The 144,179-nt window shown below is 31.6% G+C and overlaps 8 protein-coding genes, 2 long non-coding RNA genes and 1 other non-coding gene across 13 annotated transcripts; 4 read left to right on the top strand and 7 right to left on the bottom strand.

Moving 5' to 3' along the window:
- The first annotated feature begins 36,361 nt into the window (after positions 1-36,361).
- Positions 36,362-38,258, top strand: LOC129309464 (F-box protein SKIP1). Its single transcript, XM_054951054.1, has 2 exons — positions 36,362-36,774; positions 37,323-38,258. The coding sequence occupies exons 1-2, from the start codon at positions 36,422-36,424 to the stop codon at positions 37,894-37,896; spliced, it is 927 nt and encodes a 308-aa protein (XP_054807029.1). The 5' UTR covers positions 36,362-36,421; the 3' UTR covers positions 37,897-38,258.
- A 1,399-nt stretch (positions 38,259-39,657) lies between these two features.
- LOC129309941 (uncharacterized) lies at positions 39,658-40,659 on the bottom strand. The gene is made up of 2 exons (XM_054951725.1): positions 40,461-40,659; positions 39,658-40,132 (listed from the first exon to the last, which is right to left on the bottom strand). The coding sequence occupies exons 1-2, from the start codon at positions 40,585-40,587 to the stop codon at positions 39,876-39,878; spliced, it is 384 nt and encodes a 127-aa protein (XP_054807700.1). The 5' UTR covers positions 40,588-40,659; the 3' UTR covers positions 39,658-39,875.
- A 20,985-nt stretch (positions 40,660-61,644) lies between these two features.
- Positions 61,645-62,955, top strand: LOC129308852 (zinc finger BED domain-containing protein RICESLEEPER 2-like). The gene has a single exon (XM_054950232.1). The coding sequence runs from the start codon at positions 61,645-61,647 to the stop codon at positions 62,953-62,955; it is 1,311 nt and encodes a 436-aa protein (XP_054806207.1).
- Positions 62,956-81,130: 18,175 nt separating this feature from the next.
- On the bottom strand, positions 81,131-87,028 carry LOC129309097 (eukaryotic translation initiation factor-like). Its single transcript, XM_054950473.1, has 9 exons — positions 86,598-87,028; positions 85,547-85,618; positions 85,084-85,179; positions 84,593-84,793; positions 83,970-84,067; positions 83,443-83,530; positions 83,005-83,355; positions 82,654-82,899; positions 81,131-82,555 (listed from the first exon to the last, which is right to left on the bottom strand). The coding sequence occupies exons 1-9, from the start codon at positions 86,793-86,795 to the stop codon at positions 81,542-81,544; spliced, it is 2,364 nt and encodes a 787-aa protein (XP_054806448.1). The 5' UTR covers positions 86,796-87,028; the 3' UTR covers positions 81,131-81,541.
- On the bottom strand, positions 85,823-85,926 carry LOC129310234 (small nucleolar RNA snoR103). The gene has a single exon (XR_008593071.1). It is a non-coding gene; the product is annotated as a small nucleolar RNA snoR103 (small nucleolar RNA).
- Positions 87,029-95,342: 8,314 nt separating the features above from the next.
- LOC129307788 (uncharacterized) lies at positions 95,343-100,361 on the bottom strand. The gene is made up of 3 exons (XR_008592482.1): positions 100,287-100,361; positions 95,914-96,231; positions 95,343-95,577 (listed from the first exon to the last, which is right to left on the bottom strand). It is a non-coding gene; the product is annotated as an uncharacterized LOC129307788 (long non-coding RNA).
- A 3,279-nt stretch (positions 100,362-103,640) lies between these two features.
- On the top strand, positions 103,641-110,375 carry LOC129308723 (cellulose synthase A catalytic subunit 7 [UDP-forming]). Of its 2 annotated transcripts, none has more exons than XM_054950054.1 (13): positions 103,641-103,799; positions 103,885-104,080; positions 104,174-104,376; positions 104,488-104,587; positions 104,813-104,930; positions 105,145-105,411; positions 105,487-105,832; positions 107,315-107,578; positions 107,686-107,898; positions 108,198-108,411; positions 108,500-108,699; positions 108,866-109,222; positions 109,540-110,375. In XM_054950054.1, the coding sequence occupies exons 1-13, from the start codon at positions 103,725-103,727 to the stop codon at positions 110,119-110,121; spliced, it is 3,135 nt and encodes a 1,044-aa protein (XP_054806029.1). In that variant the 5' UTR covers positions 103,641-103,724; the 3' UTR covers positions 110,122-110,375. The 2 variants fall into 2 exon arrangements, with proteins under 2 accessions (XP_054806029.1, XP_054806030.1); XM_054950055.1 differs by having other exon boundaries at positions 103,642-103,799; positions 108,503-108,699.
- On the bottom strand, positions 107,633-109,541 carry LOC129308727 (uncharacterized). Its single transcript, XR_008592714.1, has 2 exons — positions 109,389-109,541; positions 107,633-109,280 (listed from the first exon to the last, which is right to left on the bottom strand). It is a non-coding gene; the product is annotated as an uncharacterized LOC129308727 (long non-coding RNA).
- Positions 110,376-112,434: 2,059 nt separating the features above from the next.
- LOC129308724 (cellulose synthase A catalytic subunit 7 [UDP-forming]-like) lies at positions 112,435-117,620 on the top strand. 2 transcript variants are annotated; one of them, XM_054950057.1, is made up of 12 exons: positions 112,435-112,563; positions 112,655-112,850; positions 112,993-113,126; positions 113,435-113,586; positions 113,708-113,974; positions 114,269-114,614; positions 114,697-114,954; positions 115,057-115,269; positions 115,374-115,590; positions 115,672-115,868; positions 115,968-116,321; positions 116,737-117,620. In XM_054950057.1, the coding sequence occupies exons 1-12, from the start codon at positions 112,486-112,488 to the stop codon at positions 117,316-117,318; spliced, it is 2,994 nt and encodes a 997-aa protein (XP_054806032.1). In that variant the 5' UTR covers positions 112,435-112,485; the 3' UTR covers positions 117,319-117,620. The 2 variants fall into 2 exon arrangements, with proteins under 2 accessions (XP_054806032.1, XP_054806031.1); XM_054950056.1 differs by lacking the exons at positions 112,435-112,563; positions 112,655-112,850; positions 112,993-113,126 and adding an exon at positions 113,244-113,286 and having other exon boundaries at positions 113,478-113,586; positions 115,374-115,868.
- LOC129308726 (pentatricopeptide repeat-containing protein At4g30700-like) lies at positions 116,405-120,606 on the bottom strand. The gene is given in 4 exon segments (XM_054950058.1): positions 116,405-117,350; positions 117,712-117,755; positions 118,005-119,835; positions 119,838-120,606. Coding segments are annotated over 2 exon segments (2,370 nt in total). The 5' UTR covers positions 120,535-120,606; the 3' UTR covers positions 116,405-117,350; positions 117,712-117,755; positions 118,005-118,162.
- A 14,070-nt stretch (positions 120,607-134,676) lies between these two features.
- On the bottom strand, positions 134,677-136,697 carry LOC129309663 (AUGMIN subunit 8-like). Its single transcript, XM_054951321.1, is given in 5 exon segments — positions 134,677-134,784; positions 134,871-134,931; positions 134,933-134,986; positions 135,355-135,469; positions 135,560-136,697. Coding segments are annotated over 5 exon segments (1,458 nt in total). The 5' UTR covers positions 136,695-136,697; the 3' UTR covers positions 134,677-134,691.
- Between the last annotated feature and the right edge of the window lie 7,482 nt (positions 136,698-144,179).

Raw genomic sequence — 144,179 nt, 5'->3', positions numbered from 1 at the left:
ACCATCACACAAATTGTCATTCATTTTGAGAGACATAACATCCACCTCATACAATCAAATACCCATTTCCTCTTTACATTACTACAAAAAAAGCTTTTTGCATCGCTTTCTTAGAGCATTTCACATCCCTATCATGAGAGATGTAGATCTGGGTGATATAAAAAATTAACTCATTCACATCACTTTTATGAGAAACATGATTTTTGAAGAAACCATATCACTTTTTGTATAAAAAAAAAGGAACTTGTTTTCTCTAAAAATCACATCCCTTTGTTACAAAAAGGGACGTGGTTCTGGAGAAACCACTTCCCTTTTTTACAAAAAGTGACATAATTTTTTCTAAAATAAATATTAAAATAATTTAAATTTAAATATCTGTCATTCTCATTTCATCATTCCAGCTAGCTATAGATTTTACAGACCTAAAACTAAAATAAAAAAAATAAAATCATACCAAAATTGATGAAGCAACCAAAAATAATGGAGAAGCCTCAAGCAGATGTCAGAAATATTTAAAAAGAAAAAGGATCTGTGGGTGAAAGTGATACTAACCAAATATTGCTCACTCAGGGAAAAGAGGAGGAGAAGTCGTGGATCTTAGTCATGGGTCTTGAAGCTATCCATCAAATGGGGGAAAGAGGAGGAGATGAGGAGAAGAGAGAGTTGCATGTCAAATGCTCATCGTTAAATGCTAGCCTTGGGTCTCTATTCATTATGTTGGCCATATATCTCGATGCTATGGGTCTAGATGCAGTGGGAAGGAGAAGAGAGAGTTGTTGTGTAGAAGGGAAAAGAGACGTGCTACCATTAAAGGAAAAGAGAAAGAGAAGTTAGGTTTCAAAATATAAAATGATGGAGCATGGGAGGAGCTCAATTTGATTTAAAAAAAATAACTAAAATCCATGTCACTTTTTTTAAAAAAAGTAACATGAAAAATGTCACAAAATTAATAATTTATTTTCTAAAATTTACGTCAGTTTTTTTAAAAAAGGGACGTTGATAGTCTTATATATTCAATACTTATTTATAAAATTGCCATTGCATCTATTTTTTATGTCACTTTTGCAAAAAGTGACATAAATTAAGAGACATAAAATGTATATTTTGTAGTAGTGTTAGCATCTCAGATCGAAGGAAGAAACAACTCACACCAACAAAAGGAGACAAAAAACTAACCACACACACCAATGTCAGACGCCCTTCTCAAGGCAGAAGCCATTGAGAGAGGCACCGGAGAACAAAGGTCACACAAAAGAACTTCCATTCATGGAGAGAGAAAATCTCCCATAAAGAAACCCTAGGAGAGGAAATCTCAATATTCTATTTCATTTATACAATTATTGTCATCCATGAAACTTAAGAAATCAAATATAGTTAGACACTACAAAAAAAAAAACAGCGGATTAATGATGGAATTTAGTGACAAATTAGTGATGGATTATACAATTATTGTCATCTTTGGAACTTAAGAAATCAAATTTAGCGACTGATAAGATTAATTCAGTGCTCATCATCTTTGATGAATTTGGACTATCCACATTTAATCTAAACAGTTCAGATCTCATCAAAGGTGATTAGCTATCATATGATAAGCATTGAATTATATTCCGTCCCATTACAGGGGCATGGGATAGAATGCAGAAGAGCAAACGATAAATGGAGGGTTTGGTTAATGTTTGTCGTTTGGAGGGTCTTGCACAATGATAAATTGAGCTTTGAAACGACCAAGCTTTCCACGAGGGAGCCTACTGTCCTAGAACGACCTCGATTCCTGATTGAATGACGAATCTTCTGAAAAAATCTCAAGACTCTCTTATCTTCTGTGCGTGGATATTGAAAGTAGGAAATGCTGAAACCCTCCTTAGTGTAAGAAGTAGAAGCTTGTTCTTCTTCTTGATGACGACGACGGTGATGAAGCACTTCCATGAATGACTGAAGATTGATTCAGTAAATGAATATTATTCGTTTCAGGGTTTATGTGGGCTGATATATGTGTGTGTCTGTATGGCTTTCTAAGATATATGAAGCAGTGTATAGCATAGATCGAAGCTTGTGTCGTTAATGGAAGAAGGGGTTTGATGCGGCAAAATGAAAATGAGATTTTGTTTGCTGTGTTTGTTTGTGGATAAACAATGATTGGGTTGGCGTAATCAGATGAGCTTATATATAGAGGGAAGATTCACTGTTGCTGGATGCCTTGGGTTGACTAAGTGGGCTGCCAACGTCTCAGGCATTTCATTTGCAAGGTTTGACCTGACCGAATCATCCGTACATCCGATTTTCAGACACACACACGTGTGTACATGTTGAAAGATGTTGTTATTGCTATTGTGACTTGTGGGGGAAAATAATTCACGCTCAAGTAAGAATACAATAAATTTAGTTACCTATAAATTGATAATTAAAAATATGCTATAATTAGTTAAATTTTGTCTATAATTTTAATGATATTTTTTAAAGATACTTATTTATAATTAATTAAATACTGACCACAATTTAAAAAAATGCTATTATATATATTCGATAGTGAAAAGTTATTGTTATTAATATTTTTCGAGAAATTAGAGTAACTAACTTTGTTTTATAATCTTTACAAAAATTCAAATGTCATCATAAATTCATAATAAACTTGCTTTGATCAAATGCTAGTGAATTGAAATTATATAATTCAAAAGATACTTATAGTTTAATTAGTTTTTAATAATTAATGATTTGAAGATGTATATATATGATCACTTTGCTGTTAGCATTTTCATGCTATTAAAAAAATTCAGAGGAAAATAAAAAAAATCCTATAAACTATTAAGTGACTATATAAATGTATTCTACAAGAAACAATAACACCCATACTAAGTGTCAGTTATAAAAAAAGGAAAAGAATCGAATAAATACATTGAAACTTGACCTAAACATTAACTAACCTAATCAAACAGAAAATAAAACCAAATCAAATCAAACCAAACTGATTTTCTAAAAATTCAATCAGGTCTCAATCATAAGCAAATTAATTGATTTGGTTCACTCTAATTTTTGCCTAAAATCAAACCAAATTGAGCATGTGAACACCCCTACTAGCATGGATTTGGATTAGGCATATTTGTTTAAGAATCAATGGCTCATCTGGTCGAATGTAAACAAGTGTGAAGGAAAGTTTAAACTACAATTATTGGCTTCCCTTTATTTTCAATACCATATAGTACTTTCTGGGATTGTATCTCTTGTGGTTAATAATGCTCATTAAAAAGTATTATTTTATCCTCAAGAAAATTTGTTTTTGTTAAAAATAATAGTCAATAGTAAAAAAATATTAGTGAATATATGTGTGTGTATTGACTATGAAAAATATCTCATAAAAAATTTTAAATTTAATTCAAATTAACTTAAAAACTCCAAAATTGAACCAAATTGATTACAGAAAATACCAAATAGATCCTAAGTTTTGGTGAAGTAATTGATTTATTTTATTTTTATTTTTTTTTTTAAATTGAACCTATAAATACCCTTACTCATTAAGCCATTAGGTTAGACAAAGTATATGCCACTTGTCAAAAAAAAAAATATGTTGCTCTGTCATGAACAGGGTGGATTTGCTCATCCACAGAACATAGCTCGAAGAATAAATCAAGTAAAAATGGTTCAACTAATATTTACTAGTTGTTTTGAATTTTATGTTTATGTCTTTATGGAGACTGTTAGCTTTGATTTCTTGGCTTCCAATTGTCGAATCTTTCAAGTTTTTTTTTTTAATAATTGAACCTAAAAATTACGATGTTGAGCCGCCATAAATTATGCTTTCAGTGGGTAAAAAGGAAAAAAAAAAAAAAAAAACACACACACACACACACACAGCGCGCGCGCGCGGAGAAACTAACCATGAGGTATTCTTTCAGAGTTGACTTGGGAAAATCTGACTCTCATTCTTGTCAGCGTTACTTTTGTTATTTGTCTGCCCCACAAAATTTATCCACATGTCAAATACTCCTTTTTATTTAAACTAACAATAACAATACACCCGTGCATCACGGGATATTCTTGATTTTTATATAAATTAATATTAAATAAAAATTTAAATATTATGCCATGTGTGTGTATATAATTAGTAAATAGTGAATTTAGTACAAACATATTATATAAGTGGGATATTAAAACTTATTAATTGTCAATAATAGACATTGATCCTAGTGAAATGGGCTATATTATCCTTTAAGCATAAAGTCTTGAGTTCGAATTTATATAAATGTATAAAATATCTTTTTGAGAGTTACTCCTAATTAGCCCAACAATGCTTAAGTCTGACATAATCAAATAATCATATAAAACAAAAATTTCTCAATTGTCAATTTATATTCTTTTTTTTTTTTTTAATATGATATCATTTTTCAAGTCATTATCATAATAAGTTTTATCAACATTATCTCCCCTGCCAATAATGGTTTTTATTTTAAAATTCTACATCGTTCAAGTTAAAAATAAACAAATTAATTTTATTAGATATAATTAATTTAAAAAGTAATTTTTTATTCAAAAAATATTTTATTAATATTTGGATAATTAATTATTTACAAAGAAAAATTAGATTTCCTTCATTTAAAAAAATTGAATTAAAAAATAAAAGTAAAGGAAAAAATGGTTGGTTGGTGAGTAGGCAACTTGCCAATCCACCTCTAGTGGTGTGGGGTGGAAAAATTTCAACCCATGACTTATCACAAGCCAACCTATAACTCATGAGTTGGTTCATTTTTCTAACTCTATCCTCTTTCATTGTTGAGATGTCCTATTCCATCCTGAATTTTATATAAATTAATATTAAATAAATATCAATATATTATATAATATTCTAATATATGTGTAATCATTAAATAGTAATTTTTGCACAAAAATATCATACAATTGGGATGACAATTTAGATTTTGAGGATAACATTCTTAACATAATTTTTGATGCAAAATCAAAATTAAATGCCAAGGTTAATTATAGTATATACTTGATATAAGTAGTTGAGTGGATGATAAGCGTGATCATAGGATGGATCGGAATAACCTTATCTTGTGTCTTGTTACAAAAAAAAAAAGAATTTTGAATTTTCATCACATTTTCTGTCACATCCCATCTCACAAGTCATCTCATCTTATTTGGGATTGGGACAGGATAGGATGAGATGAAGAAATCCATAAAAAAAAATATCATTTTCACTTTTGAAGATAGTGAAAATACTCAAGGTATGGTTAATTTGTTTTGTAATACATATGATTTCTGTTAACTCATTTCCTAGATCAACAAACTTTTTTATCAAATAAAATTGAAGTTTATACATTACTATTAACTAATAGAAGACTCCTTTTTTCCTATTTTTTATATAGCCCACTACTAAAAAAAATTCAATTTTTGTTTCTATTTTCCTTAAAAAGTTGTCTTCTCATCTTAATACTCTAGATGGTAGTAAAAAAATCACATCAACATTTTAAAGAGGTAGACATACATGTTTAAAAATCTTAATATATTCTATATCTCTATTTTTACACTCAATCGAAGTAAAATTATATATATATATATATAATAAAATAAAATAAATAAAATTAAAATCAATATATTTTTAAAATAACTAAAAATCACATATATGTTTTAAATTAATTATGAATATTTGATTAAATTGGGTGATAATGGAAGACCCATGATGCTTGTGGCAGTTACCAAGACTAAGTCATTATTGAAGTTGAATTTTAAATATTGAAACAATTTTTTTTGTAAAAATTAATCAATTATGACCTCAATCCCAAATTATAAGACACTTTTTGAGAAACTTTGATGTCCTAAAATATAAGACATTTTGACAAAAATAAAGTTTCGTTAATAATGTTTCTCTAATATTACCCTTCTCATTAATTATCTCTCTTTAATATTTTTTAACAAATGGAGTATTAAATAAAAAGTATTTTTAAAAGTTTATATTTTTTTTTAAAAAGCAGGATTATAAAGTGTATTTAAAGAATGTTATTGGTATGCGTAAGTTTATCTTAAAGTGTCTTATAATTTGAGATAGAGGGAGTACAATCATAAAAGTATCATAGGTTTTTCATTATCAAATATTTTTAAGTAATTATTAAAACTTGCAAAACATATATAATTTCATACACACACTTGAAGCTATTTAAAAAACACATCAAGATATATTAAAGTTAAAAAAAACAATATGCATTAAATAAATGATATTAGTGTTGTTTCTAGCTAAAGAAACATCCATTGTTTAAAAAAGGAGCACTGGAGCTATGCACAATTTTTTTAAAAAAGCACTAGCATAGATTAATGCTCTAAATAAAGTATACGCATTAAATGGATGAGAGCCCATATAGAGATTGATTTGAACTTAAATAAAATATTATAATCAAAATTGGTTAGATTAAAATCAACCCCACAAGCTATAAATGATGTCACTGCATAATGTGAGTAATTTACAATCATAATATGGTAAAGTGAATGCACAATAATATACATACTTGGAACCTCGAGCTCCATATCAATCCTCTTTTATTTGCAACTTTCCATCCTTATCCAATTCATTGATTTCATCCGAGTCATATATTTTTCTAGTGACATCTAAAAACAAAACATTGTGGGCTCAGACATAATATCTATAAAGGCTAAGCAATTGAAAACAAAATAGCTAAAAATACAAAAGAGGAGAACCTATTAAACATTTATCATTTGCCTTAAAATCACCCACATCAATGAACGTAGCAAAGTGTAAAGGAATCTATAGATATATGAAATAATCATAATCATGAGTGCTAACATTGGTAAAGAAATACTCATTATTGTGCCAAAGTTAATGTAAAATTTGCAATAATGCATTTTTGGATACTTTTTATTTAAGATACATTAATTTAGAAATTTCTATGATTGATTTGGTAGTTTTTAAGAATAAATTTCTGCATCCAAAATATAGTTGACATTAGTATAATAATATTGATTCTCTAATTCAATGCTGATCGATGTGGGCATTGCAATTTTTTTTGTGTTTTTTATTTTTTGAATTTATTTCCATCAAATATAACTACTGATTTTGTGTTTTTTTATAGCATAAGTAGTTAATTTGTTTTTACATTCTTTTTTTAGGAGCTTTTGTAAAAATAGCCTATCATTTCTAAATTTCAAAAATGCCCCTTTTAATATCTTCTTTTTTCAAATACCAGAAGATTCAAAACGTAAGAAATCTCTGGAACAAGAGACAGACAAATGTGAGAGGGAAGATGGAACTCGATGCGAGAGAGACGAATGTAAGACAGTAGAGTAGTGTGAGTGAGCCACAGTCACGATGGCGAAAGACAAACGTGAGGTGAGATACATCAACAAAATGGAGCACACTAGTGGGTAAATAGAGCTACAGATTCATAATTTTTTATTTTATTAATTTAAGTATTTGATTCTCTGTGATAAGTTAAGAGTTCAAAATTTTTTTGTAAACTATGTTTGATCTGTGATACTACTGTCAAATAGCATCAAAATTAATAAAAACTAAATTTTATAGTAAAGTGCAACCTAGGTCGTCTCCCCAAAAATCAATGAATTAACTATTTAAATTTAGGATTGTGAAAAACTAAATAATAGGGGGGATTTTTATGAAAAAATTAATTTAAAAACTAAATTAAAATTAAATAAATAAAAGGAATTCAATTGAAAAAATTATCAAGAGCAAGCAGCATAATTAATTATAACCCAATCACCTAAACTTAATTTTCCTCGTACACAAAATAAATTAATTTTATTTTACTTTATTATTCTAATCTTATTATATATTTTTTAAATTATTATTTAAGAATTAAACAAGAAATTAAGTTATAGATTAATTGAAATCTTCCTTAACCTATAACCTAACAATTGTTTTATGTTAGCCACACCAGAAACAAAGTATGAGTAATCACTCAAGCCAAGTCAAATTACTCTTATGTTAATGTATCAATCCATTATAGTAAGTACAACCTTAGATAAAATTTATAATTAAAAAATCATGTAATAAAACTACTCTAATCAGTAATAATAATTAAAGCATAAAATTTAAAGGTAGAGAGAAGAAGAATAAATTTGAATAAAGCTAGAACAAAATTTTTTTTAAATATCAAAGACTTTAATTAAAATTTAAGATTATAATTTATACTTAATCATACAAAAAATTTAGTTCTTCATATAACTGCAAATCAGACAGCACTGCACAAGAATTTGAGAAGCCAAGCCATCGCTCCTGGAATGAAGAAATGCTATCTGTTCTGCGCCAACTCCGTTTCTCTCCTTCCAATGTTCAATTCAAATAGTCGGGCGTCCTGGAGCCTCATTGGCACGGCTAAAGAGATAAATTTAATAATTTAATAAAATAATAAAACTATTATAAATAACTTAATTGAAAATTACACTAAAAAACTCAAAATAAACATAAATAAAATTTCTACAATTTAATTCTAGATTTAATCTTCAAGTATGCCTATATTCTTCTTATTCAAAATAGTCTCTATCATTATCTTTTAAATTGGATCTAGAAGATTTTCACAAATAAAATAAAATAAAATAGTAACTATGCAAAAATATTAAAGATATTATTTATACTTTAAAATTAAAGATTTAGATAGTTAAAATTTAAAAATTGAAGATTGGTTAATAAAATAAAATAATATCTAATTAAACTCAATTAGCCTCAAATAAATATTTAAAGTCTAAATTAAAAGGATACAAATATATAAAATTACCATTTATCAATCTGTTTTGGGCAAATGATTATGAGTTTTTCGTGTTACTAATCTGTAATACTATATCATTGATATATAACTGTATATCAATTATAAACAAGTTTATATCTGATTGTCTGGTTATGTTGATCTACGATAGTATATCAGTGATATACTATTACATATCACTGATATATATGCCATATCAGTGAAAACTTACTAATTTGTTTATCATAGATATACAACCGTATATCAATAATATAGTATCGCAAATTAGTAGTGGAGTTTCCTCTTCAATATTTAATGTCCTCTTCATAATATATGAGAAAAATAGAGAGGAAGAGAGAGAGGAAAAGTTCTACAATAAAGATAGTAATCCAGGCAAATCAAATTAAAGCATTGCACGAGAGATGAATATAATGATTCAAAAAAATCAGATCAAAAAATCTTATGAAGAAAATATTCAGATATGATAAATCAAAGAGGAAGCACGTATAATATGATTTTTGATGATAAAAATAAAAGACCCAATCAATTAAAGATGAGTTAAATTAAATATATTTTATTTTAATAATAAAACTATTCTAAGGATAGAAAAAGAAAAATATGTTTAATTAATTTTATGAGTGAGCCATATTTCAAAATCTTTAAAAACCCCATCCATAATTTATGGAAGTTTTATTTTTTGAGATCATTGAGCTAATTATCTCTGTTTTTATATGTTTTTTTTATAATGTAATTTTGTGTTTTTAATAACATGAGTCATTAAAAAGTAAGTATTTTTATATGCTCCCCTCCCCCAAAGTTATGTCCATGTTTTGTGTGAATTATTACTTTTTTTTTTTAAGCTACCAAATAAATCAATTTTTTCTTTTTGTAAATGGACAACTTAATACATGAATAGATATAATTGCATGTAGTACAATATCCATTTTAAATCTAAGTATTTTTGTATATATTATTTATACTTATTTTGTAAAAAAAAGCAATAATTACATATTTAAAAAACAATGTTTCTCATATATAAAAAACATATTAAAAATACATAAATTTTGCAAAAAAAAGCACAAATAAAATACTTATTATTAGAAAATAAGATTTGATGAGGATCAGCATGTGGATGTTTAAAATTGATATTAATAACATCCCATCATTAATTTTTTTTAATGAAAGGAGAATCAAATTTGATTTGATGAGGAGAGTTAAGACAATAGGTTACACCACCAAAAAAAAAAGCTTAATAAATGGTGCTACAGAGAATAATATCACGAAGAAATAAATTAAAATTTCCAAAATTAAAGATTAACAAGCAAATTGTCCACATGTCACGAAGCTAGTAAAACAAGGAATTGCAAGTTTATGTAGCCCTATCCGATCCAATGTTTTGACCTACACCAAATTAAGAGATAACATACACCTTGCCTTCCTTTAATTGAGATAAAATCTTTTAAAGGAAAGTTCTTTTTCACAACAGCATGAATATGTTCACCCTAAAATGGTCACATGTACACATTAAATAATTCTCAAAATATAATAGAAAACAAATGAAATAACCATAAGTAATAGAGAAATAGCAATAAAAAAGAAGTTGCACAAATAATTCTAATCTAAATTCTAATCCTCCAATAGTTTTTAAGTGAGCCATCAATTTACAATTTCATAATTTCATTTTTTTAAGTTCAACAAAATGTCAGAAACTATATTGAAGGTACATCTCAAAGTGGTGTACAACACTAATTCAGAAAAAGAACCTTACCAAACAATCATATTCATTATATCCACCTCGTCTAACCAATTAACTATAATTCAAATGTAAATAGCCACAAAGGTTAAGGCTAGGAGAACTATTACTTAGTAATAGTGAGTTTAACAATCCATTGAAATGAACTAAAACATGTAATTGGAGTTATAAGATGGAGCAAGATGTATCATGATAATAGTAAGTGACAACTAAAATTTGTATATCTTTTCAAAAGGTAGAAATGATAGAAATTGACAAAAAAAAGATAATTATTTGGATTTATCTATCTCAAATCCATCTTGTAACCTATCATCACCAACATGCAAATCACCTAAATTCTAATCCTTTAATCTTGTTTACATATATAAAAAAGATGCAACGTGATAATAGTAAGATGCAACTAAAATCTGGATATCTTTCTAGAAGTTGGAGATGATAGAGATCTGATAAGAAGATGATGATTTCAATTTATCTCTCTTGAATCCACCTTATAACCTATCATTATCCACATACAGGTCACTCAAATTCTAATTGTCTAATAGTTTTAAAGTGAGTTGATAGTGTGGACAACATCAAATCATAGAGTCATAACTTGCAGCGCGTAGCATGGTTAATTCTCTTTAAATAATGAATTAAATCAAAATATGAATAGAGAAATAGAAATAAAAAAAAGTTGCAAGATACAAATGCACATGAGCAAGTCGAATGAGACCACAACTTATTTAAGTCTTGACTAGCATGACTAGGATAGTGGGTAATCGATTTAAATAGAGGCTAATGTAGGTAACAACTAATTAAGATGGAAATGAATTCAAAAAATTCAAAAAAATGTTCTCCAATATTTTAGCAGTTAAATTAGAGAATCAATATTTATTACTTACATCAAGGTCAACTATGTTTTGAATATGGATATTTATTTTTAAAAAGTTACCAAATCAATCAAATTATTTCTAAGGTAATATGAAATTTGCAATAGTACATCTTTGCTTGCTACTTATTATTTAAGACACATTAATTTGAAAATTCCTATGATTGATTTGGTAGTTTTTTAAGAATAAGTATTTGTATTCAAAACATAGTTGACATCATTACAATAATATTAATTCTCTAATTTAATGACAATTTATTTAGGTCGTTCAAATACTTTTTTTGTGTTTTTTTATTTTTGAATTCATTTTCTTCAAATATAACAGTTGATTTTTTTTTTTTCATTATATGGGTAGTTAATTTGTTTTCATATGCTTTTTTTTTTGCATGTTTTTGGTATAATATGATTTTATGTTTTGAATACGTGTACTTATTCTAAAAAAACTGTCAAGTCAATCAAAGTATTTATGAGTTAATGAAAAATTTGCAACAATGCATCTTTGTATGCTGCTTATTTAAGATACATTAATTTATAAATTATTCTAAATGATTTGATAGTTTTTTTTAAAAAAATAAAAATTCACATTTAAAACATAATTGATATTGGTACAATAATATTGACTCTCTAATTTAATACTGTTTGATTTGGGAACTGCAACTATTTTTTTTTTGTATTTTGTATTTTTTTGAATTCATTTCCATCCAATTTAATGGCTGATTTTGTGTTTTTTCTATAACACAAGCAATTAATTTTTATTTTTTTTAATTTCTTTACAACGTAATTTTGTGTACTGCAACATAATTTCCTTTTAATTTCTAAATTTTACACAAAAATGAAATTCAATGGATTAATTTTTTGTAAAAAAAAGAAATTCAAAGGATTAATTGCATGATTTCAGTAAATGAATTCATTACACAATTTCAAATTTATGAAAAAATTATATTTGCTACCAGCTTATTTCTTTCAAAATGGTAACAATATATAATTATTTTTATAAATGAATTCATTGTACTATTTCAATTTTCATAAATACCCTGACTATTATTTATATAAATTAAATAATCAAATCATGAAATTAATTGATTGCATATACAAATATTTTATTTTATTGAGAAATTATTTAGCTTGGATATCCATGTGTCACTATGGGAGAGAAAGATAGAGCTGAGGTGGCTTGTTAATATTCTAATATGTGTGCTTCGGAGTCCTCATTTTATATATATATATATATATATATATAACGTTTCAAACCTTTTGCTTTGTTTAAAGTCTTGTTAATTTAAAAATCCAAAGTTTGACGTGATTGCGAGTTTATAATTAGTTAATTTAAACAAGTAGTTGAAACAAATGCTCGCCCATTTTCCCCGGCCCCCACTTTAATAACGGTTAATAATTATATCTTCTTTCATCATTGTTTTTTTTTTTTCACATATCATTTTAAATGAATTTTATTTTTCTTTATTTTATATTATTGCTTTACATATTTATTTTTCAATAAATTTTATAAATATTTTAATTTTAATTTTATATCTTACCTTAATTTGATTAGATAAAAGTATATCAAATGTATAAAGATAAGTATATTAAGTATACATAAGAGTAAGTACCTAAATTTTTCTCCATTGTAATTATGCTGGTTTCTTCTAACCCTTCACTTGAATGGGAAGGAAAATGTTGAAGAAAAAAATTAAGAGACATTTTTTTAAAAATAATAAAAAAAACTTTTTATTTTTGAAATTTTTTTTCCCTAATTTCCTCTCTCCTTATATTTTCTTCTCACTTTTCTTACTACGTAAACCAAGTCTAAAAGTAATCCCTCTGCCGATAAATAAAAAAATAAAAAATAATCCTTCTGTACATTCTTATTATCATTGGTTTAAATTTGCGACACTCAGAATTTTTTTTTTTTTTTTTGCCAAAAGCCACACAGATTTTGTTTTACCAACAAATGCTACACATAGATTTTTTTTAACATGCTTTTTTTTTTTGCATATTTTTGGTATAATGTGATTTTATATTTTGAATACGTATACTTAATCTAAAAAAACTGTCAAGTCAATCAAAGTATTTATGAGTTACTGAAAAATTTGCAACAATGCATCTTTTTATGCTACTTATTTAAAATATATTAATTTAAAAATTACTTTGATTGATTTGATAGTTTTTTTAAAAATAAAAATTCACATTTAAAACATAATTGATATTGGTATAACGATATTGACTTTCTAATTTAATGCTGATTGATTTGGGTATTGTAAATATTTTTTTATATTTTTTATTTTTTGAATTCATTTCCATCTAATATAATGGCTGATTTTGTGTTTTTTTATAACACAAGCAATTAATTTTTTTTATTTTTTTAATTTCTTTACAACGTAATTTTGTGTACTACAACATAATTTCCTTTTAATTTCTAAATTTCACACAAAAATGAAATTCAATGTATTAATTTTTGGTAAAAAAAGAAATTCAAAGGATTAATTGCATGATTTCAATAAATAAATTCATTATACGATTTCAAATTTATGAAAAAAATTATATATGCTACCGACTTATTTCTTTCAAAATGGTAACAATATATAATTATTTTTATAAATGAATTCATCGTACAATTTCAATGTTCATAAATACCATGACTATTATTTATATAAATTAAATAATCAAATCATGAAATTAATTGATTGCATATATAAATATTTTATTTTATTGAGAAATTATTTAGCCTGGATATCCATGTGTCACTACGAGAGAGAGAGATAGGTCTGAAGTGACTTGTTAATGTTTTAACATGTATGCTTGAGAGCCTTAATTATATATTTAACGTTTCAAACCTTTTGCTTTGTTGTTAATTTAAAAATCCAAAGTTTGATGTGATTGCGAGTTAATAATTTGAATGTGAGATTTTATAATAAATTAATTCAAATCTTTTAATTAGTTGAAACAAATGCTCGCCCATTTTCCCCCCACTTTGGTTAATAATTATATGTTCTTTCATCACTGTTTTTTTTTTTCACATATCATTTTATATGAATTTTATTTCTCTTTCTTTCTCTTTATTTTATATTATTGATTACATATTTCTTTTTCAATGAATTTTATAAATATTTTAATTTTAATTTTATATCTTTCCTTAATTTGATTGGATAAAAGTATATCAAATGAATAAAGATAAGTATATTAAGTATATATAAGAGTAAGAACCTCAATTTTTCTCCATTGTAATTATGCTGGTTTCTTCTAACCCTTCACTTGAATGGGAAGAAAAATGTTGAAGAAAAAAAATTAGAAGAATTTTTTTAAAAAATAATAAAAAAACTTTATTATTTTTGAAAAAATTTTCCCCTAATTTCCTCTCTCCTTATATTTTCTTCTCACTTTTCTTACTACGTAAACCAAGTCTAAAAGTAATCCCTCAGCTGATAAAAAAATAAAAAAAATAATCCTTCTGTACCTTCTTATTAACATTGGTTTAAAGTTGCGACACTCAGAATTTTTTTTTTGGCCAAAAGCTACACAGGTTTTGTTTTACCAACAAATGCTACACATAGATTAAGAATTCTAATTAATATATTAAAGTTCCGTCAAAATTTTCTACTGTCTTTGTAGTAAAAGAGAATCATGCCCAAACAAATATGAAGTTATATTTCCTTTATGTATAGAGCACCTGATATTCTGGACATGTCTCAAGTCAAATTAAGAAGATTTTAACCAGCTGGTTTTAGATTAATCCGGATCAAGTTGAGTTGAGATTTTTTTAAGTAAAAACTCTACTACTAATATTTCTGCGTTTCTTGAGCTTGGGCTCAAGCTTCTGATTAAATTTGAACAAACAAGCCATTACTTAAGAAATTGGGAAAGCTAGTCTCACCCTCCCACGGATTCATTTGCTAAGGTTTACGGGAAGCCATTTCCAATACCTCAAAAGTCAGGAATTTACTTTCAAAGTCTCATATTCAATTATAAGCGTCTGACACGTTTTTCTTTTTATTATTTGACATATAATCCATCTCCATTGTCTTCCACAATTACACGACGCGTAGTCAAAGAAACCTATTTAAACATTGGATTTGGATTCTGATCATGTGACACAATAATATGATCGTTTGATTTAATCAAATAGTTATAAGAGATTTCTTTTCATATATAATACTCTAAAAATATCAAATTTTAAATTTTTAAATGGGAAAAAATATATATATGATATGTGCTTTAATTTTGAAGATTGTTTTCAATTCTTAGAAAGAATGTATTTTGATAATTTTTAAATATTGATTAAATCTACTGAATGTAATTGAGACAATTATTGAGTAAGTTGATTTTAGCCATTCACTAAATTCGAATCCATAAACATTTCATTCAAGAAAATTAATTATTTGGTCTCTATATTTTATATTAGATTATATCTCAATTCTTAAACTTTCACTAAATATAGCTCAATCCTTATAGTTGGATTTAGTTTTAATTGATCTGTCCATGAATTTTAATTCAGTGCAACCTAATCTCTATAGTTTTAGCTATTTAGAATATCAATCCCTAAACTTTAATAATAACTTTATTTTTTTATAATTTTATTGTCTAAAATATATGAACCAACATTCTAAATAGATAAAACTATAAGAATTGAGTTGCAAATGTCAACATTTAGCAACCAAGTTTTAACAAAATTAAAATTATAAGAATTGACAGTTGTATTGAGTTAAAATTTAAAAATTGAATCTTCATTTTTTTTAATCGACTATGGATTGAATTTTAAGCAAGTTAAAATTACAAATAACAAATATTCAATTCCAACAGGCACGAATCCAGCTTGATGAATGAGAGGGAGCCAAATTTTTTATTAAATAAATTTGTGTGTATTTAAATGTTAAATATTTATTTTAATCATTTTTTAAATAAATTTATAATTTAAAATATATTATTAAATGATAATTATGTATATGTATAGTTACATACTCCTTCTATTAAAAAATATAAGGCATTTTAAACCTAACCTCACCCCAATAAAATAATTACTTATATTTAAACTAACCATATTTTTTCATATTTATTTATATTTAATTAGGTGTTTTATCCTAAAAAAATATAAAGTGATCTATTCAATATAGGTATTTTTGAAAAAAAAATAATAATTACACCTTTAAAAATTAAATATGTTTTAACATCTAACTCTTAAAAAAATGCCTTACATTTTTTAACGAAGAGATAAGTATTTCAAGAAAATTGAAAACTAATACAAGACACCATATATTTAATATATTAATTTTAAGAAAAAGTTATATAGAACATATAAAAATGTTTATATTATACATACGTTTTCATCTGTCTTTGCATATTTATATTTTTTAAAACAATTTAAGATAGTTAATAATAAAGTTTAATGTAAAAATAAACCAATGTATACTTGCATTGAAAATTACATGTTTGAAAATTTTAAATTATTATTTATTGATATTGTGTTCAAATTGAGTAACAAAAACATTAATTGTACAAACTTGTACAAATAGATAATTTTTATGATAATTAATTGAAAACAATTTAATTAAAAAGATTAATATGTGTGTTATAAATATACAGTATTTTTTTTTTATTAATAAAATTTAATACCAAAAATTAAGTAAATATAATATATTTTTTTCTATGTTTTTTTTGTCCGGAATATTTTGTTTCTATTTGAACATGTAAATATAAGTTTATTGTATAACGAGGCAACATTAATACAAAGCAATACTAACACAAATCAGCATATAATATATATGGGCTTTAAGGTTAAACCAAACAAACAGCTCAATATTTATTATATTTTGTATTATGGCTAGTTTAGTATATTTTTTAATGATATATCATTATATATTAATGTTAAACCCCTTGTAAATTTTTAAATGTTTAATAAAAAATTTATTGTTTATCAATGATAAATTTCTTGTATATATATGAATCAACCTTACTCTCAAATTTTAATTTGATCCATATTTTTTGAATATAAGATTTTTTTTCCGATCATTGGCCGAATTTATATTATATTGTGCTGGTGGCGTTGTATTGTTTTCTCTGGGGAATGACTACTAACCAATGGGCAATGAGGGCCAATTCATTGGAGTCGTAATGCACAATTACAGTTGACCGTTTCTAGCCTTTCGAAATTCTAATTTGCTGTTAAAAAAAAAAGTGCATTGTTGTTTAATTATCCTTTCATAATTATTCAAAATCAATCATGATTAGGTTGAACAGTCAAAACCCTCATCAATTGCCAAGTGCTTTTAAATTTTAATAAACTAAAATTAAAATATATCCACCCAGACTTTCCCTCCCCCTTAGACAAAAGGTAAAACAATCTTGTAGATTAATTAGACTACCTGTATACTAATTGACAAAATGTAAAAAGGGGGAAAAAATTCACAAGTAAAAAAAAATGCATAATCATCATATACTCTCAAATTCAAGGAATAAAAAACTCAACGATATTATTGAGTCGCATTACAAGAAAATAATCAAAGGAAAATTACATCAAAATTCCATATAAGAAAATTTATTATTAAGAAGTCCTATAAAATTTACAAAATACTTTTAAGTTTCAAAATTTGTGCAATTACAACTTGATTAAAGACATTAACAATTGAGCAATGACCATTTACAACTTATAAAGAAAAATGACAACTTGTAATAGTAATTTATAAATGACCATTGCTCAATTATCAATATCCTTAATCAAGTTGTAAGTGCATAAGATTTAGAATTTACGTGTATTTTTTGAAATTCATAAAACCTCTTGATAATAAATTTTCTTATGTGGGACCTAGATGCAATCTTTTCAATGATATCAATGTCAACATGAAAAATGGAAAGAATATAATTCTGCCTATAGGAATAAAAATAATACTATTGAGTCACGTTACAAGAATACAATCAATGTCAACATGAAAAAATTGAAAGAATAACTTTGCCTATAAAAAAAATATAGAAAGAATTCTTTTTTTTTTTTGCTATGAACATGAAATATTATTGAAAACCAAAGAGTTTTCAAAGACAAACTAAGTACAGAGAACAAAATACAAATAAGAGAAATAACTAAAAAAATTCTTAAACGCAATACAAAACAATACAAAAAGAAAAGAAAAGAAAAGAAACAACACCACCAACATCATCCCAAGCCTTAAAACAAAATTAGAAAGCAAGAAATATCGCCATTATCATGAAAACTTCATGATGAGTTTAGATGTTACATTGGAAAATAGGGTTAGGGTTTTATAGAACCATTCTAACAATCCCCTCCCTATGCAAACAATGACTGCTACTCAGATAGGTAGATTTACCACCATGCATTAAATTCCATGCAGAGAGAATCAAAACCAATAGCAACGACAACAAACCAGCTATTAGAATCACAAAGAATCACCCTCATCCTTGTCACAAATCACTAGCTATTGGACTTAGAAGATGAAGTCAAAACCCCAACAAACAAACCCTAATTATCAAGATCCATACTGAAAAAACCTCATGATTCTTAGCCTGCAAAAAGAAGTTGCAAAACTCATGATTAACCATCATGCAAATTGTCATTCATTTAGATAGACAATATCCACCTCATACAATCGAACACCCATTCCCTTCTCAGCAACTCATATCAAAGGAAGAAACAACTCACACCAATTAAAAACGATAGAAAACTAACAACACACCAATGTCGGACACCCTTCTCATGGCAGAAGCTGGTGAGAGAGGCACTAGAGAACAAGGGTCACACAAAAGAACTTCCATTGATGGAGAGAGAAAATCTCCCATGAAGAAACCCTAGGAGAGGAAATCTCAATATTCTATTTCATTTATACAATTATTGTCATCCTTGGAACTTAAGAAATCAAATATAGTTAGATACAATTATAAGGGACAAGATTTGGACTATCCATATTTAATCTAAACAATTCAAATCTCATCAGAGATGATTAGCATCATATGATAAGCACTGAATTATATTCCGTCCCATTATAGGGGCATGGGTTAGAATGTTGAAGCAAAGGACAAATGGAGGGTTTGGTTAATGTTTGTCGTTTGGAGGGTCTTGCACAATGACAAATCGAACTTTAAAACGACCAAGCTTGCGCACGAGGGAGCCTAATGTACTAGAACGACCTCGATCCCTGATTGAATAACGAATCTTTTGAAAAAGTCTCAAGACTCTCTTATTTTCCGTGCATGCTGGATATTGAAAGTAGGGAATGCTGAAACCCTCCTTAGTGTAAGAAGTCGAAGCTTGTTCTTCTTCTTGATGACGACGTTGATGAAGCACTTCCATGAATGATTGAAGATTGATTCAGTAAATGAATATTATTCGTTGTAGGGTTTATATAGGCTGATATATATATATATATATATATGTATGTATGTATGTATGGCTTTCTGAGATATATGAAGCAATGTATAGTATAGATCGAAGCTTGTGCCGTTAATGGAAGAAGGGATGTTTGGTTGATGAGGTAAAATGAAAATGAGAATTTGTTTGTTGTGTGGATGAATGATGATTGGGTTGGCGTAATCAGACGAGTCCATATATAGAGGGAAGATTCACTGTTCCTGCATGCCTTGGGTTGACCAAGTGGGTTACCAACATCTCAAGTATTTGATTTCCAAAGGTTCACCTGACCAAATCATACGTACAGCCGCTTTTCATACTCACGCGCGTGTACATGTTGAGAGATGTTATTATCGTTATTGTGACTTGAGGGGGAAAATAATTGAGATGTCCTCCAGCTAGATTTTTTTGTTTTTTGATAAGTCTCCAGCTAGATTTTGAAAACTGGACCGTTGAATCAGATAAGATATATTGTTTTTTTTTTGTACAATTGGATAAGATATACTTGTTCAAAAATCAATCATCAAACTATGGTGAAACCGTTTATAATTAACTTAATATATTTTAATTTTTGATGTTAAATTTTATCTCAGAAATGAAATTTTATAAAATATTTTAAGGCTCATAAACCCAATTAAACTGAAAAGTAAGTAAGTGAGAGATTTTTTTTCTTTAATCTAGCAAAATGCTCAACTTAAATGTTCAAATTACTCTAAAATTGTTTAATTATTTTAAAAGCCAGCGCTTGCGCACAAATACACACACACACACACGCATATACATACACACACACATATATATCATGAGGCATTTTTAAGAGGCTCATTAAAACCAAATTAAAACTATGAAGTTTAAATCAAAAATATAAATAAATAATTTGAAGTATAAAAACTAATGTAGTTTAATTTTTAAATTTTTTAATTGACAAACAAATGACCAAGTTTAGTCAGGTGTTGACCGATTTGACCAGTCTTTGATCCGTTCTCTCAAAGCTTGTTTTTGTGGTTGATTCGGATCGGATCATGAATTAGTTTCTAGTCCAACAGACTGAATCAGCTAATTTAATCTGGTTTTTTAAACCCTATTTTCCTAGATCATGATTGGTCACTTAAATGTATATCATTTTAAATTATAGACTTATAATAGCACAAAAATTATCAAATTATGCTTTAAATATAATTGTTTTTAGACGACACCCTCTCTGGTCCCTATTATAAGATAGTAAGATACTTTTAATTAACTCATCGGAAACTAAGAATATGTGATTATATAATTAATCTGTTTGAAAATATAATAATTAATGACTTTAAATAGATCTAATATTACAAAAATTTAATTAATGCCTAATAAAGTGATTCATAATAAAGACAATCTATCCCTCCTAAAAGATGTCTTAGCTGATAATAAAAGACCATAGAGAGTATGTATGCATATAAATATATATGCAGTCATGCACACACATTCATGTTTTCTTTCAAAAGCGCTTGCACCACGACATATCTTGTCCAATAACAAGTACTAATATTTTTTTTTGAATATATATATATATATTAGGATAAGATGATTTGAATTTGTAAAATGATGATGAAATTGATAAGAGGATATTATACATCAAATATGAATTGGGTGGTTTAAACGGAAAAAAATTATATAAGTAATTTGAAATTTAAATATATACCTAATAAGTTTGAAGGAAAATTTTATCATGATCAATGATAAAGTACAATCATGTCATCCAATCTACATAACCGAGCTCATCTAATAAGACAAGACTTATTATTGTTATCATTGTCATCATATTAAGATAAGATAATTTGAATTTTAATTTAGCTCGTATTTGTCATGTGAATAAATAGGGCTGCGTGGTGCATCACATGACGTGATATTTACGATATGCAAGTCTGAACCTTCTTAAGTTGGGGCTCCAATTTGTCCTACAGATCCCCACGTGCCTGACACATGCGCTTGCTTGGATTCATCTTCTGTGCTTATCAAGATGCAAGCACCACTGATAAGATTTATATCATTTAGATAACTTAATGTGAGCTGTCCAAATTTAAATTTTTTCATTTTCATTTTCATTTTATATTTATTAAAGTAAAAAAAATTCAATAAATTTGTTTATTTTTAGCTAAACATTCTAGATTTAGCTTGAAGTATCCAAATTTAATATTAAAACTTTTTATAATTTTATAAATTCACTATCTATATGCACCCTAAATAGTCCATATAAAAAATTGTGACTTTAATTTTTTTAAAAATATATATTCTTAAAAGTACATATTAGGATATTATCTTTATTTTTAATATTATATTTATTAAAATAACAATTTATAAAAATTATAAAAAATTTAATACTAAATTTAGATTGTTCACAATATATTTGAATAGTCAATTTATAAAAATTATAAAAATTTTGATATTAAATTCAACCATCTAAATTAAATCTGCACTGTCCTAATTAATAATAAATTATTTATTAAAAATTTATAAATTTTATCTTAATAAGTATAATATATATATATATATATAAATTAAAAAATTTAAATCATGACCTTTCAAATTACAATTTGGAGAGTTCAGATTTTATTATAGTAATGAGCATTGAAGACAGGCCCCTCTTTACTTGGCCTTTCTCATTTGCTCCAAAACATTTCCTCCTCCTTCTTATACCTAGCAATTCCAACCCAACAAAATCATGTAACAGCCTCAAATCAGCCTACTCGAACCATAAAATATCAACCAACATTAATCAAAGGAATAATGGACAACTGAGATAAATGAGATTATTTAATGGGCCTAATGTCTCATTAAAATCTGATTCGGTGAGTACTGTCTCAAATCTTTTCACTTAATGAGTACTATCTTACAAGCATTATAGATAATCAATTAAATCAAACAGTTGTTGGAAATGTTGACACAAGATATTGTTAGGAAGTGTGCAAATAATCAACAAAAATAAACAGGAGAAAACAATTAAAAATTATAAAGAAGTTAGAGAAAAATAATAAAAGACGACATAAGAAATTTAATGTGAGAAAACCTCCAATATGAGAGACAAAAAATACATAGGAAACAAATGAGTAATTTTACTATAAAAAATAAGAATTACAATAATTGTCTCTGCTATAGAAAATGAAGAGATATATATTATATATAGTTTCTCATCAGCTAAAAATATTATCTCTAATAACAATAAATATCTCCTTTAAATATCAAATAGAGATATGATATATTTATACCAAAATAATATATAAAAATAATTACAAAGGATTATAAAGATTTGAGTAATAATTTTAATAGATATAAATAAGAGAACTCCAAATCGAAACTCTATCTTTTGCTATGCCCTGTACCTTATTTCAACTATTCATATTGTTTGCAAAGAAATGATTATTAAAATGCATTATCATAAAATCTTTTTTTTTTAACTCACCACTGTATCACTTGTTTCTAGTCAATCATGAATTTTTAAGGGACATGCTAAAAGCCTCTCGTCTTGGTGAGAGAAAAACCTCTCCACGGTGAGAGAAAGCAAAACATGTTTGGCTCACGCTGGGCGATAATGGAATGATATTCCAAGTGTGTGTGTTTATGTAATTTGATTTTGCTATGGGAAATATCTATAGTTGAGAGGATGGAAGTGGATATGATGGGTACCCATAAGGTGGATTTAGATTAGGAAGATGTAGAGGCAAAACCTGGAGGGGATTGGCTTTTGATTGGGAAGTTGATTACTTCACAGCATGCTAATTGGAACACCTTTGTAGATATGGTATGCCGAACTTGGATACCTCAAGGGAAGTTGGAGGTAGGTTCTTCTAGTTATAATAAGTTCTATTTCTTTGGTTTTGAGTAGTAGAAGGACTATGAGAGAGTTAAGCGCGATAGTCCTTGGACTATTTCTAGCCATCTCTTGGACCTTCAGCCATGGCTACTGATGCTCACAATCGAGGAAGTTAATATGACCAAATGTCCCTTATGGGTTCAAGTGCATAACATTCCAAAGGTGAGGATGACAAAGAAGAACATTCTTTGACTTGGGGAATGAATTGGGGAGGTGTTATGTTTTGAAGACCCAAAACTTGACAACTTTGTTTTTTGGGGATTTGTTCGTATTTACATCAATGTTGACATTACTCACCCTTTAGATGCTGGGTTTTAGGTCACTTGGCTAGGACTTGAGTTGGTATAGGCATTCACAAGGTATGATAAACTTTAAGGTTCTTCTTTTCTTGTGGTGTTATAGGTCATGACCATAAAAGTTGCAGCAAAGCACCGTTAGTGGCTGAAAATGACCCTACCCAGCCAATATTTCATGCTAGGTTAGGAGTTAGGCAGATGATGGCAATCGTTGCTATCATACGCATTAATGGTGGTCTAGAAGGTTTTGTAGAGGTTGAAGTAGCACGTGAAGGCTCTTCTTCATGCCAACGCATGGGGGAAAATCTATTGTATGGTGTGGATGATATGGTGGGAGTTGGTAGTGGTTAGAGTAGCTATGATAAGAATAGACACATAGGTGGTAGACTAGAGAATGTTATGGACTTTTCTGCAAACATTACAGCAGGGGCCCAAGTAATTATAGAGGCCCATGTGAAAGAAGAGGAGGTTAATAATCCTATTAAGACAAGCCCAATCCAATAGCAATATGACAAGTCAAAAGTGAAAAGAGTTTTTTGTATGGGTCAGTCTAATAGGCCCTGTTTGGATAAGGGCAAAAAACCCTTTGTTGAAATTGAACAGCCGATTCTAAAAATGAAACCTAGAGACAAATGAGGATTGAAGGGAATGGACTTAATTTGCAGATTCTATTTGGAGATGTGATAAGTATGAAGGAAAATGTTAATCCTGAATCAGGTAATAAGGGTAATGCTTTAGTATGTAAGAGGGTTCTATTTTAAGGTTTAGATAAGGGGAAGGCTGGGGCAAAAAATGCTATTTATATGGTGGAGTTGAACTCAAAGGAGGAAAGTGAAGCTTTAAAAATTCTTGCCTTGCCGCCATCATAGAAGTATAAAGGTGTTTAATTGAGGAAATGGAAAAGATCTCTCTAAAGAGAAGCATGGGTGAGGACTAGGAAATTTTTTAATGCGAAATGAAGCAAAATTGTAAAAGAAGAGACTATCATTATTGATCATGCTAATATTGAAGTTAAAGAGAAGAATTTAAGGGGTGGTCAAAAGAAACATAAAAGCTATAAAGGAAGGGAGTGTTTGAACTATCCGAATGACATCCCTATTAAAGAAGCTAAGTTAGACTCCAGGTTTGAATTACTTGCATTTATATTGAAAATGATACTAGCTTTGTCTTTGTTGCTAAAAAGAGGTCCGGTGGTAAGTCGAAATCGACCATTAAGGTGCCATGAGTCTCCTGGGATAGAACTGTTAGGGGTTAGGGTCACCCTTAACAGGTAGGAACCTTCATTTCCTAGTGAATAAGCATATACCTTCTTTAGTTTTTCTCTCTAAAACTAGAGCTAATATAAAGAAAACATAAATAATTCAATGTCGCCTACAATTTTAAAATGCACAATATGTACCACCAGTTGGGTTGAGTTAAGGCTTAGCTATATGATGGAAGGGGAATATACATCTTGAAGTTTTGGTTGCTAACCACAAATGTTATTCATGTCAAATTACTTAGCGATTTAGACCAGTTACTAGCTTTATCGCTTTAGTTTATAGTCCACCCAAAGACCAAGATAGAAAGGGTTGGTGGAGGTTTTTATGTCGTCTCAACCTAAGTTACGAGCATCTGTGGATTTTCTTTAGTGACTTTAATAAGCTATTCTTTAATTTTAAGAAAGAGGGTGGTAGGGCCAAATCTTTGGCATCTATTGCTGATTTTCAATCATTTATGACTTCCTATAACATGATAGATTTAGGTTTTAAAGGGATGAATTTCACCTGGTACAACAAGCGCTTCCATGAAGAGAATGTGAAGGAGCGGCTTGACCATGTCGTTTGCAATGGAGCATAGAGATAGTTATGTTCGTTAGCTCAGGTCAATAACCTTGAACCCTTTAGATCTGATCACTCTCCGCTGTTGATTTCCCTTGTTTATGTTAGTGTTAAATGCCTTAGAGATTTTAAATTTGAGATAAATTGGTTGACCATAAGGATTATATTGATATTATTACTTCTAATTGGAATGCGCATCAGATAGGGGTTGATGGGGTGATTGAGAGTCTTATCCTTAACTTAAATAGAGTAAGGACAATTTTAATCAATTGGAGCTAAAAGGAGTTTCCCAATAACTAAAAAGAGTTATCTCTTTTGTTAGTTGATTTTAAGCTCTACTATGAGGGGGAGTGGGGAGATGATAAGGCTAATAATGCAAAAGAGATTACTGATAAAATTGAGGAAATTTAGAGTCAAGAGGAAAAGTATTGGTTTCAAAGGGTTAGGATTAACTGGCCTAAGTGGAGTAATGCCAACTCTAAATTTTTCCATGCTACCACTATTCAACATCATGCTCGTAGCAAAATTGTTAGGCTAAAAACTAATAATGAGCATTGGATGGAGGATTCAAGTGAAATAGGTGAGTGCTTCTCACACTTTTATAGAGAATTGTTCTCTATGTAATGCCCTTTTTAACATGACCATTCAACCTTCTATACAATCTAACAACCATCTAAAATCATTTTAAAAGGTTGGGATCCTAACTTGAACATTTGAAAATCATTTTTAAAATACTCAAGTTGTAAAACAATACACAATGAAAGCACTCAATTCATGTGCATAGAAATCCTCAAAGGAGATTAATTTCAAATAACACAATTTAGGCAAAATACAAGGTCATGAGCTGTGACATGTGGCATAGAGGTATTGGTGTTAGCTCTGTGCTGTGTGTCGAGGCATGCTCTCTATGGGTTGTAGTGCATGTATCAAGTTCTACTATCAGAACAACAGTTTTGACATAAACTTTGAACATGTGCCATTTTCACATCTAATTTCTAATTGAAGTGAATCAAGCGACCACACGAAACTTGTTTTAAAATTTAACCAATAACACTAGTTTTATCTAAATTTGATATCCTGTTTAAAAGTAGGACACCTAAGTGCATTTTGACTAATTTAAGTAAAAAATTTCCATTGAGTATCAGATTTTAAACTATAAGTCATTGGCCACTTCTAGGGCCTAAACTATATCCAATAGGACAATTTACACTTAATTGACCATTCAAATTTATAATATCACACATATACACCCATTTAACCGATCAACTGCCCATCACACACACACTTGAGCATATTTACAATTTCTCATTCAGATTCACATTGATGGCCAAATTTCACACTTATCATATGCACATTATATCCACATGCATATATACTCAATCCCTAACCTGGAACATCACATTTACTTCAACACACACACATATATATATCACACCGAGCTAAGATACCAAATTTGCACCTGATTGACCATTCAAATTCATAATATCATACATATACACACATTTAGCCGATCAACTTCCCATCACACACACTTAAGCATATTTACAATTTCTCATTCAAATTCATATTGATGGCCAAATTTCACATTTATCACATGTACATTATATCCACATGCATATATACTCAATCCCTAACCTGGAACATTACATTTACTTCAACACACACACACATATACATCACATTAGGCTAAGATACCAAATTTGCGCCTGATTGACCATTCAAATTTATAATATCACATAAATACACTCATTTGGCCGATCAACTGCCCATAACACACACACTTGGGCATATTTACAATTTCTCATTTAAATTTACATTGATGGCCAAATTTCACATTTATCACATATTCATTATATCCATATGTATATATACTTAATCCTTAACCTAGAACACCATATTTACTTCAACACACATACATATATACATCACATCGGGCCAAAATACTAAATTATACTCATATTCACAATCATAATGCTTATGCATATTTATATACTCCTATGGAAACTTATATATAAATGTACAACTTATATAATACAAATTCATTACATCAACTCCTTATAATAGGCAAAAAGAGAGAGATATCCTATAGTCTTAGCTCGTATCTTTCCCTTTAGCCCCATTAATGTCAGAACCTGTATAAAAATCACAAGGGAGATAACAATCTTAGTAACTAAATTAATTCATTAAATGCTTATTAACACAAATAACCACATATAAGTAAACAAAACTAAAATAATAGTTTAAGAACTATATATATATATATATACATGACATAATCTTTCCTTTTTTTGAATACTTTTCCACATTTACAATATTAGCATGATCAACTATTCACCAATCCTCCAAAGCTCCCCAACTTAAAACCATAGGCTCTCATGGATCAATCACATATTGATCTAAGCAAACCTTTAGTGGTAGAAATACCCAGCCAAAGGTATTTTATCCTATATTTAGACCTTAGTTTCCGTCTTCACATACACTTGTAATAGAGGTATCATTGATCCTTAACCACATCCTCACAGGCAATAGGGAGTTACTAGACTACCCGAATATTCCATGATAATAGTCCCAATATAATGTTATACCAAATGTCCTATAGTGCCAACCTGATATAATTTACTATATAGGTTTGTTCGCTCACATTTACACATCCACCTACCCACTCTTATACTCACAAGGTGAACTCTCACCCACTATGATTATGCTTTTAACACAGATAAACTTCCACTTTTTACACATTACACTATATATATAGTCATTTTGTTTGAAAGCCCTTAGTCATTCAACATGCATTTCCAAAATCATTTGAATGCTAAAATCATGCATATTACAAAACAATGCACAAAAATCTTGCAAAATAATGAAATCATTATTTATATATTTACTTCCACGTAGCTATAATAGTTAATAAATATAACAAACTATATAGTTACCTCAACCCTTCTATTCTTAAGAAAGGTTACTCGTATTACACTTGTTCTAAGTAAGCCCCTTTCATTTAAATTCACTTGTTACACAACAACTTACACCGCTTTAGCATCCAAGGTCAATTACCATATTGACAGGAAGTACTAATCTTAACAATTAGACATTGAATTACTTCCAACTACTCTTCCTAAGTCCACTTACACATTCTACACCTATCTATCACTTACGGTAAGCCTTAACACTCTTAAATCCTTGATTTCACTTGTTTTCTCCCTCTAAAGCTGACTAATTTGAGTTTACAACTTCAAAACTTTATTCTTTAAGCTTAAACCAATCACAAAACCTTAGTTTAACTCTGAAGAGCCTTTCTATTACTATAGGATAAGAAAAAAACCCCTTAAAACTTCTTATTTCAATTTCCAAATAGTTTAAACTAAGAGAAAATAGTGTAGAATATGAGGTTAAGATAGTACTAGATTTACTCAATAAGTAACAGGTCAAAAACATCATATTTGCTCTCATAAATAGTTGCCTTAGTAGAGCCTTTCCTCCTCCACTCTCTCATGACTCTTTTCTCTATTTTTCCCTCTATTTCTATAAGCCTTTCACATTCTTAACTATCAAAATTCTACACTATGCATCTCGGCACACTCTACACTAGTCATAGCATATGACACAGTGAAGAAACTCCTCACTATGCACGCACTCTACTTCACAACCACATTCTTTCACTCTAATCTACTCATGCAACATCTCAAAAAGTCAGAATAACATCCCATCATCCAAAACCCTAATCGCACATAAAATTACTCATTCACCCTTACTAATGCTTAATTTCAGGATTATGAATTTAGGATGTTACACTTTGGGCTTAGAGATAGAGATTTTTCTGCTATATTGAGCTATGTTGATCTTGTTGTCTCTAGTCAAGATAATGAGAGGTTGCTTCTTCCTCTCATGAATAAGGAAATTAGAGTGGCTATCTTTTATTTTGGGAGACTCAAGGAGCTTGACAATTTTTCAATAATATTTTATCAACATTCTTGGAGTATTATGGTTCCTTCTGTTTGTCATATGGTTAAAAAAAATTTCTCTAATCATTTGAGCTTGAAAAATTTAAATCACACTAATTTGATTTTGATACCCAAAATTGATGTTCCTAAGACAGTGGGCTACTTTCGCCCTATTAGCTTATATAACTTTTGTTAAAAAGTGGCATCAAAAATTATCACTAATAGCATGAAAAGTATTATGAGTAAAATTGTTCCTAAAGAGTAGAGGGCTTTTATCCCTGGATGCCTTATTCACGAAAATATTTTGTTCATAAGGCTTTCCACTACTTAAAATGGGGGAAAAAGATGTTTTTGATGCTGCTGTAAAAATTGATATGAATAAAGCCTATAATAAGGTAGAATGGGACTTTTTTATAGCTTTGTTACTTAAATTAAACTTTGCAAATAAGTGGGTGTCTAAGATCATGAATTGAATATCTTTTGTTTCTTTCTCTGTGAAATTGGAGGGTAGAACTATTTCATTTTTGCCAAAGCATAGGCTTAGACAAGGGGATCCTCTTTCTCCTCTTTTGTTCATGTTAGTTTTCAAATATAATTAACGTACATGTGAACAAGAAAGACTTCATGGGCAATAGTATTACTAGAAATTGTCTTATATTATCTCATTGTCTATTTGCAAATGACTATATCTTTTTTTATAAATGCTACTCATGCTAATTGTCATTTGTTGAAAAAGATTTTTAATGCCTACTACTCAACCTCTAGCCAGCAAATTAATTTTGAAAAATCATGTGTGTTTGTTTCTGCCAGCACCTCGAATGATGTCAAAGACATGGTTTGTTAAAACCTTGAAATCCCTAATGTTGATTCTCTTGGTAATTACCTTGGTCTTCCTATTTTATGGAATAAATTGAAGGTTGAAGCGCTTGCTTTTGTAAGGGATAAGTGGCTTGGAATAAATAGTTTTTATTACAAGCTGGCAAAGAAACTCTAATAAAAGCTTTGGCCAATGATATCCCCACCTATTCAACTATATATTTTCAGCATCCCCACCTATTACTAGGGAAGGAACTTTTTCAAAGAAAAAATATCCTTTGGCATTTGGGTAATGTTAAAAATGTTGATCTTTGGAGGGATTTCTAGATTCCCAACTTGCCTAATAATCAAATACTAAGCCATTTAGCACCTATTCCTATGGAATCGATATAAGGAGCAAATATGATTAATGTAGGTAGATGGGATCTAGATAGTGTGGTGTTTCCTAATCCTATTAGGAATGATATTGAACAAATCCCCCTTCCCTTTATTGATATTAATGTTAAGGTTAGCTTGTTAGGAAGCTCAAATGGATTATACTATGTTAAATTAGGCTATAAATGGTTAAAGTCTAAGGAGAATGTTATGGTTGACATTGGCCCTACCTCGTCTTGTCCTTTTGGTAACGATATCTGGAAAAGTATTTGGAAGTTAAAAGTTCAATAAAGGTAAGACACTTCCTTTGGAGAGTGTGTAGAAATGCATTGCCCCTTATGGAAGCTTTATGCTAGCGTAAATGTACCCCTTCCCCTGCTTGTTTATGATGTTTTGTTGGCTCTGAATCTATTGAGCATGCCTTATTCTTTGTGGTTGGATCAAAAGAATCTGGTTTGCTTGTCCTCTTAGATTAACTATTTTTGACTCTTTTACTCTCTTTTTTGTTGATTGGCTCTTGACAATTTTTAAGTTGCTATGTGATGATAATTTTGGTCAAGCTCCTTGTAGCCTATCTATTGTGGTTTATCTGGAAGAGCCATTGCAATGAATTATATGACCATTCTACTCCCGATCTTTCTTGGGTTATTAGTTTACCCAATAAAGCTGTGTATGACTACTAGATAGTCAATGGTTGGTTTGAAATTAAGGAGAGACTCAAGGGCATGTTCTAATGCTTGTGTGTAGAGCCGATAATTTGGGCAGGCCAGGCTCAATTTAGGTCAGGTTTAAAGTATTATACTCTTTTGAAAAAGCTCATATAATTAAGTCCAATCCTAACTTTTTTCGGGGTAGGTTCGGGATGATTTTTCAAGTTTGGCTTGAATTACTGGCTTGTGCGTGGAATTTACCCCCTTGTAGGTAGTTAAAGCTAAACTCTATTGGTGCTTTTGATGTTACTAACAATTTGGGAGGCCTTAGATTTACTTTGCAAAATCATGCAGTGGATGTGATTAACCTATGTGCCCAGAGAAGTGATGCATCCTCACCATTTCACAGTGAGGCAATGGCACCATTTGAAGCTGTTCGAAGCGCACGTGGCAAGTAGATGGAGCATATTAAAATGGAATCAGATTGCAAACTACTAGTGGATGCTGCTCTATGCAAAGCTACTTGTCATAATAGGAATTCTAGACTTTTGGTTGAGGAGCTTTCTATTGTTTTTAATCTGAATCAGGACCTTTTTTTATCTTTTATGCCACGTTCTTGTAATTTGGTGACAGATTGGCTTGCCAAATCAGCTGTAAAGGGATTGTTTAGTGGTGGGTGGTCCCTTGCTCCCCCAACCCCCCTTGCTAATATTTTTTATTCTGATGCTTAAGTGCTAATTGATGGGCATTGGTTAACTTGTAACTATCTATTTTTGTTGTGAACGATATTTCTCCTTTGGCCCAAAAAAAAAATCATGAATTTTTAAGGGGAGAATCTCAACCAGGGCCCCTTCAAAGTGAATAATTGTAATTCAAAGAAAAAGGGTATTAACTTTTATAGCTTATGCAGTCCATATAAATTGACACAATAGTTATGTATACGAACGAATTATAATAAGAGTGGACGCATATGCGTGTGTATGTAGATTATGATCCTCTCATGAATTATCTCAAAAAGTATTTCCTTCTGGATAACAATTTAAGGCATTAACTATTTTACAGTTCTCAAAAAAATGTTAGGTGCAATCTTATTCTTAACTTTTTTACATCTTTTTAATTATACCCTCATTAAATATCTTATTAAGTGCTTTCATAATGATAATTGAAACTCTAATATATTATTTTTCAAAAAGAAAGTAATAAATAAAGTGAGGATATAATTATAAAACTACTTAATTAATATTCTATATTTTAAACCAAACAAGACTTTTTAAAAATGTCTTATATTGAAATCCAGAAAGAAAAGAGTATCGCACAACTTGAAGTGTTATGCACCAGTAATAATGACTTTAATTATTTTTAATTGAAATGAAAATTTAATGCAGACGTTAGGAATTAATAGATACTAAAGAAAATGAGGGGGGCTGAGGAGGGGATCATAGGTAAAATTCAAAAATCATATACACTCTAACTTTCAAGGAATAAAAAAATATTGTTGAGTAATATTACAAGAAATATAAAGAATGTTATGAAAAAAATAGAAAGAATTGATTTCCTCATTCCCTCTTTGGAACTGAAGAAGTCGTAGCTGGTTATTTACAAAATTACAATTACAGGGGCGGTTCAGGAAGTTAGCTTGTGGAGGCAAAACGACAAGAGAAGAGTTGTGGTTATCGCTTATTGCTTATTGTCGTTTGCAGGCGGAGGGTCTTGTACGACAACGAATCGAACCTTGAATCGGCCAAGCTTGCGTGCGAGAGAGTCCAAGGGACTCGAACGACGACCTCGTTGTCTCATTGAATGAACCTTCTTAAATCTAAATACTCTCTTCCGTTCTGTGCATGCACGAATGTAGGGAACGCCAAAACCTTCCTTATTGTAAGAACATGAAGCTTCTTCTTGCTCTTGATGATGAAGATGATGATGCTGATGAAGATGATGAAGCACTTCCATGATCAATATGAATAATAGTAGTCTTCTTCTTTTCTTCTTCTTCTGAGACTTTAGGGTTTAGGCTCTATATGTATGGGTTTTCTGAGATGAAGCAGTGTATCTCAATCGAGTTTGTGATGAAAATGAGGTGAGACGAATGTTGTGTGGTGGAGGATATGAGATTCGATGTGTGTGTTGTGGATTTATATAGAGGATGAGATTTGAACGAGTCGTTTTTATTTCTCAGATATTTGATGACTTCAAATGGTTGAACTGACTTTCACAGCTAATATGTCAGACCAAGTCATAAATAACATATTATTCAATTTTCAAACAAGTGCTCCTTTAATTTTCGCTTCAGTTATAGACTCATAGGGTAATAAAGACGCGTTTTTTTTTTTTAGTATATTGACCTGTTTTGGTTAATTACAAATCCAATAAATAGAAAATAAGCAAGAGCATGGTAGCAAAACAGAGACTGGATTACAATAATCCCTTTCTCTTTCAACGGATTGCGTGTTAGAATTTTTCATGTGGTTCCCACCACATCATCAAGAACTGTTTTTTTTTTTTAAATAAAGGCTATGAAATTATATAAAAGAGGATCTAGCACAAAAAATACAAGGAAGAAATTAGCTATGAGGCTTATGCTCATCATTATATTACCAACATAACAAGTGTGAAAAAATTACTTCATTTGGTTGTTATCTTTTTCTCTTTTTTTTTCCCCTCTTTTTTTAAATTATAAGGGCAAGTACTAACTATTTGATACACAATCTGGGCAAGTACTGCTTATTATTGATTAATTTGTTTAAAATTTTAAAAAAATGATTTTAGTTAATTTTTAAATTAAGTATAAAAGTGTCGTTAGAAGTACAATTGTACAAAAAAGGAATTGCAAGTGAAATTTAAACTAAACATGTAAGAAATGTGTCAAAAAGATTATTTTAATAAGTTATTTGAAGAAAAAAATTTAAAAATATATTTGTTTCAACAAAACTTTTATGATTATTGTTAAACTTGATTAGAATTACTGAATCCAGAGAGCTCCGCATTGTCGGGTGTGGCAAGAGCATTGACCAAAGGTGAGTCATTTAATCAATGAACTGAGTAAACTTTTTTTTTTTTTTCCCCTCTTAAGGACAAAGTCAATATTTACTCTAATTATATTGAAGGACTCATGTTCACTCCTAATCAATGTTTTAGAATTGAACCATATACTAAACTAAAAAGGTTAGCAATTCATGGTTCACATGATTCAATTGAGTTGGATCAATGATCAAACTAATAACGTAATAATTAAATTAAAAAAAGTCTATATGTATATAATAATCTAAATATAAAAAATAAATATCAAATTGCTACTTAACTTAAAAATAAAATTAAATATTTTAAATTTATTATGACTTAATAAGCTATATGATACAACATAACATTAAATGATTAAAAAAAAATTGGTCATTTTTTTAAAAAAATTGATAAAAAATAAAAAATTGTTTTAATAGTTCGGTTCTTGAAAATTGGATTTTGTTCCCAACTTGATTCCGGTTTCTGATCCGGCTGCTAATCCAAAATAGCCCAAGTTCCCAAAATAATTTTTACATACTAGCTGAACAGAAATTCAGACTGATCGACAGTTGAACAGGTCCAACTATTCAGTTCAGTTTGATTTTTTAATCACTGCTCTTAATAAGTATTGTGCAAATCATTTTTCATTGCAACTATTAATAAAATCAGAAAATTTGTTATGAAAAAATCGACAATCAATTTTGATAACGATTTTAAAGAGGCGAATAAGTATGCTGACGGGTAGGTACATCAAGATGCATTAACTTTTACACGATGACATGATCTAAATTGTCTTTTTGCACGATTTTCTTCTGCGGCCTTATATTAAAAAGGGAGGACAAAAAAAAAAAAAAAGAATCAGCTCTCGTTGACTTGGTTAATCAAATCAAATCCTTTTAGATGAGCCCATAGCTTGGAAATCAAAGCCCACTTGCCCCCATTGGATTGATTAACTTATAAGAGCTTATAAAATATGCTTTTTATGTATTTACATGCCCGGCTGTGTTTCACTAGGATTGATTTTTGAAAGAATTATAAGAGCTTATAAAGAAAAAAATGATTATTATTTCTTTTTATGTATTTACAAGTCGAATTTATAAGTAGACAAGAATGTTGTGTGTGTATTAAAAATTACAAATATATCCTAACAAAAGGATTTATTTATAAGTAAGTTACATGAATTTTTAAAAATATGCTTAAATCTTATAAGATTTGATTGTAATTAATTTTACTATGTAAAATGATACGGGAAGTGGTAGACCAGTGGCCAGTAATTGTTGACCGATCAAAATAATTTTTTTAAAAAAATATTTTATTGCAATAGTAATATTTTCATGTTTATAAATCAAACATTGCATATTAATAACTAAATATTCAAGGTTTAAAGTAAAACTTATTATATTTATAAGTCAATCTCTTGTAATATTAATATTTTAATATTTACAACTTAAATTTTAAATATTTATAAGTTAGATTTGTAAATTAAAATATTTAACTTGTAAATTTGTGATATTGACTCGTAAATATCAAGCCAAAATAAAGTTGACTTATAAATATTAAATTATTAACATTGTAAGAGATTAAGTTATACATGTAAGAAGTTTGAGTTGTAAATCTTGAAGATATACTTATAAATATGTGATAATTGATTTGCAAATTTTAAAATATAAATAATTCAGTAAAAATATTTTTTTAAAAAAAATTTGACTAGTTAATAAGGTGGCAAGTCCAAAGGTATTTTTATTATTTTACATGATAAATTAATTATTATCAAGTCCAATAAAGATTGAATGTATTTTTATAAATTCAATATGTGTAATTATAAATAATTTTTTTTAAAAAAGAACTCATTTATAATTTTTTTATAAGTTATTAATTTATTTTCCTGGAATATAATATAACTGAATATTTCCCATGACCCCATTTTTTAAATCAGGATAGTTCCGTTCTCACTGTCTCGCATCAATCGCTCAATTTCTTGCGCCGGTACCAGAAGTGATTCGCCTATGGAAACTGAACGAGGAGATACCGAGTCAGCACCCCGACTCGACTGGGCCGAGTTGACCCATGAGTGCCTCATCAACATATTCTCTCGCCTCTCCATCGACGACCGATGGCGAGGCGTCATGTTCGTCTGCAACTCCTGGCTTCGCGCCTTCAAGGATCCCTCCTTGCATTCGGTGTTCAACCTCGACTCCCACTTCGATTCCCCTGTTGAGTTGGCCCTCTGGTGGACCCCCGAGTTCGAGAGGAAGATCGATTCTATGCTTCAATCAGTCGCCGGCTGGAGCGCTGGTTCTCTCAAGGAGATTCGCCTCAGACATTGCACTGATCGCTCGCTCGCTGTCGTTGCTGAAAGGTAACATACTTACTGCGAATTTCAATGTCTGTTCTTCCCATCCCTTGGGTCGCGAAAGTTGAAATCGAAGAATCAAAATTGGTTTCAGAAAGTTGAAATCGTAGAATCTTAAATTGGTTTTCTTCTACCTTATTGAATTTGGTTTCTAGTTTTTCTGCTTCGAATTGTTCTGGGTGAAGTTCATGTTTCAAATGATGGAATAAGAGTATGCCCTGATTTTTCTTATGAATTGACTTCGGATAAAAAACAGTGTTGATAGGCTATGCGGTGATCGAATTTGGGGAACCTAAGTACTTGATATGACATCCCATGCCGAAATAAATAAATTTTGAGTGTGCGATTTGAAGATAGAAGATACATCGTTTATTATGTGGCTCCGTTCGTAAAGCATTGTTGGTTAATTTATTGGGGCTTTAGCAGTTGAATGTTGTGTGACGGTTTGGATGGTGAATATTAGAACTCAGCATTATTTTATGTGTTTCATTAGAACTCACTTTATTTTCTTTGCTTTTGTTGATGGTTCTCTGTCTCCTGCGGTTGTAATTTAGATGCCCAAATCTTGAGGTTCTAGTGATCAGAAGCTGCCCTCATGTTACTGATGATTCAATCTCTAGAATAGCTTTCAGTTGTCCCAAGCTCAGGGAACTTGATATCAGCTACTGCTATGAAATATCCCATGAGTCGTTGTTGTTGATTGGAAAAAATTGCCCCAACCTCAAGGTTCTGAAGCGAAATTTCATGAATTGGATTGATCCTTCTCAACATGTGGGAGTTGTTCCTGATAAATATCTTAATGCTTGTCCACAAGATGGGGATTCTGAGGCTACAGCTATTGCAAACTCTATGCCACTTCTAGAGTGCCTTGAGATTAGGTTTTCCAAATTATCAGCTAAGGGCTTCAATTCGTTATGTCAGGGGTGTAAGGAGCTCAAGTTTTTGGATTTGATTGGCTGTACTAGCTTAACTGGCCGAGACATTGCAAATGCAACTTCCAATTTGGAGTGTCTAGAAGAGATTAAACGCCCAAATTTGTACATCCCCAGGTCTTTTTACTATGCTGAGAGGTATGGCCATTGGAGATTGTATGATGAGAGATTCCAGACTGATGTTTTCCGTAGCTGAGAATGGGTAAGAAGATTTATTCAATAAGTAAAATCTGAGCCCTCCTTCTGTTTGCTTGTGTGTGAGCGGCAACTCTTCTTTTGGGGTTAAAGTTCAGAACCTATATGTATTGTCTTTTATGCTTGTTTACCTTGTTATCAAAATAATGACCTGTGTCTGTAATTTATGTTGTATATATTATATATATATATATATATTTTGAAATCTTCCTGAACTTGTAGGGCAGTTGTATATGAAGACCATTTTCTCTTTTTCACTTTTGAAGTGGTCAAGTGGGTTTACTTGATTCATTGCTTCTTATGCTTTGATTTAGCAATCTTAAATAAAGGTGTTTCATTTTATTTATGTTAGCCTTTCTTTCATTCCTCCGTCTTCCTCATTCTAGGAAACCACTAAGTGCTAACCATTTCGTGGTGTTCTACTTATTTGTCTTAATTCATTTTCTTCAATAAAGGAAATCTCGCCAGTGTTATTATTACTGCTGATAGGACAGTTTTCTGAGTTCATTCATGGATTAAGATTATGGTGGAGTCAGGGTGCTAAGTTTCACTGTTCAAGTTTGAGGTTTTGAGCACAGGTTACCAGTTTTAAATTAGGGTAAATTATTATTCATAACCCTTTGGCCTGTGCTCTTATGCTGTGCACCCTAATTTATACCTTGGGCTACTCTATGATGCTATTGCAAGAATTAAGTGAGCCATTTTAATTTTCAAGCGTGGGGTTTATTTTAATAATGGCGGTAGAAAGACTGAAACTTTGTAAAGATGAAAGTGGACTGCCGTTTTATTTGAACAATAAAGCTGCTAATTTTATAGACGAGCGTGGGCCATTCATGTGATTGTTTCTATAAAAATTAATAGTAAAAATGCCATGTGGTTTTAGCAGTGCAAAATAAATCATCAGAGTTGGCTGACACTTTTTAAAGCCAGCAGAAAGACAGCTTGATTTCAAATCAAATCACACAAGGTAGACTAGATTTTAAAATTGAGAATAAGGGTCAGATTTGAATATCTTATTTAAATAAGAGATGGGGCTTGATAAGCCTTGAAAAAAAAGGACTCGAGTTCAAGTGATCCTTCAAATCTCTATTTCTCAAAAGATTAATAATTTTTCAAGTATTGTGTTATTAAAATAATTAATATTATTTCTTTTACTATTTATTTTAACATGATATTGATTTTTTTTATTAATTTCTCTTACACGATTACTTTCTAAAGTTTATTTCTTGGTTTTGCTTAATATTGTAACTCTGTAATACATAAATTTTTGTATTTATCAGATTTGATAAGGTTGATTTGAATTGAAAATTTTTATCTTTATTTTAAAACTTGATTAAGATTCTATATTATATATATATATATATTTATTTATTTTATTAATTTTTTATTTTTAAAATTTTTAAAAAATAAAACTATCTTATAGGCACGGCCTTGAACTCTTCAAATAAAAATTGAAGTTTAGAAAGTGATCATTTTTTAAGAAACCAAGCTCAAAGGCTTGAACCCACAAGGGTCAAGCCTGTCCATTTTCTTACCTCTATTAGATTCTCCTATTCAATCAAGCTAGTTAACTATGTGATGTGATTCTAGCTTAATTGTATTGATACAACCGAATTTAATTTGAGGTCTGGGATTTTTAGAAGTTAAACAACTCTGGTTTACCTGGTCCTGACCCAAGAGGCAATGGAAAGATGGTACTTATGTGTTTCTCTCCCACAATTTATTTCTTGTATAAAATAGATTTAGCACAGCAGAAGGGAAATGATGGCAGAAGGTAGCTTATTATTAAAAAAAAAAGAAAAAGAAAAAAAGCATTGGCATCATCTTGCCGTCAGAAGCTATTTAGGGGGAGAGGGGGGCAACTTTTGGCTGGACATGAAGGTCTTATAACATGGACATAGAAGGTTAGCTATTATGAACATATCTTCTTCTTGCCTCTATGAAAATATCTTTCAGGATGAAACATCTGGCCTCGGGAATTCAATAGAAGCAAACAGATAGAAGCAATCCAAGAAAGAGATTCGTGAGAGCTGCCATGAACATAGATGAAGGCCTAAGGGAAAACGAATTTGAACCTTTCTTGCCATTTGGACGCCGTAACAAGTCACTTGAACCGCCACCGTTGATTGGCTTTCCTACATGTGAAACACCTCGGCCATGCTGTACAATGTTCACTCTTGGAACTGTTCTTTGATTGCCTGTTTTACTTGATCCCATGATCACGCCACCGTACATATCTGCACACCCAGAAGAACAAAGATGAACATGTTCAAATGTTCAATCTTTAATTAGGATTTCAGTTTGAATAACCTAAGAATTTCAGCCTTGGGTCATTAGATTTATTGTACTTCATCCTTAAAAAATTGATGACCGCCCGAGTTAACATCTGAAAATAACAAATTTAGTGCACATCTAATGAATTTGTTATTTTCATTAGTTAAATTGCGCACTTAGGAATTAAGCCTGTGTGAGTTTAGCAAGCTATAATCAAACTGTAAGTTCAGGCTACTTTCATACAACAAGATGGACAATAACATGAAGAAAAAAGAATTCCTAAATACTTACATTTACGCTGCATTGTTGACTTGGAAATCCTCGAATCTTCATATTCTGCAGTAGATTTGCTTGCACAAGCTGAATATGTGAGAATGGTGAGCAACACAAGGAACCACAGAAGTAGAGTTTTCTTCATATCTTGGAGCCTTTTCTGAACCAACAGCTACTAGATGGTTGTCTTGGGGTGGAGAGGTATATTTGGTTAGTGGTAAAGTTTGTCATTTATAAAGGGGTTTTGTTACTGTTGATGGTACCAAAAGTTGCCCAAGACACATGATTTTGCCCTCCTGAAATTGGGTTCTCAACAGTTAACAGCTAACGTTAGCGAGAAAGTAGATTTATTTTTTTATCCTGTAGTTTTGTCAAAATAATTTTGATGACAGAGGATTGTTTCTCTTCTAAGTATAATCTCTTCTGGTATCTATCTTTGCCTGTGCCAAGTCAACGTAACAGTGAAAAAAATAGGATTGAGTTTCTTTCTTGCTGCCTCCCTCTGACGTAAATGCAGGAAGGAGGCACCAGAAGACAAACTAGGTCCGAAAGAATCTTACTATTGGGATGATAAGTGAGAGCTTGTTCTATCGGAAGCATATAATGGCAGACAAGCAAAGGACTAAAAGAGGGTCCCTTGGGTTAAATGATTCCAAGGAAGATTAGGCAGATCATAAAGCAATCCTTTTTATTCTTTTCGTGTGGATGATGGATGGCTTAATTAACGCTATATATGAAATTAGTCATTCTTCATTAGATTGTACAATTCACATTTCACCACTGCATCTTCATGTTTCCTTTTACAAAATTTTGACATGGTTTTATTAGCTGGTAAGAACTAGGCACGTACCCAAAACTAAACCAACACAAGATTCAAATATTGAGGAATCACAAGCCTACTATAGATCCTCTAGCCCTATCCGTATGTAGGGCAAGGAAACAGGTTAATATGCACTTTTAGGAACAAATGAAGGGCTATACAGTATTCTAAGCTTTTTATTTTCAGTGAATATGGGCACTTTCTTGTAATGGTAGTTTTATCCATGATTAAGTTATGTGTAGTTGTGGTTGAAAGATTGAAAATTAATTTGAAATATAAAATCTATAAAAAAAAATTGTGTTATAGACTCATCTCATACTTAGTGTAATCAGTACATGGGAAAATAATTCAAATTGTCTTCTTAGTTGTTTATTTTTATGTATTAAGAATCAATTTTATCTTTCAATTATACAAAAAAAGATCACCAGAAATCCTAAATTCAAATATAGGTCAATTCTATCTTTAAACCTTTAAAATTCAAAACTTCATCACCCCCTATGTTAAGTTGTCATCCATCATCGTTAATGGGTCCCTATTTTGCTGAGGTGGCATGCCTTGTATGCAAATTCTTCATTCCAAAAGTTACACCCCACCTTAGTTAACTCTAATTTTGTCCACATCACCCATTGACAACGTCTTACTCTCCCTCATTTCTATCTCCTCTCCCTTTTCTCTTCTCCTTGATGTTGCTTCCTTTTGCCTCGTCTTAGAGTGTGTTTGGATTAAAAAATTCACAATTGAGGTTAGAACTTAACTGAGGTTGGCAAACTAATGTTAAAAAAAAATTTTCATTTATAACGTGATTTATGTTTGGATATTTTTTTTTCAGAAGTTAGTTGGACAAATTAAAATTTGTTTGGATGTTTGATTCAAAAGCCAATTGAGATGCATAATGACAAAAATGGACATAATTTTTTTTGTGTATATTTTTGTCATCAATTTTATTTTTTTAAAAGAATATTACATTTTAAATTACAATTTTATTTTTTTAAGTTAGAATTTAAAAATCTAAAATAAATTGATTGGATTAAAATTTTTTCAATTTTATAAATGCGTTGCACTGATTCTAAAAAATAAATTACACTGCTACTAACATATAAAAATTATTATTTAGTGTTAGTTTAATATAATAATAATTGATGATTTAATGATCTAATTTGTATATTCGCAAATTAAGATTACTCCACAATTCTAGGCCTTAGTGTGTTTTTCCTCGACTCGGATCCGATGACCTAAGTCCTGAAAATATTGAGAATTGAAAGGTGAGTACAACCACTCAATAATTAAGTTTTACCTAACCTATACAGTTACATATTAATTGTAGATGGATAGATGCAAATAGGCAAATACACATATAACACATATCAACACTTGGTCACGGTTCACAAAACTAACAACCATGTAAATGGGTGCACAATTCACAATATCATGTTATTTTGCAAAGCACAACACGGAATCACAATAATAACAATCATGCACCCCTAACACATGCTAAACAATAAAACTAATAATCATGTGGTCGAACTTATATGCATGATCATATACCAACCTTATAGCCTTCCACTTGTGAAAAGCTACCGAGTCAAGGTGAACTCATTTACTTATGTGATCTGATTTCCCCCAATACTAATAACCATGAGGTGTTGTACCCCTAATCTGGCCTCCTCATGAACCGGCGGAGATTAGTTAGGTTCGAGTCCCTCATAGCACAAGTGAGACAATCCCAAATCAACCATAAGACAAGAGCTACCTCCCAATTCTAATGGTCGGTGCCAACGCAAGCTTTCAATTCCAATGATTACTGCAAGTACCATGTGGATTTAAACTAATCTATTCCTCTCCTTAGGCAAACTTTCACCAATGATCATACTATGTACATTTGTCACATATTATGCATTTCAAGGATTAATTCATGGCAATTAATTTCACATACTCATATTCAATCACTCCATACATTCAACATATCATATATCACAATTCTTCACTTTTACAACAACATGCCACAAATAAATTATAAATTACAAGTGAGTGGCATAATAAATGTTTTTCCTTTCCAAAATTATTTCACAATTAAACACATTGTCGACATGCATCATTTATTTAAATCATCAATCATATTTCACAAATACAATTAACATTCAATTATAAAAGTTAGGTTTCTCCATGTTACCTCAAGCCTTTAAGAGGTCAAAAGTTTACCCCTCACAACACCAACTTCCAAAGTTTCAACAAGCTTGAATGGTGCCAAAATGAATCACACTACAATCATAGTACAAGATTACCATTATTATCCCGTTTGGAGGATTTTACCACATAATCTCCATACACACTATTCTATCAACCCATGAATTACTATCCATTCATATCCAATGGGCTCTTTAGATTCCATTAATGCACATTATACTTAATAACACCTCAAACCATTATTAATGAACACATACTTCTCCCAACTACCACATTGATCTGGATTTTCAGATATTAAATGCTCTATCTAACAAACTCTCGATAAAACCATTAATGTGGGATTTATCTATCACAAACTGCACCAAATGAACTCATTTTAACTAATGGATTTAGACCCATAGTCCTATAGATTAAAAATGAACACTCCAACTTAAACCCTATCATAAATGAGGGAGAGAAAGGAAGAAGAAGGCATGATAAACCTGCATTAGGTGTTTGGGAGCTTTAAAATGTCAACAATGAAAGTCAATATGTGTGCCCTAGTAGAGCTCTAACATTTTCTTCATTTTCTTCCTTTCCTTCTCTTCTATTTTCATGCAAAATGCGAATTGATTTATCAAAAATTTTGCCCGTGTGTCGTAGCACATGCTACCCTCCAGCGCAGAGCATGGCACAAAGGAGCTTATTGCATTCAAATTTGCCTCTGTGCACCGTGACAGACTGACCATGCACCGCGACATGTGGCATAGAAAGCAAATCTTTACTTTTTCTTCCTCTTTTCTTACTCGAGTGGCCTGCCATCAATCTAAACCTACTTCTAGGGCTGAAATCACCACAATTATACCAATTAGACCCTTCTGTCCACACACCTTATTAACTCACTAATTACCCTCATTAGGTTAATAAATCAAGATTAAATTTTTTTGGATGTTACACAACCTGCTTCAGGAGGTCTCCAATATGCTTCAAATCTTTTGCTATCACAAATAAGGATATTGTCTCTTGATTGGAGTCTGACATCATCGATAACTTGTTGGGTGCTAGAAAAAGCGATGGTAGCTTTGTGGTTGATTTCCTGAGAATAAATCTATTTGCATCATGCCTTCCAAACGTTCCAACAAACTTGGTCAAAGAACTTTTACCAAGGAATTCTTTTAGTATTTGAGCCGTCGGCCTCAATTTTCATATTCCAAATTATCCAGTCCTGTACAAAAAGATAGAAAAATGTATTAAGTTTAGAAGGTTTAATAAGTTTAAGCCAGAAAATACAAGCTTCTTTGCAATCTTGGAGAATGTGAATTGAGGAATCTAGAGAGCAAAAAAAGCTAGTTCCAAATCATTGAGTTTGACATGTGAAGCCACTGGAGGGTGTGAGTCATGTCACCTCAACAAAATGTAAGACCTACTAACAGTGATAGATGATAAATTAATGTCAAGGTAATGAAACTTTAGATTTTAAAGGTTTATGGATAAAATTAACCCACAATTAAATTTAAAATCTCTAATGACCTTTCATTTATAATTGAGGAAGAAAATTGACCCTCAACTTTTTTTTATTGTTTAGGCAAGATGTCAAAATAAAAAATAAATACCTCCTCTGGTTCTAAATGTAAGAGTCAGTTAACTAATTTACATATATTAATGAAATTAGTTATTTTTTAAAAAAATGTGTTCTGGTTCTCCTAAACTATTTCTTTTGATCATTTAAATTGAAACTACTTCCATTGATTAAAACCCTCCTTTAACATGCAATCAATAAAGACAATTGGTCAAGAAAAAAATTATAAATTTGAAAAACAAATTATATTGAGGCCTTACATGTAGGATTAAACACTACTACAAAATAAGTTTACAGGAGCACTTTTTTTTTTACTTCAAGGAGCGCTTTTGAAGCGCTCTTGTATTGAGCACTCCGAAATATATAGGAGCGCTTAAAAAAAGTGCTCCTGTATATACGCTATACGGGAGCGCTTTTCGAAAAGTGCTCCCGTAAGGGAGCTCCCACACATCACATACGGGAGCGCTCTTTACAAGAGCGCTCCCGTATGCAACCATACCGGAGCGCTTTTATAAAGAGCGCTCCTGTATGAACCATATAAGAGCGCTCTTTGGAAGAGTGCTTCCGTATGTTACTTTACAAGAGCGCTCTTCAAATGAGCACTCCCGTATATTACTTTAATTTTTTTTAAATAAAATTTTTTGAAATTTCTCCTTTTATGTCTCTTTAACAATGGCAAATCATAATATCAAAAACTAATTTAAAAATAATATCAACATAAAAATTTATATACAAGAAAAGAATTTGAAACTGATGCAACAATTTCAATTTCCTAACTAACCTAGTTTAATTTCTAACAAGCCTAACAAATGAAACTATTGTTATTTTTTTAACATTGAAATCTAATTTCCTATCACAAACAGCCAATAATATATTCTGACAACTCTTCATCTAAATCTTCTATTTGCTCCATAGTAAAATGCGAACATCTTATTCCAACAAAATACTACACAAGATATGAAAGCAATATATAAGTAATTAACATTATATCAACTTAATTTCAAAACTTTTGACTTACATTTTTAGGAATGATCAACTCTTGTTGTGTAATTATTTCTCTCATAAACTTCATAACATAATATCCACACTCCTAACCTTGTAATTGTGTAGGTACGTATAAAACAATAAAAGATGTCATTATCAAAATATGGTAGAAATAAATTTTAACTTAATTTAAAATACTTCAACAATGAAGTTATATATATGAATCATTTCATCAATACGGTCAACATCATATGTCCCACTATCACGATCAAATGTTGAGTAGCTCGCACTATCCCTCCAATCATTTGCATTATTCCTTGTCTCCCCATGCATGATCCAACAAGTATAAGTTGGATCAATCCCATTACAGATTAAATGATCTTTCAATTATATTGGCTTTACTCTTTTTCCATAGCAACATTTCAAACAAGGACATATGACTCCAGGGGGGTCTTGATCACAACAAAATGCAAATTCAATGAATTAATCCACACCATCCCAATATTCTCTAAATAGTCAATTAGCTGACATCCACTTATAATCCATATCACTAATATGATTATCAAAATTCAATAAACAAAAGACTTAGATTTCTATAAAAAAAAAATTCAACAACATCTTCCTTAAAAGAAGAACCTCCCAAATGATTAAACAATTAAATTCCACAACACAATACATTTAAACTAAAAAAATTAATTCATCCAAATAAAAATTTAGTAGCATAATGCATCTAAATTCTGTCAATCAATTGTAATTTAATTAATAACAATAATCTCCCTTAAAAGTATATTTCATAAATAAAATTAAAATGTTCAAGTAGTTTCCTCAAATTTAATCTAATTATCAACTACAAATACTCTATAATTCTAATATAAATAACTCCAATTCATATATTATCTATAATATTGATTATTAAAAAATATATATAAAATTTATTCTCAAATATAATATTACATTATAAATTAATTATTAAAAAAATACCTTCACAGTGTAGTCTTCACGGCAGTAGCGAAGGTCTTTGCGGTGTTGCTTCCTCGGCTGTACAGTAATGACACACGGCTGCAACAGAGGTCTTCACGGCGTCGCTTCCTCCGGTGTACAGCAGCATCACAGATCTGGAACAGCAATGCAGATCTGGAATAGTGATGTAGGAGATGGCGGTGACGGCGACGGCAGTGCAAAAACAAAGACAGATGGCGCGACATGACACAGAAATGAACAAACAGCGATGAACACTGATCTAGAACAACGAACAGCGGCAGACGACGATCTGAAACTCGTTGGGAACGCACAACCTCAGCAAATGAGAGAGAGGTTTGAAAGAAACTCATGAATAGGGAAAAGAAAACTGACGGGAGGTAGAGATATAAAAGACCACCTCATCCGGAGCGCTTATTAAATAGGGAAAAGAAAACTGACGGGAGGTAGAGATATAAAAGACCACCTCATCTGGAGCGCTCATTAATGAGCGCTCTGGAAGATGTGGTCTTTCGGAGCGCTCGTCAAAAAGCGCTCCAGAAGATCTCTCTTTCGGGGCGCTCTTTGACAAGCGCTCCAGAAGATCAACTCTTTTGGAGCGCTCATTAAAAGAGCGCTCCGGAAGATGAGCTCTTTCGGAGCGCTCATTCCAAGAGCGCTCCGAAAGAGTTGATCTTCCGGAGCGCTTGGTAAAGAGCGCTCCGGAAGATAGTCTTTCGGAGCACTTAACTACGAGCGCTTCCGAAGGTCTTTTTAAATTTTTTACAATATTTTATTTATATTAATTAGGAGCGTTATCTTATTGAGAAGCCTTGACATATAAGAGCGCTTATTTAGAAAAGCGCTCTGGTAAATTCCGCATTCACATTTTAGAGCGCTTTTTAAATAAACGCTCCTAAATACCCGCTCCTAAAAATATATTCTGTAGTAGTGAAAACAAATATCATAGCTAGCTCCTATATTTAGAATTGTAAAATTACATGATTTGATCTCAATGATCAAAATTTGATTTCAAGACCCAAGTCCCCATCAAGGGCGTATAGATGCTGCTCTAAAAAGTTAAAAAGAAAAGATAGCCATGAAATTAATCTTACGGCTCACGCAATTAATGCATCCATGATTTCTCTTTCTTCCTTTCTTTCTTTCTTTTTGAAGAGAATGATAAAGAAATTTAAAAAGAATCAATTAATTTAACTTAAATTTTAAATATTAAATTATAAAAATTTATAAATTTAACTCTTAATTTTATAATTTTATTGTGATAAATTTGTAATTTATTTTTTAAATTTTAACATAATTGAATAATAAATAAATTATTTTTTTGTTAAAATTTGAAATAAAGTTATAAATTTATTATAATAAAATTATGAAATTAATAATTAAATTTATAAATTTTTAAAATTTAACATTTAAAATTTAATTAAATTAATTAATCGCCTTAAACCTATATGTCATTCTCCCTTCATTCTTTTCTTTTCTGTTTTTAAACATTTCAAAAGCAGTGAAGGAAAATATAAACCGTTGAATGAAAATTCCATGTGTTGGTTCAATATGCATCTTCTTTCGGCGTTTGTAGCCCCCACCTCCTTTTCTTTATTAGTTGGTCCTTTGCAGCTTAATATAGTGATGTGAATGGTTATAATTGAGAAGTGAAGGAAAATGAGTGATGAGAAAATTGAGATTTTATGTCCCTAATGAGAGAAGCAGAATATTTATTTATTTTTGTCATCATTTTCTTTTTCACTTTTATAAACATAACTATTCATCAAATAGATGATTGAAATAAATTTACTTAATACAGTGATGTCGCGATTATGATTAGTAAGTGAAAGGAAAAAATGATAAGGAAATTGAGAGTACATGAAACCTCTCCATTTCTTTATCAATTATCATTATTTTCCTTCCACTTTCTTAATCACAATCATTCATTAAATTCATGGTTAAAATAGATTCACTTAATAAAGTGATGTTAATGGTTATCAATGACAAAGTCATGTACATGTGAGGCAGGCAAATGCATCCTCTCACATGGAAAAAATCACATATGTATTATGAAAAATTTACAACCTTGCACATCATATTTTTAATATTTTGAACTCTAGACTTAACAAATAATATTTGGGAGTCCAAATTAAAACTTGATATCAACATTCTCAATATATTTTTTTGGTGAAAAAATCTCAATATATTTTGTCCAAATAAAAATATGTATTTATGTTATTATATTTTTTGTCCAATGCAATTAATTTTTAAAATTAGAATTTTAATTATTAATTTTTAAATTATATTATCCTGTATTTTTTGACTTGGAATCTTGACTTTACCACTGAATTGGTTTTGATTGAGAAGTTGATAAAAAATAATGATAAGAAAATGGAAAAGTTTCTTGTCATCTTATTTGATGTGATTAGAAGTTTCGTTTATCAATAGTAAAGACTAATACTTTTTTTTTTTTAAAAAAAAGGACCACCTAAAATTGAATTTGCTCATATATAAGAGTTGGGTAATATACGTTTCTTTTTTATACGTTTCGTTATCTTTTGTTGCACACACGTTCTTTGGATTCTTCCATTGTTCATTGCCTTTCTTATGATCTCCTTCGTTCATTCTATTCTTTCAATATTTGCAACCGATTTTGTCTTAGAGATACGCTCTAACTTTATCTGAGATAAATATATATTATTCATCATCAAAAGATTTCTTTGTTTTTCTTAATGATTAAGTGGGGTGCTTTTATGAAATTCAATTTGGAAATGTTTATTCATATAGGAGAATTACAATCAGCCGCTTCCAAGAGAATTAATTACAGACAAGAATCAATTTAAAATGGATTGTTGTTAAAATGTAGAAGATGACTTATTTTTTGTTCCTTGAATAAGACTTGTTGTTAGTTCTTGTTCATAATTAATTTTCTTGAGAAGGGGCAAGTTATCATTCTCCCTATAAAAAATGATGTTACCTTTTTAATTGAGGCCAATTTCTCGAGAAAATAAATGCACTCCCTCTATTCCAAATTGTAAAATATTTTTGAAAAAGATTTGACATCTTAAAATATAAAATATTTTGAGAATCTTATAAAGTTTGGGATAATTAAACTTTTAGTCCTTCAAATTTGTTTAAATTATTAATTTAATCCCTCTCAAGTTTAATTATTATCGATATAGTCCTTTATATTTTCATAAATTATCATTTGAGTCTTTTAAGTTTTAAAACACAAATTAATTTTTAAAATAATCTAGTGTGTAAAGCATAATAATGACTTAACATGTATATATGGATAAATGAAAACAAATTAACCTTCAAAATTAGTTCAATTTTTATCATTATAATTCCTCAAATTGTGTTTTATTGCCTTGTTTTTAAAAAATTTTAGAGGCTATTTTTTCCTGCCTTAATAATTATACTTATTTTCATTAATCTGCAAGGTTGCCATCAATATATTTTTTTTAATTAGAAAATTTTAACAATGTAATATCTTTTTTAAATAAACCAAATTGATAGCTGAAGTAAATTTAATGAACTAAATTGATAAAAATTAAACTTGAGAAATCAAATTGATAATTGAAATAAACTTAAAGGACCAAACTTTTGTTTGGATGTAAGGAAAAATTGAAAGGAAAGAAAATGAGAGAAAAGAAAATGGAGAGAAGAGAACATTGAGAAGAAAATATTATCTTTCCTTATATTTGGATGAACATCACAAAATAAGGAGGAAAAAAAAAATGAGCAACTATTATAATGACTATAATGTGTTCAGACATAATATAACAATTTCCTCTCAAAATTTCTCCAAGTATGGAGACAAAATGTGTCAGCGTTCACACTTTATTTTTTTTCATATTTTTCCTTCCTCTCACTTTTTCTTTCTCATCCAAATAAGAAAAAACATATTTTTTTTTTTATTTTCCTCCCACATTTTCTCTTCATCCAAACAGAGCATGAAAGTTGCATTATCCTTTAACATTTCACTAAACTTTGAGAACATTAAAATTTCCTTTCATTTATTTGGAAGGATAAGAAGTAAGATAAATAATGGATTGAACATTTAATTGAACAAAAGATTCAAACCAAAGTTAAGATGATCAAACTTTGCTGATGAATCATCCATTCTATTGATCCACTTTATTTTTCTTTGAGAAATTAAAACTGAGTAAAATTTGGGAAAGCAAGTTTTCAATGAACTACTACAAAATAAGTTTATAGGAGCACTTTTTTTTTTACTTCAGGGAGCGCTTTTGAAGCGCTCTTGTATTGAGCGCTCCGAAATATAGAGGAGCGCTTAAAAAAAGCGCTCCTGTATATACACTATACGGGAGCTCCCACACATCACATAAGGGACGCTCTTGTATGCAATCATACCAGAGCGCTTTTATAAAAAGCATTCCCGTATGAACCATATAGGAGCGCTCTTTGGAAGAGCGCTCCCGTATGTTACTTTATAAGAGCGCTCTTCAAATGAGCGCTCCCGTATATTACTTTAATTTTTTTTAAATCAAATTTTTTTAAAATTTCTCCTTTTATGTCTCTTTAACAATGGCAAATCATAATATCAAAAACTAATTTAAAAATAATATCAACATAAAAATTTATATACAAGAAAAGAATTTGAAACTGATACAATAATTTCAATTTCCTAACTAACCTAGTTTAATTTCTAACAAGCCTAACAAATGAAACTATTGTTATTTTTTTAACATTGAAATCTAACTTCCTATCACAAACAGTCAATAATATATTCTGACAACTCTTCAACTAAATCTTCTATTTGCTCCATAGTAAAATGCGAACATCTTACTCCAACAAAATACTATACAAGATATGAAAGCAATATATAAGTAATTAACATTATATCAACTTAATTTCAAAGCTTTTGACTTACATTTTCAGGAATGATCAACTCTTGTTGTGTGATTATTTCTCTCATAAACTTCATAACATAATATCCACACTCCTAACCTTATAATTGTGTAGGTACCTATAAAACAATAAAAGATGTCATTATCAAAATATGGTAGAAATAAATTCTAACTTAATTTAAAATACTTCAACGATGAAGTTATATATATGAATCATTTCATCAAGACGGTCAACATCATATGTCCCACTATCACGATCAAACGTTGAGTAGCTCGCACTATCCCTCCAATCATTTGCATTATTCCTTGTCTCCCCATGCATGGTCCAACAAGTATAAGTTGGATCAATCCCATTACAGATTAAATGATTTTTCAATTCTATTGGCTTTACTCTTTTTCCATAGCAACATTTCAAACAAGGACATATGACTCCAGGGGGTCTTGATCACAACAAAATGCAAATTCAATGAATTAATCCACACCATCCCAATATTCTCTAGATAATCGATTAGCTGACATCCACTTATGATCCATATCACTAATATGATTATCAAAATTCAATAAACAAAAGACTTAGATTTCTATAAAAAAAAATTCAACAATATCTTCCTTAAAAGAAGAACCTCCCAAATGATTAAACAATTAAATTCCACAACACAATACATTTAAACTAAAAAAATTAATTCATCCAAATAAAAATTTAGTAGCATAATGCATCTAAATTCTGTCAATCAATTGTAATTTAATTAATAACAATAATCTCCCTTAAAAGTATATTTCATAAATAAAATTAAAATGTTCAAGTAGTTTCCTCAACTTTAATCTAATTATCAACTACAAATACTCTATAATTCTAATATAAATAACTCCAATTCATATATTATCTATAATATTGATTATTAAAAAATATATATGAAATTTATTCTCAAATATAATATTACATTATAAATTAATTATTAAAAAAATACCTTCACAGTGTAGTCTTCACGGCAGTAGCGGAGGTCTTTGTGGCGTTGCTTCCTCGGCTGTACAGCAATGACACACAGCTGCAGCGGAGGTCTTCACGGCGTCGCTTCCTCCGGTGTACAGCAGCATCACAGATCTGGAACAGTAATGCAGATCTGGAATAGTGATGCAGGAGATGGCGGTGACGGCGACGGCAGCGCAAAAACAAAGATAGATGGCGTGACATGACACAGAAATGAACAAACAGCGATGAACACTGATATAGAACAACGAACAGCGGCGGACGATGATCTGGAACAGCGAATAGCGACGGAAGATAGACTGATACTGTGACGATCTGGAACTCGTTGGGAACGCACAACCTCAGCAAATAAGAGAGAGGTTTGAAAGAAACTCATGAATAGGGAAAAAAACTGACGGGAGGTAGAGATATAAAAGACCACCTCTTCCGGAGCGCTCATTAATGAGCGCTCTGAAAGAGGTGGTCTTCCGGAGCGCTCGTCAAAGAGCGCTCCAGAAGATCTCTCTTTCGGGGCGCTCTTTGACAGCGCTCTAGAAGATCAACTCTTCCGGAGCGCTTGTCAAAGAGCGCTTCGGAAGATAGTCTTTCGGAGCACTTAACTACAAGCGCTCCCGAAGGTCTTTTTAAATTTTTTACAATATTTTATTTATATTAATTAGGAGCGTTATCTTATTGAGAAGCCCTGACATATAAGAGCACTTATTTAGAAAAGCGCTCCGGTAAATTTCGCATTCACATTTTAGAGCGCTTTTTAAATAAACGCTTTTAAATACCCGCTCTTAAAGATATATTCTGTAGTAGTGAAAATAAATATCATAGCTAGCTCCTATATTTAGAATTGTAAAATTATATGATTTGATCTCAATGATCAAAATTTGATTTCTAGACCCAAGTCCCCATCAAGGGCGTATAGATGCTGCTCTAAAAAGTAAAAAAGAAAAGATAGCCATGAAATTAATCTTACGGCTCACACAATTAATGCATCCATGATTTCTCTTTCTTCCTCTCTTTCTTTCTTTTTTAAGAGAATGGTAAAGAGATCTAAAGAAAATCAATTAATTTAACTTAAATTTTAAGTATTAAATTGTAAAAATTTATAAGTTTGACTATCAATTTTATAATTTTATTATGATAAATTTATAATTTATTTTTTAAATTTTGACATGATTGAATAATAAATAAATTATTTTTTCTGTTAAAATTTGAAATAAAGTTATAAATTTATTATAATAAAGTTATAAAATTAATAATTAAACTTATAAATTTTTAAAGTTTAACATTTAAAATTTAAATTAAATTAATTAATCGCCTTAAACCTATATGTCATTCTCCCTTCTTTCTTTTCTTTTCTTTTTTTAAACATTTCAAAAGCAGTGAAGGCAAATATAAACCGTTGAATGAAAATTCCATGTGTTGGTTCAATATGCATCTTCTTTCGGCGTCTGTAGCCCCCACCTCCTTTTCTTTATTAGTTGGTCCTTTGCAGCTTAATATAGTGATGTGAATGGTTATAACTGAGAAGTGAAGGAAAATGAGTGATGAGAAAATTGAGATTTTATGTCCCTAATGAGAGAAGCAGAATATTTATTTATTTTTGTCATCATTTTCTTTTTCACTTTTATAAACATAACTATTCATCAAATAGATGATTGAAATAAATTTACTTAATACAGTGATGTCGCGATTATGATTAGTAAGTGAAAGGAAAGAATGATAAGGAAATTGAGAGTACATGAAACCTCTCCATTTCTTTATCAATTATCATTATTTTCCTTCCACTTTCTTAATCACAATCATTCGTTAAATTCATAGTTAAAATAGATTCACTTAATGAAGTGATGTTAATGGTTATCAGTGGCGAAGTCATGTACATGTGAGGCAGGCAAATGCATCCCCTTACATGAGAAAAATCACATATGTATTATGAAAAATTTACAACCTTGCACATCATATTTTTAATATTTTGAACTCTAGACTTAACAAATGATATTTGGGAGTCCAAATTAAAACTTGATATCAACATTCTCAATATATTTTTTTGGTGAAAAAATCTCAATATATTTTGTCCAAATAAAAATATGTATTTATGTTATTATATTTTTTTGTCCAATGCAATTAATTTTAAAAATTAAAATTTTAATTATTAATTTTTAAATTATATTGCCCTGTATTTTTTGACTTGGGATCTTGACTTTACCACTGAATTGGTTTTGATTGAGAAGTAGATAAAAAATAATGATAAGAAAATGGAAAAGTTTCTTGTCATCTTATTTGATGTGATTAGAAGTTTCGTTTATCAATAGTAAAGACTAATACTTTTTTTTCAAAAAAAAGGACCACCTAAAATTGAATTTGCTCATATATAAGAGTTGGGTAATATACGTTTCTTTTTTATACGTTTTGTTATCTTTTGTTGCACGCACGTTCTTTGGATTCTTCCATTGTTCATTGCCTTTCTTATGATCTCCTTCGTTCATTCTATTCTTTCAATATTTGCATCCGTTTTTGTCTTAGACATACGCTCTAACTTTATCTGAGCTAAACATATATTATTCATCATCAAAATATTTCTTTGTTTTTCTTAATGATTAAGTGGGGTGCTTTTCTAAAATTCAATTTGAAAATGTTTATTCATATAGGAAAATTACAATCCGCCCCTTCCAAGTGAATTAATTACAGACAAGGATCAATTTGAAATGGATTGTTGTTAAAATATAAAATATGACTTTTTTTTTTTTCTTGAATGAGACTTGTTGTTAGTTCTTGTCCATAATTAATTTTCTTGAGAAGGGGCAAGTTATCATTCTCCCCATAAAAAATGATGTTACCTTTTTAATTGAGGCCAATTTCTCGAGAAAATAAATGCACTCCCTCTATTTCAAATTGTAAAATATTTTTGAAAAAGATTTGACATCTTAAAATATAAAATGCTTTGAGAATCTTATAAGGTTTGGGATAATCAAACTTTTAGTCCTTCAAATTGTTTAAATTATCAATTTAATCTCTCAAGTTTAATTATTATCGATATAATCCTTTATATTTTCTTAAATTATCATTTGAGTCTTTTAAGTTTTAAAATACAAATTAATTTTTAAAATAATCTAGTGTGTAAAATATAATAATGACTTAACATGTATATATCGATAAATGAAAACAAATTAACCTTCAAAATTAGTTCAATTTTTTATCATTATAATTCCTCAAATTGTGTTTTATTGCCTTGTTTTTAAAAAATTTTAGAGGTAATTTTTTGCTACCTTAATAATTATACTTATTTTCATTAATCTGCAAGGTTGCCATCAATATATTTTTTTAATTAGAAAATTTTAACAATGTAATATCTTTTTTAAATAAACCAAATTGATAGCTGAAGTAAATTTAATGAACTAAATTGATAAAAATTAAACTTGAGAAATCAAATTGATAATTGAAATAAACTTAAAGGACCAACCTTTCGTTTGGATGTAAGGAAAAATTGAAAGGAAAGAAAATGAAAGAAAAGAAAATGGAGAGAAGAGAACATTGAGAAGAAAATATTATCTTTCCTTATGTTTGGATGAACACCACAAAATAGGGAGGAAAAAACAATGAGCAACTATTACAATGACTATAATGCTCTTATATCAGAATATATTATGTTTTGTATAATTATTTTTATAAAAATAAATTGAAAGAAAAGATTACATTAAAACTAATTTCATTGAAATAATTTAAAATCAAATTATTTATTAAAAAATATATTTTCATGTTATTATATTTTAAAACCAAATAAATTAGTAAAAATATAATAACATAAAATAAAAAATTATAAACTTTACCTTTTTCCATAACTAGTCCGCTATAGTATTAGCTAGTTTATAGGTCTTCACTGTTACAGAAGCAATGGCAGCTGGAATTAGTTATTATTATTATTATTATTATTATTATTATTATTTAAAGCCATGGTTTGTTCGTTGTCTTGTTTTTGTTTTTTCTTGAATTATCAAAAAAAAAATCAAAAGCATTTATGGGTACTGACAAGATAACTAATCTAAGTCGATGAAGAATAGTGTGGGTAGGAGTGATCCAATAAAAGAGAAGCAGCAGCGAAAAAGAGGTCCGACGATTGAAAACGAGAGAGAGAGAGAGAGAGAGAGAGAGAGAGAGAGAGAGAGAGAGAGAGAGATGAGTTCAGACATAATATAACAATTTCCTCTCAAAATTTCTCCAAGTATGGAGAGAAAATGTGTCAGCGTTCACACTTTATTTTTTTTTCATATTTTTCCTTTCTCTCACTTTTTCTTTCTCATCCAAATAAGGAAAAACATATTTTCTTTCTTATTTTCCTCCCACATTTTCTCTTCATCCAAACAGAGTATAAAAGTTGCATTATCCTTTAACATTTCACTAAACTTTGAGAACATTAAAATTTCCTTTCATTTATTTGGAAGGATAAGAAGTAAGATAAATAATGGATTGAACATTTAATTGAACAAAAGATTCAAACCAAAATTAAGATGATCAAACTTTGCTGATGAATCATCCATTCTATTGATCCACTTCATTTTTCTTTGAGAAATTAAAACTGAGTAAAATTTGGGAAAGCAAGTTTTCAATGAACTATTGACATTATAGAGAATCCAAAGAAATCACAAGTTTCATTTTCTTCATATGATCAAATCAAAGCCAGAAGAAGAATAAGTTATGAAGTCCTTGTTTCAAAATGATGTTTATCTTAACATATCAATGGTTCATTAGATTATGATATTTGGAACATTTTTGACAATCCAAAATCTTCCTGTTACAAATTATTGGACTGCAACTCCATTTGATGGGCTAACTTAATTATTTTTATTAATGAATCAAAATTTATATTTACTATTTATATTTTGAGTTTTGAAATTCAAATATAGAGAAGGCTTAATTATTTAAGGAGTTAATGTAATCAAGCTTTAATTTGCATTTCTTTTTCTTTCATCTTTCAAGCAAGGTTCTGAAAATCAGATAGGTCATTAGATCAATTGAGTTAATGGTTCATGGATTAGTGTGGTCTAACCATAATTAAATCGAGATCAACCCAATCATAATTAACATAATATTCATAAATATATAAAAATATTTATATATGACCCTAAAAAGAGTAATAATCAAATAAAAAAGCATTAATTAACAAGGAAATAGAACATTCATGTAAAATAAACTACACATAATCCAACAACACGAAGTTACTAAAGCATAAATCTGACATATTGTGATTTTTTTTTCTCCCCTTTTAACTCAAAATGATGTTGTTTCAAGCTAAACAAGGGGAGGGAAAAAATTATAAAATATGACTATCTGATGCATCCAAATTAAGACACTTCACCAAACCGATGAAGGAACTGGTTCACCAATTCATTAATTTACACGGCTAACCCAAGTTGAGTTTTAATACCACACTCTCAACTCTCTCTTTTTTGTTCTCTAACATTCTCTCCCTCTTTGTCGTGTCATTTCCAGTGGACAACAATTGGAATGGGTTTGTGATTTCGATTATATCATATGAAGCGGAAGATTATTAGCTAGAGAATGAATTAGTTTTTTTTTTTTGGCCAAAATATAGCTTGGCAATTTCCTCCTCTACTAAAAATTCTTCATTTTCCAATCAAATGATGTCCAAATTTCAAGCACTCAAGATGTGGAAGAAAGAAAAAGTAACTGGTTTATGAATTTGGACTTACCTCGGATCATCTCACTAAAGCCGTAAAAGAAGAGTAAATTGTTTTATGAGTAACATGATATTACATTGTTCTTTTTTTTTTTTTTTAACAATAGCATCATTCTTCTCTTTTTAACAGAGTTAGAAAATCCAGATCGTTCTAAGAGTGGATGAGAAAATAAGCTGCGTTGAAAAATGCTACAAAGATTCTTAGGGAGAGAGTAAAAAATAGAAAGGTATATCTTTCTGTTCAATCACCACCAAAATAAAAAAAAAAAAGATGAATTCTCCATGGTCAAAAAATGTAGATTGCCATGGTCAAATAAAATTCTAAAAAAAAATGGGATTGTTTGGTTCTGTTTTTTATTTTTATGTTTTTAAAATAATTTTATAAAATAGTTTTTTAAAACAAGTTTTGGAAATAAAAATAAAAATATATATTTAAATCATTATTTAAAAAAATTCTAAAGTGATGAAATAGATGATGAAATAATAATTTATTTAATTAATATAACTCTCATTAATGAAATCGTGATATTTTTTTTTTTATCTTTTCGTTAGTTTTGTAGAGCAAAAGGTAACACAACCTTTAAAAGATATTTTACTTTTTTAGTTCTTCATAGTAACTGTTAATTTTTTTTTTGCAGAATAGATAATAAAAAACACATTTTTAAATAGAATTTTGCATTTTTTTCAAGATAAAAAAACTATTTTAAAAACAAGTAATCAAATGTACCATATATATTTCTATTCACAATAATGGACATTGGCATTCATTGCTTATCAACTTGATGAGCATCAAATGCTCATCTTTTAAATGGTATCGTTTGATTAGTATAGAGAAACTTAGACCATTCAATTTGAAATAATCTTAGCTATTCTCTTAAAAGCATGGGCTCAGGTTGTATACTGTGGTCAAATCAGCTTGTTCCTTCAGTGAGTCATTCCTTTTTTACACACTGAAAGTAAAAGTTTAGCTTCCTTTTGCATATTTGCCAAAGTATCTCAATTTAGCACAAACAAGTGGAATATATTTCTTTCTTCAGAACTTGACAGAAATATATATATATATATATATACACACTCCCTTCATTTAAAAATATAAAATATTTTTAATCAAATTTCACTTTCAATAAAGTAATTATTTATTTTTAAAGTAAAACTATCTTTTCATATTTACCTCTATGTGATAAAGTATTTCATTTTAAAATAAATATAAAGTGATTATTTAATAAGGATACTTTTAAAAAAAATACAATAATTACACCTTGAAATACTAAAAATATCTTACAGTTTTTAACATTTAACCTTTCAAAAAATGCCTTATATTTCCTTCATCCCAAATTATAGGATACTTTTGAAGGAATTTTTTGTCCCAAAATATAAGACACTGTTAATAGATTAAGGTTTTATTAAATGCACTAATTTTAATATTACCCTTCCTCTCTCTATAATTAATTTTTGTTTCTTCTCTTTTTAATATATTAAATGATGGGCATTTTTAGAAATTTATATTTTTATTTTGAAAATATAAGGTTGTTGGGTGTATTTAATAAAGTTTATTGGTATGTAAGATTTTATCTCAAAATGTCTTATAATTTGAGATGGAGGGAGTATTTTTTAATGGAGGGAGAGTATATATATATATATATATATAGATAGCAAGTTTCTTTGTCGAATATGAATCTAAAATAGGGTCTTGGCTACTTTGTTTCTTAAATATTTTTTTTTTTATGGCTCATGATTGAATCAGATTATATGCTCACACAAATTCTGGTTATTAATGTGTTTACCTTTTTTTAAAAAAAATTTGGGAATCTCGTTTCTCACACGTCTTAACTTGTATAATTACGTACTTAAGAGGAAAAGAATCATGAAAAGCAAAGAAAAGTGATAAAAAGAATTTATAGTTGTGGTCGATTATAATGCATTATTTTTAGGAACACCATAGCTAGGTAGTGCTGTGCAAAAAAATCTCAAACTCGGTCTGTTTGGTTTGACCCGGTGTGACCCGGTCTAACCCGGTCTCAAAAAAATCAACCCAAATAAAAGACTGGACTAAACGGGTCAGACTACACATACGGGTTAGACCAGATTAGAGACTGATCTTTTGGACCAATTAGTCTGGCCCGGTCCAGGTTATTTTTTTAATATTAAATATTAAATAATTATATTATTTACACACAAAAAATGAAAAAATCTCACGCTGACAGACTGACTCGCTGAGCTTCACGTCTCACGCCTCAGTTACAGTTCCTCACACGCATGCCTCGAATTCGGTCTGTGAAGTCTGAGTGTCTGTTTGAGGCTCTGAGCTCAGTACCCTCATTTGTCATTTCTCCCGTTGCCCTAGCTGTAGCTCTCTGGTTTCACTCATCTCTCTGCCTTTCCTTGGTCGGCCATTGCTCTGTTTCTCCTCAAGCATGCCGATGAAGAAGAACATCACGATCGCTTGACTACTTCACTCAGCCTTTCGATTCATCGTGCATTTTCCTCCTTCTTCTCTAGCGACAGCGTCGGCAGTTGAAAGGTATTCATATTTTATGGTTTTTCTTCTGGTTTTGCTCTCTCTGTTTTTAGTTTTTCTTCACTCAGCCTTCTGATTCATCATGCATTCTGGTTTTTCTTACTTTGTTTCTGGCTTCTTCAACGATTTCTGTTCCATTTTCGCATGCTTCTGTTCTGTTACTTCTCTCTTTCTGGTTTTGTTTGCTTTTCGTTGAGGCTGCTACGGTGAGAGATGTACTATTGTTGCCATTTTCAAAAGTTCACATTTCCACCCTTTTAGCGAGAGACACTTCTATTGCTGCTATAGACTGATGATTGATCTTTTGTTGCTAACTTGCTATAGATGGCTTCGGTTTTGGAGGATCATTCCTTATTTTTGGTTGATATAATCTGATATTTATTATATTTTCAGTGAGGTTGCTATTCTGATATTTGAACCTTATATCAGTATTTTGAGGATAAATTTCTACAACAATTAGATTACCTGTGCTTATAATATTAATTGTTGGATTTAGTTTGTTGGTGATCATGACAGAGAAGTGGCTCTGTGCCTCTGTATATGTCATACTTCTTTGAGAAAAGTCTGACTTTATACTTGTATTTGTGATTTTATAAGTTAACATTGTGTCTTGTTTTTCATGTTAGAAACATGGTGGACGAAACTTCTGCATCTGCTAGTATTGACCAACCCTTGCCATCACAATTAATTGATTCTAGTCAAAATGAAATGCCACCTCTTACTGGACCAACTCCACCAACTCCTCCTCTTGTAGCTATTGATCCTGCCTCTAACCTTGCACAAGATTGTGGTCCAGAGAATGTGAGCAGAAAGAGAAAAGAGCCTGCGAAAAAGAGTAAACAATCACAAGTTTGGGAGCATTTTGTGAAGTTACCTTTGGAAGAAACAAATAGAGAGGTTAGAGCTTCTTGCAAATACTGTCATGCAACTTATGCTTGTGACCCAAACAAGCATGGGACAACATCATTGAAAAGGCACTTTCCAAAATGTCCTAAAAACCCACATAAAGCTACCACAATACCAAAGCAATCAATGTTGAACTACGTGACGCCAAGTGGACAAGGAGGGGGCTTAGTCTCTCATGTTTTCAATCAAAAACGATGTAGAAGGGCATTGGCTAAATTTATTATTTGTGATGAGATGCCATTTAGGATAGTTGAGAAGTATGGGTTTAGAAATTTTGTGAGAGAGCTAGAACCAAGATTTCGAATCCCTTCGCGAACAACAGTTGCTAGAGATTGTTGGCAACTATACCTTGGAGAAATCAAGATATTGAAGCAAGTGTTGAAGAAGTCTGCAAATCATGTTTGCTTGACAACTGATTGCTGGACATCTACTCAAAATTTCAATTACTTACGCCTTACTTGTCATTTCATTGATCCTGAGTGGAAGTTGCACAAGAGGATATTAAATTTCAGCATGATTGAGAATCATAGGGGTGACACAATTGGAAAGACAATTGAGAAGTGTCTATTAGAATGGAGAATTGAGAGGGTGTTTACCATAACAATGGACAATGCATCATCTAATGACACGGCTTTGTCTTATTTGAAAAGAAGGCTTAGGAATTGGAAAGGCATGGTTTGTGGGGGTGATTACCTTCAATTAAGATGTTGTGCGCATATTCTTAACTTGGTGGTTAATGATGGGTTGAAGGAGTTGAAGAACAGCTTTGATGCAATTCGCAATGCAATTAAATATGTTCGTTCTTCTCCTGCTCGTCTCCAAAAGTTTAAAAGTGTTGCTGAGTTGGAGAAATTAGACACTACTAGCCTTGTTTGCCTTGATGTCAATACTCGGTGGAATTCAACTTACTTGATGTTGGAATCCGCTTTGAAGTTTCAAAAGGCTTTTGAACGCCTAGAAGATGAAGATGAAGATTATATGGGGCAATTCATTGGAGGCACTAAGCGTGAAGGCCCTCCTAAAGCTAGTGATTAGAACAAGGCACGTGTCTTTCTCAAATTTTTGAAGGTATTCTATGACATAACTTTGATGTTTTCAAGTTCACTAAATGTTACTTCTAACACTTGTTTCCATCAAATTACTCTTATTCATGAGTTGTTGGAAGAGAACATTGTGAATGTTGATCCTTTGCTTATGGAAATGTCCCTAAGTATGAGAAGCAAGTATGAAAAATATTGGGGTCAAACAGAAAATATGAATCCTTTGCTCATTGTAGCAGTGATTTTGGATCCTTGGTACAAGCTAGCTTATGTGAATCATATATTTGAGCAGCTTTTTCTTGATCTGAAGTTTGCATGGCCATGAAAATTAAGATCAAAGATGTCTTGTACCGTATGTTTGATGAGTATTCTAAAGGACTAGGGACTAGTACCCCAAGCAATGCTTCTTCTTCTACACTTCCAGGATCATCAACATGTTCAATGCTTGAAGGCCAAGGGGGTATAGATCCAGGTCACAGGTGGTTAGCATCTCAAAAAGAAAAAACCTCATTAAACCCACAATCAGAATTAGATAAATATCTTTCATCTAATTCTACTGATGATACCCCTGTTGATGATGATTTTGATATATTAGCATGGTGGAGAGCCAATTCTAGCAAATACAAGGTTCTTTCTATGATGGCACGTGATGTCTTGGCGATTCCAGTGTCTACAGTGGCCTCTGAATCAGCCTTTAGCACAGGAGGACGTGTAGTGGACTCTTATAGGAGTTCATTATCACCAAAGATGACTGAAGCACTTATATGTGCTCAAAATTGACTGCTTCCTGGACAATCCATCTCTGAATTTGCATCCATGCTTTAAGAATTTGATAATTTTCAAGAGACCGAGGGTGTGGTGAAGACTGGTATGTGTTGCAATGATGATATTGACTATTTATATTTTATATGAATTATTATATGTTTCAGTTGTATTTTTTTTATTTGTGATGTAATGCCATTGACTATTTATATTTTATATATTTTTTCATATCTTTCCAGTGTTACTGATGTTGGAGAGGATGGTTGTGTGAGCGTCATTTGATGTTGTATGGCGCTTATGTTTGTTAACTTTTAAACTTTCAGATATTTTGGATATATTTTGGGCACATCTCACTAACTTTTTGTTATGTGAAGAAGCATGATGATAGTTTGATAGGCTAATGCTTATTTTTTGGCTAGCTAGCTATATCATGTGGTTGGCTAGAATATATGGATAGTCATTTTTTTGGATAGACTATAGAGCTTGACAATGAAATTTTAAATTGTTAACTAAATAGACTATAGTGAGATGTATATATTTTGAATATGAATATATTAATGAGTTTATGTATTTGCGTCACTCTCATGCATGCTCTCATTCCTCTTTAGCTCAAGACTTGGAAAAAAGAAACATATGCAAAGCATATATGTTCTATTGTGTTTTCATGCCATACGTAGACAGCAAAAACATTAAACAATATAAAAAAAGAAAGGGGATATAAAAAAAAGCCTATGATATTAATGCAAGCGATTATAGGGAAGGGGATATAAGGGCTTTTTTTTTGGAGAGAGTTGGATTCAAGAAACTGGACTGGTCCAGTAACTCGGTGGACCAAGTCCAACCCGGTCTAGGTCCCGGGTCCAACAAGACTGGACCAGTCCTTAGACTAAAAATTCTAGCCCGGTCTCCATTCAGACTAGACTTCGGGTTGGCATCCAACCCGGTCCAGTTCAGTATTTGTGCAGCCTTAACTATAGCTTTTGTGTATCATGCGTCAATCAATAAGGCTACGTTTGATTTGAAGGAAGGGGAGGCGATGGAGGGAAAGAGAGGTGCGAGGAGAGGAGGGAGAGGAGAGGGGAGAGATAGATCCCTCCATTTGGAAGGGAGGTTTTGAAGGGGAGGGGAGGAAAAATTTTTAATAGGAATTAGTTTTAATAGGTGGGATAGTCTATTATAATATAAAGGTTTGAATCACTGATGAAAATTGAGAAATGTGTTTATATTTAGTATTTAATTGTATTTTAAATATGAATATGATCATCTCTAATAGGAGAATAATAAAAAATATATAAAACAAAGTTTCAAGGACCCAAAAAAAAAAGCCGGCACTAAATAACAATCAGAGTCAAAACAAAACAAAACAACTAACTAATTACTTTTCTATCCACCAAAGCACTGTTTTAAGAATTAGACTTGACTGATTGAACCATCAACTGAAGTCATTAATAGATTGATTTAGACAAAAGAAAAAACCATTTTCATGGTTGAGTTTGGTTAGATTGGAGTTGAACAACCATCGAACCTGAAACCAAAGTTAAGCCAGAAGTCAAAATGATATATTGGTATATAGAAAACCAAACAGGTCCAAACGTAATAAAAAAAAAAGTTAAAACATTTAAGGAAAAAATTGAGAAAAAAATTAAAAATTAGATCCCTATGAAAGCCATTTTCATTTTTAGACTCTTCACATGTATATAATATAATTTTGGATCATTTTTATAAGATGTTGTTGGTTATAAGTGAAAATGTAGATACTTTTGCACCAACTAATACATGATTTAACAAAGATCCACCCATATTTTACAAGTTATAAAATAATAATTTAAATGTTATTAATTTATGGTTGTATTATTTTATTAACAATAAAACACAGTTTTGATTTATTTCTCATATATAATATATGTATGTATTTAATATTATTTTTTAAAGTTAAATGGCAAATTTATCCATGAATTTTTTTCCAAGGTAGTTAGTATTGAGGATGCAAGAGTGCCCATAACATTAATGAAGTAAGTGTAACAGTGCCAAAACTGTTAAATTTGACTAACATCCATTAATGTTGACCTTTGAAAAAAAGAAAGAAAATGTAAGGTGCAAAAATACTCAAATTTTTTTTTTTAGAAACTTTTGGTATCCTAAAGTCAACAACGGCGCATTATTACCCATTAATTTTATAAAATAAGCTAACATTTTTCAATCCATTAAGTTTTATTCTCAAAACTTCATGGTCAACATCAAGTTATTCTAATAGATTAGAATGAGTTAGATACAGTAATTTGGATTAAGCCCGATGTATTAGCCTAAATAAGCTTGAAAGATTTTAATATTGGGCTTAGGAGTTTAGATTATTTTTTAAAAAACTTTGAGGCTTATTTGGGTCGCTTGAATAAGTTAGAAAAAATTTAAGCCAAGCCCAAACAAGAATGGACTTTGTACAAATACCTAAATTCTTTTTTATTGTTAATAAAATGAAATTAAAATTACATAAAATTTAAAAAACCATCATTTTTTAAGATAAATTGAAATTGACTAAAAAAGAAAAAAGGAAATAAAATAATATTTTTAAACTCGAGAATTCGAGCCAACTCGAATAAGCTTGAAAGCCCAAATTGTTAGGGTCAAGCTTAATTATATGGCTTCTTTTAAAAAGTTAATGGGTGTCCATATATTATTGTTGACTTAAGAATATCAGAAGCTCCTAAATAAAAAATTTATAGGTATTTTTGTACATTAACTTATATTTGCTTTCTTTTTTGTAACAAGTAATGTTAATGAACGTTAGTCAAAATTAATAATTTTGTCATTTTTGTACTCACTTTATAAATATTATGAGTGCTCTTCCACCGTTCTTCACTTGAGGATACTTGGCCCCCCATGAGAAAAAGTTTGTCAGTATTTTTGGCTCTTAATCTTATTTTTTACTTAACTTTTATTTAAATATTATGTTAATAATTTGACTGTTGGTCTAATCAGTTATACCATTACAATTAAAACACACTAATTTTTTTTCAATTTAACATGTGATCCTATTTTTAAAACATTACTCCAAAAAAAGTGAATGATGGTGGTTCCCACACCAAACCATTTAGTTCCGTTTTCCTTGAAATTGAACCAGCCAGCCAGCTTCAACATCACTTCCCATGGTCAATTGGTTTCCATGCATAGTGGAAAGAAATGGAAGTACTTAATTTGTATTATGGAAAGTCAAAAATACCTCTGACAAATTATTTTATGATTTAAGGGAGTGGGTTAATTTAATTAATCTGTTTTCTTTTAAATAGTGATTTATAATCCTTCTTTTTTTTCATATGCTAATTTACCAAAAACCAATCAATAAAAGTATTCCCCGTTCGTTCATACCTATGCCAAACATATTTATTTATTATGTCTCTTTCAATTTCATTCCCATCTTCAATCTCATTTCCATTTTATTTATTAAATATCTGTTCTCTCTACTTGACGATGAAGAAAAAAGGAGATGTACATGATTGCATGGCCTTTGACTCTGACTTGAGAGTTGAGAAGTAGTTTACAGTGAACATGGTGCTAACACTACTTTGAGAAAAATTATAAATAGAGTGTGTAAATTTTGTAGTTAACCTTGTCCCCTTTACTTTTAATATTTTACATTCCTAGACTAAATTAAAAATATCTAGATTCAAGAGTTCATTAGATATATAATATTTTAATTATCGATATAATATATATATATATATATAAAGCACATGTTTATATATTAAAGACTATATCAATTTGTTCAATATAGTTGTTTGCTATCACTAATTAAGTAAGATGCAGTGACCTTAAGAAACTTGAATGCAAGGGCAGGGATGAATCCAGAGTTCTAAAATTTCAAATCACATAAAATATGAGCTGCCAGAATTAATTTTATCATTTTTTATAAAGAAAAAAGAAGTTCCTTGAATGCAAAGAAAGTGTGGGCAACATGGGAAAGTTGAGTGAACAACAACCACATCCACAGTCAATATTCTTTACAAAAACCATTACATTCTAACCTCTCTCCTCTCTTTACTCTTTTAATTTAATGTGAGTATGAAAGGCATGTAAGCCTCAAGGCCAATGAGGCTATCACCTTAGGCATCAAAAAAAAAAAATTCTAATATGTGCGTGTGTCATGTGTGTAATTGATATTTGTATTATTATATATTTAATTATAGATCAAAGAGAATAAAAAGTATTGATTATTTTGTCGATTAAAAAAAATCTTTAATCATTTCCAAAAAAATAACTTTAATTATTAGGCTAAGCCTATTATCTACCTAAAAAAAATATTGGGATCCATGATATACTAATTTATATTATGTCATCTTATCAAAAAAAAAAATTACATTATGTATCCCATTTCTCTAACTCCCTTTCACAATCTCAATTTTAATTTAACTTTCATCTTTCTATATTGATATATGATAATAGATATTTTTTGTGTATAAAAGGGACAACTACACACGTTAGCCTTTGCTAAAAATTTCACTTTAGGCCTCTAAATTTCACCGTACAGCCATGTGAGCATGTGACCCTGTTTCTTAGTTCAACGTTAGAAAACATCTTTTAAGCCTGTTGATGTTAATTCCATGTAGATGTAGATTACGGGAAGAGCGAAACATGATTTCTTTTTATTTAAGAGAAGTTTTATAAAAATGTGAAGAGTGAAAATTAGAACAATAACGCTGTCGCAACTAGATACGAAAACAAGCTCAAGTAGCAACGTTTTTTCATATATAAATGTCACAATTCATATACATATAACACACACACACAACCACAGAACATGCATACTAAAGCGATTATGATTCCTATCTTAAAGAGAATGATAAAACTGATAAGAATGTTATATCATAACTCATAAGTCCTATTACTTAATTAGCAATAATTTGGCAGTTAATTACCATGAACGTGTTTGGTATGCGGGTGATCAAATGGGAGCAACAATGGATAAAAGTTGGAGGGTAATTTGGTCCAAATAAAAATTATTTGGTGTGGGAGTTTGGTAATGACAAGTTTTTCAATGAGATCAACGTAGAACCGAACAAATAGGATCATGGAATGGAACGAAGACAATTCCAGCAACGAAACAGGTCCTATGGCTGTGATCTTGTTCATTATGGTAGGTAGTATTAAAATATAAAAGAAGTCTAATATTTAAATATTAAAAGATAGATTAAAAATATATAAGTTTAGAAAATATCTAATCAAATGGCTTAAACTATTTTGATGGAGTACATTATCCTTAAACATATTTAATATAAAAAATCTAATATGATATCATGAATCACTCATTCAATAGAAGACAATAAAAAAGAGATAAAAAAAAAAAAGAAAAGAAGAACAAGAGAGCCCCACACATTGAACAGTTCTTCTCATGCCTCTCATTTGATAAATTAATTATTTGATTGATTAGCCTTCTCTACTGGATCAACCAAGCTCTGAGGAAGGAAGAAAGCATACTAAAAGGAAAGAGCGGGCCTTATCAAGTTCCTATTTACACATCCAACAAAAATAATGTGAAAATCATATTAAAGGATTGCTGGAGCACATAAAGCGCGAAAAATTAAAGAACCAAAGCTTTATGAATTTACCCTTGCGTTAAGTCCCTAACGTTATTGTCTCTCTCATTTGTTGAGAGCTTTTCTCTCTTTCTAGAGAGTAGGGTTTTCTGGACCCTTCTCACTGTTCGGTGAGAACGTTCCTCTCCTTCGAGTGGTTCTTTGCTCTATCCCTCTTGGTAGGAGTGTGTGTGTGAAGTGATTGTATGTGTGAGTTGGGAGCCTGTGGTGCAAAAATATGATTGATTGGAGGTTGGCAGAAGGGAGCAACGGTGGTAAGATTGGGATACTGGTTCAAGTGGTGGCAATGGCGATTACAGGAGGTATTTTTTATGCTTTTGGCCCTAAACCTGCGACAGCTCTTCAAAGGAAAAATGATGATATGTTGGTGGCGAGGTTGATGATTGAAGTTGAGTGGAAAAATCACCTGTTATGGCCAAGGTTTGGGTATTTGGAAAAGTTAATGTACTTTTAGATCTCTATTTTTAATTTTTCAATGGGGCAGATGATTTGAGATGGATACCTCCTAGTTTTGTGGCATTGATGAGCAATTTAGGGATAAATGGGCTTAGATCTGTGTTGAAATTTGGGGTTATAAGGGATGAATTGATGGGATGTGCTTGATGCATTTAGATTTTCCAAAAACTTTAGTGGAAGTTATGTTTGAAAATTCAGACTCAAGGCGTACAGGGTGGATGGTGAGGATTTGAAAATGGACAAAGCTGAACAATCTTTTGCAGGATCCTCATGGCTAGATTTGGTACTTTCTCTCTATATCTATTTTGAATGCTCTGATGTGGTATAATCTTTTAGTATTTTTCTATGCTTCTGGATTTGTTTCATCCTCTAGCTTTGTATTTGGACTAGTGGAATTATAGGGTGATTCAGGTAACCTTTTTCTCATAATTAATTCTATCATTTGGGAGTTTGCTTGGTTTGGCTGCTCCTTTATGTTCAGTAGAAGAATTTGGATTGTTGGGTCTGTTGCTATGTTGAAGCTATGGTGATTTAGACTTCTTTTACTTTGATTTATTGTGTTTCTCTTTTTGATGATGCCTGTTTCCTTCCCTCTGGTTGATATTGTTTTAAGTGGTGCTCCCTACCTTTATTCAACTTGTGGATCTCTTTCTATATCTTGGGCAAACACTAAGCCTTTGTGATTTTCAGTGAACCCTACAAAATTTCTATCAGATTATAGCATGGATTTTTCATGTTACAATTATAGGGATGTGCTCTTCGAACTAGGCTACCAAGCCTCCATTCCCTCTGATTTCTCTCCTAAAGCAGGATCTTGATGCATCTAGGATTTTATTTCTAGTTTTTTGTTCTATTTTGCCGGCATTTTTTTTTTTTTACCGAGTTCTTACTTTCCTTGCTTTTCTTGTTCTACTTTTCTCAACAATTGTGCATTGAATAGAATGCTTGTTGTTCCTTGGCCCCAAAAAAAAAAGTCCCTAATATTGACAATAAGATTTTTCAGAGAAAAAGATGATACTATCATGTTTGTTATTTCTCACATTTGTACTTGTTAAATTATTATTATTATTTGTTATTTAGTTTTTCATATGCATGCGAATAAAAAAAAACCAATACAATTGCTTCTCATTTTCTACCCATGCTTGTTAGAACATTATACGGGTTATTTTTTACATTTCTAATGATTACTTGTCATTTTTCATATGCATGCTTGTCAAAACAATACACTCACTTATCATTTTTTACACTCATATTTGTTAAAATTGTTATCGTTAATTGTCATTTTTTATATGCATACTTATCAAGCTAATATTTTTACCACCTGGAATTAAAAAGGGCTATTTTCATCTTATTATAGGATCTTATGAGAGTTCAGAACGCTATGATCCTTTTTTTTTTCCTGCAATTAATGTGATACAGAGGTCCTTCAATGTGATTTCCTATATTGATGATGATGATGGTAGATGTTGATGAGAGGTCACTCCTGAAAATATATTTTAAAATAGAAAAAGGAAACCTTAACAAGGCATGTGATATTAAATTAATCATAAAAAAGCATTCTCTTTTATTACAATTATTTTTAATCTAAAATTCAATCAAATTGTTTCATATTTTTGTCTGATACATTCGTATATTTATTTTACTAGGAGAAATAAAGGGAAAAAAGTTTTTCTCTCAATCTAATTTTAACGAGATGGCTCCTCAATATTTATAATAAAGAAATACAATCAATCTTGCATGTCTATTGTCTACTCTTTTTTCTTTTAAAAAAATATTAATATGTCCACTTTGTTCCAATGGGAAAAAAATATTTCTCTCTCCAACAACCCACAGACACATCAGTTTAGTATTGATTATCAGTATAGATATTGTTTGAGGTGCGATTTGCGTTGCGAAGAGCACCACGGGCTCATCTTAGCTCTGTATTTCAATTTAAATTGATACCTATCATTTATTTAAATTAATTTTTAAATATTTTAAATATTATATTTATTAATATAAAAATATAAATATTTTAATATATTAATAAATATATTCATTATCAATCTAGTCGGTACAGATTTAATCTAGTAATTTAATTTAATATTAAAAAAATTTTATAATTTTACAATTTGATTATCTAAATAGATTCTTGACAGTTTAGATATAATGTAGATAACCTAATTTAATATTAAAAAATTTAAAAATTTTACAAATTAATCATTTAAAGGTACTTTAAATAGCCCATATTTAACATTAAATTTTTTTATATTTTTATTTTAATAAATATAATATTAAAAATATTTAAAAATTAATTTAAATAAATGGCGGGGATTAATTTGAGTTAAAATGGAGGGCCAGGATTGATGGGCATTTAGTGTGCGGATGCGATTGAGGTGTAGTGTGACTGAGAAAAGTGTCCTCAAAAGATGTAAAATACTTGATTTTTAAATTAAATGGTGAGTTGCTAATGTCTTTTACCACAAGTTTTCCCATGCAAATTCTTAAAAGAGAATTAAAAAATAAATTAAAGATGGAGAAGCATTGGAGATTTATATGGTGAGAGCAAACAAAATATTGACAATGATAAAAAAAAAAGTTATAACAAATATAAGATGAAAAAACTAAAAATAAAAGCACTAGCACATTATTATTATTGTTTTGCTAGAAGTTAGCATTATGCTAGTTACTTAAAAACTCAGGACTCTCTAATGAATGTGTGGCTTGCTAAGAGAATTATGTCGAATTTGTTAAAGGATAAAGCATCAAGTTTGATTAGACCAAGAGTTATAGCATTTAGAATACTTTTGGGTTATTAGAATTGTAGTTGTCGAAAATGTTGAAGAAAGTACATGTGTGTATAGGCACAAAATGACAGTTTTATCATGATCTCATCTTCTACTTTTAGGGTACTAGCTATAGTTTTCTCTAGGTTTTTCCATGCGTTTGGCTTCAATGCACCAGGTTGCTCATGCCTCATCACTTAATGAACAAATTTGGACAGTCTAAATTTTAAGCTTTTATTTTTATATTTATTAGAAAAAATGAAATATTTTAATAAATTTATCCTATATCAATTTGGACACTAAATTATAAAAAAACTAAAATTAAATTTTTAAAATTTTTATAAATTTTTATTTTAATAAATATAATATTAAAAATAAAAATAAAGATAATCTTGAAACTGTCATTTTAAAAGAAATCAAGAAAAATTTCTAACATGAAAATTCTAAATCTAGATGATTCAGAATACATTTGGATAGTTAATTTATAGAAATTATAAAAATATTTAATATTAAATTGAATTATCTAGAATAAATTTACATTGTTTAGATTGATGATATAATAAATTTATTATCATCTAGAATTTTTATTTTAATAAATATAAAATAAAATATAAAAATAAAACCTATAAATCTAAACAATTCATATTAAAAATTTGAATGATTTAGATTGTTCATCATGTGCTGAGTAACAAAATCAAACCGTTTTTTCACTTTTGCCACCAATAATGGATGGATGGCTCTCAACTTTCATGACTTGTCTCTTTTTAAAAAGTTTATTTCAGCTTCGGCAAAAATTATTCTTTTTAACTTAAATAGTTGAGCTTGAAATAAAAATTATATTTTAACTCAAATAAATATATACAATAAAATTTTTGAGAAGTTACCCTATTCCCAAGCTATATGAAGACGGGGAGATAAGGGACACGTGGCATGCTACAGTGAGGTGTGAAATTGCATCGTGCTGTCACACTGGTTGGTGAGAAATGAATTGCGAAAATAACGGCTGAGGACCTTCTAAGGTTTTTAATTAAACTTAAAGCACCACAGATTCTACAAATTTTTGAGAAGGACCAAAATCCTTTGATTTTTTTTCTTTTTTGAACAATCCTTAAAGATTGTTGAAAATTTTTAAAGATTCAATTTAAAAAAAAAACGTAGATAGCTTAATTTTTTTTTTCAATTATAAAAGGCGACCACTAAAGGAAAATAAAAGGGCAAAAAGGTATGAAATTGAATGTAAGTTGGAAACTTTTTGAGATTCAGTGGGAAAACAAATAATTAAGTTGAATTTTTTTAAGGAGTAATTAATACTTATTAAAGGAAGATTACTCAAAAATGCAAAGGTAGGTTCGAAATTTTTAAAGACTCAATTAAGAAAAATGTTTGTGAAAAATTTAATTTCCTATCAAGGACCTCAATCTTCCTTTAAAATTTCTAAAATTTTGAGTTATGAAATGTAATTAAAAGTTCTAGAAAATCCTCAAATATAAATTCTCCAAATGAATTATCCATTCTTTTTAGACAGTGAGAATATGAATGAAGGATCTTGGGAAGAATTTAACATTTTACAAAACCTAGATAGATAAGATACTTGTTAAAATAATAACTTTACTTGTTAATTTATCAATATATATTTGTTAGAAGTCATTTTAAGAAATTAAGGAGCTGGTTGAAATTATTTTTTTATTGTTATAAGAATTGATATTTTATAGAATATATTTGGAGAATAAAAAGAATTTAAAAAAATTTACTCCCTCTATTTAAAAATGTAATGTATTTTTAACCGAATCTCATATCAATAAAATAGTTACCTACTTTCTAACTAATCCTATCTTTCTATATTTACCCCTATTAAATATCCTATAATAAATATAAATCCATTATTAATAGAGGCATTTTTTAAAAAAAGTCAATGATTACACATCGAAATATTAAAAATACTTTACATTTTTGAACATCCAACTCCTCAAAAAATATCTTATATTTTTAAAGAGAGGGAATATTTGAATAATTGTTTTAGAAAATAAAAAAATTATATCTAAAAACTAAAAAATATAAAAACTTCTGTGTGTGTCAATTACGTGTGATGGAATTCTATTCTCTAATATTTTAAAAGTCAGACCGGATATTGAATCAAAAGAATTATCAGTTCTTGGTTTTTGGGTCCAACTAATTAGATTAGCAGTTAAACCAATAGTATAATAATTAAATAAAAATAATATTATATATATAATAAATATAAGAAACAAACATACACTATGCCTAGTTGTTAATAAAATGGCATAATATAATCATAAAAGTAATAATATTATAAATTATAATTTTATAACTTATCAAATATATATAGATCTTGGTTAAATTAGATATGAGTAGATTTTAAAGTATTTATATTTACACCTATAACTATCAACATCTTCATAAAAGAAATAGTCTCAAATCATATTTTATCATATAAATTGTCTAAAAATAAAGTTGGTTTTTAGTAGAGGTTTATTTTTTTAATTTTTCTAGTTTTTTAAAAATTTCTAAGCTTTTTTTAATATTATATTTAAAATTGTTCAATTTTCTAAAAACCAATCCAATTCTCAACTCAACCTCAGTTTTCGGCTTAATAGCAGTTCTACTCCTATTCAATCTAACTCAATCATAAAAATAGTTTTTTTTATCTAAATCGAATTGTTAATGACTCCAGTTAATGATTCAACCAGTTCAACTATTCAGCTCACAATACTAATCTCAATTTTGGGGTGTGGGATGAAAGGGCAGTGGTCCTCTACCTGCGTACTCACTTACACTGACTAGTCCATCATCATCTTGCTTCCATTTCTGATTTCCCTCAGCTGAATCACAATCTTTCATTCCTCTCCTACTCCAACCAACATCAGATTTTGGAAACGAGCTATTTTCATTTCTTTTCTTTTTATCATGTCCCTTTTTATTTTTTTTTATTTTTTGGAGTAGAAAGAGAATCTTTACATTTGAATTGTTATATTGCTGATAGTTTAGTTAGGAACAATCATGAACAGGATAATAAATTTTGTATGCGATCAATCCCTACCTTTTCTTTTAAGAGAAAGTAGTTGATGAAAGAATTTATCTCATATGATTGAGTTAATCTTTGCACTGTTTTGATTTCATTTGAATATTAGATTTTCCTTTCTATTAAAAAGAAAAGAAAAGAAAAGAAAAGAAAAAATATGAGTAGGATCAAGTCCATGACCCGACATGGATCCAAATCATGTGCAGTGAGCTTTTGTGCAGTGGTTGGAAAGAAAGTAATCACGACCGTGCATTTTTTTTTTTAATGGCTAAGAAGAGAGAGATGTATATAAAGACTTTTCACTTGCAAAGCATATAATCAAATTTTAAAATTTTTTTATAAATTAATTATTTAGATATACTTAAAACTATTTAGGTTTTAAACTTTTAACTTGTAATTTTTTAAAAAAATATTTTTTAGAAAGCGTCAAGATATTATCTTTATTTTTTATGTTGTGTTCATCAAATAAAAATTATTAAAAAATTTAATATTATATCTGGAAGTATCTTTATTTTTTATGTTGTGTTCATCAAATAAAAATTATTAAAAAATTTAATATTATATCTGAACTTCCAGGAATATATCTAGATAATCAATTATTTTTTTTTTAAAATAGTCAATTTGACCATCTAAATAAAATCTATACTATTCAAAATGATGACTAAAAAATTTAAAAAATTTTATTTTAATAAATATAAAATAAAAAATTTAAATTTGGATAAACAAGATTGTGTACTTTGCAAATAAGAAGTCTTTTTAAAAAAAATTTAAATTTATCCAACCACTGTACAAAAACTCACTGCACATGATTCGGATCTAGCACCAGCAAGGGTGATTAATTCATTGTGCTATTAGTTCAGAAGCCCGTTGACAGATCTCACTCTTTTTCTTTCTTTTTTAAGTGCTCTACCAAATTTTTGGTGGCATACTATCCTTCATTCTTTTCTAGTACATCTTGTTAATGGCCAAAAAAAAAAGTGGGTAGAATAACTGATAAGAAAATTAATATGACTTTTAAAATAGTGAAATATGAAAGTGTGAATATGAACATGCCAGATTGATCCAATATTGGCGGCTGAATGGTAGATGTAATTAAGGAAAATTGTTCAAACCAGAAAATTAGGTGAAGTTAGACAGGATTTGGATTTTGGTAACTATACTTAATACAGGTACTGAGTACCTCTATCATCTGAGCCATTGAAATTTAGATCAATAGTTGAAATAAATTTATTTATTTATTAATCTCAAATAGAGTATAAGTTCATAACTATTTATCTAAATTTTAATAATTTAGATGATACAAGCATTATTAAGTACAATTACCGAATCTAAATCCAATTAGACATATAGGATGTTGATGGATATCATTTCAAAGATGGCTTAAGTAAATGGATAACTTTTTGTATGGATTTAGTGCACCTGGATAACTTCTTGTATGGATTCAGTGCACCCCACATTCATGATTTTTTTAATAAAAACATGATATGTTAGATGATTATAAATATAAAAACTTTTTTGTTATTAATGATGATGGAAAGAGGAAAAATACAAGAGAAGAAATTTAAAAAATAAAATCATTAAAAATTATCACAAAATTTTATTTGATTAAATTGATGCTAACATGAGATGTTTTTTTTTTAAATAGACCATAAATGACTTGGTGTATTGAGTTCGCATACAAATTTTTGCAGGTACGTGTGAGAGAGTGATTAGAGACCACAATAAACACAAATTGGATTACGAGTTCTACATTAATTTAACTCTTGGATCAATGGATCCACAAAGGATGTCACTGGTGCTCATATCATGTTTCCTTTTTTGGATCAATGAACATTTTTTTAAGAAAAAAATAGTGATGAGATCTTAATTTGAAATTAATGACTTTGGATTAAAAAAAAATTTTAATTTCACTTTAATTTTTTTTTTTCCATTTCAAGTATATGATAGACTAAACTTCACAGTAAGCCTAGATGGAATAAAGATACTTTTATTTTTTTGGTAATTACGAGTTGGAAATAATCCAGTCTTGGAGCAACATTTTGAGTCTCATGAGTAAGGTATAAAAGCAATTCATTTAGAAAATACTATTTCATTCAGTTCAGAGGCATTAACAACATGCATCATCACTTCAATTTTTTGTGAGAACTTTTATCCTTCAGTTTAAGAGATACTAGCATTTATTAGCATTTCCTCACATGTAATACCTTTAAAGTATTAAATTTAATTTTTTTTTAAAGTTGTTTATACAATAAAAAACATAAACTTTAATTATAGTGCAATTAACATATACAAAAATGTTAACAATAATGTTTGAAATTTATTGAATAAGGAACAGACATGACAATAACTAATAAAATTGCAGGATAATATAATTCCTAAATCAGTAATTTCCATCCCACCTTTCTCACAGATTATGAAATATTTCTGGATACACCACATTAATTGTTGTATTTTTTTTTTTCTGGGTTTGTTATGAGCAAATATAAGTATCTTTAACCGATCAATGCTCTAGACAAAGCAATATATTATATACCTTAGATATATCTCAAACAAAGGATTGCAAAGTTTACACCTGTTTATGGACAAGCTAGCACATGATATTATTTGTATCATGTTCTATGGTATTCCATTAAAGTACCCTCTCAGCACTCATCAGAGTGTGTTTGGGTAATTCACTTTTAACTTTTAGGAAGTATTTTTTTTTTCACATTTGGAATGTGGGATGTTGTTTGGTAAAAAAAAAAAATAAGAAAATGAAGTGCATTCTAAAAGTAAACAACAACAACAACAACAACAAGCCTTTATCCCACTAGGTGGGGTCGGCTACATGGATTGCAAGACGCCATTGTGCTCTATCATTTATTAAGCTTTTAGAAATATTATTAATTAAGAGATCACGTTCAACAACTTCCAAGAGTGTTCTCTTAGGCCTTCCTCTACCTCTCTTAATCGGACTCAAAGTTATATGTTCCACTCTTCTCACTGGTGCCTCCCTTGGTCTTCTTTGTACATGCCCAAACCATCTCAACCGATTTTCTACCATTTTTTCCTCAATAGGTGCCACCCTCACTTTTTCGCGTATGTGCTCATTTCGAATTTTATCTTTACGTGTATGTCCGCACATCCATCGTAACATTCTCATCTCTGCTACTCCAACTTTATGCTCTTGCTGTCCCGTTAGAGCCCAGCATTCACTACTATATAACATTGCCGGTCTGATAGCAGTACGATAAAACTTTCCTTTAAGTTTATTAGGCACCTTACGGTCACAAATAACTCCTTTAGCTTTTCTCCAATTAAACCACCCAGCTTGAATTCTATGTGAAATATCTCCACTGATTTCGCCATCATTTTGAATAATGGCTCCCAAATATCTAAACTTTTTCACTTGAGGTATAATTTGATCTCCCAATTTCACTTCCAAATTATTTTCGAATAGTCCTTTACCAAATTTACAATATAAATATTCCGTCTTACTTCTACTCAGACGAAAACCTTTCGACTCCAATGTCCTCCTCCATAACTCAAGTTTGCAATTAACCTCTTCTCTTGTCTCTGCCATAAGAACTATATCATCCGCGAAGAGCATACATTTCGGGATTTCCTCTTGAATATGTTCCGTCAAAACATTTAAAATCAAGTTAAACAAATAAGGACTCAGAGATGATCCCTGATGTAGTCCAATCTTTATAGGAAAATCCTTTGTTTGACCACTAGGCGTTCTTATACTAGTTTTTACCCCCTCATACATATCTTGTATGGCTTTAATATAAGCAATCCGTACTCCCTTTTTTTCCAACGCTTTCCAAAGCACTTCTCTTGGTATACGGTCATAAGCTTTTTCCAAATCAATAAAAACCATGTGTAGATCTTTATCTTTACAACGATACTTTTCCATTAATCCCTGAAGTGCATTCTAAAAGTGCTTTGAAAAAATTATTCAAGGTGAATTTGATGGATGTAAAATGATAGAGCATGTAAAAAGTGGATTTAAAAAATGGGATAATATTTGGCTGTGTTATCCTAAGTTTAATTTCTTATTATTTTATTTAAAAAATAGTTAATTTATTAAAAATATAATTAACATTTAAATAATAATAATTAGATATCAAGTTTTTACCATTATAAATTGAATAATTAATCATATTAAATTTTAGCATTAATTTATAATAAAAATTACAAATCTTTATCATATTTTTTAAAATTATAAAAAGTATAAATAATTAGAAATCAAGGTTTTAGCATTATCAATCAAATTTTATATTGTTTAAAATCTTTATAACATTTTTTAAATATTTCAAATATATTATATTTATATAATAAAAATTACAAATAATCATAAATTAATATTTTTTTAGTAATTATATATTCAAAAGCATATGTTATTATTATAATCTAAATAACTTTTTGTTTATTAAACTGACTTTTAAAAAAATATATTTAAATATAAATTTCATTACAACTATTAACTTTTATTGAACTGAGTAAATGGACTTTTAACATATTAAAAACCAAACTCACGCATCAATAGCATTTCATTTTCTTTCCTTGAATCATCCCCTCCTTCGCAAAATCAAGAAAAATAGAAATCTTGTTATTCAAAATTAGATGTTATTTTCAGCCATGCTTTTATACTATAAATGCACGGATTGGCTAACTTATCATGTGTCTAAAGATTCTCTCTATATCACTATTTTTTACTTTTCACCTCTAGGGTGTAGAAGTTTTTTAATTTTTCACATGACTGATTTACTGTGGCTATCAATTCAAATGAAAAATTAAAGTAAGCATAACAACCGATCTTTTTTATAATCATGTATAGATATCAAAAACTTGATAATTTAGGTATTTTTAATATTAGTTTTTTGACAATGGGAGAACAAGAATAACAAGACAGAATTTGCTGTTGATGACTGAGAAGACAAGTAAAAGCGATACTTACGCTTGACAGTTGACACTATATCAATTGCATGCAGTTAGAAGTAAAATTTACTTTGGAAGACATCAAAAATAAATTTTTAAATTTATTTCTATTAAGCACACACACATATATATTTACAACCTATTAAATAAATATACTTTTTTTACCAGCCTATTAAATATATATACTTAAATAATATAGTTTCTTTTTCCAACATTTAATCAAGAGTAAAAAAAAACTCACAAAAATCTAGACATTTTTGTGAATAAAATCAAAAAAAAAAATCACATACTTCCTCTGCCAGAAAATCGGGGAGTGTTCCAGAAAATATTCATAATTTAACCATGAAAGGCAACACCACATTAGAGCGTAGCGTCAAATTCAGCTTATTGCATTCAATTTCATCTACGAGTAAAAATAAATTCTCATGTGAAGTTGAGAACAAATTTCTTCTGCAAATTTATGTTAAATATACAAATACTTTAACTCCTCTAACACTTGAAATCCTATCTTAATATTTTTTTTTTTTTTACCAAACCTGCCTTAATACTTAGAAATATTAATTGTCCCACATAAACCATGCTCGGATATTCAACACAGTATAATTCCGTTGGCCGAAAAAGGAAGTTGAACTATGCTGATGAAAATAACAATATTTATGAACTAAAAGTTTAACAATTATCTGTCAAGAAAATATTCAAAAAAATTAATGGAAACTAATGAAATGCAAAAACATTTGGAACCCCTAATGGGCCCACTCTCACAGAAGCTTGGCACATGGTTAGCCATCTGGAAATCAAAATCGGTAGCTTGATGGTTTTTTGACTCTCCCCTAGAGAAACACCTCTTAAGCCCACAAAAATATACAAACCCTAAAAATATCTGATCTTGAAAGCCCCACTTCTATAATATATTGTAATACAAAATGCACTTTCACCCAAATGTGAGGGTGAGGTAGAGGAAAGGTGTATTTCAAGTAATTAAACAGAAGCTAAGTTGTTCTTGCCCGGTTCTGTAGAAATCAACATTCTTCATGCACAGCCATGAAATCACTTCAACAGACTTTTGCAGGCTTCAATATCAGATACTTGTGACTCCAAAACAGCTTGGCCAGATGAAGCAGCAATGACCCGTATTGCAGCATCAAATATAGCTTTCTGGAACAGGTCATCTTCCACCTTCTTAAGAATCTCTTTCACCACCTTAAAATCCAGTCCCCCAGCTAAAATTAGTTTCCCAATTATCTCACCGAAGTTGTTTGGAGCTTTTGGTAAATCTATGCCAATGTCATCGAGCATGGAAGCGAATGACAAAAACCCAGTGCCTACGTCTCTTGCAGTAAGAATCTTTTTAATGAGGAGATACTCCAGAAGATTAGCAACAGGTTCAACGCATGGTGGGCTTTTATCTAGTGCCAGAGAAACGGCTTCCTTGACAACCTCAGGGTGAAAAGCTGGAGATTTTAGTTCCTCCACACACTGCAATGCCTCTTCCAAAATCCTGACACTAAAATATTCTTCTAGAAGAGACCGGGTTTTACGCTGAAGATCATCAGTTTTCATTTTCGGTGCTGGAGACACTGGCTTCTCAGAGGGCATGGCAGAAACAACTTTTACAGGTAGAGCCTCAGCATTTGAACCAAAGTTTGATGGGATTGTGGGAGAAGCGCCACTACCTCCATGAACTAGGGCACTGCTTCTTCCACTTATAAAACCAGCACTACCTTGAGGTAGCAACTTTGAGCTCAGGGCTGCTGGCTTGGAAAGTAAAGGAGACTGGCCGCGTGCAGATGGTTGCCCAGCTGACATCTCTCCTCTCGGTATTGAACGACTCCTAGGAATCTCCCAATTGTCATTATCAATTCCAGGCATCCTTGGCATCTTCCTGGTCCCTGGCATTCCAGGCATCATACCCCCAGCACCAGGCCGAGCAATGGGGAATCCCCCAGGGGTGGTATTTCCTTGAACGGTTCGGGTATTTCTAATGTTTGCAGTGGCACCTGGGCGCAATCCCAGATTTTTTTCGGCCTCTGAATGAATTTCAGTGATGGTTTTGGCTTTTACCTACACAAGACAACATTAATTAATAGTTCATCAAGAGCAACAATCATATAGATTGGCATACTATTCTTTTCAGGAAAAAAATGAATTCAAAAGCATACCTCTTCACGTCTTGGAACCCAATTATTTGCACGCAAATCTAGGACATCACGGATCATGAACCTCAACCGTGGTTCAAGTTGAGGATTAGCACTCAGTTCCTTCAATCGGCTAAAGTATGCATCATTTATACGCCGTGATTTTGGGCTTTCATCAAGCTGCTTGCCAATAGTGTTGAAAAACTGGCATATAGCTTCAACATTTTCCTCAACAGGACAAGCCTTGCTATCAGCTAGTCCTAAAAGCTCCTGCTCCATGAAACATTCAACCAATAAAAAATTTGATGATAACCCACACCATAATTTAACAGAAGTTACATTGTAAAAACTGCAACGCTTAAGTTCAGTAAAAACCTGAACAATGTGATGGACAATTTTTTCAGTAATCATCTTCTGCTTTAAAAGCTCCCCAATTAATCGAATGTTTCCCAGAGTACGAAGCTTGACCAGTCTTTCCTTGTCACGACGCTCCATCTCCAGGTCAGGGGCAGTCATCTGCCTAACTTCTTCCCTCAATTTATCTGCACCTTCAAAGGCCTCCTGGCAGTTATCTAGGAGTACTCTCCTAAAAGTGATTTCTTTCCCACCAGGTTCTTCAGAAGGGAATGGTGGCAACTTTTCATTGAGATCAGAACACAGAAGAGCATACATGGGGCAAAATGTTGGTTCAAGCACAGCCTTATCAAATATAAGCGAAATGACACCCTGTATTTGCAAAGCAAAGCAAGTCAATCAATCAAGAAGCATTTTAAAGAACAGGGACATATTTAACGCAGCCATCAAAGAAAAAACCTTCAAGATGTCAGCTGATGTAATGCCAGATTCGATCAATTGACCCTTCAAGAGATCAAATTTCTCCGGAGTCAACTTATTTAGAATCCTGCATTGTTGCAACTAACAACATTTAGCATGCCAGGAAGCATAGGAACTCCAAGAACTTGTCAAGAAAACAAAGAACCTTACAGGGGGAAATAAGTACAAGAATGTTTTTCCTCATTGACTAGTTGTTTTTCAAACTATGAGATTCATAAACCCTATAATCACATTAAGCATGTTTGAAACTTTTGACAGCACGCATTGCTTCACAAAAAGACAGCCATTCAACCATCATAATACAGGTATAAAAGTCAAGACTTTGTTTTCAAAGAAAATCAGAACTATGGCACACATGGCAACCCAGATATGAAAGGTTTAAACCTCCTTTCTAATAAAAATAATGAGTTATGACTTGGGCCTACATTGGCAACCAAGTAGACCTACCATGGACCAGTCAAAATCCTCACTAAATAACTGTTTTTCATCTATCAATTATATATTACCCTTTCACAGTCTTCAATACACGATCCTTCTCAGAGAGACTTCCCCTTCTCGCTGACCATGGTACATCAGCCTTCACAAGAGCAGGAGCAGGTCCTCCCTGATTTAACACAAACAAATTATAATTTTGATAAAAACAACTGAACATGTAAATATAAAGATATGAGTTAATAGACATGAACCAAAACTGTGCAATCTTATGTTATGCTTTATTACGTGTAACAATAAAACTTCACTAATTCATCAAATAATGCTAATAAAGTTTAAAAAAAGTCATAATTAGGTACGAGACATAGAGGCAAGGCTTCAAGAAAACAACAAATCTACATGCATAAAATAAAATTTATAGAAAACCACTCAATTACTAAACCATGGGTAGTGCAGACCTCAAATTCCTTGTAATGAATGGAACCCACATCTAGTTGCAATAATTCATGAAAATCATGATAACCAATCAACAGGCATCCAGTTTGAACTAAGGAATTCCAAGCGCATTACCAAGAGCAACAAATGAACATCATACAGTAATAGAAATAGATAATGGGTCCAGAACATAGAAGATAACATGTGAAATCAACCATGAAACCTGCCAATGCTTGCCACCCCTTGGTTTGGGGATCTGTACCTTTGCAAACTGCAAACTCTGTTGGTCTTGGCGATTAATCTGGTTGGCATCTGGCTGTCTTGAGTCATATCGATTACCAAATTCTCTGTTCTCCCTTATATCGTCCCAAGATCTTTCTTCAGCAGGAGAAAGTTGTCCAGACCGGCCACGCCAGTCACGATCATCTGGCTCAGAATAACGATTCTGGAACTGATGCAGGGGCTAAAGAAATGCGAGAAAAAAGTTCAATAAAAGAATCATTCATTAAAAGAGAAAGTACAAAAATTGAAAGACAAGAATCGTCCTTAAGCAACCAAGCAACTGATATACCAAACTGAGTTATGCCTAAAATGTTCAGACAAACCAATTGTTCCTTTTGATAAAATAAACATCAGAAAGCAGCTGAACAACTTAGTAATGCAAAAGATGACTATTTGACCATATTGATGGCATTATTGTTGAATATCATAAATGATGTCATGTAGAAAGGCCAAAAAAAAAAAAGAATTTACATTGCTTTCTGCATGAACCCAGCTTCGATCTTCGCCAAAAAGTTCAGCTTCAATATCCTGTTTGATTTTTATAATATCATCCGGGACCTCAACGGCCTGAGAGAGAGAGGTCACTAATCAGAATTTTTATTAGAGAGTAGCGAAAACAACATTAAGATACAATTAGAAATTCAGAAGTCAAATCAATAGTGCATTAAGTTGTTCTAGCAGTAACCCAACCAGAGGGGAGAAATGAACATTATAATATACAGATCAACTATTCAGAAACTTCAAGAATATCACAGATAGCTTTCTGATGAATCAGACTTCAAAAACAAATTCCTCACATCTTCCATTTAAATGGCATAAAAGAGAATCTAATGCCAGGAGCACACGAAAAACCATATATACAAGGAAAGAATGCTGATAAGATATTCCTAAATAACAAAGAAAGGATAATTGATCGAGGATACATATCAGTTACCTCTCTAAGCTGTAACAGTTGATCTTTGGTGTATCGCACCCGTTCACGGCCCTCAAACCGTGAATCACCAGCCTACAAAAGCAGAAGAATAAGAATATAAATCTCTAAGTATAAGTAACAGTTGAATTTCCATCATAAAATCAGATAAACTCACGAAGGAATAATAGATACTAGCCAACAAAAATAAAAAAATTGATTTTTAGTTAAACGAATACTATAAAACAAGACAAGTCCATAACCTAACTCCAACAAAATTACCAAATATAAAAGGAGTTTTAATGTATGTGAGTCCTTTATGGGCAATCTATGACTTAATCAAGCCCACCTAAAGTTCACATGTCATTTTTTGTCCATATTTACAGCAGGTACACATACTCAATGCCCCACCAAGAATTAGGACATTCAACTAAGTTAATTCTTTATCTTACATGTCTCAAATTAGTTATAATCATGCCGCCAATATAACAATTAAAAACACAGTAACTGTCAGGAATATCTCCCTCAATTCACTTTTTATAGTTCTATTTCTTATTTTGTCTGACCGATTTTCATTAGGATTTCACATTCGAAGGAGTTTCCAAATAAATAATTTAACATTATAGGATTAAAGCTAGTTACTTTCACTGTATATAATGCAAAATAGCAATGCATACAAGTCTTAATTTTCAAATTCCAACTACAGCAGATGATTTTGCTCTCATAATAACCAAAAAATTAATATTAAAGAAAATCAAAAGAAACAAACTTGAGCATCAAAATCAATGAAATTGATACGAGATCCAAACCTAACCATGACATCTATCAATTAAAAACCGATAAAGCATGTATAAAGTGGGGACAAAGCTTCGCACTTTACATGCCATTCATTGAAGCTTCTTACAACTAAAGCTCGAAGGAATATATCAGCAGAAGCAGCAAAAAACAACAGCGATAACAAGCAATCAATCAATCAGATTAAAAAAAAAAGAACTTGATCAAAAGCCCAGTATTTTGAAATAAAAAAGGGATGAAAAATTCAGATCCAGAGTAGGAAGTCAGATTCGATTTATGCCTTTATAGAGAATGGTGACGGAGCACCGCCATGGGGCCGCAAGACTTGTAGATCAGAGGAAAAGGATCCGAAAGCAGGGAAAGGAGAAGATGCAGATGACGAGGACTCGTATCGAGGACCGAATAGCCTGCTTCCGCTGCCGCCGCCTCGACCACCACCAGGCCTCAAGCTTATCACCGTTTGATCACCTTGCTGCATACCTCAGGACCTTTCACTTGAAGATAAAATCTTCGACGTAGATTGACCAAGAGAAACACAGAACGAGATTCAGAGGCAACAACCGCAGAACCTGAACCCGAAGGAGATATGTAGATTAAAAGGAGTTACTTTACACGAGAGAGACGAAGGAGCTCGTGGATATTTCTCTCTCTTCTGCCAGAGTGCGAAGAGAGGAGAACGGCGTGAGGCCGATGGGGGTGTAAAGAAAACCCTCGTTAGGCGAGTATCAGGAATTAATATGCATTTTCTATGTAGCGGGGGCAAAAAGGGAAACCAAATTAGGAAAGGAGTGACCGTGAAAATTGAAATTAGAACCTTTGATAGAATTTTATAGATTTATATAGACAGATTATGGATACAGATTAATATTTGAATTTCATTATGAAAAATAAATTTTGAGAAATTTTAGGATATTTGTTTGAATTTTTAAAACAATTCAAATCTGAAAAACATTTTTTGACTATGTTGCCACTTTGAATTTCTTAATTATTTTAAGAAGATTTTAAGTTAAAAGTATTTTTATTACTGTAAGCTAAATGTAAAATAACATTTACTTTTCATAAAATTTTAAAATAATAAATAAGTTTTTAGATAATATAAAATTCACTTATCTTGAACACTAAAAAATACGTCCAAAATTTATTCATTTCAACGTTAAAAATAAAATTTAGTATTCAAAATTTATAATTTATAAATAATAAAATTTCTGATTCGCAATAACATTAGCCACGATTGATTTGAACGTATGTCATGCACTTTTTCTTTTTTCTATCAATAATATCCGGCACGTGTTTAAAGTAGCTAGAATATGTAAAAGCACACATGCTCACACACAATTTCAACTATTTAAATTAAAATTCAGACGTTTGAATTTTTAGAATGATGAATTTAAACAATCCAAACCTGATGCCAAATTGAATGGGTAACATGCAAATCTCTTTAATGTGTCCCCCCCCCCCCCCTTTCATCCGTTGGATTTGTGTGCAATTGTGAATGTGGGCCTAAGGACATTTTGTTTTTTCGGCCACGCCTCTTCTAACTTAGTGGTTGAAACAATGACATACATAGTACCCAATACAAATTGGCTTAACTAGTTAAAAAATTTAATCCATAATTCACATGACCAATTTGATACGCAAGATTGGGAGATTCGGATTTGATATTATTAACTTTTTATGTTTAGTATAAGATAATGAGAAATATAATCTCAATACGAATTCTATACATAGAATTGTTCAATATCACGAACTCTCTCCACCCCATTCCTCTCTTATCTTCCCCTATTTAATCTCATATTTCTTCATCCATTGTTTCTTGTCTCTGCCTTCTCCTCTATCTCCATTTATAAATTGAGTGTTGAACAATGAGGATTAGAAGATTAGCAATGTCGTCTTCTGCCTCCATCAATAATGAGGTCAATGACCATTGATTGGTGAGCTCAATGGCAGTTGTTCTCCTTCCTTCGTTTAGATCTACTGAGCTTGACAATAGCAAAGGTACATGGAGGTGGCGAAAATGGAGGGGAAGCCAACACCTTCATTGCGGATCAAATCTTTGGATTTGAAAGTCCTGGACGACTTCATATATAGCTAAGGAGGATATATAAATATGGTTCGAATCTAGAAGCTAGATTTGATGGTGTAGGTTTAGGTAGCAATGAAATCAAAGGGATTCACTTGCAAAGCTCCAATTTCTTACAAAGAATTAATCTCTCATTAATGATGACACTGCATTAATGATGCTTTTGAAAAGGAATGGATATAGCTTTTGAAAAAACCATGAAACAAATTAATCAATATCCATTGGTGCAAATTTCTAAAGAAGGGAAAAAGCTATGCTTGCCGTGGATGGGAATTTTGGTTATATATAATTCCATCCAAGATCTCTTAAACCTACTCAGACTTGCTAAGATGTGGCAGCTCAAAGATTTTGAATTGATTAACCAAATAAACAAATACTAAATTCTCAGAACAAACAGCCCAACAGGTTATATAATTTTAAATGGTGGTCGTTGGATAATATTTGACCATTTACACTACAAGAAAGCAATTTTTTTTCAGGAAAATTTCTCATGGCCATTGAAACATGAGAATTTCTTGCAGATTTTCTCACATAAAATCAATTTATACATAATTTCTCACACCTTTTTATCACAACTATGATATGATATGAAAGAAATATCTGCGAGAATTGTATGAGAAAATTTACAAAAACTATAGTGCTGTGGTGCCAATTTGGTGACAATTTTCTCATGATTGACAATCGTGATAAAACAAAAGGAATGTTATCAAAATATAATATAAACAACTTTTCATAAAAAATATATGTAAAAGAAATTTTTACAAAATTTGTGCCCATAAGAAATATTTCTAAATGATAGAATTCCTATTCTTTTTATCTATGAGAAATTCTCACAAGATTGTACAATGTGAGAATTATCTTCAAATAGGTTTCATGAGAAAGTCTTTTGAAAAAACATTTCTCACAGTCAAATTAACGATGATAACTTTTTTCAACACATTATCTATGAGAAAAGTTTTCAAGTTATTCATTTTACGTATTTTTCACATATAATATACCAAGAGAACCTCTTTTAAATTTAAACTTATAAGAAACTATTCTTTTAAATGTTTCTCACAGTTTATTAGTAGTGAGAATTTCTCATCGAAAATTATTGTGAGAAATTTATTTAAGTATATATTTCTTTTTTTAGTAATTTTGTTAAATAATATTAATTAACTAAAAAATTAGTTTTATGGAAAAAGTATTTAAGTGTGTATATTTTTATTTTATATAAAGTTTATCACTAAATAATTAAAAAAATATTCAAATAATATTGATTTTGTTCAAGATCAAACCAGAAATTTTTTTATCTACATTTTTAAGAATAGGAATATTTTCTTTTTATTACAAATAAAATAAATAAATAATTGAAATAATAAAATAAAGTAAATATAAAATTTTCTCACAACTTATATGTCAAGAGAATCTCTCTCAAAAACATACCTATGAGAAATTATTATTGTGAATAATTTCTCACTGCATTATTAAATATGAAAAATTTATATTAATAATGGGTGTGAGAAAGTTATTTAAGTATATTTTTTTTATAATAAAACACAAAAATATCAAGAAATTTTTTCTCCAAAAACTTCTAGTTTCCTTAAATAAATAATAATGCATGGCTACTTATTAACTTTAGAAAAAAGGCCATATATATAGTCAAGTTTGGCCATAACATCTCGTGCTTTCTATAACCTCCTCTCATATATCCACTTAATATAAGAGAAGATTACGATCTTACCATTATCTCACATCATTCACATTTAATTAAATTTCATTTTTAAAAGCTTCAGCCGAAAACTTACTTTATAAAATCAATTAACTCACAAGACAATCAAAGAAAACACAGCAAAAGTAAATTATGCACACTTCAAATACATAGTGGACATAACCCATCAACATTTCTATCTCAATTGCATGCAATTTAGCATACAAAATAAAACTGAACTTTGGTCAGTGTGCTAGTGCGCCGCGACGTGCTTGTCCGGATTTTTGCTATCATTTTGACAGCAAAAATGACAAACTTCCGGTGTCCGCCAATTTCTCATATGACATCCGATCGGAGTGATTCAAGCGCTCACACAAAGCTTACCTCGTATACTAAATAATGAGATAGGTTTGGACACAATCTAATAGTTCGATCAAAATTTGGGCACCCGGGGTGTAAAAAAGTCACTTTTTTTAAAAATTTTGCATACCCAAGTGCTCAAATCGATCACTTTCTCTTATAAGACCAAACTAGGCCATGAACCAAGTTCAAAAGAATTTAATACACCTGATTGATTACAATTAATCACAATCATGCTCAAATATCAAAATTTGACCCTTCTACGACCAATTTCCACAATTCACTAACTTAACATACTATGCCATTTCTTGACATAACTTAGCCCACTCGGCTATTTCTCAACTCATACATATGCAATCATATCCACAATACAATCTTAGCTTCCAAATTACTCATTTCCTCATAATTTGTTCTTTGACTTAAGATTCACCAACATATAACTATTGTAACACAAACATACACAAATCAAAGCCCCTTTTGTCTCAAACAATACATATACACATAATCGAGCTTGATTTCACAAAAAACTCAATTCAATACATGCATGCAACCAATGGCAACTCATATACACTTATATATACAATCTTTCAATTCAGTTCATTACACAACTTTAGAGTACACAGCTTCACAACTCAAGTCAATCCAGACTCTTCCTATGGCCTGATTACTTCTCGATCTTGTAAACATATAACCATGGGGGTGAGATAAAAATCTCAATAATAGAATAACTTACTCCTATTGACTATCACATACAACAATACGAAAGTAAATATAGTATATAATTAAAATCTCATAAAGTAGTATTTACATCATATCACATTTCATTTTCCACTTTTCATCAATCCCAAAGGATTCCATGCTATTGCAAGATATTTCATCATATCATATAAAATACTAGCATGATCTCTACCAACCAAACCTCTAAATCACCCCGACATGAAACCATAGGCTCATCTCATACCAATATACACTCTCATTAGTCTTGAGCTCACTTGTAGTGGTAGAATCACCCAGCCAAAGATGTTCTAATGCACAATACGAACTATAGTTTTTTCCAATACACACAATGGGGCGTCATTAACTTTAAACAGTATTATAAAGATACTAAAGAATCTCTCATCTCTAACTCAGTACCTTAATAGGCACTCAAGAGATTTTCTCTAACATAGCACCTTTCAAGACATTAAGGAGAATTGTTTCCAATACCGCACCCTAACACGGTACTAAGAAAACCTTACCATATGGTTTTTATCATCTCTTATACTCTTGGGTGAACTCTCACCACTTAGATCATACTTTCTCGAACCATTTAAGTTTTCCTTTTCACAATTTACTTTTCTCATACGTAACATATATATATATATATATATGTATATAGCACTTTACATTACAAAACATAATTTCAATGCTCATTTCGATCAAAAGTCATTTTTACACATACAATCACTCAATGCCACAAAACATGCTCAATTCAAAACTAATTCATGTATTACATAGTATATTAACATACAGTTACAATAATTAGTCAAACAAAGAAAGTTATTTAGTTATCTCAATCCTTTTGTCACTAGAAAGGTTACCCGTGGATTTTCACTATCATATAAGCTTATCTCAAGCTTTCTTTCTCCACTCACACGTCCAATATGCCAATCTGAATATATTTTGCACATTTTAGTCATTTGGTTTATTTTGACCAAAAACTCATTTTTACCACTTAGGGTTATGTTCATCTGTAAACTTTTTTTCATTTATCTATTTTAAGTTCATGACAACCCAATTACTACTTTACATCACCTCAACCAGTCTTATTTCACTTAAGATAGATTTTTGCCCTAACTTTCTCTCTCTAAAGGCCAAAATTGAGCCTCCAGGTTTAAAACTTTACCGTTCCGCTCCAAACTAATTGCAAAGCTCTAATTTAACTTTCAAGAATCTTTTTATTACTATTGGACAAGAATCAAACTCCTCAAATTCCATCGATTCAATTTTCCTATAACTCATTTTTAGAGAAATTTGTGTAGAATGGAAGGTAAGAGTTATACATAGCTTACCTGGCAAGTTACCAATCCGAATCACCTTCCATTACTCTAAAATGACTTAACCTATCTTTTTAGCCCTACTCCTCTCTCTGTTTTGTGTGTTTCTCAAATTCTCTCCTTTGAAATTTCTGAAAATTCATGACTTATAAAGTGAATTTCTAGTTCATGTGTCGCGGCACATGCAGCACAAGCCGTGGCGCGTGGCACAATGAGATTTATTCTCACCACACACAGTTGCTTCGACCTAAAATGCACTCCTATCGCCCATATATGTCCATATAACATATAAACAAGTCAAAATGCCAATTAACCATCCGAATCTTTAATTCCACTTTAATTTCCACTTCATCCTCGATTAACCTCTAAACTTAGGATTAAAAAATTTAGGATGTTACACTTTCTGGCTAAACTGAATATCCAAATTATTAAATATTATTTTATTTTATTTTTCTAGTCAACTTCAATTTATATATTAAAATAATTAAGTTTTGAATTTTATTTTCTTAATAACAAAAAAGGAATTCAGCTATTAAGCTTGTTGTTTGTGAGGAATTTGTCTAGCACAATATTGTTCTAGTGTTCAAGTTTTCCGCGGAAAGTTTGCACCGTGAGAAATTCACTCAATTTATGTAGTTCCGAGAGAAATTGTTTTTAATGTACACCATTCTTTTCAAAAAAATGTTAATAAAAGATTGCATTAGGATTTGAACACAGGGCATGAGGATTGATGTTATGGTTCACGTGTATAACCATGAAGTTATGATACTACTTTTGAAAAATATAAGTTTTTAAATTATATTATTTTAATTTGCCATATTATTTGAGCAGGCTTATAATCCTATAAGGCACACAAAAAGTTGTACAGTTAAAATGTTTAGTAGGGAATAAGAGAGAATGTTACCTTATAATATATTCAACATGGTCTACTTAATTGAACATAAACTTATTTGAAAATATTTTACATAAGTGAGGTAATTAATTTTCTTTATATATGTATTTTTACTTTTTAATCTTATGCTAAAATAAAGCCAACGATAATTGGCTTTGTCGAAGAAGAGGGAGAGAACTTTTTTATTGAAAAAAAATGTCAACTGTGTAAGTTCTTCTACAGTTAGATTGTTTTTTTTTTCCTGCCAACAGAAAACTAGATTAGTTACTTAAAATGAAAATTTTAAAATGTTGACCACAGAAGGTTTCATTATTAGTTAATTAAAACCAGCTTATACTTAGGCCCAAAATTGGGCTTTAATTAATACAAAGAAATTATCGAACAAATTAAAAATAAAATACTCATATGACTATGATATCTGACATAAAGCATTAAATCAATGGCCCAACACGTAAAAAAAAAAAAAATTATTCTCATTTGCACGAAGCCTTTAATATCTTCTTCTAAGTTGAGGACACTGAAGCTAAAGGATACAAATACGTGGCACATTTATGCAATATGTCTCCCTCTTGCATTATATTCTAAACTTTGGCTTCCATATACAATTGAATGGTTTGTTTTTGCTGTCATTTGAACTACTATTTGAGAATTCAACAAGCTCTTACCATTTATATATGTCATCATGAAACATAAGCTTTGCATTATTCTCTTTATACAAGATGACTTAATGCAAGCTTTTATGTCTAGAATTGGCTAGTTTTGCTTGATCCTTTATTTTTGTGCCATTGGCTTTCCTCTATCACTCTAGGTACACGATTTGGTGGTTATCAATTAATTTTTGTTTTATATTTGCTATCCAATATTGTTTTGCCAATTACAAGCTTTGTCATGTTTAGGAAAACCACCCTTAAAATTATAAACTAGCAACAATAGTCATGAGAGGGTGCACTTAAAAGTTGAAAGAAATGCTAAATAACAAGAGTCCCTCTACAAAGAAATGCTAAATGCCCCTCCATTAAAAAATATAAAATATTTTTTGAAAAAATGTATATTAAAAAATGTAAGACATTTTCAGTTTTTTGAAATTTAATTATCGCTCTTTTTTCAAAAGTGCTTTTATTAATGAATAATTTTATATTTATTATAGAGTGTTTAATATGGATAAATATGAAAAGATAGTGTTAGTTTAAAATATGTAACTACTTTATTAAAAAGTGAGATTCAATTAAAAATATATTATATTTTTTAATAGAAGGAGTAACGTATTACCTCTCTTGATCAACCGTATATAGTTATCAACTATCATTTTGTTCTTACCATCATGCCCCTCTCCCTTCCTTCTCATCATCCCTGTACACGCGAGGCTTTGTTGTCTTGTCTCTTTTAGTCAATTATATTTCCTTCTTTCTATGCACAACAACAATACTAGTAGAGGAGTTTTTATGTCAACGTCCACCATCATTGATTTACCCACTAATCATGTGAACGGTGTGAAGTGTGAACAATTGTAAAATTACATTAATAGTTTCCAACTTGATTTGCTAAATAAAAAAAGTTTAAACAACAAATTAAATATATAAAAGTCGAAATTATTTAAAACTGTATGCAAGATTTTAGTAAAAGTATAAAAAAATTAGAAATAAAATAAATGGTTCCACAAAAAACATAATAATTAAACAATTTGAAATAAAATTTGTAATAAAAAATCATTCATAATAATTAAATTATTCTAAAATTCCAATGCTCTCTCACTATCCGTATTTTCATTATTTCAAATTTCAATTATTTGATCATCAATTTCACTAGGTTCTCCTAAAATCAGTGGGGTCAAATTAAAACTCGGTCCATATTTATATTAGGTATCACAAAATTATATTAAGATCTCCAAGGACACGTATAAACCAAGCCGCATCCTTCTAACATAAAATTAATAATATATCAAAGCTAAAATCCAGCAAGAGCTCAAACTCAAAAGTGTTATGATCCACATTTGCCAATTATTTTTTGTGGAAAAACTCTGACAAGATGACTAGATGAGATAACCTCAAATATGTGAATGAAACTTGAATGAGACAATAACATGTGACCTCTTTACATCACCCATATATAATTCTTCACTATTACCTCGTTCTTACCCTTATAACTACTCTCACTTCCTTCTCATTTATGAAATAATGCTCCATCATTGATAAATGACTCCACCTGAACATCACCATTGGATGGACAATAATAGATGTGTAAGAAAGTGTTTAAAGATCACTGGTGAGGTGTTTGTTGGGATAGAAGAAGATCCTCCTTTTGATTATTATTTAGCAAGTGATTGATTATAATTGGTAAATCTTGTTATTATTTTGTTTATTATGCTTGTTAGTTTGTATTTTATTATAAAATTTTATTTTATTTATTTATCTACTTATTTATTTATTTAATTGCTTTAGATAACATCTTCTCAAAAAGACATAATGATATCTCGAAAAAAGAAGAAGGGTAAGACAATGAAATCATCACAATCTCAATCACTAACTATTTTTTTAATACCTTAGACATGTCCATCACCACCTCAGACACAATTATCACTGCCTCAGACACAGCTACCACCACCTCATACACAGCCATTGCCACCTTATACACAGCCATCACCCCCTTATACACAACTATCATCGCCTGAGACACATCCTTTACCACCTCAACCACTAGTTGTCACACAATTACCATAAACTCAGCCACAAGTTGCTAGCAATTGATCACCAAGATCCAAGGTTGATTCTTCTAGATTGAGTACAAATATAGCTGGCTTGTCTAATCAAACATATGATGCTGGGTCTAGATTAAGTGATGGTCGCTTGGTGATTCGTCCTGAGAGTAACAAGGAGTAAGTACATTTTATTTGAATTTTTATGTTATCATTTGTTACTTACTTCAATTGAATTGGTGTCAATCTTATCTAAAATAACCCATTTAAAGTATAAGAGTGGATGGCCTACATTTAATAAAGTCCCAGAAAATGTTAAAATTTTATGGTTTAATGAATTCAAAGTGAGCTGATTTACTAATTCATTATAACTTATTGATACAAATATTTTATTTTGTAACACTTGACATTTTCATGTTTTTATATGCAGCTAAGATGTGCTTGGGATCCAACTTTAGACAACGATGTTCATAAAATATGGAAGAACAAATGTAGTGGAGTGATTTGCTCCTTTTTAAGGGACATTTGAATTGTAAAACAAAAGGTTAATGGTTAATGCCTGGACCTCGAAAGGAGCTTAAAAAATATTGAGAAAGTGATGAATTTAAAGCCAAATCTAAGAAAATAAAAAAAAATAGAGCAGCTAACATAGGAGGATGCGTGCATAGAGGCAAACGAATAGCATTTGTAGGGCATAAAAGAAGAATGATAAGCATAATTCAAATATGTTTGTATTTTTTCATTCTTTAGTTGACTTAATCCTATTATTTTTTTATAAATAATGTAGGAAATTGAATTCAGAAGGCCTTGTGAATATCTTGAGGTTTTTAAGAAAATTCAACATAAGGTGGAAAAAGGTTGGGTTAGAAAGAGAGCTGTTGACACTTATGTAAGTTTTTAAGTCTTTATTCTTTTCTTTTTTTGTTTTTTAGGCATACATTTTAACATTATTTTGTTTGAATGCAACACAAGTTTGAGCAATTAAAAGAATGTCAAGAATCTGACTCTAGTATTTCCAACTCTGCTTTATGGCTTCAAGTGATTGGGGGGAAAATAAGAGGGGTTGAGTTTATGGGCTAGAATCACAGGTAGAGCTTTTTAATTCTAATAGAACTCATTGTGCTAATACATCTGGTAACATTGCACTTTTAAAGAAACAACTGGAAGAATAAAAAAATTTTTTATGAGGATAAATTTGAAAAGGTTGTTGAATTTTTGTGAGTAACAAAGGAAGAATTTTGAGCTAGGAATGAAAGAAGAGAGAAAGAATTTTGTGCTAGGGAAGAAAGAATAGATCAAAAATGGACAATGATCGTGGCACGGATAAGCAAATTTAAAAAAGATGGTCCTTCCAAACCAATGATGAGAAGGATCGTGGTGATCTAGAGAAAACTCACAAGAAGATGGTTTTAATGATGAAGAGGATGATGAGTTCAATGAGAATGAATTTATGTGATTTCATATTTTATGTGTTATGACTTTTAAAATAAATTTTATTGCATAGTATTATGACTTTTATTGTGTAATATTATGACTTTTGTTACAAACAGTATGATATAATGCAATTTTTTGTTAGTTCAATTGTGATATATGTGCTTATATCAACTTTTATTTGATTGTCAGTTATTTCAGAAATATTTTAATAGGTTTCTAATATAATTTTTAAATTATCAAATAAATAATGGTACTAATATAGAATTCTTACGAAATTCTTGTGAAAAAACTTTGTGAGAATAACTTTCTTATGAAAATTATTAATTTATCAAATTAGTGAGAAAAACAATTAATCAAGTTGTTGGCATTTCTCACAGTATATGGTTATGAGAGACGTTCTCACAAATGTTGTATACAATAATATGTCTTACATTTCTCTTAGAATTATTTTAAAAGAAATTCTTCGCAACTTTATTATGCATGGAAATTTCTCACTAAATATTGTCGTAGGAAATTCTCATTGCATCTTTATATGAGAGAATTTCTCTCGCCGATAATATATGAGAAGTTATTATAGATTTATATTGAAAGCACTTCTCTCAAAAAGTTTTTGCAAGAGTTTCTCACAAATTTTTTTCAACAAAAACCTCTTACAATAAGGCCGTGAGAAATGGTTTTCATAGTTCCATCCATGAAAAATGCTTTTTTCCTTCGATGGTTTTGACAAACCTTTTAGTGTAAGAAATGTTATGAGAAAACTCTTTCTCATGAAAATTTGAGTGATTTCTCACATGTTTGTGCCGTGAGAAAAACATTATTTTGTTATAGTGTTATTATTCTCATTTTATGCTGGTCTCCCTAAATTGCCATTTGGGTTTGATTAACAAACATCCAACTGATTCAATAATAAAGAGATTCAATGGCGAATGGGCAATTGCATGCTTTGAAGGGTTGACACACTTACACTCTTATAGAATTAGAATCAAAAAAACAAAGTAGGCAAGACCGAAAGGGAAAAATATATGTTAGGATCAATGTCAAAATTGATTTGCAAAAGAAATTAGTTTCCAGATTGCTTATCAAAGACAAATTGTATAATGTCAAAATTGATTTACAAAAGAAATTAGTTCCCAGATTACTTGTCAAAGACAAATTGTATAATGTCAAAATTGATTTACAAAATAAATTAGTACCCAGATTACTTATCAAAGACAATTTGTATAATGTTGAATGTGACAGCTTAAATCTTATTTCTTTTGGATATGGCTACCATGATCGTATAATAAAAATAACTGCTAGTATAACCCCAAAAATTTGTAGAGATTAAACACAGTGAGATGAGGTGGATACAAATAAAAAACAAGGGCCAAATTAACAATAAGTAGAGGAGTTTAAACTTTTTTTTTTCACAAAAAAACCGTACACAAAGACTAAAATTAAGAAATATCTAAAATGATAAGGTGAATACAATCAGAGGGAGCTCAAACTTCAAACAATCACACGGGGCAGACAAAATGATGGGTCGTCAGAAAAAAGCATCAATAACTTCCTTGGAGAATGTAAAATTAGATAAAGGGCTTTTCTAATTATCTTGATTAATTGTTGCCTAGCACAATTGTAGAGCTTTGGACAACATCAAAGTCAATATTTAATTACTTTAATATAATTAGCTCTTTGGAGCCTCTAATGCTCATTCAACATTAAGGGGAAAAAAGTTTACAAATGATCGAGAATATATATATATATATATATATAGGGAAGATGCTAATTTTTTTTCCCCCCAACAAAACGATTCAGTCATGAACCGCCTTGAATACATGCTTTCATAAGAGTGGTGGTTTAAGTTTAAGTTTACAAAGAACCCTCACCAAAGCTTGCTTTTGCAATTTTTGATAAAAGCCTCACAATGTTGGAGCAATACCAACATTACTGGTAGCTGTACGGATTAATTGCCAAGAAATCCTGACCCCACCCCCTCATATATTTTTGCGATCATGTTTTTCTATAATCACCACTGTTGGATTGAATATTGTTTCTTGTCATAGATAATATGATTTATCTTTTTAGATTTGGTAAAAGTCTAGATAATCAACAAATTATATAATCAATATTTGTTAAATTAGTTTAATCAATTAATCGAGGGGTGCTTTGTTCGAGGTCTCAAGTTTGAGTCATGAATGTGTTAAATAAAAATATATAAGGCATCCCCGAGACACCCATGAAGTTGTGTTATGAGTATATAAAAACGATTCTAGAGTCCGGATAGTCTGTAGTGGAGGTGGTATGATAATATTCCAGGTTTCTCAGAATAATGGACGATGGAACAAAAAAAATATATATATATTCGCAAGTGATCTCTCTTCAGCCTATTATCATGACTAAATGATAATTTATTTGTTAAAGTCTTCAAGGGAGTCTCTCCTTTGCCTATATGTATATAGCGTATGCTTAACCTCTCAATCTTAATTATTGGTTTTGTCTCATCTAAGATTATTGGATTTTTGTGTATTAATTAACTCTTATAATTAAGCTTTGGGATTTTTTTTATAATTATCTGTTTCTGCTGGTATGTACCTTTCTGATCAGTTGTCTATAGGGGCCGGATTTCACATGTGAATTTCAAATCCGAGTTCTTTATCACACAGATGCAGTTTACAACAGATCCAGCGAACTGATTAGCAATAACTTCTTCAAATTAATTCACAGAAGATGAAGTCTCTTGGGGTGTCCAAGCAAAACAATGAAACCAAACCAATCAAAATTTAATTTGGAATATGCTTCTTACCTTCATAAATATTGCCAGAAAAAACCATCAATTCTGGGAAAATGCTTGCTCTCTCTCTCTCAGCCGCATTTCTCCATATCTCTAACAGGCTAGGGTTTGATCGATTTGCTTATATATATATATATATATAGATTTATATGTTGAGATCGAGAAGAAAGTAATAGGAATGATATTATTTGTGTACTGTTCAGATGTAGAAGCCACAACTTACATACCTAACGTTTTGAAGGTAACTTGGCTTTAAAGTTGGTTTCGTTCCAAATGCTGACATGTTATTTTACTCGCAGATGAAGCAAACACACACGCACACATCGTAGATCTGAAAGCAACACCTTACGTGTTCAGTAATTTTATCATTCCAAAATAACGTAACAAAAATGTGAACTAATTATTTCGCAATATTTATTGCCATCAATAATCAATCTGATTCTTTTTGACTATATATACAATGGGTACAATAGTTTATATACTTTTCTTCCTCTTGTCATTCATGGGAGTCACCCTCAAAATAAAAGTTTTATTTTTCAAAATTCATGTAATTTTTGTAAGAGTTTTTGTATCTCGTTGATTACCTTATCCCAAAAGTGTTCTTGCGGTCTAGCTATCAATTTTCAATGAAGTGACAGAAAGAATTTGTTACACACAACACACTCTCTCTCTTCCTCTATGTCATTTTATAATTTTTTTAGAGTGATTTGATGTTTCATGATATAAGATGTTTTGTGAAAATAAATGATTCATGAATGAAGCTTATTTCAAAATTACCTCTAATTATTTTACTCTTTAAATATCTTTTTCGTCTATCTTTCTTTCCTTTATTAAATCAAAGATATTTTGAAATTAGCATATATATATATATGTGTGTGTGTGTGTATTTTTGAGAAATTGAGATTCTAAGTTGTATTTAAGTGCCATTAATATACATAGTTTTACCAAAAAAAAATCTTATAAAATGAGGTGGAGACAATAATATATGCATTAGGGTGAGAGCTAGAAATTGAAACAATTTTTTTGACAATGTTAATAATATAAATAAATAATTTTTCTTAGTTATGATGAATTAGTTAAAAATAACTTATACTATGGATTAGATTAATATATTGTATAAAAAATAATTAGACTAAAATAATCTAAATTTTTAATAAAACACATTATTTATGATTTGGAATACTAGTAAGTAATGCACAAAACTCATACTAGTTAAAGACAAATATTTGTGCGCGCGCGGGGGTAGTGACGAGGTTACTTCATGGATATCCATTACAATATTTATATCTCTCTATTCATTGAGGAGATTAACCTATAATGATTAAGAAAGAACCACATACTATTTATCTACATAGCTAATGGTCCATCTCCCAAGGTATCATTGATAATAATGGCTATTTTGTTAGTGACACAATTTTGAACCATGGCTTTAAAAAAAAAAACATGGCTTAAAAATGCAGTCATTATTTGAAATGGCTAAATTGTCCATGGGACCATTTTGTAACAGTGTCACATATTAACCGAAATTAAAGTAATTAGCACCAATATCATTTTCATGATGTAGATTTTGAGGGTGACAACTATATACAACTAAGCAGACACTAGTCTAATCTCATTATACTGTACAAATAAATCTTATTGACAATATGAAATTAAACAGCATATCACCCGGCAAAGAAAAAAAAATCGAAGGTATATTTTTATATTGATTCTGAATCAATATCAATATCCATTAATAATAGTACGCCCATGCATATCCAAGCTACTGAAAGCTACTTTATTCATAAAATGTTAACAACATGAGGCATAAAAATGTAATTATTCTTTTAGAAAATTCATGCATTTTAAAATATGACAAATAAATTCCAAATTAACCTTGCTATTATTAATTAGGTTCTATTAAGTATCGCCAAATATACTAACTGAAATTCCTTTTTATTTGACTGAAGTTTCTTTTGGCCTTTACCTCTCCTAAATGTTGCTCATTAAATTATTTTTTCACCTGCTTTCTCTTTATATTTCTTTCTCTTGAGAAGATGATTATGATACTCAAAGTTATAATTTTTTAAATGGCTATCCATATCATATAGAATGCATATAATCATCAAATTCATCCTCTCAGTATTATTATCAGAATGATTAGAAATTTGGCATGCAATTGACAAATTTCTATAGACCAGGATTTTATAAAAGCAAATCAATGTACTGATTGGCTTACTCATTTGAATTCCTTGTGACTAATTGTTTGTAATTGCATGGTCTTTACCATGGTCCTATCTATTAAAAAAAGAATTTTTAAATGCTGTCCTATTTATTTTTTTTATTATCAATTTTTCTCTTTAAGAAACAGGTTGGTATACGAAAAAGATAAAAAAGAAAAGGATAAATAAAAAAATGAAACATATTGATAAGTCACATTTAAAGTGAGAAATTTATATGTATGTCATTGGATCTGAAACTGATTGTGTAATAATAGAAGATCATTCAAGCTCAAGTTTACTCAGATCATATCGGCGAAAATTGTTTTTGATTTAGGGCACGTCATATTTCCCACAAGTTGCATGCATACATGTTAGGTTATATCAATAAATATTTCACCGTGGTTGGATTGAGGAGAAGTTACTTTGTTCTTATTAAATGAAGAAGTGGCGGGTTTGGATATTATTGAATAGAGAGAAAAAACATCAATATTATATTATAAGCTCATAATTTATGAACACAAAATTTACTTATGAGGTTTTTTTTTTAATGTGAATTCATAATAATGCCACTCTGTTTAAAAGCCAATAGTATTTCACTCGACTTCCCTCTAATCAGAAGCCTCCATCAGTAGCTCTCTTTATGACATTGGTAGCTCTTCATGAAATCACAAATGTTATAAGTTTAAAGGGAGAATCTCTCCTAAAAAGTTAATATGTTGGGCAGCAAAGCATCTTAAACTTAAATTATAAACTTTACTTTACTTGAGAAACTTTGCAATAAAAGACTCACAACATAACATATACCGGGTACTAAATAGTTTTATAAAAAAATAATTCATTTAAATAATTATTAATATGTCTTTTTATTCAAATTCAAAATACTAAAATAACGTTAACTATCAGTAGGAATGAAATGAAATCAAAATAAAAAAGCAAATTGAAAATAGAAACGAAAGAGGGAAAGAGAATAATAAATAAAACAGAAAATGCCAAGGAAGGAGGCCGTTGGAGAGAGAAGTCACAGAAAGGCAGCGAGGTAGAGAGAGGTTGGAAAGAAACAAAGGAAGGAAGGAAAGTCGAAGCTTCAATTGAAGGCAATGGAGACTCCGTAACTAATCTCAGCAACCCTAACGTGGACGCATTAGGTGATCTCTCATCACTTCCATTTCCGATCCTTCTTTAAACTCTTACAATCCTAACTTCTTCTTCTTCATTCCCTTACTCATCATCGTCTTCGCCGCCACCAACCATGGAAGCCAGCGCTGGACTCGTCGCCGGTTCTCACAACCGCAACGAGCTCGTCGTCATTCACGGCCATGAAGAGGTACGTAATTATTAATATTCTTGCATTGCCATCTACTTGTATATTGCTTGCTGGTCGGTTCTGATGATAATGGTGGTGGGTGCAGCCCAAGCCTTTGAAGAATTTGGACGGCCAGGTGTGTGAGATATGCGGCGACGACGTCGGAATCACCGTCGACGGCGACTTGTTTGTCGCCTGCAATGAGTGTGGTTTCCCAGTTTGCCGTCCCTGCTATGAGTATGAACGCAGAGAAGGAAGCCAACTCTGCCCACAGTGCAAGACCCGATACAAGCGTCTAAAAGGTACGTACCTATTATATAAGCACAATACATGATGATCTTCAAGTAGTAATACATATATATATATATATATATAACTTGAATTTGGTGGTGAAGGAAGCCCGAGGGTGGCGGGAGACGAAGATGAGGAGGACGTGGATGACATTGAACATGAATTCAAGATTGCTGCAGACGAGAAGAACAAGCACAACCATATGGCAGAGGCCATGCTGCATGGCAAGATGAGCTATGGAAGAGGTCCTGAAGATGACGACAATGCTCAGTTCCCTCCTGTCATCGCCGGAAACCGCTCCCTTCCGGTATGATTTTCATCACTGATCACTATTGAAACTCTCACCATCAACCACACATACAGATATTTATCTCCAGAATTTATTGTACTAACACTGTAATTTTATTATTGCATGCAGGTGAGCGGAGAATTCCCAATATCATCTCATGGTTACGGAGAGCAGATGCTATCATCTTCTCTGCACAAACGTGTTCATCCTTACCCAGTTTCTGAACCTGGTAATATTTATTCTCTCACAAAACCATCCAATTACTAATTTTGGTTTGTTACACTTCATTATAAGAAACGCTGACATTGGTGCGTGTGTCGGAGATACTGTATCATATGTTGATTTTCCAATCACAAAACTATCCAGCTCATAATTTTCTTTTTTGTTTGTTACATATCACATTAACTTGTTGATTTTTATTCACTGGGTGTGTGTAATGTGATGATCAAAGCAGGAAGTGCAAGAGGGGAATATGAGAAGAACGAGGATGGCTGGAAAGATAGAATGGAAGACTGGAAACTCCAGCAAGGCAACTTGGGGCCCGAACCTGATGAAGATCCAGATGCAGCCTTGTACGTTTTATTGGGGTGTAAAAGTCAATATATCAAAAACCAGACCAGTTATTAAATCATTTAAAAGCCTGATTTAAGAGATAATAATCAAAATCGTCATAAATAAGACATTTCATTGAATGGGTCCAAACACTACTTCAATAATTCATTAGTTCAACTAGTTGGATTGAACTAGTTTTTGATATAATTTGGTATGCAATTGGTAATATTGCAGGTTAGATGAAGCGAGGCAGCCACTGTCAAGGAAAGTGCCAATAGCATCAAGCAAGGTCAATCCGTACAGGATGGTGATAGTGGCACGTCTTGTGATTCTTGCATTCTTCTTGCGATATCGAATTCTGAACCCAGTTCATGACGCCATGGGCCTATGGCTGACTTCCATTATATGTGAAATCTGGTTTGCTTTCTCCTGGATCCTCGATCAGTTCCCCAAATGGTTCCCCATCGATCGCGAAACTTATCTCGATCGTCTTTCAATCAGGTACACAAGCTTACCTTTGGATTAAATGTTTTGAGGCTTTGTGTTATGATGTAACATAATATATTAGAAATGCAGGTATGAGAGGGAAGGAGAGCCGAACCTGCTGGCGCCGGTGGATGTGTTTGTGAGTACGGTGGATCCGATGAAGGAACCGCCGTTGGTGACGGCGAACACGGTACTGTCGATATTGGCGATGGATTATCCGGTGGAGAAGATATCGTGCTACATATCAGACGACGGAGCATCGATGTGCACGTTCGAAGCACTGTCAGAAACTGCAGAATTTGCGAAGAAGTGGGTCCCGTTCTGCAAGAAATTCAGCATTGAGCCTCGAGCTCCTGAGATGTACTTCTCTGAGAAGATGGATTACTTGAAAGATAAAGTTCAGCCCACTTTCGTCAAGGAGCGTCGGGCGATGAAGGTCTGTATTATATTAAAGCTTCTTCATCTTAATTTGTATTTGTACTCACACTCAGTGGCCGAAGATTTCATTAAAAAGATTTCTATTTTAAAAATAAAATTTTATTGAATTTAATTATTACTAAGTTTAGAAAAATCATCAAAATTATTTAGAACATTATTTTCTTATAATCCATCAGTTAGAGCTCTTTGATAGAACTTATAACAATCTTAATCCTTTAAAATAATTATATAGACTTTATTTTATCTTTTTTATGTAAATTACTCGTTCTTTAAAACCTAAAACAACATTCTCATATCAAAAAGAAAGAAGAATGACAAATAAATTCCTCCAAAATTAGAAAATGACAATTTGTTCTCATAAAATATGATAATGCCTTCTAAGTTTAAGAAATTTTATTATTATTAAAGTTTTTGATAAAATGATAGAACTACTTCTTAACTTAAAAAAAAGTGCAACAATTTTTTTCTTTCACAACTTTAATTTTAAAATTCATAACTCTAACTTAAAAAACAACTAAAATGATTTAAACATTCAAAACTTTTTCTCCATTTTTTTCAATCAACAAATTGTAACAAAGTTTTTTCATTTACAATTTTAATTTTAGAATTCACAATTCTAATTCAATAAATAACTAAAGTGGTTTAGGTATTTACAAGTTTCTCTTATTATTTTTCTTCAATAAACAAAGTACAACAAGTTTTTTTTATTTATAACTTTAATTTTAGAATTCACAGGTCTATTTCAGTAAATGATTAAAGAGGTTTAAATATTTATAACTTTTTTATAATTTTTCTTCATTCTTTAAATTAAGGGACATTTTTGTCATTTCATCAAAAATTTTAATGATAATTAGTTCTTTTAAATTTAGAAGGTATTATTATATTTTGCAAGCTCAAATTGCCATTTTCCTATTTTAAAGAGATTTATTCATTATTTTTTCAAAAAAAAATCTTAAACAACATTAAGTAAAAGTTTCATGTTTGACTTCATAACTTTTTTGACCTCAAACAAATTGATTTAAACCCAATTAACTTGATAATAACTTCTCCTTATGTGCTTGCCTATGCTCCTTCTACCCTAAAAGGGGAAAAATACTTTCGCGTTTGGGATCAAACTGCATCATATTGATCCTCTAGTTTTAGATAAAATTTAGTGTAGTTTTTAATTTTATAAAATATCTTCTAATTTTGTATCAATTATTGCTATTTAAAAAAATTAAACTTAACATGTCTAATGTTTAAACATGTTTCAATATTTTTGTTTGTGAAACTATTAGCGTTTGAGTTAAAAAAATTAAAAAATATATTATAAAATTAAAGCATTAAAATAAAATTTATGGAAAGTTTAAGGAATTGCTTTGCGTGTGCATATATATATATATATATTAAATCAATCTTTTGGTGGTTTTGTTTGGTCTAGATGTATTTGAACTTTGTTGAAAATTAGAAGAGGATTGAACTTATATTGGGTTGATGACAGAGAGAATACGAAGAGTTTAAGGTAAGAGTGAATGCACTTGTGGCGAAAGCCCAGAAGGTTCCACCAGGAGGGTGGATTATGCAGGATGGGACTCCATGGCCAGGCAACAACACCAAAGACCATCCTGGTATGATCCAAGTCTTTCTTGGTCACAGTGGAGGTTGTGACACCGAAGGCAACCTTCTTCCTCGTCTTGTTTATGTCTCCAGAGAGAAAAGGCCAGGTTTTGCTCACCACAAGAAAGCTGGTGCCATGAATGCTCTGGTATGTCATCATATATATATATATATATATATATATATAAGACACTTTCACAAGTTTAGCTTCAATTTGATTATGCCATTGATTAATTAACTTTTGGAGTGTTCCAGGTTCGGGTGTCTGCTGTGCTTACAAATGCCCCTTTCATGCTCAACTTGGATTGTGATCACTATGTTAATAATAGCAAGGCCGTCCGAGAGGCCATGTGCTTCTTGATGGACCCTCAAACTGGAAAGAAAGTCTGCTACGTCCAATTTCCTCAGAGATTTGATGGCATTGACAGGAACGATCGTTATGCCAACAGGAACACAGTTTTCTTTGATGTAAGTCAGTTCAGCCATCACAAATCCAATGCCTAAGTTATCTCTTCCTTGAATTTAATTCTTAGGAACCAATCACACTTGCCAGAAAAGTTGTGTTCTTCTATCACATACAGTTGCATGATACTAGTAAATTCAAATTTGACTTGTTTAATGAACTGGTCTGATAAACATACCATCTTCCTAGTGATCTAATGTGTTTGAGTTTGTGTCTGTATCTCTGTTGTGTAATCCATGTTTCCTAGTTTGATTTTTCGGAACCTTAAAGTTGATCAATCCCCCTTATTTGTGTTTCTATGCAGATTAACATGAAGGGTCTAGATGGTATTCAGGGTCCTGTGTACGTGGGGACAGGATGTGTGTTCAGGAGGCAAGCTTTATACGGATACAACCCTCCAAAGGGTCCTAAACGCCCCAAGATGGTAAGCTGTGATTGTTGCCCATGTTTTGGACGCCGAAGGAAGCAAAAGGATGCTAAGGATGGCGCAAATGCAGAGTCTGCAATGCTACAACAAGGTTCTTACAAATCCCAATCACTTGTATTATAGGTACTAAGTTTGATTTCCATATATAGCTATTCTTATTTCTCTGTGATTTGCTTCAGCAGGGATGGAAGAAGATAAAGAGTTGCTGATGTCTCAGATGAATTTTGAAAAGAGATTTGGGCAATCATCTATTTTTGTGACCTCAACTTTGATGGAAGAAGGTGGTGTGCCTCCTTCCTCAAGCCCAGCAGCTTTGCTCAAAGAAGCAATTCATGTCATAAGCTGTGGCTATGAGGATAAAACAGAATGGGGAACTGAGGTAATACTAACAATACTTCCTTTAGACATAACAGGCCTTAACAGCTTGAGGTTAACTCATCCTCCATATGATATCAACATCTTATAATGGGGAGGCATTAGATATTGTGATAAAATTATCAAGGACTTCAACTGATCATCTATGTTCTTGCCTTTATCTTGTGCAGCTGGGTTGGATCTATGGATCTATTACCGAGGATATCCTTACAGGTTTCAAGATGCATTGCCGGGGTTGGAGGTCGATTTACTGCATGCCAAGGAGACCTGCATTCAAGGGTACAGCTCCAATCAACTTGTCAGATCGGCTCAACCAGGTGCTTCGTTGGGCGCTGGGTTCAATTGAGATCTTCTTCAGTCCTCATTGCCCTGCATGGTATGGCTACAAGGGTGGGAACAAACTCAAGTGGCTCGAGAGATTTGCCTACGTGAACACCACTGTCTACCCCTTCACCTCCCTTCCTCTACTTGCATACTGTATTCTTCCTGCCATCTGCTTGCTCACTGACAAGTTCATCATGCCACCGGTAACAATTCTATACATGACTTGCTAATGTGATTAGAACATACTCATGATTCCATAATCTTCAAAAAGCAAATAACATGATATAAATGCTGATATCATATAGAGTAGTTAATTGAAGCTATGTATTCAAGGCTTCTAAAGATTTAGTTACAAGTTCTAACACTTACCTGCTAAAAGTTGAGTTGAAGTCACTCCGTTTATGTCAAGTAAGAGATATGTAATTAGTTAATTAATAAAACTAATTACAAGTTGAAGTCCCAGAATGCATATGAGATCTCTCAGCTCATATAAGTACTACTGTGATCGTTGATGTACCAGATAAGCACTTTTGCCGGTTTGTACTTCGTTGCTTTGTTCTCTTCCATCATCGCGACAGGCCTCCTTGAGTTGAAATGGAGTGGAGTAAGCATAGAGGAATGGTGGAGAAATGAGCAATTCTGGGTCATTGGTGGTGTATCAGCACATCTCTTTGCTGTCATACAAGGCCTTCTTAAGGTGCTAGCTGGAATTGACACCAACTTCACTGTTACATCCAAGGCAGCAGATGATGAGGAATTTGGAGAACTTTACACCTTTAAATGGACTACCCTCCTAATCCCTCCAACCACTATACTAATCATCAATATTGTTGGTGTAGTTGCAGGAATCTCAGATGCTATCAACAATGGCTACCAATCCTGGGGACCCCTATTTGGAAAGCTCTTCTTTTCCTTCTGGGTGATTGTTCATCTCTACCCATTCCTCAAGGGTTTGATGGGTCGGCAAAACCGAACACCGACCATAGTTGTGATATGGTCAGTGCTCTTGGCTTCTATTTTCTCACTACTTTGGGTGAGAATTGACCCATTTGTGATGAAAACTAAGGGGCCTGATACCAAGATGTGTGGAATCAACTGCTGAAAGAGTGGCTTCTTTTATGGTAATTCTTTGATGACGAACATCTTATGTAAGATCTGTAAATTCTTGATTGTAATATGGCGTATGATGTTTGAACCAGAAAGGTGGAGAAATGAACTAGGATGAATAAGGAAAGAGTGAAATTTTTGTGTAGCACAGATTGCAGCATTCTCAGTTTTGTAAATGTACTCAATTACATGTTTGGCTCAAATTTGCCCTAAGGATTGGGAAGTAAATCAAACCTATAGATTTGTCTATTGCCCTGTTTGTGATCAAAACTAAGTCTAACATACTCTTACGGTTATGATGTGAAATCCAAAAGCACAAGCAGAAATAGCACAAGGAATGATAAAAGAAGAGAAATAATATGAGAACTTGTTAGAGGATAGAAATTGAAGCATTGTTTTGTTTCATCTGCCCAAATCAAAATCCAAAAAGCCAAATTATTTTTTAAAAAAAGAAAAATAAAGGGAAGTATCAACTGGCATGTACCTGAACAAAGCTTTAGCTTTTATTGTAGTTGAATTCTTTCTGCTCAAATTGACTTCAAAATACACATGTACAAGCACACACACACAAACATGCACGTGCGCATGCACGCGCACACGCAAGGAAGAAATATAAAATTAGGATAAAATTTTTATAAAATGCATAATTTTATACTCTTTCCGTTAAAAAATATAAGATATTTTTAATCGAATCTCACTCTTCAATAAAGTATTTACCTACTTTCAAACTAACTCCATCTTTTCACATTTACCCCTATTAAACACTTTATAATAAATATAAAGTCATTCATCAATATGGGTACTTTTAAAAAAAAGATAATAATTACATTTCAAAAGACTAAAAATGCTTTATATTTTTGAACATTTAATTTTTTTAAAAATATTTTATATTTTTAAACAGAAGGAGTATTATAAAAGGCTGTTTATCACCAACAGTGTAAAAAACGAAATTAGATTAGGGGAAGTAAACAAAAACATTATTAAATTAGCAGTCTTTATAAAGAGAACAAAATTTTTAAAAAGAATATACAAAGAGTTAAAGCCAGTTAAACCAGCTGATCGGGCTTTTAAAATCTTTTATAATAGGTATGCCGAAGCTAAGATACTTCGCAGCATTATAGTAGTATTGGATTACATCATATGAGTAAATATTGTTTAATTAATCTGAATCTTTGATCTGCAATTTTTCTCCAGACGATAGGCAGAAGAACAAGTTTTTATTATTGGACAGAAAAGACGTGGTTTCCATTCAAGAAATCTACACTTTCTAGCGATAATTCCCATCCAGTGGATTTTCCCTGCTGCAAAGGAAGAAACATACGAATTGTGCTGTTTCTTTCTCTGCTTACCCATGCACGAGTGCCATTTTATTGCCAAGAACAAGAATTCGAAAACAGTCAATAAGAGAAGAACTTACTCGATCAAAGCTCGGCTTTAGAATTTTAATCCTTTAACTCCCGCTCATATAGGCAGTTTCTCCAAATTCAATCATTTCAACGATAGAGATCTATGATTCAGTTCAATATTGGTACTAAGAGGAAAGAAGGAGGTGCTTGCTGTTACAAGTAACAATAAAAACCAAAGGCTTAAGCCTTTTATTCATTTCCTGTGTACCCCCCGGGGCGGGGGTGAGATGAGGTGGGATCATCAAAAAATTACGTGTCATCAAGTAGTGCCTCCTTTAACTATCACGTTAAGTTCAACGTAGAAAAAGTAACCATCTGCACTGTAGAAATCGAATCTTGTTGGTGAAGACAGTAGGTGGCGACATCCTATCCTTCTGTTCCCTCATTGTCATTTTTGCGTATGTGAACTGAAACAACTACAAAAACCGATCTTTTTTTCCCCCAAAAAGGGAGAACAGATCTCAGTATCCTGAAAAAGATTGTGATTCATACTAAAGCGGCAAGATGAATCTGAACTGAAGCATCTTTAGGAAGATCGTTCAGTTTCATAATGTTTTCAAATGTTGTCATATAAACATTATGAAACTGAAACGTGAGATGCTTCTTCCACCTGCATGACTTAACAAGCATATAACTTTCACCAATAATCTCCACGTCAGAATATACTCGCACATCACAGAGATGATATTTCTAAGTTTAGGCATTTAGCACATTTCTTGAACGCAAACTCTCCTCTGTATCAGACATGAACTTTAGTTGCACTATAACTTCAACACAAAAGTAACCCCACAACCAATGATAGTATCCTTGTGGGGACATGAGAAAATGTCTCAGAAAATTATAGTAAAAAATGTAAAAAAAAAAAAAAGTAGTTTAAATTCAGGGGAACGGCTATAAATGTCAATCCCAACCTCAGTCATTCGTACTTCCTCTGTCCTCAATCACCACCCACCATGGAAGCAAGCACAGGACTTTTTGCAGGGTCTCACAACAGCAATGAGCTTGTGGTCATACAAGGACATGAAGAAGAGGTAAATATTATATAAAAAAAAAAAGTTTTAAGTTATCGTACGTTAACAGCCTGCTTATGTTGGACTTGACAAATTCTTTCGTTTTGTGCAGCCTAAACCTGTGAAGAACTTAGATGGTCAGCTATGCGAGATATGTGGTGATTCTGTGGGGTATACAGTGGATGAAGATTTGTTTGTGGCCTGTGAAGAATGTGGTTTCCCTGTGTGCAGGCCATGCTATGAGTATGAAAGGAGGGAAGGCACTCAAGTTTGCCCTCAGTGCCAGACCAGATACAAGCGTATCAAAGGTATTAACATTCAAACACGTGAATTTTTAACACCTAGTAATATTGATTACAAGTGCATAATTTACAGCAACAAAGTAAAAAATGGAAGTGAATTTTTACCCCTGATTTTAGCTTTTAATTGTCATTTTTTGGCTGTGCAAAGGAAGCCCCAGAGTTGAGGGAGATGAAGACGAAGATGACGTGGATGATATTGAGCATGAGTTCAAAACGGTAGAAAAATACAAGCTCATGGTAGGCCGTGGAGAAGATGACGAGAATGCTAACCCACTACCAGAAGTAATGGCCAAGGTAATAGTCTAATGCTTGATACAAGGAAAAGGTGGTGAAGGGGAAAATAGAAACATGGCTCATCAGCATTTTCTCTTCTTATAGTAATTTCTAATTGTTTGTGTGCAATATGCAGGTGAATGGGAGATTCCTATTGTTGGAGGACCTGGTATGTTTTTGTTTTCACAGTTATCATATCAGAGATTTGCTAGAGTACATACTATCTTACAAATCACATTCCTTTAACTTCTAAGTCTCTTGTGTAAAAAGAATAGCACGTTTATATTATTTCCACAACTAAAAGGAAAAAAAGAAAGACAACACTTGCTTATAATAATCAGAGTGCTTTTAATGGAGCAGGAAATGCAAAGTTGGATGAAAAGACAGAGATAACAGATGACTACTGGAAGCTGCATCAAGGCAATCTGTGGCCTGAAACTGATGCATCAGTTGATCCTGAAAAGGCCATGTACGCACCATGACTTATTTACAGATTCAGAAACTTTGGAACAAATCTGAAAGCTTTTTGACTCAAAATCAAGGCAGATCATGAACTAATTAACACTGTATTGTGATACAAACTGATGCAGGAGAGACGAAGCTAGACAGCCACTCTCAAGGAAAGTAGCAATACCATCAGGCAGACTCAGCCCTTATAGGATGATGGTTGCGGCTCGGCTTATGATTCTAGTATTGTTCCTTCAGTACAGAATCCTCCACCCAGTGCCTGATGCAGTTGGACTTTGGTTTACATCTGTAATATGTGAGATATGGCTTACATTGTCGTGGATAATAGATCAGATTCCCAGATGGTTTCCCATTGACCGGGAGACATACCTTGATCGGCTTTCACTCAGGTATATTGAATTTTTTCTAACAGTGATTCTAACGCAGATAAAGATCACATTTATTTAGCTCATCAAAATTGGAGTTGACACATACTGATCTAATTATTAAACAGCAACAGCTAATGTCATAATTGCCAGTCACTAGCAACATATTTAGATATTCATTCATAGCATACTTCTCAGTTCACATCAACTATCAACTAATAAAGCTTAAATTAGAGAATGAAAGACTATTGACATTGTTGATCCTCCTAGAGCATATATCTGTAATAAGAAGCACGGTTTCTGTAACTTGTAATGCAGGTTTGAACCAGAGAATAAGCCGAATTTGTTTCCTCCAATAGATGTCTTTGTCACTACTGTGGACCCAATTAAGGAACCGCCATTAGTTACGGCTAATACTGTTCTTTCAATCTTGGCCATGGATTACCCTCCCAGTAAAATCTCATGCTATGTTTCTGATGATGGAGCTTCTATGCTCACCTTTGAAGCTCTCCAAGAAACTGCAGAGTTTGCACGGAAGTGGGTACCCTTTTGCAAAAAATATTCTACAGAGCCTCGAGCACCAGAGAAGTACTTCTCTGAGAAGATTGATTTTCTAAAGGATAAGGTCCACTCTACTTATGTCAGAGACCGCCGTACAATGAAGGTTTGTATTAGTGCTCTTAATGCCTTAGAATACTATAAAAGCTATATAGAACAAGGTTTCACTGCTCCTTTGCCCATGGCAGAGAGAATATGAAGAATTCAAGGTCAGGATAAATGCACTTGTAGCTAAATCCATGAGAGTTCCTCAAGAAGGGTGGACTATGCAAGATGGGACCCCATGGCCAGGAAACAATACCAATGATCACCCGGGAATGATACAAATTCTTCTTGCTCGCAGTGGAGGTCTTCAAGGAAATGAACTTCCATGTCTTGTCTACCTGTCTCGTGAGAAAAGGCCAGGGTTTCAACACTACAGCAAAGCTGGTGCATTGAATGCATTGGTAAGTTGATGAAGCACATTTGTCATCTTTGACATAATAGTTTCTCATCCTCATGGGCTAAAGTAAGCTTATTGTGACCTTTAATTCCTCCTCAATTTTCAGCTTCGGGTATCTGCTTTGTTAAGCAATGCTCCTTTTGTGCTGAACTTGGATTGCAATCACTACGTGAATAACAGCAAGGCTGTGAGAGAGGCCATGTGTTTCTTCATGGACCTACAAGTTGGAAAGACCATTTGCTTTGTCCAGTTCCCGCTAAGATTTGACAGCCTTGATAAGCACGATCGTTATGCCAACAGAAATACTGTTTTATTTGATGTAATTGAAACAATTTCAGTACTATATCCCTTGTGTTCATTCATCATTTCATTGTCAGTGTGTGTGGAAATTTATATCCAATACTTTTGTTTGTTTTTCTGCAGATTAATTTGAGGTGCCTGGATGGAATTCAAGGACCTATTTATATTGGTTCAGGATGCATCTTCAGGAGGAAAGCTTTAAATGGCAGTGATCCTCCGAAGACTTCAAAGCGCCCAAAAATGGTAGGCTGTGGCTGCTGTCCTTGTTTTGGATCACGCAAGAAGCTACAAGTGCACTCTAAGCATGATGGAAATGAAGAAGATGCCCCAGCCGTGACAGGTGACCAAAATTCCTCATACACAGCAACCACTTTTCTTTTTCCCTCTTTTAGCTCAACACCACTTTTTCCACATCTGACAGGAACAGATGAAGACAACCAGCTTTTAACATCAGAGATGAATTTTGAAAATAAATTTGGGAAATCAGCAGTTTTTGTGAGCTCTTCCATAACAGAAGAGGGTGGTGTTCCTTCTACCTCTAATCAGGCAGCCTTGCTTAAAGAAGCCATTCATGTCATGAGTAGCAGCTATGAAGACAAAACCTTATGGGGATACGAGGTATTACCCACATCTGCTTTTGGTTTATCCCAATCTTTTCCAGATCGAAAGGCTGATTTACCGCTGAAGCATTTCTTTAACCATTTTTCTTATCTACAGGTGGGTTGGAACTATGGATCTATATCATCAGATATTCTGACAAGTTTTAAAATGCACTCTCTTGGTTGGAGATCAGTGTATTGCATGCCAAAAAGACCTGCATTCAGGGGTACTGCTCCTATCAACCTTTCAGATCGACTGAGTCAGGTGCTTAGATGGGCAGTTGGATCACTTGAGATCCTTTTCAGCCGCCACTGCCCCATACTGTATACCTTAGGAGGAGGAAAACTTAAGGGGCTTCAAAGAGTTGCTTATATCAACAGCACAGTCTATCCTTTCAGTTCAATACCCCTTCTAATATATTGTCTCCTTCCTGCTGTCTGCCTGCTCACAGACAAGTTCATCACACCATCGGTAATAATAATTCTCCCTTTCCCACAGAAATAGAAAAAAAAAGACAGACCATTGGATAATCACAGACCTTTTAGAATTAAAAAAAAACTTTAAGAATTTCCATTACATTTTAATGAACATAGAGGATTACATGATGTAAAGCTCTCTATAATGGTGAGAACTCATTTAAAATGCATTCCCTGTAGGCTATACATTATGAACTAGAAACAAAACCTAGTTTTTTTGTAAAGTTTCTTCAGTTTTGCTACTTTACTAAACAAGTCTTTTCACATAGTCTACCAATTAAACAACAACAATAACAACAACAAGCCTTATCCTACTAGGTGGGGTCGGCTACATGAATTATATGACACCATTGTGCTCTATCATTTATTAGTCTACCAATTAAACAATTCACAGTTTATTCATTGTCCAGATAAGCACCTTTGCAAGTCTTCTCTTTATTGCACTGTTCATCTCAATCTTTGCATCAAGCATACTTGAGTTGAGATGGAGTGGAGTTAGTCTTGAGGAATGGTGGAGAAGTGAACAATTCTGGGTAATAGGCAGCGTCTCAACACATCTCTTTGCAATAGTGAGAAACTTTCTGAAGGGTGTGTCTAAAGTTGATATTAACTTTGGTGTGGTATCAAAAGTACCAGATGATGGAGAATTCCATGATTTGTACACCTTTAGATGGACAGCGCTGCTAATACCTCCAACCACTATCATAATCATCAACCTTGTTGGTATTGTAGCTGGATTTACAGATGCCATAAACAGTGGTGGACATTCTTGGGGAGCATTACTTGGGAAACTCTTCTTCTCCTTCTGGGTTCTCGTCCACCTTTACCCATTCCTTAAAGGTCTGATGGGAAAACAGAACCGAACACCAACCCTTGTCATCATATGGTCAGTGCTTTTGGCTTCTATCTTCTCCTTGCTTTGGGTAAGAATTGATCCTTTTGTGTTGAAAACAAAAGGACCAGACGTTAAGCAGTGTGGAATCAGTTGCTGAATTAGTTGGCCTTCATTTATTTGTTACATCCCCTGAAAATGCATGTCCTATTTACTTTCACAATTCTTAAACAGGACTCAGCAAAGCCTAGATGCTCCAAATGAATAAAGTTAGGGCACAATTTTGTGAAGCATTGCAACAAGTACTTCATTTTATTTCCCTTTTCCTTTTTTTCTTCCTTTTTTCTTTAACTGAAGGGAGAAAGCAAAGAGCAGTTTATTGAGTTTCGTAAGTATAGGGGAGGAAGTTGTACTTTTGATACGTTTGATAGCATATAAGTTCAATATTACTTCAATGCTTAATCAATTGAGTGGACCCTAGAGAAAATACTAGGCTATACGCCAAGTATTTCTGTCAGAAGATGAAAAATGAAAAGTAAAGTATGATGTACACCTGATAACCGGATAGAAGGCGTAACATGGTAACTTTTTCATTTTCTGTGCAAAAAATAAATGATAAAAAGGTTAGCTAAAAACTTTGCTACAAAAAAGGTTTGATAAATAAACAGCATAGATTGTACCTCTTGCACATTTTCAAGGGCAGAACATCTCGAAGTAGAAAGAAAAGTGAAGTGCAATCAAGTGTGTACTTGGATTTATTAAAATCGATTGCATATCTTTAGGCGAAAGACAGTAAGCAAATGTTGAACTTATATAAAGTATGCTAGAATTTGTTGGTTAACTTACTATATCAATAACTCAGAACTCAGGAGTCAGGACGAGCATCAAGATAGTTCTTTCTCTTTTAATTGTGTAAATCAAGGCCATATTGTAGAAATACAAGAATATGAATCCAGATGCCACTCTCGTCCTGCAGAGCTTAAGAGGTGAACAATTATTCTGCTTCACCAGTAGTCCCCACAAGAACAAACTCCGTCTTTAAAATGATGGAATCTGTTAGCATCCCTTACTATAATAACTCTCTCTGTGATCTTTGATATAAATTTGGTTGCAGTATGACAATCTAAACAAACCCGAAGATTCTTAATGATCCTGATTTCAGTATTTGGCTCAGTGGCAATAAGACCAAAAGCAATGGCTAACTTCTCACTGTGAACATTCACCATGAGTTCCTTTTCTTCCTCTTCCACATCATGCAAAGAAGTGACAATCTCTGAATAATATCCATGCTCTCTCATCTTTCCAGTTAACTTCTCAAGCATTGCATAGATAGCTGTTGCGTGAGAATGGGACCTATCACCAGATACGAAGACATGTGGGGTCCCATTAACCTCAATTAGGGTACACCCTGGAGTCTTTGCCAGTTTTCTTTCCTTGACAACCTCTCGTACTGAAGCAGCCTTTGAAAATTTCCTCTCAACAGAGTACATATTAGAGAGTAAAACATAGTACCCTACACTTTTTGAGTCCATTGCAAATAGCTTCTTTGAAGCCATGTCAGCTATGTTCATGTTTTTGTGAATCATACAAGCACCAAGCAATGTGCCCCACACAGCAGGACCTGGCTCAACTGGCATTCTCCTTATAAACTCTAAAGCCTCTTCTAATTTTCCTGCTCGTCCAAGAATGTCCACCATGCATGCATAGTGCTCAGTTATAGGCTCAATCCGATAATTATTGACCATCGTATGAAAAATTTCATCTCCTTCTCTTACCAAACCAGCATGACTGCAAGCATACAAGACTGAAAGAAAAGTGACACCAGTTGGATGGAAGCCTAAATGCAACATCTCGTGGAAAAGCTTAATGGCCTCAAGCCCGTATCCATGGAGTCCATAACCAGAAATCATGGCATTCCAAGTGACAATATTCTTTTCACTCATAGAGTCAAATAATTGCCGAGCCTCCAAAATGTTCCCACACTTCGCGTACATGTCAATTAGAGCAGTTGATACATAAATGTTTGGCTCAAGACTTTTGCTTTTAACCAAGTCATGGACCCATTTTCCGAAACTTAATGATCCTAGTTGGGCACAAGCTGAAAGAATAGTTGTGATTGTAACAGGATTTGGAGTGAATTCGGTCATCATTTCCTGAAAAAGAGAAATTGCCTTGTCCGTTAAACCACTATGCGTATAGCCCGATATCATAGCATTCCAAGCAGCAAGAGTTTTCTCTGGTGATTCATCAAATAGTCGGCGTGCCAACTCTACTTCGTTGAGTCTATTGTACACAGTTGTAAGGGCGGTTGAAACAGACGGAGATGAGATAATAGCAGATTTTACACAAAATCCCTGGATACTACAAGTAAGATGTAGATGACCATAAGGAGAAGACACTGGAATTAGTCCCACAATAGTGCTTGACCCAACTCTTTCACTAGAAGTAAGTATTTCTTTGAAAAGCTTCACTGCAGATTCGGCCTCGTGGTTGCCAGTAAACCCAGAAATCATTGCATTGTAAGCTATCAAATCCGGCTGACTTATACGCCTGAACAATGACCTCGCCGTATTGATCTGCCCACATTTGGAATATAATGAAATCAAACCCGTCATTACATAAGCATCAAAGTGAAAACCCAGTTTCAAAGCTAAACACTGAATCCCCATCCCTACTCCAACTCCTGCATCTCTGCTGCGGCAGGAAGCACAGTTGCCAATGTCGTTGAATCCAATTGCACCCCTTCTGCAACCATATCCCCAAAAAGCTCAATCGAATCACCATAACAACAATTCCTCACTAACCCAGTAATCACAGTGTTCCACAAAACAGTATCTCGTTCGGGCATTCTATCGAACACCTTCCTTGCTAACTCAACACGTGAAAACTTAAAATACAAATCAACAACGGAGGACCCAACAAACAATTCGGAGCCCGACCCATCAACAATCGACTGAGCATGTAACAACATTCCATACTTCTCATCGGGAAACCCAGAAGCGGCCATTATAGCAAACGAATAGGTGAAGTTGTCAGGCCTAAGGTGAGTGTTTCTCCTCATATCGGCGTACAAAGAAATGGAGGACGAAGGCGATGCATTGGTGGAGAACCCTCTAATGAGGACATTGAAGAGGAAAATATCAGGATTTGGCATGGTGAAGAAGAGATGACGAGCTTGGCGAATGGCGCGAAAGTCGAAGAGCTTTTGGGTGAGTTTGGTGACGGTTGCGAGGTCGTACTGCAGGCCATTGATGATGATTTGGGCGTGGGTTTGAGCGAGCTGAGAGAGAGTGGAAGCTTTGTTCACGAGACTGAGGAAGAAGTTCCGACTACCTGGCGCGCTCAGCGAGCAAACGTCTCGGTAAATCATTTGCATTTGTAGTTCAGGTGTTTGATTGTTGACATTTCTGTTTCGAACTTGACTGTTGACGAGGACGACCACCAAGCAACCACCATGCAGCACGCACAAGAATGTTGAAACCAAGGAATCACACATTTATGTCACAAGACACTTTCAATTATTTTATTACAATTAATTCATTTAATTCATTATATATATATATATATATATATCTTAAAAAATATTTTTTTAATTTTATTCCTATTATAAATAGAAGGGAAAAACATAAAATAATTATTCACATATCTTACATTAAGGGGTAAAGAATCCCTATTTTTTTGCCTAAAAGATTAAAGAATTCTTCCAAAAGATATCATATAATGAGAATTGGAGGGAGTAAAATTTATTTTTTATTCCTTGTACATAGGTGTCATAGAATTATGCTGGATACATGTTATACTTGTAACTTGTAAATACTTTTTTTAACATATGAAAGGTAAAGATAAAATAAAAATCTAAAAAATAATTTATTTTAGTATACTCATTCTTTGTTATTTTATATAAATTATAATTTAAATAACAATTTATTTTATTTTAAAATTTGTTCCATAGATGAAACGAAAGAGCAAAAACGAGCTAAAATGGAAGGCACACACATAATAAAGCAGAAACGGGAGACACACATAATGAAGCATCATAAACTCTTTGTAACTCTCCTTAATTTCTGTAACCTCCCTTTAAATTTGTATGGTTCAGTTTCACGAATTATAGACTATAAATAGGACCCTTGTGGCTGTGAAAGAGGCAGACTTGAAAGAATAAGAATTGTTTGTTTTCATCTGGTTTCTGTGCCATTTTGGTATCAGAGCTGGTCCAGAGAGCGAGAGAGTGAGTTACAGTTGAGAAAGTACGCCGGAAAGAAGAGAGATTAAGAGGAGGAGTCCCTGACGTCTTCGCGTTTTACAAACCGGGCATTTTCTCAGAAAACTAACATTATCATCATGCTCAGGAGGTCCGAAAACGTGGAACAAGAGGTTCCCCGTCATCGGAAAACACCGCACGTGCCGTCACGCGCCACCGTCAGAAGATCACGCACCTCATCGCCGGTCCACGCGCCTTCACGTGCCATCCGAAGGTTGAAGACGTTGACGTAAGCTGCCATGTCAGCTGTCTGACCGGTCAACGACAGGTCAGCCCAGTAGTTTTTCGCCACGTGTCATAGTCGCCACGTCACTATACCCAATCAGCCTTATTTTCATAAATTATATTTTTACCCCAAATCTTTCAGTAATTCCAAATTTGCCCCTAATTTTCATGAAATTTCATATTGACCCCCAAAGTTTTCAAAATTCCATTTTAAACCCTAAATTTCCTAAAATTACACTTTTGCCCCTTTATTTTACCTGAATTCTATTTTAACAGCTATATTTTTCCATAAATTTTAATTTGACCCCATCATTCTTCTAGAATCTCTATTTTACCCCTAGGCAGTCCAAAATCCCCATTTTGCCCCTAGCCTTTTGAAAAATCTCACTTTACCCCTATATCCTTTAACGTTTCCATTTGCACCCCAATCTTTCCCATATCCTAGCCTTGACACTTATCCAAAATGCCTCCAAGACGTAGACATGTGCACGAGGTTGAGATGGAAGAGTTGAGACGTAGGATACGAGAATTGGAAGCCACTGTGGAATTGCAACAAACTCTGTTAAACAACAACAGAGAAAACTTAGAGAGAGATTCGGAAAGCAGTAGTTCGTCATCTACTAACAACCGCCGCCGCCCACAACAACAACAATTCCGCCCTAATGACATCAAGGTTGACATTCCTGAATTCGAGGGAAGGCTCCAGCTAGACAAGTTTGTAGATTGGCTGCAAACTGTTGAACGAGTATTTAAATACAAGGAGATTCCAAATGTGCAGAAAGTCAAGATTGTTGCCCTCAAACTCAAGAAACATGCTTCTATTTGGTGGGAAAACCTCAGAGGAAGCGGGAACGTGAGGGAAAGCACAAGATTGAGACCTGGGAGAAAATGAAACGCCAGCTCACTAGGAAATTTCTACCAGATCATTACCACCAAGATAATTTTATCCAGCTGTAAAATCTTCGATAGAGATCTTTATCTGTAGAAGAATATACTAGGGAGTTTGAACAACTCATGATGAAGTGTGACATTCAAGAGAAGGAGGAGTAAACAATAGCCCGGTACCTTACAGGCTTAAACACAGATATCAGTCGTCCAGTCCAGCTTCAGCAATATTGGACCTTGGATGATGTCATTCGTTGGCCGTGCGTGTTGAGAAACAGATGCCCAAGAGATCCACTTTCCAACCATCATCCTCTAGGAGTTATCCAGAAGGCCGTAAAGCAGAATTTCAACAGACCAACTCCTCAAGCAAGCCATAACCTACTGCTATGCGCAAACCACCATCCAATACTGCTAAGGAATCTGGTTCTAAAGCAATCAAATGCTTTAAATGCCAAGGATTTGGCCACATTGCTGCGGACTGTCCTACACGAAGGGTTGTCACCATTCGAGAAGGATCAAGGTATGAAGCACTTGAAGAAGATGAGGAGGATGCTGAGTTCTATAGCATTGATCCCGTATATGACGAGGAGGTCACACCTGCTGATTAAGGAGAAGCATTGGTGCTTAGACGAAGTCTACATACAACAGTAGTCAAAGAAGAACCTTAGCTACGACGCAACATTTTTCACACTCGTTGTACGGCCCAAGGAAAAGTTTGTAATGTCATCATTGACAGTGGAAGCTGTGAAAATGTAGTATCTGACTACATGGTAGAGAAATTAAAGTTGCCAACACAAGATCATCCGCAACCTTACAAGCTTCACTGGCTCAACAAAGGGAATGAGGTAAAAGTTTCTCAACAATGCCTTGTGACCTTTTCTATTGGGAATCGATATTATGATGAAGTTTTATGTGATGTTGTTCCCATGGATGCATGCCATCTTCTCTTGGGGAGGTCATGGCAATATGACCGACATGCTATGCACAACGGGCGAGCGAACACCTATTCTTTTACAAAAGATGGTGTCAAGTTCACACTAGCGCCTTTGCCACCTAGTGAGATTAGCCAATCTTCAAGGGAATCTAGTGTCTCTAAGCCGTTAGTGTCTTTGTTGACTAAGGAGAAATTCAAGGTTTCGAAATCCGAAGCCCAAATGATGAGCTTTATTCTGGTGCTTGAGGTGAACGACGAGACGACCAATCCACCTGGAGTCATTTCACTATTGTCAGAATTTCCAGATGTAATATCTGATGAGATACCACCAGGGTTGCCTCCCATGCAAGACATATAGCACGCCATTGACTTCATTCCAGGAGCAGTCATTCCTAACAAGTCTGCTTACAGAATGAGTCCCCAAGAACATGCTGAAGTCCAACGGCAAGTTGAAGAAGAAAGGGTTAGTTCGAGAAAGTATCAGCCCTTGTGCTGTACTTGTTCTTCTAGTACCTAAAAAGGATGGAAGTTGGAGAATGTGCATTGACTGTCGAGCCGTCAACAAGATCACTATTAAGTATCAGTTTTCGATACCTCAGCTTGATGATATGCTGGACCAGTTGCATGGTGCCACTACTTTCTCCAAAATTGACCTTCGTAGTGGGTACCATCAAATCAGAATTCGGCCAGGAGATGAGTGGAAGACCGCTTTCAAGACCAAAGATGACTTATATGAGTGGAATGTGATGCCTTTTGGGTTAACAAATGCCCTTAGCACATTTATGCGCCTGATGAATCAGGTATTGAGACCCTTCATTGGTAAATTTGTTGTTGTGTACTTTGACGATATTCTTATTTACAGTAAGAATCAAGAGGAGCATTTAGATCACTTGCGGCAAGTTTTGCAAGCCTTGGGTGAACAGAAGCTTTATGCAAATCTCAAGAAGTGCACCTTCCTTACCAGCGAAGTTGTGTTCTTGGGTTACATCATTACCGCAGAGGGTGTTCGCGTGGATCCAAGCAAAGTTGCAGCCATTGACAGCTAGCCAATTCCAAAATCTATCCAGGAGGTTCGAAGCTTCCACGGATTAGCTTCTTTCTACAGGAGGTTCATCCGTAATTTTAGCTCAATTGTTGCACCACTTATAGATTGCACTAAAGGAGAGAAGTTTCAGTGGACAGAGCAAGCTCAGAAAAGCTTTGAGGAGCTTAAGAAGAAGTTGACCGAAGCTCCAGTCCTAGCTCTTCCTAATTTTGACTAAGTATTTGAAGTTAGCTGTGATGCTTCTAACACCGGCATTGGTGCTGTCTTAAGCTAGGAGGGCCATCCCATTGCCTTTTTTAATGAGAAGCTCAATGATGCCAAGCTCAAATATTCTACCTATGACAAGGAATTCTATGCCATTGTCCGAGCTCTTCAATATTGGAGTCATTATCTCCTAAATAAAGAGTTCATACTTTTTTCGGATCATGAGGCTCTCAAGTATTTGAATTCCCAGCAGAAGATCAGCCGCAGACATGCTCGTTGGAGTGAACTCTTACAGTTTTATCCATTCTTTATCAAACATAAGGCTGGAACTCTGAACTCCGTAGCTGATGCCCTTAGTCATCGCCATGTGCTACTTACAACACTGCAAACCAAGGTTGTTGGATTTGACCTTATCAAAGAGTTGTATCAGGATGATCCTGATTTTTGAGGAGTGTGGGAAGCAACCGTAAATCAACCTTTCCACCAATTCTACAAGCATGATGGTTTTTTATTTCAAGTAAAACCCTCTGTATTCCACAGGGTTCCTTGAGAGAAGCCATAATTTGGGAAGCATATGACGGTGGATTAGCTGGACATTTTGGACGGGATAAAATAGTTGATCTGGTGAAGGAGAACTTTTACTGGCCTTGACTTGAACGGGATGTCAACAGGCATATACAAAGATGCAGAATTTGTCACTTGGCTAAATCCAAGGGTCAGAATACTGGACTATACATGCCTCTGCCAATTCCAGAAGCACCGTGGGATGATATAACTATGGATTTTGTTCTGGGTTTACCACAGACTCAGAGGCAAAAAGATTCTATCATGGTAGTTGTGGATCGTTTCTCAAAAATGGCCCATTTCATCCCATGCCAGAAGACCAACGATGCTGTTCAAGTAGCAGACTTGTACTTTAAGGAGATTGTGCGTCTTCATGGCATTCCTAAAACTATCACTTCTGACCGTGATGTGAAGTTTCTTAGCCACTTTTGGCGGACGCTATGAAAGAAGATGGAAACTAAGCTCCAATTTAGCAGCGCTAGTCATCTCCAGACAGATGGTCAAACTGAAGCTATAAATAGGATTCTTGGTAATCTTCTTCGCAGTTTTGTGGGGAAGAATTTGAAGCAATGGGATCTTATTCTTGCTCAAGTTGAGTTTGCTTATAATAACTCTGTCAATCAAGCAACTGGGAAGTGTCCGTTTGAAATTGTTTATGGCACTCGTCCCCTTAGTCCACTAGACTTGAGCCCTTACTTGATAAGCAGCAATACAGCTTTGATGCTGACCAAAGGGCTAAGGAAATTAAGAAGTTGCATGAGCAAGTCCGCGAGCGAATCCAAAAGCAGAATTTGAGATACAAAGCTCAACGTGACAAGCATCGAAGACAGCAGACTTTTAAGGTAGGAGACTTAGTTTGGATACATCTACGAAAGGAATGATTTCCTAAACAGCCAAACACGAAGTTGTCCCTAAAAGATGATGGTCCATTCAAGATAGTGCAAAGGATCAACAACAATGCTTACAAGGTGGAATTACCTGGTTCTTATGGTGTATCTGCCACCTTCAATGTTGCTGATTTATCTCCGTATGTTGATGGAGATGATGAATTTGACTCGAGGGCGAGTTCTTCCTAACCCGAGGAGGATGAAACGGAAAGAGCAGAAATGAGCTAAAACGAAAGGCACACACATAATGAAGCAGAAACGGGAGACACACATAATGGAGCATCATAAACTCTTTGTAACCTCTCCTTAATTTCTGTAACCCCCTTTTAAATTTGTATGGTTCAGTTTCACGAATTCTAGGACTATAAATAGGACCCTTGTGGCTGTGAAAGAGGCAGACTTAAAAGAATAAGAATTGTTTGTTTTCATCTGATTTCTGTGCCAATAGATATTAAAGATATAAATAATAAGTTATTTTATTTTAAAATATGTTGCTCCTAGTGTAATACCCCAATTTTATTTCTAGGATTAAATTAATATTATGACAAAATTATTTCATGGTAAATGGAAATTATTATATAATTATTGAAGTAAAAATAATTTACATAAAATGAGTTTAATTTTAAAAAAAATGATTATAAACCACAATATTTTTAGAAAAAACAAGAAAATAAGTTTATATAAGATTAAATAAAATTATTTAAGGTATTTCTCTCACTTAAAATTAAAATGTTATAAATATTTTAATTTTAATATGATAAAACTTTTGTTTGAGCAAAATACATAATTTAACTTTTTTCGGCCTAAAATATACAGTGCACCTTGATTCTTTGGATTTTAAGAATAGTGGGCCCATGGCCCAAAAACTTAATACATTGATCATTAAGATATATAAATCCATCCTCAGCTCTTCAATATTTTAATTATTGCTAATATCAAAATTAGTAGATACAAATATCAAATATATATATATATATGTATATGTACGTGTGTGTTATATATATATATATGTATATGTACGTGTATATATACATATATATTATATAATTATTGCCTCGTCTTCTTCACGTCGTTAAAGCCGTCCATCATTTTCATTTCATGTAAGAGCTGAGACTTTTGAGCACATTTAAGTACTTAAAAATTAAAAACACTCTCATTCTCAAAACTTTTTTCATAAATATTTTCTAAATAGTAAAAAAAATTTAATGACAGGATTATTAGCAAATTTAAAAATTAGAATTTGAATCAAATATTAAGTTTTAATAAATAGAGACTATAGGTTAGAGAGATAAATTAGTATTTGAATTATACTGGTTTATATTTGTTTTATTGATTAATTTGAAGATTTAAGACTAGGATTTTAATTAAAAAGTTTATGATTTGTAATAGTCTAAGCTATAATATTTGTGCCGGTTAAATTCAAATTAAATACTCCCTCTATTTAAAATGTGAGGCATTTCTTGAGGAGTTGAATGTTAAAAAATGTAAGGCATATTTAGTTTTTCGAGATACAATTATTGTCTTTTTTCAAAAGTGCCTCTATTGATGAATGACTTTATATTTATTGTAAGATATTTAATATGAGTAAATATAAAAATATAGAATTAGTTTGAAAATAGGTAACATCTTTATTGGAGGATGAGATTCGATTAAAAATATCTTAAATTTTTTAACGAAGAGAGTAATTGATTTAGATTGATTTGAGGTCCTATTAAAGACCTATGGTTTACTTTTGGAATTTAAGCTTGAAATTGGAAGTTGATATTTTAAATAGAACTCTAGATTTGACAATTTTGGATATTTTTATTAAAGCAAACAATTTCAAGTTAATTAAGAAATCAATTGAGTAAATTGGATAGAGAAATGCTTATAAATGGGGTTAGAAAATGGAATTGGGGATTTAGCAAGTGTTTGCGATTGGGGATTTAGGGGGAGTTAGGTACTTGATGTGGTAAATCCAAATTAACATGCTACCCCTTCATTTGTTAAAACTTAATATTTGATAAAAACTTTAATTCTTAATTTTTTCTACTTTTTAAAATAATTTTCCCATTAAAAGGTTTTTGTCGTTTAGAAAATATTTATGAATTTTTTTTTTTGAAATGGAAGTATATTTTAGTACTTAAATCTCTTACCTGGAATGAAAATGGAAGAAAGCTTTGACAAAGTGAAGAATACAATGCTGTTATTGAAACTTGAAAGGAGAATTATATAGGAACAATAACAAAAAAAATCTTAAAAAGATTAATTAATTTAAATTAGATTTTAAGTGTCAAATTTTAGAAATTTATAACTCAATTTCTCAATTCGCAATTGTATTGTAATAAATTTATAATTTCTTTTTTAAATTTTGACATAATTGAAGAATAAAAAAATTAATTTCTCTGATAAAATTTAAAATATAAATTGTAAATTCACCACAACAAACTTTTAAATTAAGAGATTAAGTTACAAATTCTTAAAATTTAATAGTTAAAACTTAAGTTGAATTAATTAATTTTTTTAGAATGTCCCTGTCATTCTCCCAATTATATATTGATGAGGTGAGAATGGATTAATATATCAACACATTGGATCGTGATGCTTTTTTTTTCCCTCCCTTTCTTTACTGACTTAAAATCCAAAAAAAGAAGTTAAAATCCATTTTGCTTAAGCTAAATTTTAACAATACCAAAATGTTCATAGCATCTTAAGTTAAAAAAAAAATATTTTAAACAATTTTATTTCATTCCATCTAACTTTATTTTATTGCTTTTTCTAAAAAAAATGTGACTTAGAATTAAGTATTTAAAATTAAATTTATTTTAGATAGGTTCTCTTTACTCAAATAATTACATAATAATTTCTATTTACCATGAAATAATTTTTTCATAATATTACTTCAATTCTAGAAATAAAATTGGGTTGTATAATTATTTACTCCTTTTAAAAATTGTCTTCAAAATTTAACTTCCTTAGCAACACACTATATGATAGAGTCAATAAATAGGCAGCTTAAATAAATTCAAGTTCATATAAAGTTCATATAACCAAACACATTCTTAATACTCTCATACTTCAACTTATTCAAACCAACCTATTTACCTAAATTGTTAATTTTTTCAAAAAATTAATTTTAATTTATACATTTTTTAAAAAAATTAAATTATTATTCGGGCCAAGCTCAATCAGGCTTGAACTTGACTTGAATACACTCTAACATTAAAGATGTTTTATTTTATCAAGTCCGGTCTTAAATATTTTCAAGCTGGCCTAAATTAACAGATTTACTATATGATTCCTTATTTCTTTTTACTTTTATTTGCCCTTATACTATCTCTGAATCTAACTTCCACATCAACACACATCAATTTAAAATCTTTGTTCTTCTGCAATTTACCAGTCTCATTTCCGTTGCCCTACTCACATTTACGTTCATTATTATCTAGCTATTATCCTTCTCAATTGAAATCTTCCACACAAATATTACTAACTTTACTCTTGGATTACAAATCTTGTCAACGTAATTCTCTCTTCTTTAACTTGTTTATGCTAATTTCACCTAATATAATTTTAGTTTCGTAATATCCACACGCACACACATGCCATTTCCTCTTAAATATAAGTATCCCTTTCTGGATACAACCATATTTAATCCTCTCCACCAATCACACTACTTGATTGGAAATAAATCCGATATTATTACACTACATAGTTGATTCTATGCCACATCACTCGAAATTTCTTTCTCTTATCTTTTATTATTAAGGAACCAAGAAAAACTTTCTTTGTTCATGTATCATTACTCTCCACAAATAACTTTTATAGTTTCTAAAATATTTTATAATCCACTATGGGAATTCATAAATTTTCTATTACATGAACACATCTAGTTATCAACTTCAACTACAAATAATTCTCACTTGTTACTCCCAAAATCTTCAAGAAAACTTCTCATTATAGGATCTAACCAAAACATTTAACTATAGTAATTTATATGCTGAATCCAAAATTTAGATATAAATTAGTTAAAGAAGCTACAAAAATAATTTATGAGTTAAGGTGTATTTTTACCCTTGAACTTTTTTCTCAAAAAATAATTTTATTCTTATACTAATAAGTGGGGTAATTTTATTCTTAAATTATGTTTCTGAGGTTTTTTTTTTGCTACTAGAAAAATAGTTTATAGGTAAAATTATTTCTCGAGAAAAAATTTAGGAATAAAAAGGCACCTTAACCCATAATTTATACCTGAATGGTTCCAAGCTTGTTGCTCAATTCCTTGCTACTCTAAACTTCCCAATTCCATGCTACAACAATTTATACCTGAATGATATCTCCATGAATTCATGTCCTGAAAAAACAAAAAATATTAACATCAAGTATAGTTTGCAAAATAAATTTTATTAAGAAGAAAAATACTGAGAAGAAATAAAGGAAGAGAGAAAAAACCACTTAAAGTAAGTAAAAACTCGAAAATCAAATACGTAACAAAGCATGCCAATCTTCGATTTTTGGAGAGATGAACTCTCTTAAAAAAAGCTAGGAACAAACCATAGAGAAGAAGCCTAAAAACAATCCAATCCCACAATATCTAAAGTGACAAAATCAAAATTGTCTTTCCCATTATAGAATGCAAAAGAGGAAAAGTTTTTATTGAAGGCAATATTTACTTCATCACAATGCATTTTTATCTACAAGTTAAAAAACATACATTGAAAACTTCAAGAATAAAGCAGAAAAAAGGGGAAAACAACAATAACCATAACAAAAATGACAAGAGTTTACCATTGCATATCGGTCTATTTGGGTTAAATATAAAACGTCGCTCACCAAAATATTAGCTAGGTCATAAAGCTATATAGGCTAAATGACTGAAAAGTCAGGCTTAATCAACAATTTGAACAAAAAGGCTAGCTTCGAGCTCAACAGAAAGCCAAGGCCAAATGAGTATGCCAAAATCCCGCCAATTGCAAACTCACTCTGTGGACTGTTGGTACATAAAGACATGATCTCAAACGATTTCGGATCTCGTAGGACACATCATTGTGCCCAAGTCTCTCGATGAGATGGGTTAGTTACCAAAATGGAAGACAATGAAGACAATGAGTGAAAGGAGAGGCTACCTTTGAAAGAACATTCTAGGTTTTAAGAGAAAGGCTACTATCACTCTGTCACTATAATAGAGTACCAAAGTGCAAAAGAAGACAATAGTCAACACTCAAAAGACTCGCATTTTGCACCCATAATTTTTAAATTTATCAATTAGTTTTATTTTCAGCTTAGACTTGTAATCGACTTATGTTTTAATAATAATCAAACACTTATTTTACCAAAACTTACATATCTTTTACATTCGGGTAAATTATGGTAAGAGAGCCCAAGGACTTTTTTGTTATTAATTGAGAATCAGCGTTTCTGGCATGCCTGATAACTTATTATTCCTTGATGATCAATTTTTGGCACCCTCATTCACATACTTCCTAAAAAAAAAAAGAACGAATAAGTTGCCATCAAACACTCCCAAAAAAGAAAGAGGAAAATGCAAATCTTGTGTTAATTAATTAAAGATGCAAAAGAAATATATATATATAGATTGTTATTTTTCTCACAAAGTATTTTATTTGCTAATTATTTTATTTTAAAGATGTATAAAAAATCTATTCATTATTTTTTTTACTAATTATTTCTTTTTAAAGATACATAAAAAATTCTTCACTGGTTTCATTACCAGTCGTAACATCTCATTAATTTTCTCATTTTAGATAAATATAAATGTCTCGCCGTTTCTCTGGTTAGGGATGAATTGATTATGCCTCATTAATTTTAAGGTAAGTTATGAAATCATTAATATTCTTTGCTAATTTGCCATTTTATAGAGAAATAAATATTGCTATTTCACATTTTTTTTTGTGGTATCTTTATTATTATTGAATCCTTTAGTTCTCCATAAAATTTGTTCTAAATAGAAAAATTGAATTCTTCAATTAGAATGTGACAAATATAGTTTTACAATCAATTAAATCTGTAATCTTTTCACATACTCTTGTGACTGTATTTAAGTCAGGTTCTTTAATTTTATGTCATTCTAGTAGAGTTTCAACCTTTTTTTAGCGAAAGGTTAAAAGTAAGAAGGGAAATTACATAACTAAACAAACCATTGCAAAAGAAGCTCATGGAAGGCGCCCCGGTTCTGTAAAATTTTTCTTTTGCATTGTAACTTTTAAACTCTTCTAACTAAATTCAACAGTTTGCTCCTTTGCATCTTCGTTTTCATTTGCCTAATATAAATTACAAGTGAAAAAAACAGGCCACTGATATAGTGAAGTGTTTTTTTTTTTTTGGATAAAACAAAATATATATTCCAATGCAAAAAAGGATCTAAAAAACTTTACAGGACACAGGCTGACTATCATTCTCTGGGCTGACGAAGAGACAGCAGGAAGTATATGTTGTTGTTAGCAAGCAGCAGGTCAGGTACAAAGCTTTTTTCAATGTTCAAGATTGGCTAGTCATCTATGCTCATTCCCCAAAGCTTGCTTGATTTGCATGAGATGCGTCCGAAGGCTATTATCCCCTACCCTGTTTTTTTTGCAAAAAAGGTGCTTGGAAACTTAGATGAGAAAGAAGAATGGCACTGTGATCAGAAAGCAATGCGTTACATTCAATAAAGGCATCAAGCACGCTGAATAATCTTACATAGACGTACTATGATCAAACACAAGATGCTCCCCCCTTAGAGCACCAAGTATCTCAAAATTTGTACCGATGGTAAAAGTTATGAAATAGCCCCAGGATCTAAACATCACAGTCAATAAGATATAAGATAAAGCTCACGAGCTTGCCCAAAGCTCAACCCAACTAGCCTACATTAATCAAGACTAAAACAATTAAGCTAGTATAGTAAACTGATATGCAACGTGAAGCCAACTGATAAAGATGGAAGTACTGCATTCCTACTCGATAAATAATAACTTATCGTGAACTAAGAAATTGTGAATGGAACAAAGGGTAAACAAGTAAAAAGTTGATGTCCTGACTTCTTGTCTTACGAGAAACAATGGCACACAATTCGAAGATAAATGATATGAAATAAAGACATATTTTATGCTTGACATTGATTGAAGTAATCCCCTATGCATAGGCATGAAGAAAGTGCAAAAACTTCGAGGCGATGAAGCAAGAAACAATGAAATGCCTTTTGATCCATTCCCAGGCCAGGATAAACTCATTTAGACTTTTTCCTAATCATGCTTGCTAGCAATTATTTTCTTCTAAAATTAATATCCTCAAAGGTAAAAGAGGGGAGGGGTATGTCAGACCAGGACAAATCCCTCCAACGCTCCAAATATTCAGTTGTATAAACTCATACCAGAGACATCAATATTTCCTTCTCAGTTCATAGAACCTTAACCCAATCTACCAGCAGTATATATTAGAAATATCCTGTCAGGATAGAGATGTTTATATGGCTAGGCTTTACTTATCTACCATTATCCGTAACCGAGAAAAGGGAGAGGTACAATGCCAGAAAATTGTAACCCACAATTACGTACGTCACATTCTACTTCAGAAAAGTATCCCAACTAATAATGTCATGTAGGTCATAACATGTCTTGTATGGCTTTATAATCAAACTTTTCTTGAGTTCAACTAACTCACTATCATGTTTTATAAATTTTAACTATTGTCAGATATTTCAATTTTAATTTTTATACAATTTCCAAAAATTAGATATCAGAGTAGAAAAGGTGACAAAACTTCATGATGCTTTGCTGCTGTTAGGAGATATTAAAGTTCATATCAAGGAGGAGGAAGAATAGATCAAAAAAAGGGAAGCACATCACTCTTCCCAGTGTCTCTAACCTGTGCTTGTAAACCATTTCGAAGACATGTCTAGATGGACAATAAAAAACAAGAGGCACCAGCATGTCGAAAGCATCAAATGTAGAATAAAAAACTGGGCTGCTATCAATCCAGGTTTTTTACGTTTCTAGAGAAGCACATTGGCGTGTACAGTTGTTTGCTGTTGAAGTACGTGAATAAGAAATATTTTTCTAAGACACTGATAGCTGGGAATGTACTAAAAATTGTATTTTTGCGTCTATAATTCATGTTCTGTATGGATATTTAACCTGCATAGCTGCTGCTGAAGCCAGTAGTGCTTCACATTCATCAAGCATGGCTTCTCCTGTGCTGCTACAACAGCAAGTTCAAAACCAAAAGGTTCATGCCTTCCACCTATACACAAAACTTATTGTCAACACCAGGAAATTGCATTTGATATGGGGAACAAAAAAAGACAAATGGATACCAAATCCCTTTTTACCAATGGTAATTTCGAAATTGTATTTGGGAATCAAAAGCATACAAAAGACATGCTTGGATTGAGCAAGAAATGAGTTTAGTAGCAGTAAATACATTATCCTTCAAAATGTCATGATAGAAAAATGATTGGTGAAAAATGAAAATAATAGGACAGCTTTATATCAATCTCAATTATTCGTAAATTCAAAATTCAAATTTAGTAGAGTTGCACAAACTTTAACTCACCCTAGAGACAAGGAGCAGATAGTAGATCCCATTGCTTGCATGACATCAACAGCTGAGCTGATAGCAACCTTTAAATGTTCCATATCTGCCTGTAGTAGTATAATCACAGTAATGACGATACTGTCTCTTTCCAGGTATGAATTTAAAGACATTTCAAAACTACAAACATACATACCTTCGCCCTTCCAGTTACAGGAAGGCGGAGAGTGTTTGCCTCCAAGTCTTCAATAGCCCCAGATAGCATTTACGTGATCTCTCTCCAGTAAAGCCCAATCATCTATGGTAGGCAATCTGTTTCAGTCATTGTAGAAAAAAAACCACACTTAAAGAGAATCACGCCCATAAGAACTAAAATTAGAACCTCAGCTTTATAGGTGATTTCATGTTCAAAATATCATTATTTGGATCAAAATACTTGACCACTCCAGAACTAGAAATATATATATATATATATATATGTATAATAAATATAAAATCCCATTCTTCTGCAGCTCCAAAGGGAACAACTGGAGCCGTACAGTTATTTGCTTATAAATCATAAACTAGCATAAACATATAATTTATCAATATATAAAGAAAACATAAAGGAATACAATGTGCCATCAGCAATAGAACATGGAATGTAAAAGGACAAATTTCAGTAAAGGGATAGGGATTACTTGATCATTCGAATTGAGTTTAGCTTAAGCTCAAGTTTCAGCTGGTGGAGATTGATCCTCTTCCTAATAACTGAATCCCATAGAGACAAAGTAGCTTTCCACACATTAAACAGAACTCTCTGCACAATTGAATAAAATCTGGTAAAAATTATTTAGCAATGATTTGATGTGTTGCTGAAAGGCTATCAAAGATAGAAGGTCATACCTCTGCAGCTGCAGTTTTGTACAGAAAGCACATCCTCGGCTCTTGCATTAACAAATCTCCATTGAAAATGTCGGTTGTAGAGAAGTCGCAATTGGTGAGCATCATCTATGTGGGTTGTGCTCCTTTTTCCTTTTCTAAAATCAGCAATAAAACTAAGCACCGAAATTGAACTGTTGGATTGACTGGATAAATTGGTTGACCTTATTCGAGAGGGACTAAGAGGGGTTGATGGCCGGGACCGAGATGGACTGATGCCTCTTGCACTGGGTGAAGGTGAAGATAGAAGTGAGGTTTTACTAGGGGAGGACAGGCGTGATCTTGGAGTTGGCAAGGACTGAGATCTTGCAGAGGGAGTTGTTGGTGCTATTTTATCAGATTGACTGGCAGAAACAAATTTCAGAGGTCTTAATACCAGTGGCAAATTATCATTAACTGGTTTTACCTCGTTTCCTGTTCTACTACCACTTTCAACCATTGATACATTACTTGCAATATCACTTGTGGACTTTTGCACGGGTTTACTTGCTTCGTCCAATGAAGACAACCTTCTCAGTGAAGACATAGCAGTTCTAGGAACCGAAGAATTCAAAGTTCTGATTGACTTATCAGCAAGATCGACACTCCGATTTGTTGTGTTAGAAGACACCTTCCCACCTATACTACTTGGCCACCGATGCTGATCAATCAAACGAGAATGCAAGCCATCAACTGGTTTTGAATTCTCTGAGTGATCGGCTGTATTCTTCCCTTTCAGAGGACTACGGATTCTCTCTGGCGTTGGCTTACGTGCAGTTGGAGGTTCAGCTGGCTTGTGAGCCACATTTGAAGTCGGCCGCAGCGTGCGATCAAAAGTGCTAGTATTTGGCTTCTCTTTCTTGCTAACGGGTGCAGAAATGCCATCTGATTGGAAAGAAACGCTTAAGCTTCGCATTGTTGAAGGCCATAAACTCTCCTGCAAACGACCTCCTGTTATCCTTCTGGATGGTAAGTGCACATCCACAGATGAATCACGGACCGGTGTAGAAGGTCTTGGTGAGGAAGGAGCTGAAGGCCGGTTCCTTTCCACCGATTGAGCTCTCTTGGGTAACAAGTTGGAGGAAGTGGGGATTGTTCTAGTGGGGTCGGAGATGAGCATCGCTTGGGACTAGATGGTATTGCCCGAGAAGGTGATTTATACCTAGAACTAATGTCCCTTGTTTGAGGGCGCCGGGTGGTGATGATTTCATTTTTCTTCCGGTGGCAACCAAGGGTGGTCTACGAGTCTCCTCAGCTGTTTGTTTCCGTAATGCTTGCTCTGATTCACATACATCCATCCACTCTATCCAAACTAGACCACATTGATAGATTTGTTATAAAACTATAACAGCCTTAGCAATCATTTATCCCACATTCTGTGCGAGCGGCACCAATTATTCAGACAGAAGATCCTTTTCTCTGCAGTAAATCTGCCACAGACAGATAAACAAGTAAGATTGTGTCCAGTGGGGAAAATGAAGAAAGAAAAAGCAGCGAACAACAAAACCATTCGAAGGGAAAAAGAAAATCGAAAAAGTGCTCATTTTTACAGTTACTCAGATCTATTGGAGAACCAACTTGAGAATTGCACCGAATTAACGCAAGTGGGTACGTTTTACTCATCAAATAAAACTCGAACCCGACCGGACCAGGCCAATGCAAGAAGAATATAGAGAAGGTATACAGCATTTGGTTTAATGGGACCGAGAAACTCGCGGAAACTGTCTCGACGTGCTTTAAATGATTATCATCAGACGTTAGTGATGGTTAACTGAAAATTCCAGTGCAGGGGTACCCTTAAAAACTGGGGTTACTGGGGCGTAGGATAAGAAAGGAAAAGTGGGTAGAGTAAGGGAGCCACTGATTTTTCCTCTTTTGTCCCTCTCACGAGAGTGCCATGGTCAGGTGGGCTGGCAATGGGTTCACTCCGCAAAAGCCCACCCTGTCCTGTTTCTTCTTCTCTCTCAACTCCTTTTCATGAAAGGGAATTCAATGAAAGTGATACCGAAACTTGCAGAGGCAAAAGAAAAAGCATTTATCGCAAAACACTATCCCCTCCTTCCCAGAATAAATATACTCAGCTAAGCTAACAGATCGATAAGTTTACCATACAAAGATAAACCACACATTTACCGTAGTAACTGTTTTATGAGTTTCATCTTCTAAATTTCCCAGACTGAACTCTCAATCGGATCTGTAAAAAATTGTCTTTTGTTCGTAAGCACAATAACATATTTCTTAATCAGTTGAGCTCGCAGGTGCTCATGTTCTCGGGGAGATGGATAAAGACATGGAGGACCACGTGCTGAGGCGATGATTGTCCATCCCCCTTGAACCAATTGTTCAAACCTAATATTATTAGCAAAATAAAAAGCAGTAATCAATACAGAGAGGTCGATTCCAGCAAAATAAGACAAAATATTTCGTCTTGACCACTCCGAATTATAGTACATATTATTACGATGAACAAGTATTGATGAAATCCAGAAAACTTTTTTCCCTGAAGGTTTTTTTAAAAAAGAAACAAGGGTCTGAAAAAGGGATCCATGACGTCTGTCTGGATTGACAGGTTCGTGTCTGTCTCACTGGAGACACGTTCAGTGTTTAACTGTTCGCGTAATATATCTTTATAAGAAAACTCCAGCTCCAGTGCAAATTACATTGTCAAGTTCATTGAATCTGATTCAGAAACTCTTGTTCAACGAAGAAATCAAATTAGAAATTAAGAACTTGTTCTGATTATTGAAAAAAAAAAAAAGATCCTCTTAGTGAAAGTAAAAAATCAATCTTTCTGCATTCTCAATCAACCCAAAAATATCAAGCATTTGTTCAGCAGAAAATTTGATCAGAAACGAGACCTGAAGACATTTGCGCATTAATGTAATATCAAATAAAGCGATCCAGATCGAACAGAGAAAATCACAAAAGGAAACTTAATCAACACAAAATTGATCCAATCATTAAAAACCTGAGCTTACCATTGAACAACACAAATTCCAATCAGATGAGAGCTACTCTATACTCAGACCTCTAGATTAATCACAACGCAGCAACAATCAATCCGTGAACCCTAAGTAAACCGGGAATAATTCCTTCCGTGGTCCTCCAAAGCCAAAAGAGAGAATCCAGAACCCTCAAACACTTCCAATATCGAATGAGAAGCACAGCGTGGATCTTACAAAACAGGTCGCTGGAGATTGACAGAACAAAATCAGGCGGTCGTCGGAGGTCAAAATTTCCCGGTGAGACGTATAATTTCTAATTTTGAAGCAGAGAGAGGGAAGGAGAAAGCAAGAGAATTAAAAAGACGGAAAAAATGATGATTTCTTGCTCCTAAAAAACTTTAATTAAGAAAAATAAAAAATAATAATATTTTGAAAGAGTATAAAGGAAACGGTTTCAGTTGGAAAACGAGGGAAGTAGTACTGTGGGGACAGTAGATTTCGCGCCACCTACTTTTAATCAGTCTTAGTCCTCGAAGCCCGAAGAGTGGTTATTATTGTTGTATTAGTTTGAACTTAAGCTTTTTTGCAGGTTAAACATTAATTAATTAATTAATTTAACTTCTTGGTATTAACGAACAGAGCATTGTTCACAATTCTTTCCCTCTTATTAATTAATTATTAATCAATAAGTACAAAAATTTTAAATGCGTAGGAAGCTGGTATCAAGTGAGAATAAAATACTATATAATTATTGATTTTATTCTAAAATTATTTATTTTAAAGTAAATCAAATTATTATTTTTATTTTATGTGATATTTCTTTTATATATATATATATATATAAACAACATAGATCTGTTGTTTTAGATAAAGAGAAAATATATATACATCATTAGATACTGATCTCATATACTCAATCAAATTCAAATGATCAAAAAAAATTAAATTTTTTAAATATGTAATTTTCTAAACCATAATTTATTTTTTTAAGAAAAAAAGTTATGCTTAAAACCTCTTTTTTTTTTATCATAGTTAAAAGATGATCTTTATTTTAACTTTTCAGTACATGAATCTTTATTTTAAATTCTACAATTACGAAATTTTTTTAAAAAATATTATCGACATTAATATATTAATATCAATATAATAGTAAAATGATATGAAATATAGACTGTCCCAATTAGGGGCTGCAGTTCCAACATCACACAGCATGAGAGCCGATGATCCTTTTTCTGTTCCAGTAGAGGAAATGATAGTGCAATTGCAAAAGCAACATACAAACTATTATTTATTATGTGAAATACATAATATATGCATGTATGTATGAAATATAAGGATTTTCCTGCTAGAATGGAATAAACTAAAAAAATAAAAAAACTAAAAAAAAAAAATAAAGCTAACTTATTCAATCTCTCAAGATAAAAAAAAAATTTGATACCACATATCTGAAATGTGAGAATCACTACACTCATCACAAATTTTAAAATTATGTTTCCTACTCTCATAAGTTAAATTACCCATCACATGAACATGGTTGATTTATCATTTTTCCAAATATAATCATTATATTTTTATCTTTATTTTTTAATTTATTCATTTAATTCCATTCATTTTCTAGAAAATAAACAAGCCTTGAGAGATTGTACATTACCATTACCAATGAACAAAATATGAAGCACTCATGGATCGACAAATATTTGTCCTAATGGAATAGGCTATGATCACTAAAGCATGAAGTTTTGAGTTTGAATTCAAGTTCATATAAATAATGTTAAAAAATAAAAAAATTAATCTTTTAATCCTCACTTTAACTCACTTGTAACTCAATCCCTTTATAACTCACTCCTCATTCCTCACTATAACTTGCTGCGACTCAGTCCCTCAGCTCTTGATTCACCTATAATTCGTCCTTATTTTTTAATTTTTCAAAAAATTTCTTATCAAATGAGAGGGATAAAAAAATGCTCATATATTATTCTAAAATACCCTCCTTTTGCTCATTGATGTGAGATATAGGCTAATAAAAAAATTAACAAAAGTTTAGGACTAATTTGTAAGTGGTTTAAAAGTTGAGGGAATGAGTTATAGGCGAGTCATAATTGAGGGATTGAGTTACAAGTAAATTAAAAGTTAGAAAACTAAAAGATTAATTTTTCCTAAAAATATCTTTAGGAGAACTATTTCTAATTAAATCAACCAATAATATTCGAAACTATTTCTAATTAGATCAACTAATAATATTCAAACCTAGCCCTAAACTATAATTCGAACTAAGCTCGAACTCACTTAAAAAATTTAGAGTTGAGCTTAACTATATAAGCTTTTTTAAGGAGGTAGATACTTTAAATCCTATTTGAATAAATTCAGCTCAGAATTGAGCCTGACTCGAATAAGCCTAACCCTAAAATTTTTGGTTGTGTAATATGTAAAGCAAATAATTTTGGCAAGTCTAATGGAGCATCCAAAACCGACCAAAAAATGTTGAGGTTGAATTTAGTTATATAAACTTTTTTAATGAGATATAATATTTTAAACTTAATTTGAATAAGTTTGATCCACTAAATTAGTGGCTCTACCTAATCCAAGTTAGTGGCCATATGAAAAAAAACGAAGAAGTACACATGTATGCATTAAGGCAGAGGGGGCTACACAAGAACATATTAGCATTACATCCTAATCTTGCAAAAGGACGTGAAGGCCTGCCCCCATGTGAAGCCTCTCACGTCCTCTTTCTATCACACTTGTTATCTCATTTTCCTTCCACCCATCACCGATTGAGAAATCTATCGCCTGTGCTCTCCCTCACAATTATGGAATTTTTACCTGATTTTGTCGCATAAATCCACTTACTTAGAGTATTTCATTTGGCATAATAATACTTAGAAAACAAAGGTCCCGTTTTGTTACTAAAAAGCTAAGGATTAAATGAAATGGATTAAAAAAATAAAGAACAAAAATAAGATGATAAAAAATGATAGGTAAACTACATTCATAAAAAAGAGAGATAATTAGTTCATAGGATTAAAATCACAATTCATAAAATTTTTAAAAGATATGATAATTTTTATATTTATAATATATATTAATGAGTTTTATTATATTTATTATAAGAGGAGAGGTGATTTAGTTTATTTTTACTTTAACTTTTAATTCATTTTATTTTAGTAAGTAAACGGGACCAAAATCTCAAATTTTTAAATTGATACAATATGTGAAGAGTGTTTTGATTGTAAAATAATTTTTAAATTTTTTAAATTTTTTTTTTTGATAATTTTCAAGTGTTGATGAAATTCAATAATATAATTTAGCCACTCATAATTTAGACCATTTATTTAATATTTCAAATTCTAAAAGAAATGAGTTTGAATTCTAGATCTTATTAATAGAGAGGATTTATAAATGCTTATAAACTTTTAAGACATACCTAGTTTGTGATAAGTGCTTGTGATATCCAACGTACAAAGCTTTTAGTTATTAAAAAAAGAAAAGAAAAGAAATAGAGTTATATCTTTGTATCCCTACCATTACTTTGTGCTTTTGCCTATGGCATGGATATTGTTCAAATAAATTTATATACTAGCATAAATAAGTTCTTTATTTTATATTAATATCTATGAATTGATTAATTACAAGCCAAAATTTTATTGGCTTAAATACCATATTTGGTACGTAAAAAAGTGCATCAAACACTTTCACATTTTTGAAAAATAAATATTTTTTACGTAACATTAATACCTTAGTACTTTTATATAATTCAATTTAAAATGAAAAAGAATTAATTTTGACTTATCTACTAAACTTTCTTAAAAAATATATTTTAATTAAGATAGTACCTTCTTATGTACGGAGTCCTACCTAATTTTCTTTTTATAACATTATAATTGTAATCGAAGGTTTTTTGTTGTATATAATCATGTATATGTGTTAGTTAACATCGCAAGTAAACCTTTTCCCTTATTTTTTTTAAAATTAAAATCAGGCATGTTTGTTAAAATTTCAACATTTTCCCCAGTGTATAACCTTTCACTTGTTATCATTTTCATTTATACAAATTAGGTTACCTGTATTTCGTCGATCAAAATCAAATATACAATGCGATAAAATATCGCTAACTGAAAACAATAAATGGGAAAAAAGAAAATTAAAATTAAAATTACAGGGTGTCCTCAATTTTGACATGTTATGCCGTTTAGGTATATTTCACAGTCCAAGTCCTTGTTTGGACAATAACATGTAATTTTTAATTTTTTATCTCTCTAATATTTTTTTAAGATATTTATACCGTTCTTGTATATAACTTATCTGTATTTTCATTAAAATTTAATAAAATTCTTGCTATCATCGCATGCCATGCCACCTGCTTGTGTACTAATGAGAAAGTGACTGAAAATATATTATAGGGACTTTAGTTATGAATTTTTCATATCTATTAGTGCTTGAAACTGAATGACTTGCTGTGTCGATGTTGTCATTTTATTTCAGAATGTATGGTTATTTAATGAAATTATTTTATTTTTAGTATTTTTTAAATTATATAAGTTTCTCTTGTATTTTAAAAATTTATATGATTTTTAAAATTTAGTTAAAATTACATAAAATTTTGCTAATTTTTTTGAAACTAGGTAGATTTGTTTTTATATTTTAAAAATATTCATAAATTTTCATTGAAAATAGATGTGTGATTTTAATTAGTTAAAAATTGTTTAAGTCTCATGTAGCAACATAATTTATTTAACTTTTTTAGTGCAAGATCACGAAAAAATCATGCAAAGAAGAACATAAAAAAAAAAATCATGTCATATCAAAACTCACAAGGTTTCTGCTGCACTTGGTGGTGGATTATTAAGGATCATGACATTTAAGTTGTCCCAAAATGTTTAGTGAACAAACATGCTAATGCATCCATTTGTTTTTTTGAACACATGATTGAAAGTAATTTGTCCAATCTTTTATGGTAACATTCTTGATTTTCTTGATAAGTTCTCAGATGACTTATCTTTTAGAGAAGTTGTGCAGGATGTGTCATAAAATTTCATGGAGTTAGGGTAGATGTTTGATTTTAGTGAATTTAGCACTCCAATAAAAATTAATGCCTTCCAAAATGCATACCATGAGCTATTGTTACATTGGAGTGGCAATCAAGATATTTAAAGAATTCCTTAATAATAATGCCTTCACAAGTAGTAATTTTATTCATGTTGATTGAATCGTGAATGTCAAGTTTGACAAATTCTAATTCTAAAGGATTCCATTTAACTTCACATATATCATTTCCTTTCGCCAATTGATTGATTTTGCATGATTGAATTTTATTGTTGATTATCTGTTAAATGTAAGAGAAAGCAATATTTATATTATGAACATCTTTTTCAAATTAGACTTTTTTGCATACAACTTGCAGACATTTTGTTAAGCATGGACAGCAATTTTCTGCCAAGACATTCTTCTTGTGCCCACTCTTCAAGCATAACAACATAATTTAATGGGATATACCCTTTGTTCTCAATATCTTAAGAAGGAAATTAGATTTAGCTGCTAGTTGAATATACTCATTGTGCCTCAATAAAAATTTTGATATTTTTTAAATATAACTCAGAAGCATATATATATATATATATATCATATATATAAAAAAATAGAAGAAGCTCATTTAATTTAAT

Source organism: Prosopis cineraria, unplaced genomic scaffold (genome assembly GCF_029017545.1).
Source record: "Prosopis cineraria cultivar Desert tree isolate PC_DT_omini unplaced genomic scaffold, ASM2901754v1 PC4, whole genome shotgun sequence".
Classification (NCBI taxonomy): Eukaryota; Viridiplantae; Streptophyta; class Magnoliopsida; order Fabales; family Fabaceae; genus Prosopis; species Prosopis cineraria.
The sequence above is the reverse complement of the archived record's forward strand: the minus strand, read 5'-3'. Positions and strand labels throughout refer to the sequence as shown.

What these genes read in the sequence shown, in the direction of transcription:
- LOC129308724 (XM_054950057.1), top strand. Translation starts at nt 112,486, where the DNA reads ATGGAAGCAAGCACAGGACTTTTTGCAGGGTCTCACAACAGCAATGAG. An exon ending in ATGCTAACCCACTACCAGAA is followed by an intron (nt 113,127 to 113,434) that starts GTAATGGCCAAG and finishes AAAAAAAGAAAG; the next exon opens with ACAACACTTGCTTATAATAA. An exon ending in GAAATACTGTTTTATTTGAT is followed by an intron (nt 115,270 to 115,373) that starts GTAATTGAAACA and finishes GTTTTTCTGCAG; the next exon opens with ATTAATTTGAGGTGCCTGGA.
- LOC129308723 (XM_054950054.1), top strand. Translation starts at nt 103,725, where the DNA reads ATGGAAGCCAGCGCTGGACTCGTCGCCGGTTCTCACAACCGCAACGAG. An exon ending in GGAACACAGTTTTCTTTGAT is followed by an intron (nt 107,899 to 108,197) that starts GTAAGTCAGTTC and finishes GTTTCTATGCAG; the next exon opens with ATTAACATGAAGGGTCTAGA. An exon ending in AAACAGAATGGGGAACTGAG is followed by an intron (nt 108,700 to 108,865) that starts GTAATACTAACA and finishes TATCTTGTGCAG; the next exon opens with CTGGGTTGGATCTATGGATC.
- LOC129309464 (XM_054951054.1), top strand. Translation starts at nt 36,422, where the DNA reads ATGGAAACTGAACGAGGAGATACCGAGTCAGCACCCCGACTCGACTGG. An exon ending in CTCGCTGTCGTTGCTGAAAG is followed by an intron (nt 36,775 to 37,322) that starts GTAACATACTTA and finishes GTTGTAATTTAG; the next exon opens with ATGCCCAAATCTTGAGGTTC.
- LOC129309097 (XM_054950473.1), bottom strand. Translation starts at nt 86,795, where the DNA reads ATGCAGCAAGGTGATCAAACGGTGATAAGCTTGAGGCCTGGTGGTGGT. An exon ending in CGTCACCATTCTCTATAAAG is followed by an intron (nt 85,619 to 86,597) that starts GCATAAATCGAA and finishes CTGCTTTTGTAG; the next exon opens with GCTGGTGATTCACGGTTTGA. An exon ending in CATCAGCTGACATCTTGAAG is followed by an intron (nt 83,356 to 83,442) that starts GTTTTTTCTTTG and finishes TTGCAAATACAG; the next exon opens with GGTGTCATTTCGCTTATATT.
- LOC129309941 (XM_054951725.1), bottom strand. Translation starts at nt 40,587, where the DNA reads ATGAAGAAAACTCTACTTCTGTGGTTCCTTGTGTTGCTCACCATTCTC. An exon ending in GTCAACAATGCAGCGTAAAT is followed by an intron (nt 40,133 to 40,460) that starts GTAAGTATTTAG and finishes CTGGGTGTGCAG; the next exon opens with ATATGTACGGTGGCGTGATC.
- LOC129308852 (XM_054950232.1), top strand. Translation starts at nt 61,645, where the DNA reads ATGGTGGACGAAACTTCTGCATCTGCTAGTATTGACCAACCCTTGCCA.